Here is a 142,378-nt window from a genome sequence, read left to right on the forward strand (position 1 = left end):
GAGGGTTGTGAATCTGTGGAATTCTCTGCCCAAGGAAGCAGTTGAGGCTAGCTCATTGAATGTATTCAAATCACAGATAGATAGATTTTTAACCAATAAGGGAACTAAGGGTTATGGGGAGTGGGTGGGTAAGTGGAGCTGAGTCCACGGCCAGATCAGCCATGATCTTGTTGAATGGCGGAGCAGGCTCGAGGGGCTAGATGGCCTACTCCCATTCCTAATTCTTATGTTCTTATGGAAAGGTTAAGGCAGCTGAAGTCACTAAGAAATCAAATAGGGAATTCAGAAAGAACTTCTTTACCCAGAGAGTGGCGAGAATGTGGAACTTGCTACCACAGGGAGTGGTTGAGGCGAAAAGTATAGATGCATTTAAACCTGGGGGGGGGGGGGGTAGATAAGCGTATGAGGGAGAAGGGAACACAGGGTTATGCTGATAAGAGTTAGATGAGGTGACGGCAGTGAAGAGGGTGACTGGATTGGCCATCACCGAGGTCCAGGTCGCTGATTGGAGCGTGGGCAGGTACAGCAGGAGCGGCGAGGTCGGGGCGATGGAGCGGCGAGAGAACATAAGAAATAGGAGCAGGAGTCGGCCATACGGCCCCTCGAGCCTGCTCCGCCATTCAATAAGATCATGGCTGATCTGATCATGGACTCTTGCTCCACTTCCCCACCCGCTCCCCATAACCCTTTATTCCCTTATCGCTCAAAAATCTGTCTATCTCCACCTTAAATATATTCAATGTCCCAGCCTCCACAGGTCTCTGGGGCAGAGAATTCCATTGATTTACAACCCTCCGAGAGAAGAAATTCCTCCTCATCTCAGTTTTAAATGGGCGGCCCCTTATTCTATCCCTTTGCAGATTTTTTGTGTCCTCCTCACAACCTGCTTTCTCACCCATCTTTGTATCATCAGCAAACTTGGCTACATTACACTCGGTCCCTTCATCCAAGTCATTAATATAGATTGTAAATAGTTGAGGACCCAGCACCGATCCCTATGGCACCCCACTAGTTATTGTTTGCCAACCGGAAAATTACCCATTTATCTCAACTCTCTGTTTTCTATTAGTTAGCCAATCCTCTATCCATGCTAATATATTACCCCCAACCCTGTGAGCTCTTATCTTGCGCTAACCTTTTATGTGGCACCTTATCGAATGCCTTCTAGAAATCCAAATGCACCACATCCACTGGTTCCCCCTTATCCACCCTGCTCGTTACATCCTCAAAGAACTCCAGCAAATTTTGTCAAACATGATTTCCCTTTCATAAAACCATGCTGACTCTGTTTGATTGAATTATGTTTTTCCGAATGTCCTGCTACTGCTTCCTTAATAATGGACTCCAACATTTTCCCAACGACAGATGTTAGGCCAACTGGTCTATAGTTTCCTGCTTTTTGTCTGCCTCCTTTTTTTAAATAGGCGGGTTACATTTGCAGTTTTCCAATCCGATTGCAGAGCGATGTGATCGGGGCCCAGGAGAGGCGTGGGCCTAGGGGCAGCACACACTGCGATATGTGCGCACTAGGTCCGTCCAGTCGTCTTGGTTAACCCTTGCCACTGGACCAAGACCAAATTCTGTCAAGCCCGTGTGGTGGCTGGTGTGCAATGGCCAGCGCACGTTAAAAAAATCCACGCACAGGCATCGGCCACCCTTCAATATGCAGTTTGCACCTGAAATATTAGGTCTTTCATTAAAACACCTGTGAACTCATTGAACACATCCCTTTTTGGCGTGGAAGCAAGTCATCCTCGATTTGAGGGATCACCGAAGAAGAGAAGACGAGGAAAGACGGGAGGAGGCTAGAGTGGAGCATAAACGCCGGCATGGACTGGTTGGGCCGAATGGCCTGTTTCTGTGCTGTACATTGTATGTAATCCTACAGAAAGAGGCATGGCCACCAATGGTGGAACAAAGGAAATCAGAGATGCTGAAGAGACCAGAATTGGAGGAGCGCAGAGATCTTGGTGGGTTGTAGAGCTGGAGGAGGTTGCAGATAAAGGGAGGGGCGAAGCTATGGAGGAATTTGAACACAAGAATGAGAATGCTAAAATGGAGGCATTGAGGGACTGGGAGCCAATGTAGGTCAACGAGCACAGGGGTGATGGGTGAGCGGGACTTGGTACACGTTTGGACACAGGCAGCAGAGTTTTGGATAAACTCAGGTTTATGGAGGGTGGAAAATGGGAGGCCAGCCAAGAGAGCTTTGGAATAGTCAAGGTTAAAGATAGCAAAGGGAAGGATTAGGGATTCACGACCTTGGAATATCCCAAAGCCCTCAGCCAATGCTTTTGACACGTAGCCATTGCTGTAATGTAAGAAATGTGGCAGCCAATTTGTTCACAGCAGGGTCCCACAAACAGCAATGTGATAAATGGCCAGTTAGTTTGTGTTGTTGGGTGAGGGATAAATATTGATCAGGACACCGGGGATAACTCATAGCTTGGCTGCCACCTTTCACAGTGACCATACTTCATTCGCTGCGAAGTGCTTTGGGATGTTGCGGTTGTGACAGGCGATGTTTAAATACAAGATCTTTCCTTTTACAATTCTACGCACCCTTCCTAGGGAATCTTTCCCCAACTCAGCACCCCAGCAACACAACAGGAACAAAGGACAGACAAACTAAAGCAAAATACTGCGGATGTTGCAAATCCAAAATAAAAACAGAAAATGCTGGAAATACTCCGCAAGTCAGGCAGCATCTGTGAGGGAGAATCAGTTAACGTTTCAGGATGACGCATCATTAAAGACACGGTGTGTGGGAAGTTATGAGAGTCTAAGGATAAGGGGTATGCCATTTAGGACTGAAATGAGGAGAAAATTCTTCACTCAGAGAGTTGTTAACCTGTGGAATTCCCTGCCGCAGAGTTGTTGATGCCAGTTCATTGGATATATTCCAGAGGGAGTTAGATATGGCCCTTACGGCTAAAGGGATCAAGGGGTATGGAGAGAAAGCAGGAAAGGGGTACTGAGGGAATGATCAGCCATGATCTTATTGAATGGTGGTGCAGGCTCGAAGGGCCGAATGACCTACTCCTGCACCAATTTTCTATGGATTAGAGTGTACCTCAGCAATCAGTACAACACTTTGCGCAACGAGCCGCTTAGCTTGCTGTCATGCCCCAGTTGTCCCAGCATTTATGCCGTGTAATTTCAGCCAGTGTCAATAACTTGTTCCCTCGGTTGGGTAGAAAAGTAAACAGGGTGGAGGGAGCACGATGAGGTTTTCTTGTTGAACACTGCGCTCTCAAAACTGGTGCAGCAAAGTTGCCACACCTTCAGCCTGTGCTTTCAGAGAGGGAACAGAGTTTATTAAAGTGAGAGATGTCTATGCTGAAGAATGGAACACTTCTTCACTGGAAACTCAGTATCTCATCAAACACTCCCATGGCAGGTACAGCACGGGTTAGATACAGAGTAAAGCCCCCTCTACACTGTCCCATCAAACACTCCCAGGGCAGGTACAGCACGGGTTAGATACAGAGTAAAGCCCCCTCTACACTGTCCCATCAAACACTCCCAGGGCAGGTACAGCACGGGTTAGATACAGAGTAAAGCTCCCTCTACACTGTCCCATCAAACACTCCCAGGGCAGGTACAGCACGGGTTAGATACAGACTACAGCTCCTTTCATTCTTCCCAAGTGCACCCAGAATTTCACCCCGTGTAATATTTACCACATTCTCCACTAGTCGTGGAAAGCAATCCTGGAGTGAGGCTGGGATCTGAGAGAGAATGCACATGGCAATATCGAGCATCCCACACCTACTTGGAACAACTGCACCAGAGAATCACGGAGAGAGGAATAGACAGAAAACACACTCGACATGCAACAGAATTATATCTTTATTGGGGATGGAAACCATTTAAGTTTCGGGATACGGTGACCCTGGAGTAAATGCTGTGCGATGATCGCAATGTGAGTTTACTGACTCTCGCTTGCTCGAACTCACGGGGACTCCGAGTCCATCACACTGATGCCTGGACACTTCCTTCCCTTGCTCTTCGGACAGCACTGACACTGTTGGCCAGCCTGTGCCTGGCCACACAAGGGTGTGCTGTCGGAGCCGAGAGGGTAAACGTCAACTTTTCTATGGTATCCTGTGTCATACCAGCGAGGTCAACGGTCAGGGGTCATTCGGCTTCCCTCGGCCATCGTTCGGTGAAGTTCTGGTTGCTGCGGTGACGGAAAGAGAGGGAGGGTCACGCCGCCACTGCCCGGTGCTGTGTGTCCAGTGCCCGCTGCAGCGCCAGGACCCCGGAGCTCAGCAGGAGGTTCTGGACATCTGCCAGCTTCAAGCCCGGCAAGCCACCCGGCAGCAGCTCCGTCGCCTCGCCGGCCAGGCAGACGGCCATGCAGCCGGCCACGCCGCAGAGATTGGCGGTGAAGATGCAGGCGGCCAGGACGGAGAGCAGGGGCGCGGCGAGCGCTGCCCTGGCCGCCGTCGCCCGGCTCTCCTCTGCCAGGTGGCCGCAGCAGGCCGCGGCCAGGATCCCGCCGGTCAGCACCGAGTTGGCCGCCAGCCGGTCCTCGTTGAGCCAGTGGAAGCCGAAGGAGATGAGGGGCAGCCCGACCACCGTGGCGAGCCAGCGCGCCTCCCGCTGGCCGCTGGTGAGGAGCCGGGCTGGGGCCGCGGTGCAGGAGTGGACAGTGCCCAGGGCGCCCACGCAGGCCTGCATGAGGAAGCCCATGGCCGAGCCCAGGTTTACCTGAGGAATAACACACAGACTTTGAGCACCATGGACGCTGAGCAGAGCGTCCACCACACCATCCCTCTGTAATGAGAAAGGACTAATTAGCAATCTTGTTGTGCGAGGCCCCTTGGGGAAGAGTGACCATAATATGGTAGAATTCTTTATTAAGATGGAGAGTGACACAGTTAATTCAGAGACTAGGGTCCTGAACTTAAGGAAAGGTAACTTCGATGATATGAGATGTGAATTGGCTAGGATAGGATGGCGAGTGATACTTAAAGGGTTGACAGTGGATAGGCAATGGCAAACATTTAAAGATCACATGGATGAACTTCAACAATTGTACATCCCTGTCTGGAGTAAAAATAAATGGGGAAGGTGGCTCAACCGTGGCTAACAATGGAAATTAAGGATAGTGTTAAATTCAAAGAAGAGGCATATAAATCGGACAGAAAAAGCAGCAAACCCAAGGACTGAGAGAAATTTAGAATTCAGCAGAGGACAAAGGGTTTAATTAGGAGGGGGAAAATAGAGTATGAGAGGAAGCTTGCCGGGAACATAAAAACTGACCGCAAAAGCTTCTATATGTGAAGAGAAAAAGATTAGTGAAGACAAAAGTAGAAATGAAGAAGATATGTGAAGAGAAAAAAATTAGTGAAGATAAACGTAGGTCCCTTGCAGTCAGATTCAGGTGAATTTATAATGGGGAACAAAGAAATGGCAGACCAATTGAACAAATACTTCGGTTCTGTCTTCAGGAAGGAAGACACATATAATCTTCCGGAAATACTAAGGGGCCGAGGGTCTAACGAGAAGGAGGAACTGAAGGAAATTTTTATTAGTCAGGAAATTGTGTTAGGGAAATTGATGGGATTGAAGGCTGATAAATCCCCAGGGCCTGATAGTCTGAATCCCAGAGCACTTAAGGAAGTGGCCCTAGAAATAGTGGATGCATTGGTGATCATTTTCCAACAGTCTATCGACTCTGGATCAGTTCCTATGGACTGGAGGGTAGCTAATGTAACATCACTTTTTTAAAAAAGGAGGCAGAGAGAAAACGGGTAATTATAGACCAGTTAGCCTGACACCAGTAGTGGGGAAAATGTTGGAATCAATTATTAAAGATGAAATAGCAGCGCATTTGGAAAGCAGTGACAGGATCGGTCCAAGTCAGCATGGATTTATAAAAGGGAAATCATGCTTGACAAATCTTCTGGAATTTTTTGAGGATGTAACTAGTAGAGTGGCATGGGAGAACCAGTGGATGTGGTGTATTTGGACTTTCAAAAGGCTTTTGACAAGGTCCCACACAAGAAATTAGTGTGCAAAATTAAAGCACATTGTATTGGGGGTAATGTATTGATGTGGATATAGAGCTGGTTGGCAGACAAGAAGCAGAGGGATAAACGGGTCCTTCTCAGAATGGCAGGCAGTGACTAGTGGGGTGCCGCAGGGTTCAGTGCTGGGACCCCAGCTATTTACACTATACATCAATGATTTAGATGAAGGAATTGAGTGTACTATCTCCAAGATTGCAGATGACACTAAGCTGGGTGGCGGTGTGAGCTGTGAGGAGGATGCTAAGAGGCTAAGGGTGACTTGGACAGGTTAGGTGAGTGGGCAAATGCATGGCAGATGCAGTATAATGTGGATAAATGTGAGGTTATCCACTTTGGTGGCAAAAACATGAAGGCAGAATATTATCTGAATGGCGGCAGATTAGGAAAAGGGGAGGTGCAACGAGACCTGGGTGACATCAGTCATTGAAAGTTGGCATGCTGGTACAGCAGGCGATGAAGAAGGCAAATGGTATGTTGGCCTTCATAGCTAGGGGATTTGAGTATAGGAGCAGGGAGGTCTTACTGCAGTTGTACAGGGCCTTGGTAAGGTCTCACCTAGAATATTGTGTTCAGTTTTGGTCTCCTAATCTGAGGAAGGACGTTCTTGCTATTGAGTGAGTGCAGCGAAGGTTCACCAGACTGATTCCCAGGATGGCAGGACTGATATATGAAGAGAGACTGGGCCTTTATTCACTGGAGTTTAGAAACACATAAAATTCTGACGGGACTGGACAGCTTAGATGCAAGAAGAATGTTCCCAATGTTAGGGATGTCCAGAACCAGGTGTCACAGTCTAAGGATAAGAGGTAAGCCATTTAGGAGCGAGATGAGGAGAAACTGCTTCACTCAGAGAGTTGTTAACCTGTGGAATTCTCTACTGCAGAGAGTTGTTGATGCCAGTTCATTGGATATATTCAAGAGGGAGTTGGATATTGCCCTTACGGCTAAAGGGATCAAGGGGTATGGAGAGAAAGCAGGAAAGGGGTAATGAGGTAATGATCATATTGAATGGCGGTGCAGGCTCGAAGGGCCGAATGGCCTACTCCTGCACCTATTTTCTCTGTTTCTATGTCCGAAGTGGGTGATCGCTAGACGCTGGGGTTGGCGAGAGTGAGGTGGGGGGGAGGGGGGGGGGGGGGGGAGGGAGGGCGCTTGTCCTTCTGTCGCCCGATCGTGATCGCTGCAGCACCCTGGGTCTTTGGGCATCAGGTGAGTCCTGGCAAGCAAGCCCGACTCCCCATCCCGGTGCTCGGCGATTAGTCACAACATCCCACCCACCCAACAGTGACCTTTCCGTAGCCACGAATGGGCATTTAGCGCTGAGCCACCCGGGGTGAGGAGTTGTGCGATGCATCTGATACCAGACCACGTTGTTGCGAGCATCGGAGCCATTCGGCCCCTCGAGCCTGTGCTGCCATTCAGTCGGATCACGGCCTCTCGGTCTGATATCTCCCCCACCAGAGCAAATAGCTTCTCCATATCTACCCTATTAAATCCTTTAACCACACTAAGTGCCATTAGACACACAAGGCAGAGAGGGGGAGGCGGAGGGGGGCACGGTTCCCCAGGTCGAAGGTCACTGATTGCGTGGCGAGGACTTACCTTACGGGCTCGGTGCGCTGCCAACAGCGACACGGCGCACAGCAGGAAGCTGGTGATGGCCACACTCCACTCCCGCTCCTTGGGCACCAGCTTCAGGACCCCCATCGCCGATGGGACGTTTACAATCATTACGAAGCGAGTGTCAAACTCTAGAAACGGAGAGGCTCAGGTTAGTGAACAGCGGAGAAATCCCGCCCCGGGTGTCTGAGAAATCCCACCCCAACTGTGTCACATGGTATAAAGCTTCAGTCCTGTCAGCAGGTAGTTTTGATGCGTCCAGTTGAAATGGTAGAATAATGGGACTAAAGGCGGACAAGACCCCCTGGACCTGTTGGCTTACATCCTAGGGTCTTAAAAGAAGTGGCTTCAGAGATAGTGGATGCATTGGTTGTAATCTACCAAAATTCCCTGGATTCTGGAGGTCCCAGTGGATTGGAAAACCACAAATGTAACGCCCCATTTAAGAAAGGAGGCAGACAAAAAGCAGGAAACTATAGACCAATTAGCCTAACATCTGTCGTTGGGAAAATGCTGGAGTCCATTATTAAGGAAGTAGTAGCAGAATATCATAATTCAATCAAGCAGAGTCCGCATGGTTTTATGAAAGGGAAATCATGGTTGACAAATTTTCTGGTGGAAGTGGCAGCCTCCTCTCACCGAGGCACATAACTCAACCCCCCCGAGACGGGGGAGGAGAGGGGGAAATGTCAGCTCAGCCCGGCGCCCACCGCCAATCAGGCAAGGAGACGCGGCCTCGGCAGCGAGGAGCACGTGTCAAACCACAGCACCAGCCAGTGTGTACAACCTCCAGCTGGCCAGGGCAAGGCTGTCGAGATTGGTCATCCAAAATGCATCACACCTTTAACACATGGAGACACAATTGTTTTTTTTTTCAATGGATGCCCCCCACACTGGGACTGTTGCCGGACCGGGGATGTTTCCAGACAAAAGAGTCCCAGACTGGAGAGTTACAACCTGTATTACATTTTGGTGGGAAGGATAGTGAGGTCACTTTAGGAGGGTGCGAGTCTGGGTGGGGTAGAGGAGCAGAGGGATCTCGGAGTACAAATAAACAAATCAGTGAAAGTTGCGAAACAGGTGAGCAAGGCCATAAAAAGCAAACCAAGCACTAGGGTTTATTTCTACAGGGATAGAGCTGGAAAGTAGGGAAATGATGTTAAAGCTGTATTGAACCTTGGTTAGACCACACTTAGAATCATCGAACAGTTACAGCATGGACGAAGGCCATTCGGCCCATGCCGACACTCAGCTGGTCCCACTCCCCCACCCTTTCCCCGTAGCTCTGCAATTTTTTTTCTTTTCACATACTGTACACCAACTCCGTTTTGAAAGATAAAATTGAGTCTGCCTCCACCACCCTCGCAGACAGTGCATTCTAGATTTTAACCACTCGCTGCCTAAAAAGGTTTTTCCTCATGTGGCCTTTGGTTCTTCTGCCAATCGCCTTAAATCTGTGTCCTCTGATTCTCGACCCTTCCACCAATGGGAACAGTCTCTCTATCTACCCTGTCCAGACCCCTCATGATTTTGAACACTTCGATCAAATCTCCTCTCAACCTTCTCTGCTCCAAGGAGAACAACCCCAGCTTCTCCAGTCTGTCCATGTAACTGAGGTCCCTCATGCCTGGAACCATTCTCGTAAATCTTTTCTGCACCCTCTCTAAGGCCTTCACATCCTTCCTAAAGTGTGGTGCCCAGAATTGGAGACACTACTCCAGTTGTGGCCTAACCAGTGATTTATAAAGGTGCATCATAACTTACTTGCTTTTGTACTCTATCCCTTTATTTATGAAGCCCAGGATCCCGTAAGCTTTTTTCAACTGTTTTCTCAACCTGCCCTGCCACCTTCATTGATTTATCCACACATACCCCTGGGTCTCTCTGTTCCTGCACCCCCTTTAGGATTGTACCCTTTAGTTTATATTGCCTCTCCTCATTCTTTCTCCCAAAATCTATCACCACATTTTTCTGAGTTAAATTTCATCTGCCACGTGTCCGCCCATTCCCCCAGCCTGTCTATGTCTTCTTGAAGTCTATCACTATCCCCCTCACTGTTCACTATACTTCCAAGTTTTGTGTCATCTGCACATTTTGAAATAGTGCCCTGTACACCCAAGTCCAAGTCAGTAATATATATTAAGACAAGCAGTGGTCCCAGTACCGACCCCTGGGGAACACCACTGTATACCTTCCTCTAGTCCGAATAACAACTGTTCACCACTACTCTCTGTTTCCTGTCACTTAGACAATTCCGTATCCATGCTGACACTGTCCCTTTTATTCCGTGGGCTTCAACTTTGCTGACAAGCCTGTTATGTGGCACTTTATCTAACACCTTTTGGAAATCCATGTACACCACATCAACCACATTATCCTCATCAACGCTCTGTTACCTCATCAAAAAACTCGATCAAGTTGGTTAAACACGATTTGCTTTTTACAATCCGTGCTGGCTTTCCTTAATTAATCCACCTCTATCCAAGTGATTGTTAATTCTGTCCCTAATCATTGTTTCTAAAAGCTTCCCCACTACTGAGGTTAAACTGACTGGCCTGTAGTTGCTGGGTTTATCCTTACACCCTTTTTTGAACAATGGTGTAACATTTGCAATTCTCCAGCACTCTGGCACCACCCCTGTATCTAAGGAGGATTGGAATATTATGCCCAGTACCTCCGCGATATCCGCCCTCAATTCCCTCAGCATCCTGGGATGCATCCCATCCGCTCCTGGTGATTTATCTACTTTAAGTACAGCCAGCCTTTCCAATACCTCTTCTTTATCAATTTCTATCCTATCAGTGACTCCTCCATCTCCTCCTTCACTTTGTCTGTGGCAGCATCCTCTTCCTTGGTGAAGACAGATGCAAAGGACCCATTGAGTCCCTCAGCCACACCCTCTGTCTCCATGCACAGGTCTTTTTGGTCCCTAATCGGCCCCACCCCTCCTCTTACTACCCGTTTACTATTTATATGCCGGTAGAAGACTTCTGGGTGACCTTTTATGTTGGCTGCCAATCTATTCTCAAACCCTCTCTTTTTCACTTCCCCTCTGACCTTTCTATATCTAACCTGGTTCTCAGATGTATTTGAAACCTGACATCTGTCATACGTGCTCTTTTTCTGCTTCATTATATTCTCGATCTCTTTCCTCATCCAGGGAGCACTGGCTTTCGTTGCCCTGTCTTTCCCCCTAGTGGGAATGTACCTCAACTGTACCCGAACTATTACCTCTTTAGAGGCAGACCACTGCAGTTTTGTCTGTCAATCTTTGATTCCAGTTTACCCGGGCCACTGAAATTGGCCTTCCCCCAGTTAAACAGTTAGAGTAGTGCGTATAGTTCTGGTCGCCATATTATAAAAAGCATTCAGAGGCACTGGAGAGGGTGCAGAGAAGATTTACCAGGATGATACCAGGAGTGCAAGGGCATACATATCAGGAAAGGATGAACAGGCTGGGTCTCTTTTCTCTTGAAAAAAGGCTGAGGGATAATCTAATAGAGACCTTTAAAATGATGAAAGGGTTTGATAGAGTGGATACAGATAGAATGTTTACACTTGTGGGGAAGAGCATAACTAGAGGCACCAAGAAATCCAATACGGAATTCAGAAGAAACTTTTTTACCCAAAGAGTGGTGAGAATGTGGGAGTGGTTGAAGCCAATAGTATCGATGCATTAAGGGGACGCTGGACAAGCATCGAAGGGAGAAGGGAATAGAGGGTAATGCTGATAGATTTAGATGAAGATGGGACGAGGCTCGAGTGGAGCATAAACAGCAGCATAGAGTGCTTGGGCCGAATGGCCTGTTTCTGTGGCATGTCTCCTATGTAATCCTGTCACCCCCTTCCCTTTTACCCATTTAACAATCACCCTCCACCCCTATACCCCATCCACATTCCTCCCCTTTTGTCCTTGCCACCCTCACCCTATACCCCCCTCATCTTTTCCCCCTGTCCCCTCACCCTATACCTCCACACCCTATACCCCCCACATCCTATACCTCCCACACCCTATACCCCCCACATCCTATACCCCTATACTTCCCACACCTTATACACCTCTACCCACCCCCCCCACACCCTATACCCCCCACATCCTATACTCCTATACTTCCCACACCTTATACACCTCTACCCACCCCCCACACCCTATACCTCCCACACCCTATACCCCTATACTTCCCACACCCTATATACCTCTACCCACCCCCCCACATCCTATACCCCTGTACCCCCACACCCGATACCCCACACCCTATACCCCTATACCTCCCGCGCCCTATACACCTCTAGCCCTCCCCACACCCTATACCCCCCACACCTTATACCCCTATACCCCCACACCCTATACCCCTACACCCTATATACCTCCACACCCTATACCCCCATACCCCCCCACGCCCTATATCCCTATACACCCCCACACCCTATACCCCCCCTCACCCAATACCCCCTCACCCAATACCCCTATATGCCCCCACACCCTATACCCCCCACACCCAATGCCCCCCTCACCCTATACCCCCCAATCCCTATACCCCCCACCCTATACTCCCCACACCCAATACCCCCATACCCAATATTCCAATACCCCCACACCCTATACCCCTATATCTCCCACACACTATACCCCACACATCCTATAACCCCACAACCTACACTTCCCCACACCCTATACCCCCATAACCAATATACTCTCCACACCCTATACATCCCACACCCTATACGCCCCACACCCTATACCCCCCACACCATGTACCCCTATACCCCCCCACAGCTTATACCCCACATCCTATACCCCTATACAACCCACACCCTTATACCCCCCCGACACCTTATACCCCACACCCTATATCCCCCACATCCTATACCCCCCACGCCCTATACCCCCACAACTTATATCCCTATACCCCCCACACCCTATACCCATATATCCTCCACACCCTATACCCCCACACGCTATACCCCTATACCCCACACCCTATACCCCCACATCCTATACCTACCACACCCTATTACCCCCCACACGCTACACTCCCCAACACCCTATACCCCCATACACTATACCCCCACATCCTATACCTCCCACACCCTATACCCCTATACCCCCACACCTAACCCTATACCCTCACACCCGATACCCTTATACCTCCGCACCCCCCACACCCTATACCCCCCACACCCCCCACCCATATACCCTCCATACCCTATACCCCCACATCCTATACCTCCACACCCTACACCCAGATACCTCTACATCCTATACCCTTATACCCCCCACACCCTATACCCCAAACCCTATGTCACCCACACTCTATACCCCTATACTCCCCCACTCCCTATACCCCCCACACCCGATACCCATACACCCCCACACCCTATACTCCCCACACCCTATACCCACCCACACCCTATACCCCCCACACCATATACCCCATACACCCCACACCCTATACCCTCCACATTCCTATACCCCACACCCTATAGCCCTATACCCCCCCACACCCTATAACCCTATACTCCCCACACCCAATACCCCCATACCCACCACACCCTATGCACCCCACACCCTATACCCATATACCCTCCACATCCTATACCTCCCACACACTATACCCCACACCCTACACCACCCACACACCCTATACCCCCATACACCCCCACACCCTATACCCATATACTCTTCACACCCTATACCCCTATACATCCCACACCCTATACCTCTATACGCCCCCCACACCCTATACTCCCCACAGCCTATACCCCCCACAGCCTATACCCCCCACAGCCTATACCCCCCACACATCCTGTACCCATATACCCTCCATACCCTATACCCCCACATCCTATACCTCCACACCCTATACCCCCACACCTCCCACACCCTATACCCCCAACACCCTCTATTCCCCAAATCCTATGCCACCCACACCCTATACCCACCACTCCCTATACCCCCCACACCCGATACCCATACACCCCCACACCCTCTATCCCCATACCCTATACCCCCCCACACCATATACTCCCCATACCCAATACCCCCACCACCCTATACGTAACACCCTATACCCCCCACACCTTATACCCCCACACCCTATACCCCAATACCCCCACACCCTATACCCCTATACCTCCACACCGATACCCCTATACCCCCACAGCCTATACCCCTATACACCACAGCCTATACCCCCCACACCCTATACGCACTATACCCTCCACACCCCATACCTCCCACACCCTATACCCCTATAGCTGCACCCCCATACCCACCACAGCCTATAGCCCCACACCCTATACTCCTATACCCCGCATACCCTATACCTCCATACCCTATGCCCCCCACACCCTGTGCCTCTATACCACCCCCCACACCCTATAACCCTATACCCCCAACACCCTATACCACACATACCCTATACCTCCTCACCCTATACCGCCCACACCCTATACACCTATTCCCTCCACACCCTATACCCCCCACACACTATACCCCCCATACACCTACACCCTATACCCCCCACACCCTATACCCCCATACACACCCACACCCTATACCCCCCACACCCTATACCCCCATACACACCCACACCCTATACCCCCCCATCTATAACCCCCACACCCTATACCCCCACACCGCTATACCCCGCCACACCCTATACCCCCAAACCCCTATGCCCACCACACCCTATACCCCCATACCCCCCACACCCTATAGCTCCACACCCTGTATCCCCCACACCCTATACCCCCCACAACCTATACTCCCCACACCCTAGATCCCTATACCCCACATACCCTATACCCATATACCCTCCATACCCTGTACCCCAATACCTCCACACCCTATACACATACACCGCCACACCCTATATCCCCATACACCCCCACAAACTATACCCCCACATCCTATATCTCCCACACCCTATACCCCCATACACCTCCACACCCTATACGTAACACCCTATACCCCCACACACCCTATATCCCACACACCCCCTTTACCCCACAGACCTATATATCCCACACTCTACACCCCCACACACCCTATAACCCCACATACCCTATACCCCACACCCCCTATATCCACACACCCTATATCCCACACATCCTATACCCCACACCCTATACCCCACACCCCCTATATCCCACACATCCTATACCCCACACCCCTCCCACACACCCTATACCTCACACCCCCTATACCCCACACACCCTATACCCCACACCCTCTATACCCCACACCCCCTATACCCCACACCCTCTATACCCCACACATCCTATACCCCACACCCTGTATACCCCACACATCCTATACCCCACACACCCTCTATACCCCACACACCCTATACCCCACACCCTCTATACCCCACACCCTCTATACCCCACACCCCCTATAACCCACACCCCCTATACTCCACACCCTCTATACCTCACACCCCCTATACCTCACACACTCACTCCTGGCGGAGCCCTCACTCGGCCGCCAGGCGGCGCTCCCTGCCCCCCAGGTGTAAGTTGTGGGCGGGGCTGCCCCGGTTGCCATGGAGACAGTCAGCGGGCCGGGCCCGGCACTAAGCCGCCTCACCCGCTAGCTCCTGTGCCGCCGGGCCGGAGCCTGGGCCGCTCCCGCTCCTTTACCGAACGTCCGTCCCTCGGCCCCGCCAGCTGACAAAGAGCCGGTGAGCACAACTTCCAAAGGATGGGCCGCGGAGACGGCGCAGCGCCGACTGCCGTCCGGAGGAGCAAAGCGCAGGCCGCAGAACATGGGGACCGCACTGCCCCCTACAGGAGGCAGAAGGGCAAAGCAGCAGCTTCACAAGCTGGGGAGGCCAATCACAGGCTGGGCTGGGAAGGCCAATCACAGGCTGGGCTGGGGAGGCCAATCACAGGCTGGGCAGGGAAGGCCAATCACAGGCTGGGCAGGGAAGACCAATCACAGGCTGGGCAGGGAAGGCCAATCACAGGCTGGGGAAATTGTTCACTGGCTGGTGGGGTCCTTCACAGGTTGGGGAGCCCATCTCTGACTCTGTTCTTCCCTTCAGGGTGCTCATCCGCCTGGAGCACACATCAGAATTTCCTGCCTGTATTACCCACGACTTTTGAGCCAATGTGGGCAGAAATCCATGTGCCGTGCCCACCGCCATGGTTGATACATGTGGGGGATGCACAAGAGGCCAGAATTGGAGGAGCGCAGATATCTTGGCGAGAGGGAAGGTGGTGGTTGTATGGCTGGAGGAGGTTACAGAGCTAGGGAGAGCTGAGGCCCTGGGGAGATTTGAAAACATCAAAATTTTAAAATCGAGGCATTGCCAGACCAGGAGCCAATGTCAGTCAGTGAGCACAGGGGTGATGGGTGAACGGGACGGTGTGAGTTAGGACACCGGTCAGCAAGCACAGGGGGTGATGGGTGAACGGGACATGGTGCGAGTTAGGACACAGGTCAGCGAGCACAGGGGGTGATGGGTGAACGGGACATGGTGCGAGTTAGGACACAGGTCAGCGAGCACAGGGGGTGATGGGTGATCGGGACTCGGTGCGAGTTAGGACACAGGTCAGCGAGCACAGGGGGTGATGGGTGAACGGGACATGGTGCGAGTTAGGACACAGGTCAGCGAGCACAGGGGGTGATGGGTGAACGGGACATGGTGCGAGTTAGGACACGGATCAGTGAGCACAGGGGTGATGGGTGAACAGGACTTTGTGCAGGTTAGGACACGGATCAGTGAGCACAGGGGTGATGGGTGAACAGGACTTTGTGCAGGTTAGGACACGGATCAGTGAGCACAGGGGTGATGGGTGAACAGGACTTTGTGCGGGTTAGGACATGGATCAGTGAGCACAGGGGTGATGGGTGAGCGGGACTCGGTGCGAGTTAGGATACAGGTCAGTGAGCACAGGGGCGATGGGTGAGCGAGACTCGGTGTGAGTTAGGACACAGGTCAGCGAGCACAGGGGTGATGGGTGAGCGGGACTCGGTGTGAGTTACGACACGGATCAGTGAGCACAGGGGGTGATGGGTGAGCGGGACTCGGTGCGAGTTAGGACATGGGTCAGTGAGCACAGGGGTGATGGATGAGCGGGACTTGGTGCGGGTTAGGACACGGGGCAGCGAGCACAGGGGTGATGGGTGAGCGGGACTTGGTGCGAGTTAGGACACGGGGCAGCGAGCACAGGGGGTGATGGGTGAACAGGACTTGGTGCGGGTTAGGACACGGATCAGTGAGCACGGGGTGATGGGTGAGCGAGAATCGATGTGAGTTAGGACACCGACAGCAGAGTTTTGGATGAGCTGAAGCTTACAGAAAGAGGACGACCAGGAGAGCATTCGAATAGTGAAGTTTGGAGGTAACGAAAGCACGGATGACGATTTCAGCAGAGGACGGGCAGTGGCGGAGACGGGTGATATTACTTAGATGTTAGGAGGTTTTAGTGATGGAGAGGATATGAGATATGCTCCCTTTTATCAAAGCAGATTCCCATTCACACACACATCCTCTGCGCTACTCAAGTCCACAACCTGGAGGTCACCGTATCATCCCACAAAAACAATGTGTTAGTTAATTCATCCTGCAAGAGGAATGCTTGAAAATAGCACCGCGATGCAATGGATGAGAGTATCACAAACCAGCATTTGCACTGAGTGCAGCCAAGTTTTTCCTCACACGGCAATTTGAAAGGAAGACTTTTATTTGTTTGTTCATGCATTGTGGGTGTTGCTGGCAAGGCCACCATTTATTGCCCATCCCTAATTGCCCGCAAGAAGGTGGTGGTGAACCGCCTTCTTGAACCGCTGCAGTCCGTGTGGTGAAGATGCTCCCACAGTGCTGTTAGGGAGTTCTAGGATTGTGACCCAGCGACGATGAAAGAACGGCCGATATATTTCCAAGTCAGGATGGTATGTGACTTGTCCGGGAACTTGGAGGTGGTGGTGTTTCCACAGATTGTTGCTAGTCTTCTGCGTGGAAGAGATTGCAGGGAGAGGGGTTCTGTCAAACTAAGCATTTATATTTTACTTTATCATAGTTCAGAACCATTTCAAAGTGATTTATGTTTTTTTTTTAAATTCATTCGCCGGATGTGGGCATCGAAGGCGAGGCGGGCATTTATTGCCCGTCCCAAGTTGTCCTAAGAGGGTGCTGGGAGCCCTATTCTTGAACCACTGCAGCAGAAGTTGTCACAAAGATCCATGGCTCGCTGGGCCACTTCAGAGGGCTAAGAGTCAACCATGTTAGTATGGGTCTGGAGTCACATATAGGGCCAGACGAGAGGTGGGTGCCAGAGGGACAGGAGGCATCATCACCCCCAGCAACCAAATTTTGATTTGAATTAAGTTTACTGCCAAAAAATTATTTGTTTATTGTGTCGGGTTTAATGCCCCCCTAAATCAGGAGGCACTTCTTCTATAATGTGTGGTTTTGGTGCCCTCAAAAAAAACAAGGAGGCACTTGATTGAAAGTTTTTGAAGTGTGACCCCCCCCGCCTTTAACCAGGGGACACTTGATTCTTGTTTCTACAAAAATATAGGGCCAGACCAGGTAACGATGGGAGAGATGCTAGAGAATTGATCTTGTGTTATTGTCAGATGAAACCTGGTGGTGGGGCTCGGATGAATGTACTGTCATTTACACATGATCTGAGGATTCACTGACCTTGTGATGTGAACTCTGACCATGATTTGAAAAGATCATCTCTTAAAATTTCCCATAAGTTACAAGTGTTATAGTTAGAATCATCAGGAGTCAAGTAAATCAATCACTCAGACAACCAACCAACGGGCCAGTCAACCACCCAACGGGCCAGTCAACCAATGGGCCAGTGATCCAACCAACAGGCCAGTCAACCAACAGGCCAGTCAACCAACCAACGGGCCAGTCAACCAAATCAAATAATTAAGTCACCCAAACAATGAAGCAAGGAATCAGCAAGTAAACCAACAAACCACAGAATCAATGAACTACCCAACAACCAATCCACCCCTCAGTTAATCAACCAGTCAGCTAATGGTCATGAACATTTTTATTAGGTCTTTGTAATAATCATACAGCGATAACCCGGACTCAAGTTGCTCCTTTATTTTAGTCTTCAGCAGCTCAGAGTTTTTCTTCTAATTTTTCCCTCTCTTTGGAGCAACCCTGTCCACTGCAGACCATCCCTGAATGATAGGGTGGGAAATGGCCCAAGCTTCCGCCAATGCTACTGTGCAACTAAGTGAGGTACAGAATAGTCTCCCTGATGTCAAGGGGGAGGGATGAAGAATCACTGGCCCCGCTGGGGGGGGGGGGGGCGATGTTGGCTGGGGGGGGGCGATGTTGGCTGGGGGGGGGGGGGCGATGTTGGCTGGGGGGGGGGGGCGATGTTGGCTGGGGGGGGGGGCGATGTTGGCTGGGGGGGGGGGCGATGTTGGCTGGGGGGGGGGGCGATGTTGGCTGGGGGGGGGGCGATGTTGGCTGGGGGGGGGGCGATGTTGGCTGGGGGGGGGGGCGATGTTGGCTGGGGGGGGGGGGCGATGTTGGCTGGGGGGGGGGGGCGATGTTGGCTGGGGGGGGGGGGCGATGTTGGCTGGGGGGGGGGCGATGTTGGCTGGGGGGGGGCGATGTTGGCTGGGGGGGGGGCGATGTTGGCTGGGGGGGGGGGCGATGTTGGCTGGGGGGGGGGGGGGCGATGTTGGCTGGGGGGGGGGGGGCGATGTTGGCTGGGGGGGGGGGGCGATGTTGGCTGGGGGGGGGGGCGATGTTGGCTGGGGGTCGGGGGGGGCGATGTTGGCTGGGGGGGGGGGGCGATGTTGGCTGGGGGGGGGGGGCGATGTTGGCTGGGGGGGGGGGGCGATGTTGGCTGGGGGGGGGCGATGTTGGCTGGGGGGGGGCGATGTTGGCTGGGGGGGGGCGATGTTGGCTGGGGGGGGCGATGTTGGCTGGGGGGGGGCGATGTTGGCTGGGGGGGGGCGATGTTGGCTGGGGGGGGGCGATGTTGGCTGGGGGGGGGCGATGTTGGCTGGGGGGGGCGATGTTGGCTGGGGGGGGGCGATGTTGGCTGGGGGGGGGCGATGTTGGCTGGGGGGGGGCGATGTTGGCTGGGGGGGGGCGATGTTGGCTGGGGGGGGGCGATGTTGGCTGGGGGGGGGCGATGTTGGCTGGGGGGGGGCGATGTTGGCTGGGGGGGGGCGATGTTGGCTGGGGGGGGGCGATGTTGGCTGGGGGGGGGCGATGTTGGCTGGGGGGGGGCGATGTTGGCTGGGGGGGGGGCGATGTTGGCTGGGGGGGGGGCGATGTTGGCTGGGGGGGGGCGATGTTGGCTGGGGGGGGGCGATGTTGGCTGGGGGGGGGCGATGTTGGCTGGGGGGGGGGCGATGTTGGCTGGGGGGGGGGCGATGTTGGCTCGGGGGGGGGCGATGTTGGCTCGGGGGGGGGCGATGTTGGCTCGGGGGGGGGCGATGTTGGCTCGGGGGGGGGCGATGTTGGCTCGGGGGGGGGCGATGTTGGCTCGGGGGGGGGCGATGTTGGCTCGGGGGGGGGGCGATGTTGGCTCGGGGGGGGCGATGTTGGCTCGGGGGGGGCGATGTTGGCTCGGGGGGGGCGATGTTGGCTCGGGGGGGGCGATGTTGGCTCGGGGGGGGCGATGTTGGCTCGGGGGGGGCGATGTTGGCTCGGGGGGGGCGATGTTGGCTCGGGGGGGCGATGTTGGCTCGGGGGGGGCGATGTTGGCTCGGGGGGGGCGATGTTGGCTCGGGGAACTCACCCACTGCTTCAGAAATTGTCCGGAGGCTATTTTAATGTAAACGAGTGTAATGTCGTCACATTTGCTGATGATGCAAAGATGGGTGGGAAAGCAAGTTGTGAGGAGGACACAAAACATCTGCAAAGGGATAGAGACAGGCTCAGTGAGTGGGCACATATTTGGCAGATGGGAGTATAATGTGGGACAGTGAGAGGTTATCCACTTCGGAAGGAAAAGTAAAAAATAAAATTATTTAAATGGAGGGAAATTACAAAGTGCTGCAGTACAGAGGGACCGGGGGGTCCTTGTGCATGAAACACAAAGTTAGTGTACAGGTACAGCAATGCAATGTTGGCCTTTATTGCAAAGGGGATGGGATATAAAACCAGGGAGGTCCTGCTACAGATGTGCAGGGTATTGGTGAGGCCACACCTGGAGTACTGCGTACAGTTTTGGTTTCTGTATTTAAGGAGGGATATACTTGCATTGGAGGCTGTTCAGAGAAGGTTCACCAGGATGATTCATGAGATGAGGGAGTTGACTTGTGAAGAAAAGTTGAGCAGGTTGGGCTTCTGCTCATTGGAGTTTAGAAGATTGATCTTATTGAAACACAAGGTACTGAAGGGGCTCGACAAGGTAGATGCAGAGGATGTTTCCAGTCGTGGGGGAATCTCGAACTAGGGGGTATAGTTTCAGAATAAGGAGCTGCCCATTTAAAACCATGAGGAGGAGGAATTTCTTCTCTCAGAGGGTTGTAAATCTGTGGAATTCTCTGCCCCAGAGAGCTGTGGAGACTGGGTCATGTAATATATTTAAGGCGGAGATAGACAGATTTTTGAGCGATAAGGGAGTAAAGGGTTATGGGGAGCGGGCAGGGAAGTGGAGCTGAGTGCATGATCAGATCAGCCATGATCTTACTGAATGGCGGAGCAGGCTCGAGGGGCCGACTGGCCTACTCCTGCTCCTATTTCTTATGTTCTTGTGTTTAACTCCCAGGACTGGTTTAAACACGACATCGTGTATTTACAACACCAAAGTTCTGATTGGTCCCCTTGGAAGATAAGACACTGCCAGCAATGTGTAACTGGATCCTGCCTGCCTGAGTAATCAAGATCTTTGCAATGCATAGTTTGATCCACTCCTGGTGACGGCCAGGCTCAAGACAGAGGTCACAGCGCTAACAGACAGGGCTCAGCCTCTCGGGTTAGGACTGTGGTGTATAGAAGAACTCCACGAGGCTGAGTACTGAGAGCTAAACTTACAGTAACCTTAGACTTCTTTATCACAACTCCAGAGTGCCTAAACAACATGGCAGCCAAGCTTTTATACTGGCCCCGTCATGTGTGTGCAGGTGACCATTAGGACTCCCAACAGTCGCGCCCTCTGGTGACAAGTATTAGATGGTTACATACATAACAAGGACCTTCTCCCCCACTCCCCCCCCAACAAATCCCACTCCCCCTATGGCCCTTGAGCCTACAGCCGCTGCAAGGGCTTCGGGCCCCATGCTGGGCCTACAGGGAACATGGGTATATTCACGCTTAGACCGATGAGTGTGCATGTGAGACTCCATTGGGTGGGTTGAGCAGACGGTCGACAGGCTCTGCCCCACCGTGCTCGTGTGCAGAATTTATTGCCCATCCCTATTGCCCTCGAGAGGGTGTTGTGAGCTGCCTTCGAGAACCAGCATGAAAGGGGGGTCGGGGGGGTGGGGGGGGGGGGAAAGTGAGGAAGATTGTGGTGCCGGTGTAAATGGGATAGGGGCAGAACATGATCTACCGTCACATCTGGATCACATTCTCCCCCCCACCCCCACTCCCCAAACCCCAGTGTTCCCAACATGCTCCCTCCTCCAAACAGGTTCCTGACCTCCCTCCCTCCGACACCCTCTCCTCTCTCTCCCGCCCTCTCCCCTCTCCCCCCTCCGACACCCTCTCCTCTCTCTCCCGCCCTCTCCTCTCCCTCCCTCCCGCTTTCCTCTCCCCCCCTCCGACACCCTCTCCTCTCCCTCCCTCCCTCCCCCTCTCCTTCTCTTCAATCTCTGCTCCTATCCCTTGAATTCCCACTACTCTCCCTTCCTTCGAACCCCCCCCTCTTCTCTGCCCCCCCCACCTTTGACCCTCTCTCTCTCCCCCCCCCTTCGATCTCCTCTCCTCTCTCTTCCCCCGACCCATCCAATCCTGACATTCTCCGCACGGATCCGTTGGATAGCACGGCACCGTTTCATACCGTGTTAGCACCATCACGTCGAACATGCATGCACAGAGGAGCGGTGCAAATAATCACTCCATTTAAATCACACCGGCCAACTTCCAGCCCAATATCGCTCCCCCACCCCGGCCCTGCCTCCCTCTCGCCTCTCGCCTCTCACCTCGCCCCCCCCCCACCCCCCAGCCCCCCGCCCCTGCCTCCCTCTCGCCCACCGGCCACCCCTCTCCACTCCCTGCTCTCCCTCCCACCCTCTCGGCCCTGGATCCCCTCCCCCCTCCGCCCCTGGCCCCCCCAATCCCCTCCCCTGGCTCCCCCTCAGTCTTCACCTGGGGAACAACAGCACCATGGTTTCTTCACACGGACCACTGGGGTTGTGGAGCAGGCTGGGTGTCTATGCCTGTGGGTCAGGTGCAGGGGTCTAAGTAAAGGCTTAGTACCAGGGATTGGCAATCCTCAGGCTGGCCATATTATCCGCCTATTCCTGAGCCTACATGACACAACAGACAGTGGCACAGTGCTGCACTGTACCAAGTACATGTTAGTAATATTTCCCTCAGTGGGTAGCATGCTCGCCTGAGTCACAAGGTTGTGGGTTCAAGTCCCACTCCAGAGACTTGAGCACGTAAATCTAGGCTGACACTCCAGTGCAGTACCGAGGGAGCACTGTACTGTCGGAGGGGCAGTACTGAGGGAGCGCTGCACTGTCGGAGGGGCAGTACTGAGGGAGCGCTGCACTGTCGGAGGGCAGTACTGAGGGAGCGCTGCACTGTCGGAGGGGCAGTACTGAGGGAGTGCTGCCGTCTTTCAGATGTGACATTAATTTGAAGCCCCGTCTGATCTCAGGTGAATGTAAAATATCCCATGGCCACTATTTCGAAAAAGAGGAGTGTTCTCCCCGGTGTCCTATCCCTCATTCAACACCGGAAACAGATTATCTGGTCATTTATCCATTGCCGTTTGTGGGAGCTTACTGTACACAGTGTTTACTACATTACAACAGAGACTACATGTCAAAAAGAACTTTATTGTCTGTAAAGCACTTTGGGATGTCCTGAGGTTGTCTTCCTATACCCTCCCACTCTGTGTAGTGGGATGGGGGAGGCAGAGAAAGCTCTGGGATACACTTGGCACTCTCCATGTGTGGGACGGAATCATTCTACGTTCCCTCCCTTCCCTCCCCACCCCCACAGCCTCAAAATGTCTCAGCAGGAATCTAGGAACTACAAGTAAAGAGGAAGAGTTTTTCTGGTCTCGGTCACACGGATTCTTGGGTCTGTTTGTATTCAAACACACTTCCCCGCTCGGCAAAGGCCACTCCTGACTTTGGATTCTCCGACACCGATTCTGGCAAACCCTCGCGTGTCTCCGTCACATCTTCAGCCCAGCCCCAACCTCCACCTCCAGGCGTTTGCAACAGGAAGGTGTCCTGAGAATGAGAGAGACAGAGTGTGAGTCTGTGATGGCCGAGAGAGTGAGCGAGAGAGAGAAAGAGAAACAGAGTGAGCGAGAGAGAGAAAGAGAAACAGAGTGAGCGAGAGAGAGAAAGAGAAACAGAGTGAGCGAGAGAGAGAAAGAGAAACAGAGTGAGCGAGAGAGAGAAAGAGAAACAGAGTGAGCGAGAGAGAGAGAGAGAAACAGAGTGAGCGAGAGAGAGAAACAGAGTGAGCGAGAGAGAGAGAAACAGAGTGAGCGAGAGAGAGAGAAACAGAGTGAGCGAGAGAGAGAAACAGAGTGAGCGAGAGAGAGAAACAGAGTGAGCGAGAGAGAGAAACAGAGTGAGCGAGAGAGAGAGAGAAACAGAGTGAGCGAGCGAGAGAGAAAGAGAAAGCGAGAGTGCGATAGAGAGTGAGATAGAAAGTGAGAGTGAGATGGAGAGAGATGGAGAGAGAAAGAGAGTGTGAGAGAGAGTGGAAGGAACAAAGCAAAGGAAGGAGGGGGATTGTGAGTGTGTGTGAGATACCAGACTAGGTGTGTGAGTGAGATGAAGAGGTCTCAGCTGATTGGAAAACCACAAATGTAACACTCCTATTTAAGAAAGGAGGCAGACAGAAAGCAGGAAACTATAGACCAGTTAGCCTAACATCTGTCGTTGGTAAATGCTGGAGTCCATTATTAAGGAAGTAGTAACAGGACAGTTAGAAAATCATAATGCAGTCAGGCAGAGTCAGCATGGTTTTATGAAAGGGAAAGTCATGTTTGACAAATTTGCTGGAGTTTTTTTTAAGGATGTAACGGGCAAGGTGGATAAGGGGGAACCAGTGGATGTGTTGTATTCGGATTTCCAGAAGGCATTCGATAAGGTGCCACATAAAAGATTACTGCACAAGATAAAAGTTCACGGGGCTGGCTCACTCTGTTTCTCTCTCTCGCTCACTCTGTTAAAAAGAGACAGACTATTATCTGAATGGTGACAGATTAGGAAAAGGGGAGGTGCAATGAGACCTGGGTGTCATGGTACATCAGTCATTGAAGGTTGGCATGCAGGTACAGCAGGCAGTTAAGAAAGCAAATGGCATGTTGGCCTTCATAGCGAGGGGATTTGAGTACAGGGGCAGGAAGGTGTTGCTACAGTTGTACAGGGCCTTGGTGAGGCCACACCCTGGAGTATTGTGTACAGTTTTGAGGAAGGACATTCTTGCTATTGAGGGATTGCAGCGAAGGTTCACCAGACTGATTCCCGGGATGGCAGGACTGACCTATCAAGAAAGACTGGATCAACTGGGCTTGTATTCACTGGAGTTCAGAAGAATGAGAGGGGACCTCATAGAAACGTTTAAAATTCTGACAGGTTTAGACAGGTTGGATGCAGGAAGAATGTTCCCAATGTTGGGGAAGTCCAGAACCAGGGATCACAGTCTAAGGATAAGGGGTAAGCCATTTAGGACCGAGATGAGGAGAAACTTCTTCACCCAGAGAGTGGTGAACCTGTGGAATTCTCTACCACAGGAAGTTGTTGAGGCCAATTCACTAAATATATTCAAAAAGTAGTTAGATGAAGTCCTTACTACTAGGGGGATCAAGGGTATGGCGAGAAAGCAGGAATGGGGTACTGAAGTTGCATGTTCAGCCATGAACTCATTGAATGGCGGTGCAGGCTAGAAGGGCCGAATGGCCTACTCCTGCACCTATTTTCTATGTTTCTATAATATTAGTATGGATAGAGGATTGGCTAACGAACAGAGAACAGAGAGTTAGAATAAACAGATCATTTTCCAGTTGGCAAACTGTAACAAGTGGGGTGCCACAGGGATCAGTGCTGGGGCCTCAACTATTTACAATCTATATTAATGACTTAGATGAAGGGACTGAATGTAATGTAGCCAAGTTTGCTGATGATACGATAGGTGGGAAAGCAAGTTGTGAGGAGGATGCAAAGAATCTGCAAAGGGAATTAGTTCGGCTAATCTTGGGCAAAGATTTGGCAGATGGAGTATAATGTGGGAAAATGTGAGGTTATCCACATTGGTAGGCAATGAAAAAGCAAATTATTATTTAAATGGGGAGAAATGACAAAATGTTGCGATATAGAGAGACCTGGGGGTTCTTGTACATGAAACACAAAAAGTTAACATGCGGGTACAGCAAATATTTAGGAAGGCAAATGGAATTTGGCCTTCATTGCAAGGGGGATGGACTATAAAAGTAGGGAAGTCTTGCTATAAACGTACAGGCTATTGATGAGACCACACCTGGAGTACTGTCTACAGTTTTGGTCACCGTATTTAAGGAAGGATATACTTGCATTGGAGGCTGTTCAGAGAAGGTTCACTCGGTTGATTCCTATGATGAAGGGGTTGTCTTATGAAGAAAGATTGAGCCTATACTCATTAGCATTTAGAAGAATGAGAGGTGATCTTATTGAAACGTATAAGATTCTGAGGGGGCTTGACAGGGTAGATGCAGAGAGGATGTTTCCCCTCGTGGGGTAATCTAGAACTAGGGGGCATAGTTTTAGAATAAAGGGTCGCCCATTTAAAACAGATGAGGAGGAATTTCCTCTCTCGGAGGGTTGTAAATTTGCTGCCCAGAGAGCTGTGGAGGCTGGGTCATTGAATATACTTAAGGGGGAGATAGACAGATTTTTGAGCGATAAGGGAGTAAAGGGTTATGGGGAAGTGGAGCTGAGCCCATGATCAGATCAGCCATGATCTTGTTGAATGGCGGAGCAGGCTCGAGGGGCCAAATGGCCGACTCCTGCTCCTAATTCTTATGTTCTTATGAAACAGAGATGTATTTGTTCAGTGTGAGCTTCCCTGTGGCGACAGTAGATATACGGACCGGAGTGATTACCAGCAGCCTGTCACAGTGCCCTTACCCCCGGGCTGACGGACACAGATGTCTTTGCTCCGAGATTGATGGTGCGTCCATCCTCACGAACCAGCAGATTGAGTCCTCGAGCTCCCGGCTCTCCCCCTGCACAGGGAGCAGAAACAGGATTTACAGCAACAGGAAAAGGCAACTGACTCTGTCCAGAGACTGTCCACCCAGCATATACCTCATTCTCACCTCCCCTCCACATCCCTCAACCCCACCTACTCATCATATCCCTCTGAGTGAAGATATTTCTCCTCATCTCAGTCCTAAATGGCCGACCCCTTATCCTGAGACTATGCCCCCTAGATTCTCTCAGCATCTACCCTGTTAAGCCCTCTAAGAATTCTATATGTTACAATGAGATCACCTCTCATTCTTCTAAACTCCAGACAGTATAGGCCCGTTCTACTCGATCTCTCCTCATAGGACAGCTTCTCGTAGTCATAGAAATTTACAGCATGGAAGGAGGCCATTTCGGCCCATCGTGTCCCCCTCTAAAGGCAAGTATATCCTTCCTTAGATACAGAGACCAAAACTGTACACAGTACTCCTGGTGTGGTCTCACCAAAGCCCTAGGAAGAGCTTAGTGAAAGTAAACGTGGGCCCATTAGAGGCAGAGACAGGAGAAATTATAATGGACAATAAGGAAATGGCAGAGACATTAAACAAATACTTTGCCTCTGCCTTCATAGTAGAAGACACAAAAAACATCCTGGAAATAATGCGGAACCAAGGGTCTAGAGAGAATGAGGAACTTAAAGAAATCAGTATAAGTAAAGACATTGTACTGGAGAAATTAGTGGGACTAAGTGGTGACAAATCCCCTGGACCCGACAACCTACATCCTGGGGTTTTAAGAGGTGGCTGCAGAGATACTGGATGCACTGGTATTAATCTTCCAGAATTCCCTCGATTCTAGAACAGTCCCCAAGGATTGGAAACATAACCCCGTTATTTAAGAAAGGAGGAAGAGAAAAAATGGGCAACTATAGGCCAGTAAGCTTAATATCAGTAGTAGGCAAAATGCTAGAATCTATTATTCGGGATGTGGTAACAGGGCACTTAGAAAATCGTAATATGATTAGGCAGAGTAAACATGGTTTTATGAAAGGGAAATCGTGTTTGACAAATCTGGAGAGTTTTCTGAAGAAGTAACTAGCAGGATGGATGTGGTGTATTTAGATTTTCAGAAGGCATTCGATAAGGGGGTCACACAAGAGGTTGTTACACAAAATTAGGACTCATGGTATTGGGGGTAATATATTAGCATGCATTGAGGATTGGTTAATGGGCAGAAAACAGAGTAGGAATAAACAGGACTTTTTCTGGTTGGCAGGATGTAACTAGTGGGGTACTGCAGGATCAGTGTTTGAGCCTCAGCTTTTTACAATCTATATTAATGACTTAGATGAAGGTACTGAGTTATAATGTATCCAAGTTTGCTGATGGTACAAAGTTAGATGGGAAAGTAAGCTGTGAGGAGTACGCAAAGAGGCTGCAGAGAGATATAGACAGGTTGACTAAGTGGGAAAGAACATGGCAAATGGAATACAATGTGGGGAAGTGTGAAGTTATCCACTTTGGTAGGAAAAACAAAAAAGCAGAATATTTTTTGGATAGAGACTGGGAAATATTTGCATTCAGAGGAACCTGTACATGAATCACAGAAAGTTAACATGCAAATAATCAGGAAAGCAAATGGGATGTTAGCTTTTGTTACAAAGGGATTAGAGTACAAGAGTAGTCTTACTACAATTAAACAGGACTTTGGTGAGGCCACACCTGGAGCACGGTGTACAGTTCTGGTCTTACCCAAGGAAATACATACTTGCCTTAGAGGGAGTGCAATGAAGGTTCACTAGACAGGTTCCTGGGATGAGGGGATTGCTCTATGAGGAGAGATTGAGTAGACTAGGCCTATATTCCCTAGAGTTAAGAAGAATGAGGGGTGATTTAATTGAAACAGGTAATATTCTTAAGGGGCTTGACAGGGTTAATGCTGAGAAAATGCTTCCCCTGGCTGGGAAATCTAGAACCAGGGGAAGCATTTTCCCTGGTTCTAGATTTCTTCAAAATAAAGAGTCGGCCATTTAGGACTGAGATGAGGAGACATTTCTTCACTCGAAGGGTTGTGAATCTTTGGAATTCTCTACCCCAGAGAGCTGTGGATCTTCAGTTGTTGGGTCATCATTATCATAGGCGGTCCCTCAAAACGAGGATGACTTGCTTCCCCGCCAAAAAAGGACAAGTTCACAGGTGTTTCGATGAAGGACCTGAACTACATGTTGAAGGTTGGAAGATGCCTGTGCGTGGATTTTTTAACGTGTGGTGACCGTTGCACACCAGCCACCACACGGGCTTGACAGAGCTAGGTCTTGGTCCAGTGGCAAGGGCTAACCAGGACGACTGGAGACCAGCTCTGCTGTAAAGACTTAGTGCGTGCACACATATCGCAGTGTGGGCTGGGCCCGTGCTGCCCCGGGCCCTCGGCCCCGATCTCACGCCTCCCCTGGACCCCGATCACATCCCTCTACAGTATCGCGCTGCTCCTTCGCCCCGACCTCGCCGCTCCTGCTGTATCTGCCCACGCTCCAATCACCGACCTGGACCGTGGTGACGTCCCTCTTTGCTGCCTTCACCCTCCTGCACCAGCTCGCGCTGTACCTTGCCGTGGGACGCCTCCACACTGCCCATGGGCCGCCACTCACCGCTCCTTTTATGGCCCCGACAGAGGTTGATACATTTTTGGAAATAAAGGGATATGGGGATAGTGTGGGAAGGTGGAGTTGAGGTAGAAGATCAGCCATGATCTTGTTGAATAGCGGAGCAGGCTCGAGGGGCCGAATGACCTTATGTTGTTAATTGCAGTATAATTCTTATACAGCAACCCTCTTACAATAAAGGCTAACATACCATTTGCTTTCTTAATTGCTTGCTTGTGATTCAGGTACAAAGACCCCCAAATCCCTCTGAATACCAACATTTACTAGTCGCTCACCTTTGGAAAAATATTCTGCTTTTCCATTCTCCCGAGCAAGGTGAATAACCTCCCATTTCCCCACATTATACTCCATCTGCCACCTTCTTGCCCAATCACTTAACCTGTCTGTATCCACTTGCAGCCTCTGTGTCCTCCTCACAGCTTACTTTCCCACCTAGCTTTGTACATATCCCTAAATCCCTTGTTCCTGCAGCATCATGGCCAGTGGACCCTTGCTCCAAGTCTTGCTCTGTGCTACAATGTCCTTCCCAGTTAATCGTTCAACGATGTCTTCAAGTGTTACCGTCTAGTCCGTAGGGTTGGAAAGCTCGGCGTTCCGTCAGCACGGAAAGGAGCATCCTCTCCCGGAAGAGCAGCTCCCGAATGACGCCGTCGCCCCCGCGATGGCGACCTTTACCCCCGGATCCACGGTTCAGCTCAAATCTCTTCAGGACAACAGGATACCTGGGAATGAATCCAACAGATCAGCCATGATCTTATTGAATGGCGGAGCAGGCTCGAGGGGCCAAATGGCCGACCCCTGCTCCTATTGCTTATGTTCTTATGAGGAATAATGAAACAATTGCAAAAATACTGCAGGTGCTGGAATCTGAAATAAAAACAGAAAATGCTGGCAATACTCAGCGGGTCAGGCAGCATCTGTGGAGAGAAACAGAGTTATCGTTTCTGATCGATGACCCTTCGTCAGAGCTGGAAAAAGTTAGAGATATAGCAGGTTTTTAAGCAAATGTAGGGGCAGGGAAAGGGGGGAGGGGAGGAAATAATAAAAGGGAAGGTCAGTGATAGGGTGGAAAGCAGGAGAGATTAGAGACAAAAGGTATGATGGTGCAAGGCAAAAGGAGATGGTAATGGGACAAGTTAAGAAACAAAAGAGGAGTCTAGAGAGGGTGTAAATGGAGATGGCAGAATCATCATCAGCTGCCTTCTGGCCTGGCCTGGGTTGAGTCCTGGCCTGGACAGGTCAAGGCCTGGCCAGTTGCAATGCCTTGTTCCCGAGACGAGAGCCGTACCTTTTCTCCAGGATTTCAGGGTCGGTGATGCGTGTGTTGGTCATGTGGGTGTGAACCCCTCCTCGCCCAGCCCACCGAGGACCCGCTCCGGACCCTCCGGCTACCGTCTCGTAGTAGCCCACTCGCTCGTTGCCAAAAGTGATGTTGTTCATGCAACCCTGGGAATGGCAGCAAAGGAGAGAGAGCAAAAGGTGACAGAGACACAGGACAGAGGCAGGACCCCAGAGGGAGTGCAGCACAGGTTCACCTGAATCATGCCTGGCTTTTTCAGGGTTAAATTACCAGGACAGGCTGCATAAACCTGGTTTGTAGTCCCTTGAGGTAGTAAGAAAAAAAACCTCGTATTTATACAGCGCCTGTCACCTCCTCAGTACTGCCCCTCCGACAGTGCGGTGCTCCCTCAGTACTGCCCCTCCGACAGTGCGGCGCTCCCTCAGTACTGCCCCTCCGACAGTGCGGCGCTCCCTCAGTACTGCCCCTCCGACACTCCCTCAGTACTGCCCCTCCGACAGTGCGGCGTTCCCCCAGTACTGCCCCTCCGACAGTGCAGCACTCCCTCAGTACTGCCCCTCAGACAGTGCGGCGCTCCCTCCGACAGTGCAGCACTCCCTCAGTACTGCCCCTCCGACAGTGCAGCACTCCCTCAGTACTGCCCCTCCGACAGTGCAGCACTCCCTCAGTACTGCCCCTCCGACAGTGCAGCACTCCCTCAGTACTGCCCCTCCGACAGTGCAGCACTCCCTCAGTACTGCACTGGGAGTGTAAGCACGAACATCTAGTTCAAGTCTCTTGAGTGACTGACCTTCCGAGTCAGAGGCAAGAGTGCTACCACTAAGCCACAGATGACATTTCAAGAAGATTGAAGGGTGACCTAATTGAGGAATTTAACATGATTAACAGGATTTCTTAGGTTAGATAGAGAGAAACTATTTGCTCTGGAGGGGGGAGTCCAGAACAAGGGGGCGTAATCTTAAATCAGAGCCAGGCCGTTCAGGGGGTGGTGTCAGAGAGCATTTCTTCACACAAAGGGCAGTGGGAATATGGAACTCTCTCCCCAATTGGATGCTGGGGGCCAATTGGAGTTTTCAAAACTGAGTGATAGTTTTTTGTTGGGCAAGGGCATCGAGGGACACGGACCAAGGCGGGTCAATGGGGTTGAGGTGCAGGTACAGGTCAGCCGTGAGCTGATGGAATGGTGGAACAGGCTCGGGGGGCCGAAAGGCCTCCTCCTGTCCCTAAATTCTCAGGCACGAGGCGTGCTGAAGTGATGCAAAGGGACAGGGTGACCACGGGAAGTCCAAGGGTGGCGACAGGATCCAGATCAGAGCCCACACCAATGGGTGGCTCCCCTACCCCCCCACCCCCTTGTGAATTCCTTTACCCCTCCGCTGGGAAATGGGGGAGCCCGCCCGTCCGCGAGGCACGGGTCAGGTGACGGGGGATGCTGGCGATCGGACTCTGAGCTCCTCGGTGGGCGCACTGGTCGGGGAACGGCGATCTTGACCCACCGCGCCCGACGTCACGGCCCGCTCACTTCACGCTCACCTGCGAGGCCGCGCACACCTCGAACGCCTTGAATATGACGTCGACGACTCGCTGTGATGTCAGCACGTTGCCACCCACCACTGCGGCCTCTGCCGATGGGTCAAGGATGGATCCCTTCGGGAGGATGGTCTTCACCGGAGCGAGGCAGCCCTGCCATTGACAGCACACGTCGAAGGTCATGGTTCAACCGAGCGACTGACCCTGACTCAAGTCACCCGCCCCTGGTAACCCTCACTCGACCTCCTGGTAACCCATGCTGTCACCCCAGTAACCCCACATCACCTCCCCACCCTGGTAACCCCATATCGCCGCCACCCCTGGTAACCCACACCCTGCCCCCCCCCCCCCCCAGTAACTCCCATCACCAGGTAACCCCACACTGCCCCCGGTAACGCTCCCCACCCCCCCCAACCCCGGTTACCCCACAACCCGTCCTCCCCCAGTAACCCCCGCCCGGTAACCGAAGCCCCCCCCCCGCTCCCAGTAACCCAAGCTCCCCCCCTCCCCCCGCAACCCAAGCCCCGCCCCCGGTAACCCAGTCACCTCTCTGCATTCAGTTACACTCTTCCCCCATTCACCCACCCTTGTTCACTCGCGGCCATCTGCACTCACCTGGTTGAGGGGTATGTCCTGTCCCACCATGCATCTAAGGCAGTAGATGAGGGCAGAGAGGGTGATAGCCCGAGGGGCGTTGCAATTCCCAAATACCATCGGCCCAGAGCCGGTAAAATCAAACACTGCGGTACCCTGTGAGTCAGAGAGAAAGGGGGGGGGGGGAAGAGAGAGAGAGAGAGAGAGAGAGAGAGTCAGAGAGAAAGGGGGGGGGGGGAAGAGAGAGAGAGAGAGAGAGAGACAGAGAAAGGGGAGAGAGAGAGAGAGAGAGAGAGAGAGAGAGACAGAGAAAGGGGGAGAGAGAGAGAGAGAGACAGAGAAAGGGGAGAGAGAGAGAGAGAGAGAGAGACAGAGAAAGGGGGAGAGAGAGAGAGAGACAGAGAAAGGGGGAGAGAGAGAGAGAGACAGACAGAGAAAGGGGGAGAGAGAGAGAGAGAGAGAGAGAGAAAGGGGGAGAGAGAGAGAGAGACAGAGAAAGGGGGAGAGAGAGAGAGAGAGAGAGAAAGGGGGAGAGAGAGACAGAGAAAGGGGGAGAGAGAGAGAGAGAGACAGAGAAAGGGGGAGAGAGAGAGAGAGAGAGACAGAGAAAGGGGGAGAGAGAGAGAGACAGAGAAAGGGGGAGAGACAATCAGATAGGGAAAGAGAGAGGAGCGGAGAGTCAGAAAGGGAGAGAGGAGAGTGAGAGAGAGAAAGGGGGAGAGAGAGACAGAGAAAGGGGGAGAGACAATCAGATAGGGAAAGAGAGAGGAGCGGAGAGTCAGAAAGGGAGAGAGGAGAGTGAGAGAGAGACAAGGAAAGAGAGGGACGAGAGACAGAAAGGGACAGATAGGGAGAGAGGAGAGAGAAAGGAGGGAGAGAAAATAAATCTAACTATAGAAGCAGTGACATTGTTTGCTATTGACGGTGTCCTTAGTGGAATGAGGCCAAGAGACATCCTCAGACTCGATGCCTGTCTGTGCCACGTTAGCATGTGTGTGCAGGCCTTAGGGGTACCAACATTGCCCTTGGTGAGCCTGGGTTAGGGAGGGTCATGTATCGATTCCGACTACTGGTAACTATCACACTGTGTGTGTCGAGGGGGGGGGGATTGGAAGCCAGGGAGCCATTTCTCCACCAAGCAGTCAGCACCTTCAGCAGAGGGACAAACGTTTTGCATCATTTCCGAGAAGGTTAAAAGGAGATTTAACAGCGACTAAAGAACGAGAGATGACCAGGGGACAAATGTTCTGGCGCAGCGGGTCGTTGTGATCTGGAACCCGCGATGGAGGCAGATTCAATAATAACTTGCAAAACGGAATGGGATAAATACTTGAAAAGGGAAACATTAGCAGGACAATGAGGAAAGAGCAGGGGGAGTGGGACCTATTGGAGTGCGTTTTCAAAGGGCCGGCACGGACACGATGGGCCGAATGGCCTCCCACTGTGCCGCATCATTGACTCTATGAATGCTCTCACTGAGGCCGCAGTGCGATCCGTCGCCGACAGGAGGCGCTGTGGAGCGCCGAGACGAACATTTCTCACCTCAGCCTCGTTGACTTTGACCTTTAACCTGATTGGCGTCCCGTCGTCCATGTGATCCTCGGACTCTACCTCCAGCGCTCCATCCCTCTGCCGGTGTCGCCGGGCAAACTCCCTCAGCATCTCCCTCACCGCCAGTTCCGCGTTATCCTGCCAGGTTAACGCACGCCCAACATGTGAGAATTCAAAGAAAAAAAAGGCTTGCATTTCTAAAGCGCATTTCACCACCTCAGGAATTCCCAAAGCGCTTCACAGCAAATTAAATCATTTTTGAAGTGTATTCACTGGTGTAATTTAGGGAATGTAAAGTCCTGTCCCCTCAGTACAGATTCACACAAGGCATGTAGTGAAGTCAAGGTCACTCTGGACCTGCACCTTTATTTCACAGCTCTGGAATGCTGCACTTGCCTGAGACCTGTCCTTATATACCTGTGTCTTGCAAGTGCACCCCTGGTGGTAAGGTATGCTGGTGGTTACAGGTCATATCTTATTACAGTCATGTATAGCATGTTAGGATACAGTTATATATAATCATGTAAGATACATGACAGGGAAACGCAGCAGCTAATTTATGCACAGCAAGCTCCCACAAACAGCAATGTGATAAAGACCAGATAATCTGTTTTAGTGATGTTGATTGAGGGATAAATATTGGCCCCAGAACACCGAGAAGAACTCCCCTGTTGTTCTTCGAATAGTGCCATGTTCACCTGAGAGCGCAGAAAGGGCCTCTGTTTAATGTCTCATCCGAAGGACGGCACCTCTGACAGTGCAGCACTCCCTCAGTACTGCCCCTCCGACTCAGTACTGCCCCTCCGACAGTGCAGCACTCCCTCACTACTGCCCCTCCGACAGTGCAGCCCACCTCAGTACTGCCCCTCCGACAGTGCAGCACTCCCTCACTACTGCCCCTCCGACAGTGCAGCACTCCCTCACTACTGCCCCTCCGACAGTGCAGCGCTCCCTCAGTACTGCCCCTCCGACAGTGCAGCGCTCCCTCAGTACTGCCCCTCCGACAGCACAGCGCTCCCTCAGTACTGCCCCTCCGACACTGCAGCGCTCCCTCAGTACTGCCCCTCCGACAGCGCAGCGCTCCCTCAGTACTGCCCTGCCGACAGTGCGGCACTCCCTCAGTACTGCCCCTCCGACAGTGCGGCGCTCCCTCAGTACTGCCCCTCCAACAGTGCAGCGCTCCCTCAGTACTGCCCCTCCGACAGTGCAGCGCTCCCTCAGTACTGCCCCTCCGACAGCGCAGCGCTCCCTCAGTACTGCCCCTCCGACAGTGCAGCTCTCCCTCAGTACTGCCCCTCCGACAGTGCGGCACTCCCTCAGTACTGCCCCTCCGACAGTGCGGCGCTCCCTCAGTACTGCCCCTCCGACAGTGCAACGCTCCCTCAGTACTGCCCCTCCGACAGTGCAACGCTCCCTCAGTACTGCCCCTCCGACACTGCAGCGCTCCCTCAGTACTGCCCCTCCGACACTGCGGCGCTCCCTCAGTACTGCCCCTCCAACAGTGCAGCGCTCCCTCAGTACTGCCCCTCCGACACTGCAGCGCTCCCTCAGTACTGACCTGCCGACAGTGCGGCACTCCCTCAGTACTGCCCCTCCGACAGTGCGGCGCTCCCTCAGTACTGCCCCTCCGACAGCGCAGCGCTCCCTCAGTACTGCCCATCCGACAGTGCGGCACTCCCTCAGTACTGCCCCTCCGACAGTGCGGCACTCCCTCAGTACTGCCCCTCCGACAGTGCGGCACTCCCTCAGTACTGCACTGGAGTGTGAGCCTGTATTTTGTGGTTAAGTCTTTGGAATGGATCTTGAACCCACGACCTTCTAACAGAGGTGAATGACGGCCGAAACCTTAAAAAAAAAACGTAGCTCTTTTCATGGGCTCGTTTCATGAGGAACAGTCCAGAGGAGAGCTGATGGGAGTTCAAAAAAATAGGGGTTCTGGTGAGATAATTCTGGAAAAACTATTCCAGTGGTCAGTGAATGGGTAACTGGAGGGGATAAATCTCAGATCATCGCCAATAGGATGAGGGGAACGATAAGGAGAATTAGAGAATTACTTTCACACCCAGGGTTATTCGGACATGTAGCAAAAACATAGCCAGCCTGCACTTCAGATTAATCTGCTAATCAATGTGACCCTGGATAACTGCGGAGAGAGAAGACAGTTGGTCAGTATGGTTTAGTCCGGGTGAACCTAGGAAACTGTTTGGAAAGGCGGTAGAACCTGTGAAAGACGTTGAAATATTCCATGCAATTCAGGTGACTATGGACATGATGGAATCTAGAACCAGGGGACATAATCTTAAAATTGTAGCTAAGTCATAGGAATAGCAGTTGGCCATTTAGCCCCTTGAGCCTGTTCCATTTAATACCCTGGGGTGGAAACCATCAGATCCTGGAGTCTTTTCTGTCTTCAGTCCCATTATTTTCTCCATTACCATTTAAAAAAACTTATTTTAAATCCAGTAAATTCCACCCTTCGATTAATTATTGGTCTCCTTACCTGAGGAAGGATATACTTCCTTCGAGGGAGTGCAACAAAGGTTCACTGGACTGATTCCTTGAATGGGAAATGTCGCAAAATCCTTGTGGTCCAACTAGGGGTCACCAACCCTCTAGAATTGCCCTCGAGTCTGCACAAATTAATCTCCTGGATACAGCCATGAGCAACCCAGGGAGAGAAACCATCAAAGCAATAAAACTCAGTGGGGGAGAAATTTGGTCATGTCTGCGGTAACCCAGGGGGAGCGGTACTTTTAACGCCTTGAAAACTTTGCGCCTCCCGCCCAGAAATTGGTCAGAATCGGTCGAAGAGCTGACAGGGGGCGATAAATCAACGGTTGCACACCAGAGCTGGGGGCGGGGCATAACGAAAGTTTGGTCGGTACATTTTGAGGGCCCATCGCGCATGCACGGAGCTCCGAGTCAGATCCCGGGAAAAGCCGAGTCCTAAAGGTACGGCATAGTAATGCACCCATTGAAGTTTTCAAAACCACTTGTTTTCAACCTGCGCCGTTATGTCTGTCTACCGCTGCAAATGGGAGGCTCTCGCACCGTGCTGTGTGTAAACGTCGCACTGACTGTAACCTCCGAGGGAAGCGCTCCCTCATCCCTTTAAGTAACCGCAGGTAACGACTCTACAAGCCTGGACCCACTGTTTTTCCAGACGGTGTTATTGGCGGGCGCTCAATGAGGCACACGCACCGAATTTACCGACCGGGGTGTAAGCCTGGGCGTTGCACCAGGAATACGTCAGGATCACACTGATCATCAACAGCCGGGCGCTACTGGTTTGCGCCCCTGGCGAGCCTCGAATTATTTTTCCGTCGGGGCACTAAATGCTGCGCTCCCGGTCGGTAACCTCTTGCGCTCCCATTAATGCCCCCTCTGGCTGCTAACTGAGGGGTTAAGACAACCGAAAATACAGCCCTGTGTGATTTTCATTATCATTGACCCTTGTTTGTTCATTATCTGTACAAATATTGGAGACGGAGCAGGGTGGGGGGGGGGGGGGGAACAAAGGCTCTTTGACCCCAACAGTCGCGTCCTCCAATCAGGTAACGAAGAGGCTGTGGGCTTTCCAATTGGCTCGGGAGAGCGGGACGTCACGGGGATAGACATGTTGGTGAGACCAATGGCAGGGAACGTGGCTGGGGGAGGCAGATGGAGGTCATGTGATGAAACCTCCCGGGAGACGTCCGACCAGAGCTACTGCCCACAGGGAACCCAGGTTTTGTGAATTTGTAACTTGGGGTGTGGGTATCACTCGATGCTCCGAGAAGGTGGTGGTGCTGGACTGCTGCCGTTATTCTTTGTACGGATTCTGCGTAATTCCGGACTTCAGAACGTCTTTCCAACGTCCCGAATCCAGAAACGCCTGGGCCAAGGTAGGTATATAGGGAAAGGGGGGTCTGTCAGTTCGGGCGCAGTGGGGGTGGGGTCAGGTTGAGCGGGGCAGGGGTGGGGGGGGGGGGGGGCGCGTCGGTCAGGTCAAGTGGGGAGGTCCGGATTCCAGAACATTTTCCAGATTCCGGACAACCCCGCCATGCATCGTCCCGGTGTCCGGATTGCGGAACAGTACGGATTCGGGAACTCTGGATTCTCGACGCTGTACCGTTAGCAGTTCGACACAACTGAGGGGCTCGCTAGGTCACTTCAGGGGGCAGTCAACCACATAGTGTGGGACTGGAGTCACATACTGGCCCAGACCGGGTAACAACGGCAGGTTTCCCGCTCTGAAGGACATCAGCAAATCATAGAATGGTAGCTAATCCTCATCCTCCACGGTGAAGACCAATCAAAAGCAAGTATTTAGCAGGCCCGCCACTTCCTTATTTTCATTTACAAAATCACCTGCGTCTGTCCAACTGCAGTACAGAGGCAGGCCATTTGGCCCATCGTGTCTTTGAAAGTGCTGTCCATTTAATCCCACTCTCCCCTGCTCTTTCCCATAGCCCTGAATTTTTTTATTTTTCATGTATTTATTAAATTACCGTTCGAATGTTACTATTGAACCTGTCAGGCAGCGCGTTCCAGATCACAGCAACTCGCTGCGTAAAAAAATTCTCATCTCGGCCCTTGGTCTTTTTGCCAAATACCTTAAATCTGTGCGCTCTGGTTACTGACAAGTAAAGGGTACACAGCCAGATAGGGGATGGGTGACCAACAGGAAGAGCAGTGGAAGGAAGGTAGTGCAGGGGTCCCCCTGCAAAACAGATACACAGCTTTGGGTACTGTTGAGGGGATGACTCATCAGGGGAGGGCGGCAGCAGCCAAGTTCATGGCACCGTGGGTGGCTCTGCTGCACAGGAGGGCAGGAAAAAAAGAGTGGGAGAGCGATAGTGATAGGGGATTCAATTACAAGGGGAATAGATAGACGTTTCTGCGGCCGCAATCGAGACTCCAGGATGGTATGTTGCCTCCCTGGTGCAAGGATCAAGGATGTCTCGGAGCGGGTGCAGGACATTTTAAAAAGGGAGGGTGAACAGCCAGTTGTCGTGATGCATATAGGTACCAACGATATAGGTAAAAAACAGGATGAGGTCCTATGAGACGAATTTAGGGAGCTAGGAGTTAAATTAAAAAGTAGGATCTCAAAAGTAGTAATCTCAGGGTTTCTACCAGTGCCACGTGCTAGTCAGAGTAGGAATCTCAGGATAGCTCAGATGAATACATGGCTTGAGCAGTGGTGCAGCAGGGAGGGATTCAAATTCCTGGGACATTGGAACCGGTTCTGGGGGAGGTGGAACCAGTACAAACCGGACGGTCTGCACCTGGGCAGGACCGGAACCAATGTCCTAGGGGGAGTGTTTGCTAGTGATGTTGGGGAGGAGTTAAACTGACATGGCAGGGGGATGGGAACCTATGCAGGGAGACAGAGGGAAGTAGAATGGGGGCAGAAGCAAAAGATAGAAAGAAGAAAAGTAAAAGTGGAGGTCAGAGAAACCTAAGGCAAAAAGCAAAAAGGGCCACTTTACAGCAAAATTCTAAAGGGGCAAAGTGTGTTAGAAAGACAAGCCTGAAGGCTCTGGGCCTCAATGCGAGGAGTATTCGGAATAAGGTGGACAAATTAACTGCGCAGATAGCAGTTAACGGGTATGATGTAATTGGCATCACGGAGACATGGCTCCAGGGTGACCAAGGCTGGGAACTCAACATCCAGGGGTATTCAACATTTAGGAAGGATAGGCAGAAAGGAAAAGTAGGCGGGGTGGCATTGCTGGTTAAAGAGGAAATTAATGCAATAGTAACAAAGGACATTAGCCTGGATGATGTGGAATCGGTATGGGTGGAGTTACGGAATACCAAAGGGCCGAAAACGCTAGTGGGAGTTGTGTACAGGCCACCAAACAGTAGTAGTAAGGTTGGGGATAGCATCAAACAAGAAATAAGGGATGCATGCAATAAAGGTACAGCAGTTATCATGGATGACTTTAATCTACATATTGATTGGGCTAACCAAACTGATAGCAATGCGGTGGAGGAGGATTTCCTGGAGTGTATTAGGGATGGTTTTCTAGACCAATATGTCGAGGAACCAACTAGAGGGCTGGCCAACCTAGACTGGGTGATGTGTAATGAGAAAGGACTAATTAGCAATCTTGTTGTGTGAGGCCCCTTGGGGAAGAGTGACCATAACATGGTAGAATTCTTTATTAAGTTGGAGAGTGACACAGTTAATTCAGAAACTAGGGTCCTGAACTTAAGGAAAGGTAACTTCGATGGTATGAGACGTGAATTGGCTAGGATTGACTGGCAAATGATACTTAAAGGGTTGACGGTGGATAGGCAATGGCAAACATTTAAAGATCACATGGATGAACTTCAGCAATTGTACATCCCTGTCTAGTGTAAAAATAAAACGAGGAAGGTAGCTCAACCGTGGCTAACAAGGGAAATTAAGGAGTGTTTTAAATCCAAGGAAAAGGCATATAAATTGGCCAGAAAAAGCAGCAAACCTGAGGACTGGGAGAAATTTAGAATTCAGCAGAGGATAAAGGGTTTCATTAAGAGGGGGAAATAGAGTATGAGAGGAAGCTTGCCAGGAATATAAAAACTGACTGCAAAACCTTTTATAGATATGTGGAGAGAAAAAGATTAGTAAAGACAAACGTAGGTCCCATGCAGTCGGATTCAGGTGACTTTATAATGAGGAACAAAGAAATGGCAGACCAATTGAACAAATACTTTGGTTCTGTCTTCACGAAGGAAGGCACAAATAACCTTCCGGAAGTACTAGGGGACCGAAGGTCTAGTGAAAAGGAGGAAGTGATATCCTTATTAGGCAGGAAATTGTGTTTGGGAAATTGATGGGATTGAAGGCCGTTAAATCCCCAGGCCCTGATAGTCTGCATCCCATAGTACTTAAGGAAGTGGCCCTAGAAATGGTGGATGCATTGGTGATCATTTTCCAACAGTCTATCGACTCTGGATCAGTTCCTATGGACTGGAGGGTAGCTAATGTAACACCACTTTTTAAAAAGGGAGGGAGAGAAAAAACGGGTAATTATAGACCAGTTAGCCTGACATCAGTGGTGGGGAAAATGTTAGAATCAATTATTAAGGATGAAATAGCAGCGCACCTGGAAAGTAGTAACAGGATCAGTCCAAGTCAGCATGGATTTATGAAAGGGAAATCATGCTCGACGAATCTTCTGGAATTTTTTGAGGATGTAACTAGTAGAGTGGACAAGGGAGAACCAGTGGATGTGGTGTATTTGGACTTTCAAAGGCTTTTGACAAGGTCCCACACAAGAGATTGGTGTGCAAAATCAAAACACATGGTATTGGGGGTAATATATTGACATGGATAGAGAACTGGTTGGCAGATAGGAAGCAGAGAGTCGGGATAAACGGGTCCTTTTCAGAATGTCAGGCAGTGACTAGTGGGGTGCCGCAGGGCTCAGTGCTGGGACCCCAGCTCTTTACAATATATATTAACGATTTAGATGAAGGAATTGAATGTAATATCTCCAAGTTTGCAGATGACACTAAACTGGGTGGCGGTGTGAGCTGTGAGGGGGACGCTAAGAGGCTGCAAGGTGACTTGGGCAGGTTAGATGAGTGGGCAAATGCATGGCAAAAGCAGTATAATGTGGATAAATGTGAGGTTAGCCACTTTGGGGGCAAAAACACAAAGGCAGAATATTATCTGAATGGCGGCAGGTTAGGAAAAGGGAAGGTGCAACGAGACCTGGGTGTCATGGTACATCAGTCGTTGAAAGTTGGCATGCAGGTACAGCAGGCGGTAAAGGGTACGTTGGCCTTCATAGCTAGGGGATTTGAGTAGAGGAGCAGGGAGGTCTTACTGCAGTTGTACAGGGCCTTGGTGAGGCCTCACCTGGAATATTGTGTTCAGTTTTGGTCTCCTAATCTGAGGAAGGACGTTCTTGCTATTGAGGGAGTGCAGCGAAGGTTCATCAGACTGATTCCTGCGGTGGCTGGACTGACATATGAAGAGAGACTGGATCGACTGGGTCTTTATTCACTGGAGTTTAGAAGGATGAGAGGGGATCTCATAGAAACATATAAGATTCTGACGGGACTGGACAGGTTAGATGCAGGAAGAATGTTCCCATTGTTGGGGAACTCAAGAACCAGGGGACATAGTCTTAGGATAAGGGATAAGCCATTTAGGATTGAGATGAGGAGAAACTTCTTCACTCAGAGTTGTTAGCTTGTGGAATTCCCTACCGCAGAGAGTTGTTGATGCCAGTTCATTGGATCTATTCAAGAGGGAGTTAGATATGGCCCTTACAACTAAAGGGATCAAGGGGTATGGGGAGAAAGCAGGAAAGGGGTACAGAGGTGAATGATCAACCATGATCTTATTGAATGGCGGTGCAGGCTTGAAGGGCCGAATGGCCTACTCCTGCACCTATTTTCTATGTTTCTATGACCCTTCTGCCACTGGAAACAGTCTCTCCTTATTTACTCTATCAAAACACCTCGCTCAAATCTCCCCTCAACCTTCTCTGCTCTCAGGAGAACAAGCCCAGCTTCTCCAGTCTCTCCATGTAACTGAAGCCCCTCATCCCTGAACCCTCTCCAAGGCCTCGACAACCTTCCTAAAGTGCGGCACCCAGAATGGAACACAATACTCCAGCTGGGGCTGAAGCAGTATTTTATGAAGATTTAGCAGAATCTCTTTGCTTTTGTACTTTATGCCTGTGTTTATAAAACCAAGGATCCCATGTGCTTTTTTTTTTTTAAAACTAGCCTTCTCAAATTGTCCTGCCAGCTTCAACGATTTATGCACATACACTCCAGGTCTCTCTGTTCCTGCACTCCCTTTAAAACGGTAACCTTTACATAATACTGCTTCTCCTCATTCTTCCTCCCACAATGAACCACTTCACTCTTCTCTGCGTTGAAGGTCACCTGCCACGTGTCTGCCTGTTTCCCAGGTAATGTGACGTTTTATCAGCGTGCCAGCCCACCAGTGCGCCGCTTTATAGCAAATAGGAGCAGTAGTAGGCCATTCGGCCCTCCGAGTCTTGGCAAAGTCCTACCTGAATGTGGGACATGTAAGCTTGGACCACCTCCAGCCCGTACACATCGATCAGCTCGTTCACCAGCTGGATCCCTTTCCGATTGGCCGCGACCTGCGCCCGCAGATCCGACAGGTTGTCATGGAGGTTGCGTGTCCCGCTGCTGCCTGGGATCTGTGCTGGGGCCATGAGCACCTCGGTCACGGCTGAAAGGGACACAGGTTAAACAAACGCAGGACGAGGACAGGTTGCACAGACGAGGCTTAGAATCGTAGAAATTTACAGCACAGAAGGAAACCATTTCGGCCCATCGTGAATCGCCTCTGCACCCTCGGTCATGCAATCACATCTTTCCTGTAATGTAATGTGACCAGAACTGCACGCAGTCCTCCAGCTGTGGCCTACTGTTTTATACAGTTCAAGCATAACCTCCCTGCTCTGGCATTCTACGCCTCGGCTAATAAAGGCAAGTATTCCGTATGCCTTCTTAACCACCTTATCGACCTGGCCTGCTACTTTCAAGGATTTGTGGACAAGCACTCCACAGTCCCTTTGTTCCTCTACACTTCTTAGTGTCCTACCATTTAATGTGTATTCCCCAAATGCATTACCTCTCACTTCTCCGGATTGAATTCCATTTGTCACTGTTCTGCCCACCTGACCAGTTGATTGATATCTTCCTGCAGTATACAGCTTTCTTCTTCATTATCAACCACACAGCCTATTTTAGTATCATCTGCAAACTTCTTAATGATACCCCCTATATTCAAGTCTAAATCATTGATATATAACACAAAAAGGGACCCAGCACTGAGCCTTGCGGAACCCCACTGGAAACATCCTTCCAATCACAAAAACACCCATCAACCATTACCCTTTGCTTCCTGCCTCCGAGCCAATTTTAGATCCAACTTGCCACTTTGCCCTGGATCCCATGGGCTTTTACTTTCGTGACCAGTCTGCCATGTGGGACTTTATCCAAAGCCTTGCTAAAATCCAGATACACTACATCATACACACTGCCCTCATCGACCCTCCTGGTTACCTCCTCGAAAAATTCAACCAAGTTAATCAGACACGACCTTCCCTTAACAAATCCATGCTGACTGTCCTTGATTAATCCGTGTCTTTCGAAATGAAGATTTATCCCTCAGAATTTTCTCCAAGAATTTTCTCACCACCAAGGTTAGGCTGACTGGAATGAAATTACTCGCTCTATCCCTTTCTCCCTTTTGAAACAAAGGTACAACCGTTAGCAGTCCTCCAGTACCACATCTGTAACAAGAGAGGACTGGAAAATGATGGTCAGAGCCTCTGCTATTTCCTCTTTTACTTCGCTTAACAGCCTGGGATACATTTCATCTGGGCCCGGGGATTTATCCACTTCCAAGATGCTAAACCCCTTAATACTACCTCGCTCATTATGTTTATTTCATATAATATTTTCACACTCCTCCTCCCCCCCTGATTACAATGTCTGCATCACCCCTCTCTTTGTTAAATGCAAAGTATTCTATACAAAGTAGGCATGTATTGCCTTGAGTACTGAAGATTAGGGGTGATGTGATCGAGGTGTTTGAGATGATTAAAGGCGTTGATAGATAGAGAAACTGTTTCCTCTGGTGGGGGGAGTCCAGAACAAGGGGCACAATCTTAAAATCAGAGCCAGGCCGTTCAGGGGTGAAATCAGGATGAGCTTCTTCACACAAGGGGCAGTGGGAATCTAGAACCCACTCCCTCATAAGGCTGTGGGGGTGCTGGGGGGGCAATTGGAGCTTTCGAGAGGGAGATTGAAAGACTTTTGTTGCTGAAGGGCATCAAGGGACACGGACAAAGGCAGGTAAATGGAGCGGAGATGCTGATCAGCCGTGATCTGATTGGAGGGTGGAACTGGTTTAAGGGGCCGAATGGCCTCCTTCCTGCCCTAATCCAGCGGGGAGGGGAAATCGGGTGACTCGAAAGAGGCTAAACCTGGCTGATGTTTTCTCTCCTCCCAAATCCAGGGCCCCCGCTGAGGTTGGGTCACCCAGGACTGGAGTGGGGGGGGGCGGGGTTGGGGGCGGGGGAGGGGGGTGATGAGCGTGATATCCCGCAGCCCCCACTCACCTTCCTCCTGGAAGATCTCGTCCTTCACCAGCTTGAAGGAAATGAAGACGGCACCTTCCTGCTGCAAGCACGTGGAGCGAGGCGGCATGGACCCCGGGGTGATGCCTCCGATGTCGGCATGATGCCCCCGGCTCGCGACAAAAAACACCGCGCGGGAAACACCCTTCCGAAAAACCTGTAGCCGGCAAGAAACACGGAGTGTCGGGATCGATCCAAGAAAGAACTTGCATTTATACCGGGTCCATCCCAAACTGCTTTACAGCCAGTGAAGTACTTTTTGAAGCGTCGTCACTGTTGTAATGTAGGCAGCGCGGCAGCAAAATTAGCGCACAGCAAGCTCCAACAAACAGCTATGTGATAATGGCCAGATAATCTGTGTTAGCAAGGTCGGTTGAGCACCGGGGGAGCTTTACTCTGTATCTAACCCCGTGCTGTAACTGCCCTGGGAGTGTTTGATGGGACAGTGTAGAGGGAGCTTTACTCTGTATCTAACCCAGTGCTGTACCTGCCCTGGGAGTGTTTGATGGGACAGTGTAGAGGGAGCTTTACTCTGTATCTAACCCCCTGTACCTGCCCTGGGAGTGTTTGATGGGACAGTGTAGAGGGAGCTTTACTCTGTATCTAACCCCGTGCTGTACCTGCCCTGGGAGTGTTTGATGGGACAGTGTAGAGGGAGCTTTACTCTGTATCTAACCCCCTGTACCTGCCCTGGGAGTGTTTGATGGGACAGTGTAGAGGGAGCTTTACTCTGTATCTAACCTGTGCTGTACCTGCCCTGGGAGTGTTTGATGGGACAGTGTAGAGGGAGCTTTACTCTGTATCTAACCCCCTGTACGTGCCCTGGGAGTGTTTGATGGGACAGTGTAGAGGGAGCTTTACTCTGTATCTAACCCCCTGTACGTGCCCTGGGAGTGTTTGATGGGACAGTGTAGAGGGAGCTTTACTCTGTGTCTAACCCCCTGTACCTGCCCTGGGAGTGTTTGATGGGGCAGTGTAGAGGGAGCTTTACTCTGTATCTAACCGGTGCTGATGAATGTTCATTCAGTACTGAACAGTAATGCGGATCTTACAGGCGTGATGACAGTGAGGTCAGGAAGATGGCTGCCTCCCGCGCTGGGGTGGTTGCTCAGGATGACATCACCTTCTTTGAGGTCGTCGCCCAAGTGATTGATCTGTTGAGAGAAAAGAAAATTCACACAGAAATCCAATGGAATCCAAGACACCCCAGAAACGTGTCCAGCTTCCTTCCTCACCCTCGGCCCCCGCTCCAAGACACCGACACTTCACGAGCAAGTCCGCACTCGGTGAACACACCCGGGCTGTTCGGCTACAAAGGACTTCACAGCCGAGCCCGGTCCTCTCCTCACCCAGAATCCAGACAGGTGCACTCGCCAGCAGGAGATCGGATGGCAGAGGTCGGGCGGGAGGGGGGGAATACTGTCACTGGATACTGACTGGGAGAGGGAACGCTGGCTGATTTTCTTTGTTCTGTTGCCATCACCGAACCCACACCGAGACCGCTGTACCCGACAGACCAGGGGGCCGAAATCCGGTTGCGCCCCGATTGGGGGCGGAAACCAAGGCGAGGCGGGACTTCCTGCAGCGGGCTCAGAAGTCCCGTCACACCACCCCCATCCCCTGCCCAACTTCCCCTCGGTGGGGCGTGGGCTGGGCCGCTAACCGCGGGAATTTACCAGCGTTACGCGGAGTGCCACTTAGTGCTGGCGGGAGCACAGGGCCCTGCTCCCTTCCGTTAAAGGGGAGGGGCACGTCACTGACTCCCCCGACTGGGGGGGGTGGGGTGGGGGGCGGAGCGCGGGGCAGCAGCCCATCGCACAGTCTGCAACATGGCGACACGGACCCCGCGAATTCCAACAGGCCAGGCCGCGACCGACCGGCAAGTCGGCCGTGGAGAAAGGAAATCGCGCGACCCGCCTCCCCTTTCATTTCCGCTGCGAGCGAGCGGAGCGCGGCCCGGTCCGCGACCCGGCTGGCGCTGACGTCGCCCGCGGGCGGCCTCACGGGGCACGGCGGGGTGAAAACGGCTCGTTGCGCGCGGCGATGACGGCAGCCCGAGGCGCTGCCAGTTTGCCTCTCCGCTAACTCCCGCGGAATGTCGGGCGAGAAATCGCTTGTGCCCAGTCAGCGCCCCCCCCCCTCCGCAGTGGTGGGAGCAGGAGGCGCAAATGAGGCAAGTTTCGCCCCCCGCCCCCGCCGGAAGGAATCTGAACCCTGGCCCTCTCCCGCTGAGCCTTGGCTCAGGCCCTCAACAGTGCGAACCTTTAACCAGCCTCGCCGGGTCCTGTTCCTATCGCGGTTTGACCACAGGTGCACCCATACTCACCTGCACCGCGCTGTTACCAACTGCGTATCCCCAGACCTCAGCCTCAATTCCCTGCCTCATCGTTGTAGGTGGTACAGGACAAGTGGAGAATCCTGGGCTTTATAAACAGAGAGAGAGAGTGCGAGAGCGAGGAATTTAGGCTAAACTTTTATAAAACACTGGTTAGGCCTCAGTATCGTGCTCAATTCAGGGCAGCACACTTCAGGGCGGGTGGTCAGGCATGGGGAGGTTGCAGGGATTTACTACAACGGTACCAGGGATGAGGGACGTCAGTTATGTCAGAGACTGCAGAAGCTGGGGTTGTTCTCCTGGGAGCAGAGAAGGTTGAGGGGCGATTTGATAGAGGTGTTCAAAATTCTATGGGGTTTTGATAGAGTAAATGGGAAACGGTTTCCAGTGATAGGAGAGTTGGCAACCAGAGGGAACAGATTTAAGGCAATTGGCAAATGAACCAAAAGGGAGACGGAGGTGTTTCTTTACACGGCGCGTTGCTGTGATCTGGAACGCGCTGCCTGAAAGGGCGGTGGGAGCAGATTCAATATTAACGTTCAAAAGGGAATCAGATAAATACTTGGAAAAGGAAAATATTTGTCGGGCAATGGGGAAACGCGGTGCAGTGGCACTAATTGGATCGCTGTGCCAAAAATTCAGCACAGACACGACAGGCCGCAGGGCCTCCTTCTGTCCTGTGTGATACAGCGATTGCGGACTATTTTGGGGAAAGGGAGTGTGAATCTACAGGATGGGCAGGTGGGAAACAGAGGCACATTGGAGATTGCTGGAGCCTCCCACTAAACCAGATCCGATCTCTCCATTCCTACTCTTGACTGTTGCTGGTGGTCACCATATCCGATTCCCCCCTGCCTCACCTTCACACTCCGACTCCCCGCCGGAGAGCCGACTAAAGCCACCCAATCCTGTGAAGGAGGAGAGCCGAGTGTGACGCTTTCATCGCCTGTCTCCCCCGCGACCCCCTCTCCCCCCAGCGACCCCCTCTTCCCCCCCCCCCCGCGACATCCTCTCCCCCCCCCGCGACCTCCTCTTTCCCCCCCTCCCCCGCAACCCCCTCTCCCCCCCCCCCCCGCGACCCCCTCTTTCCCCCCCCCCCCCCCGCGGCCCTCTCTCCCCCCCCCCCCCCCCGCAACCCACATACACACGTCCCTCCAATCCCACGATTAGAGACGGGAGCATGAAGCCTTCACTATCTCTCCCCTGATCCTACAAGCGAAGGAATTATACAATCATAGAACGGTTACAGCGCAGGAGGCCATTCAGCCCGTCGCGGCTCTCTGCAAGAGCACTTCAGCTAGTCCCACTCCCCCGCCCTTTCCCCGGGGACGAGAGCGTGACGGGTTTGCTGCCTCCTCTCCCACCCAGCCCCGCGACCTCCACTCCTCCAGCCATTCATGACGCGGTCGCTCCACGCCCTCAGCCCCAGCTGGGATACAGATTGAGTCCTCGGTGAACTCTGACCTTACCTGGAACTGCACGGTTTCCTGCATGGCGCCGAGGTGCACAGGGATGTGTGGTGCGTTGGAGACCAGCCCGCCCGCGGGCCCGAACAGCGCGCACGAGAAGTCCAGCCGCTCCTTGATGTTGGTGGAGATGGCGGTTCGCTGCAGGATACGACCCATCTGCTCTGTGGAGAAAGAGCACGGCGAGGGGGGGGGGGGGGCTTAACCGTCTGACCCATGGGATGGAGGGGATTTAACGCAACAGTGCAGCACTCCCTCACTACTGCCCCCTCCGACAATGCGGAGCTCCCTCAGAACTGCCCCTCCGACAGTGCGGAGTTCCCTCAGTACTGCCCCTCCGACAGTGCAGCGCTCCCTCAGTACTGCACTTGGGAGTATCTGCCTGGGTTATATTGCTTGGGTTCTGCCAGAATTACCCTGGGAATTGGATGGAACTCATGAAATTCAGGGCTAGTGTATTTACAATGCAGAGACGGTGTGTTCATTCAGCAACCTAACATGTGACCTCTACTTGCCACGGTGGGAGAATCCTTTGTTTCCTTTCTCAGTGAGCTCTGCCCCTCCCCGCCCCATCCTGCATCCTATAAGACCCTCACACAAGGGCAATGGGGATAGAAACCTAGAAACAGAAAATAGGTGCAGGAGTAGGCCATTCAATAAGATCATGGCTGATCATTCACCTCAGTACCCCTTTTCTGCTTTCTCTCCATACCCCTTGATCCCTTTAGCCGTAAGGGCCACATCTAACTCACTCTTGAATATATCCAATGAACTGGCATCAACAACTCTCTGCGGCAGGGAATTCCACAGGTTAACAACTGTCTGAGTGAAGAAGTTTCTCCTCATCTCAGTCCTAAATGGCTTACCCCTTATCCTTAGACTGTGTCCCCTGGTTCTGGACTTCCCCAACATCAGGAACATTCTTCCTGCATCTAACCTGTCCAGTCCCGTCAGAATTTTATATGTTTCTATGAGATCCCCTCTCATTCTTCTAAATTCCAGTGAATACAGGTCCAGTCGATCCAGTCTCTCCTCATATGTCAGTCCTGCCATCCCGGGAATCAGTCTGGTGAACCTTCGCTGCACTCCCTCAATAGCAAGAATGTCCTTCCTCAGATTATGAGACCAAAACTGAACACAATATTCCAGGTGAGGTCTCAATAAGGCCCTGTACAACTGCAGTAAGACCTCCCTGCTCCTATACTCATATCCCCTAGCTATGAAGGCCATTTGCCTTCTTCACCGCCTGCTGTACCTGCATGCCAACCTTCAGTGACTGATGTACCATGACACCCAGGTCTTGTTGCACCTCCCCTTTTCCTAATCTGCCGCCATTCAGATAATATTCTGCCTTCGTGTTTTTGTCACCAAAGTGGATAACCTCACATTTATCCACATTATACTGCATCTGCCATGCATTTGCCCACTCACCGAACCTGTCCAAGTCACCCTGCAGCCTCTTAGCATCCTCCTTACAGCTCACACCACGACCCAACTTAGTGTCATCTGCAAACTTGGAGATACTACACTCAATTCATTCGTCTAAATCATTAATGTATATTGTAAATAGCTGGGGTCCCAGCACTGATCCCTGTGGCACCCCACTAGTCACTGTCTGCCATCCCGACTCTCTGCTTCCTGTCTGACAACCAGTTCTCTATCCACGTCAGTATATTATCCCCAATACCATGTACTTTGATGGTATATATGACAATACCCTATATTACCCCAGATAAGGGCAATGGGGATATATGACTATTTCCTATATACACTGCAGCCTCTATTCCCCCCCCCCCCCCCCCGGTGTCCATACCTGCGATGCTCATGAAGCGGTGGGAGAAGATGGAGAGCTGGATTGTATCCAGTTGCGGCCCAATGGAATGTGCCTTCCCACTGCCGACGGTGATGTTGATGTCACCGTGCTGGGTGATGCTCGCGGCACAGTCTGGTTCAATCAGGATGGTGCTGGGAACAAAATGGAGGGGAACAGCTATCAACAACTTGTATTTATATAGCGCCTTTAACATAGCAATATGTACCAAGGCGTTTCACAGGAGGGTTATCGGACAAAAGCTGATACCGAGCCACAGAAAGGAAATATTCGGACCAAAACCTTGGTCCAAGAAGTAGGAGTGACTTAAAGGAGGAGAGAGGGATGGAGTGGTTCAGGGAGAGAATTCCAGATGGGGCTCAGTCGGCCGCCAACGGTAGAGCAAAGAAAGTGAAGGATGCACAAGAGGCCAGAATTGGAGTAACGTAGAGATCTTGGGGGGTGGGGGGTTGTGGGGCTGGAGGAGGTCACAGAGATAGGGAGGGGGGAGTGGGGGAGGGTTGTGGGGCTGGAGGAGGTCACAGAGATAGGGAGGGGGGAGGTTATGGGGCTGGAGGAGGTCACAGAGATAGGGAGGGGGAGGGGGGGTTGTGGGGCTGGAGGAGGTCACAGAGATAGGGGGAGGGGGGAGTGGGAAGGGGGGTTGTGGGGCTGGAGGGGGCCACAGAGATAGGGAGGGGGGAGTGGGAAGGGGGGTTGTGGGGCTGGAGGGGGCCACAGAGATAGGGAGGGGGAGGGGGGGGTTGTGGGGTTGGCGGCGGTCACAGAGATATGGGGGGAGGGGTTGTGGGGCTGGAGGAGGTCACAGAGATGCTGGGGGGGGGGGGGGGGGAGGGAGGCCATGGAGGGATTTGAACACGAGGGTGGGAGTTAAAAGTGAGGTGTTGCCGGACCGGGAGCGACTGTGGGTCAGCGAGCACAGGGAGTGATGGGCTCTCTTACAGCAAACTATCTGTAATGTTACTTCCCACACTCAACCGCAATGAGACAGAGAGACCGTGAGACAGAGAGAGTCAGAGGGAGCGAGAGTGAGAGAGAGGGGAGGTGGTGAGATTGTGAGACAAACTGACAGAGAAAGGCTGGCTTGTGTTTCTATCGCCCCTTTCACCATCTCAGGACGTCCTTTACAGCCAATGCAGTATTTTTGAAGTGTGGTCACTGTTCTAAGAAACATGGCAGCCAATGTGCACAGCAAGCTCCCACAAACAGCAATGAGATAAATGACGAGATAATCTGTTTTAGTGATGTTGGCTGAGGGATAAATACTGGCCAGGACACCGAGGATAACTCCCCTGATCTTTGAAATAGTGCTCTAGGATCTTTTACGTTCACCTGAGAGCAGACAGGGCCTCAGTTTAACATCTTATCCGAAAAACTGCCCCTCCGACAGTGCAGCGCTCCCTCAGTACTGCCCCTTCGACAGTGCAGCGCTCCCTCAGTACTGCCCCTCCGACAGTGCAGCACTCCCTCAGTACTGCCCCTCCGACAGTGCAGCGCTCCCTCAGTACTGCCCCTCCGACAGTGCAGCGCTCCCTCAGTACTGCCCCTCCGACAGTGCAGCGCTCCCTCAGTACAGCCCCTCCGACAGTGCAGCGCTCCCTCAGTACTGCCCCTCCGACAGTGCAGCGCTCCCTCAGTACTGCACCATGTCAGCCTGAATTATGTGCTCAAATCTCTGGAGTGGGACTTGAACCCATAACCTTCTGACTCTGAGCGAGACTGAGAGACAGAAGGGGATACTGAAAAAAGGAGCAAAAAGATAGAGAGACAGAACGAATGAGCGACCTACTGAGAAAGAGAGGAACTGAGACAGAGTGATAGAGAAAGTGGGATAAAGAGTTGAGAAGGAGAGGGCATGAGAGAGACAGAGAGATTGGGACAAACAAACAGAGGCCCTGATTTTAATGAAACTCACCTGGTGAGAGCAGGGCGAGTGAGAGTTATACGCCCGGTTTTGCGGCGGACTGATCTGAACCTGTCACGTTCTCAGCGGGAGAGTTAGGTTAGAATCAGGCTAGAGAGACCATTGGCACCATGACAGGAAGAGAGGGAGAATCTGAGAAAATGAAACGTGAGGGAAAGAGATAAAGCAGCAAGAGACAGAGAGAGCCAGATACAGAGAAACAAGAAACATCGATTGCTGTCCCTTTAAGAGAAGCAGAGTTATCTGTAGCTGCTCATTGCTCTTGGCTCACACACAGACACACGCGCTCGGACACACACACACAGACACACGCGCTCGGACACACACACACAGACACACGCGCTCGGACACACACACAGACACACGCGCTCGGACACACACACAGACACACAGACCCGAGATGTGACTGCAGCTCCCTACCTGTTTTTATCAATGATGATTGCGGGTCCGACAACCGAGTCATCACATGACAGCTCCTCCAGCAGGTATACAGCGGTATCCAGGTAACCATCGTCAAAGTAACACTTTACCACCTGCCGACCAATACGGAAAGAGAAGGCTTTAACCTGGAAGAGGAGACGTTGCATCATGGTTGCAAACCCTCGGTATCGACTGAATATCGGAATATCACACCGGCGCACCTCCTGATTGGGAGGGTTGTGAAAGAAGCTATTGCACGTTGGGAGACACTGTCGCACAGTCCACTCTTTGACCAGGGCTTCAGTTAAACTGCATAGAAACATAGAAAATAGGAGCAGTATACGACCATGCGGCCCTTCAAGCCTACACCGCCATTCAATATGATCATGGCTGATCCTCTATCTCAACACCATATTCCCGCTTTTTCCCCATACCCCTTGATGCCTCCTGTTTCTCGAAATCTGCAGGAATTGAAGGACTCCCGGCCCCCTTTGTCTCCTCTCCTTACGGCACTGATCCTTGCAAGGGTGGAGGTTCCACAGGTGGTGGCAGATCTCTCTATCTCCCCCGCCCCCCAGTGGCCGTCCTTTATAAAAGTGAGCTTAGATACCAGCGACCTTGAGCAGCGTTACAGCCTGGCCCTGTACTGGACTTGGGTTACGTCATATTACCCATCACCGCCTGCTCAAATCCAGGCCCTCATGGGAGGGACTCTGGGGCAGAGACATTCCCAGCGTCAGACGAACTCCCCACCCAGGGCACATAGCGATGGCCCTCCTTTCCTCTAACCATTTCTTTTTTTGGCCGTAGGTTTAACCAGCACTGGACTGGTACGTGGGCGAGAGACGAGAAGGACCAAAATGCCCCACTCGAGAACCCCGTTCAACTGGAACCACTGATCCAGCAGTCGGACACTCCCTTTCTGCTGGGTAAAGATGGTACATGTTGTCACTGGGTTAATGCATATATACAGGCGGCAATGGTGTCACTGGGTTAATGAGTATGTGCGGGTGGTCGTCAGTCATTGAGTTAATGAGTAGGTAAAGATGGTAGTCAGTGTTACTGGGTTAATGAATGGGTACAGACAACAACAAACAACTTGCATTTATATAGCGCCTCGAACTTAGTAAAACATCCCAAGTCGCTTAGTCAAGGCCAATGGGTGAGTTAATGGAACAGATAATTCGTCAGGGCCAGCAGGTTAGTGATAAGAACCAATCTTCGTCAGTGTCACATCAGGTCTACAGCACAGAAACAGGTCCTTGGGCCCAACAGGTCCGTGCCAGGGTTTATGCTCCACACCAGCCTCCTCCCATCCAATCACCATATCCTCCTATTCCTTTCTCCCTCATGTGTTTATCGAACTTCCCCTTAAATATATCTATGCTATTCGCCTCACCCACCCACTGTGGTGGCAAGTTCCACATTCTCACCACTCTCCTGAATTCCCCATTGGATTTATTAGTGACAATCTGATATTGATGGCCCCCAGTTCTGGTCTCTCCACAAGTGGAAACATCTTCTCTACGTCTACCCTATCGAACCCCTTCATAATCTGAAACACCTCGATCAGGTCAGCCTTCTCTTTCCTAGGTAGAAGAGCCCCAGCCTGTTCAACCTTTCAGTTATAACCTCTCAGTTCTGGTATCATCCTTGTGAATCTATTTAGCTCCTTTTTCAGTGCCTGTATATCCTTTTTATAATACGGAGAGCAGAACTGTGCATGGTGCTCCAAGTGTGGCCTAACCAAGGTTCTGTACAAGTTAACCAATCAGTGACTGGGAACATTGTTAGTCAGAGCCGGGACAAAGAATGATCGAAGATTCGATAGTTTGGAAAAAAGACAGGTGTTTCTGTGGCCACAGACATGATTCCAGGATGGTATGCTGCTTCTCTGGTGCCAGGGCCGCCTCCTGTGCTGTAACCATTCTATGATTCTCTGCAAGTTAATGACTGGGTTAATGAGCAGGGACCAATGTCAGTCAGTGACTGGGTTAATGAGCAGGGACCAATGTCAGTGACTGGGTTAATGAGCAGGACCAATGTCAGTGACTGGGTTAATGAGCAGGACCAATGTCAGTGACTGGGTTAATGAGCAGGGACCAATGTCAGTGACTGGGTTAATGAGCAGGACCAATGTCAGTCAGTGACTGGGTTAATGAGCAGGGACCAATGTCAGTGACTGGGTTAATGAGCAGGGACCAATGTCAGTGACTGGGTTAATGAGCAGGGACCAATGTCAGTGACTGGGTTAATGAGCAGGACCAATGTCAGTCAGTGACTGGGTTAATGAGCAGGGACCAATGTCAGTGACTGGGTTAATGAGCAGGACCAATGTCAGTGACTGGGTTAATGAGCAGGACCAATGTCAGTGACTGGGTTAATGAGCAGGGACCAATGTCAGTGACTGGGTTAATGAGCAGGACCAATGTCAGTGACTGGGTTAATGAGCAGGGACCAATGTCAGTGACTGGGTTAATGAGCAGGGACAGGTGAACAGGGCAATAGTTCCTGCTCTGTTGCCGCTGGTGATGTCAGTCAGCCCACGTACAGTTTCCACACGAGCTGCTCTCCCACTGGGCCTCATCGTCTGCTCCGATTGGACGCCAGACTTGCCACTGCCTCGCACGCGAATGTCGTCCACGATGATTGGCCGCTCCGGTATAACGAAGCCAAACTCGTTCATGTACCTGACAACAGAGCACAAAGTGCCAGGTCAGCGGAGCATCGAGGTACTGCACAAACCAGCCCCAGACCCCCACATACCCGCCCCAGACCCCCATCCCCCAGCCTAAACCCCAGCCCCAGACCCCCCCCAAACCCCATTCATACTCCCCCAAATCCCACACCCGAAACCCCCAACACCCAAATATTCAAACCCCACCCCACACCCTCAAACCCAAACCACCACACCGTCCCCGCAAGCCCCACATTCACCCGCCCCAAACCCCCAGCCCCAAACCCCCACATTATCCTCCTCACTATCAGCACCACCCCTCCCACACCCCCATAAACTACCATCACCAACCCAGCCCACATTACTGCCCACCCCACGGCCCGTGGCAGAAGGCCCAACTGTGATGGCTCTGGCCTCAGAGATTGAAGTCTGCTGCAGCTTAAAGGGCTGCAGCAACCTCCCGGAATCAAAGTACGTTGTGGGGTTACAGTCTGGGGTGCCCTATGGGATGTGGAGTTAATGATGGAGTGTAGGGTTACAGCACGGGATGCCCTGCACTTCCCCCAACAGGGGATCAATAGGGAGAGGTTACAATGCAGTGCATAGCCTGGGGTGAAGAGTCTCATGGAAGGGGCTTACAGTATATGCACCACCTTAATCTGCGCTACACAAACTGTGGGGTAATGGTCACGGTATACGATGACCATGGGGATTTAGGGTGAAGGGTCACAGTTTGGGATGTTCCACGGGGTGTCAGGGTGAAAGGTCACAGTATGCGATGACCATGGGGATTTAGGGTGATTGGTCACAGTATGCGATGACCATGGGGATTTAGGGTGATTGGTCACAGTATGCGATGACCATGGGGATTTAGGGTGTGGCGGTTTTATAAGCTCAGCACCCATCTCCATAGCGTCGAGAAAGGCGCCGGTCAGAATCTTCCAGAACAGGAATATGGTGATATGGTGCCGGGGCCGGGGGGGGGGGTTGGCAGGGGCAGTCCCAGGAAACTCCGGTCAGATGGGAATTCTATCCTGTAACCTTTCATCGAATGGCAAAGGAATGAGAATAAATTCCCCCACCATCACACCTCCCCACACTCTCCCATCTCTCTCTCCCATCTCTCTCTCCCATCTCTCTCTCCCATCTCTCTCTCCCATCTCTCTCTCCCATCTCTCTCTCCCATCTCTCTCTCCCATCTCTCCCTCACTACACCCTCCCCCCACACAGCCTCCCCCCTATCCAGAGCTGGACTCGGAACCCTGACCCTTCAGGAATTTGCCAACCTGCTGGTGAAGGCGGCCCGGAAGTCTCCGGAACGGCAGGACTCGGTGTCCTGGCGGGCTGGGTAAGCGCTGGCGGAGCACATGAGGGCACAGTCGGTGTGGTCGTATCGCAGGTGGAGGAACGCCTCTGTGTGGATCCGGGACCTGAAACACAATAACAGTGGCAGGCCATTCAGCCCCTCGAGCCTGCTCCGCCATTCAATCAGACCATGGCCGATCTGTGACCCAACTCCACAGACCTGCCTTTGGCCCATATCCCTCAATACCTTAAAAAGCTATCAATCATAGATTTAAAATTAACAATTGGCCCACCATCAATTGCTGTTTGCGGAAGAGAGTTCCAAATTCTACCACCCTTTGTGTGTAGAAGTGTTTCCTAATTTCACTCCTGAAAGGCCTGGCTCGAATTTTTTTTTGAAGAGTATGCCCCCTAGTCCTAGAGTACCCAACCAGGGGATATAGTTTCTCCCCATCTACCCCGTCAGTTCCCTTGAATATCTTTAAAACTTTGCTCAGATCACAATTCCAGGGAATACAACTGGAGTTTGTGTAATCTCGCCTCGTAATTTAACCCTTGGAGTCCAGGTATCACTCTGGTGAATCTGCACTCCCTCCAAAGCCAAGATGTCCTTTCCTCAGTGTGGTGCCCAGAACTGCTCAGTAAGTCTGGAGTCACATACAGGACAGACGTGGTCAGGATGGCTGGTTCCCTTTCCTTCCCCAACGTAACCAGATGGGTTTGTGCCACAAAGCGACAGCTTCATGGTCACTTTCACTGAAAGCAATTTATTTGTATTTCCAGCGCTCCTTCAGTACTGCCATTGGGAGTGTCAGCATGGATTTCTCTGTCAGCTCGAGTCTCTGGGGTGGGACTTGAACCCACGACCTTCTGACTCAGAGGCGAGTGTACTACCCACTGAGCCACTGCCACACAGTTCTCATGCCTGACACAAGACTCCCAAAGCAAGCGCTCCACTCGGAACTCCTTCACGGCAAACGAGCCCCAGGTGGGCAGAGGAAATGTTACAAGGACACCCTCAAAGCCTCCCTGATAAAGTGCACCATCCCCACTGACACCTGGGAGTTCCTGGCCAAAGACTGGCCCAAGTGGAGGAAGTGCATCCGGGAGGGCGCTGAGCTCCTCGAGTCTCGTCGCCGAGAGCATGCAGAAACCAAGCGCAGGCAGCGGAAGGAGCGTGCGGCAAACCAGTCCCACCCACCCCTTACTCTCAACCACTGTCTGTCCCACCTGTGACAGAGTCTGTAATTCTCGTATTGGACTGTTCAGTCATCTGAGAACTCACTTTTAGAGTGGAAGTAAGTCTTCCTGGATTTCGAGGGACTGCCTATGATGATGAGGATGGATGGAAGGGACCTAACGGCTGAAACATAGAAACATAGAAAATAGATGCAGGAGTGGGCCATTCGGCCCTTCGAGCCTGCCATTCAATAAAATAATTGTGGAGCTGTTCCAGGCACTTGATTTAAAGTTTCTACTCAAATAGTTGTAGAGCTGTTGAGTTGGGAGTGGCTTAGCCGATCATGTGATGTTTACAAGACTCAATAAAACCCCAGTCAGTTGGGTTCGGGGGAATCCACGATGAGGCAGGTGGTTGTGAGCCTAGTGGATGAACTGGTAATGTGTAGTGTGATTGTTAAACTTGTGTTAATAAACCAACTAGTTCTTAATAGCAATGTGTTAGTAATGACTCAAGAGTCTGGTTACTGTAAGCTCACTCAGGTGCAACCTGATCCATCTTTATTCCAGCCCAAGAGTGCCAGCGTGACATAGAAACATAGAAAATAAAAGCAGGAGTAGGCCATTCGGCCCTTCGAGCCTGCACCACCATTCAATAAGTTCATGGCTGATCATTCACCTCAGTACCCCTTTCCTGCTTTCTCTCCATACCCCTAGATCCCTTTAGCCGTGAGGGCCACATCTAACTCCCTCTTGAATATATCCAATCAACAACTCTCTGCGGCAGGGAATTCCACAGGTTAACAACTCTCTGAGTGAAGAAGTTTCTCCTCATCTCAGTCCTAAATGGCTTACCCCTTATCCTTAGACTGTGACCCCTGGTTCTGGACTTCCCCAACATCGGGAACATTCTTCCTGCATCTAACCTGTCCAGTCCCGTCAGAATTTTATATGTTTCTATGAGATCCTCTCTCATCCTTCTAAACTCCAGTGAATAAAGGCCCAGTTGATCCAGTCTCTCCTCATATGTCAGACCCGCCATCCCTGGAATCAGTGTATCGAGTTATTACATACATAACAGGTACAACATCCCAAGGCACTTCACAGTAGCGTTATCAAATAGAATTTGACACCGAGCCACATAAGGAGACATTCTAATTGGGGGTTTTGACTGGGCTGGTTACAGTTTATGGATCCCGTTTATCACTGTCTAACTAACAGTCGGCGGGTACCTGTGAAATCCCTGAGCAAGGAGCGCGGCCACACACTGCCTCTCCAGCACCGCGATCCGCTCATCCAGCAAGGAATACGAGGCCACTTCATACACCGCACAGCACGGCTCCTGGGCCTCATGTACCACATCCGCTAACGCCATCCCATAGGCTGACAGGATACCGCCATACCTGGGGGGAGGGAGGGGGGGAAAAAGAGCAAGAGCGAGGGGGGGAGGGGGGAAAAGAGCAAGAGCGAGGGGGGGGGGGGGGGAAGACGGGAGAGAGGGGGGGGGGGGAGGCGGAAGAGAGGGACAAAGAGAAAAAGGGATACAGAGCGAGAGAGAGAGAGAGTGAGAGAGAAAGAGAGCAAGGAGAGAACAAACGAGACAATGGTGTTAATACAGGCCAACAGCTGAGTGTTGTGCTGCCCAATGATGGGGAATGAAATCTCAGCAGAGGTTGGGATCCTGCACCTACTTGTGAATGAAGACAGTTTCCATGCCCAGAGACCGTGCGATAGCGCAGGCATGCTGCCCTCCAGCGCCTCCGAAACACGCCAGCACGTGGCGCGAGGTGTCGTGACCTTTGGCCTGTGACGGGAGAGGAGGTATCTTTTATATCAGCGAATGAAATAAATCGGTGAAATAGTGGAGAGGGCTCCCACTGCCTACAGCTGACTCAGAGCAGAACCTACACCCCAGGGAGAAAGGCCCCCTCTCCCCAGCCCTCAGCTCCTCCACTCCCTGCCCCCGTCGTCCCTCTCACTGTCCCTCTCTCCCCTCCATTTGTCCCTCCCCACCTCTACCCAGCTCTCCCTCTTCATCCCCATCGCCCCCCCCCACCCTCTCTCCATCCCCACTCCCTACCCGATCTCTCCCTGTCCCCTACCCTCTCTCCGTCTCTCCCTGTGTCACCCTGCTCCATATCTCGGTGTCCCCTCTCCCCATTCTATTCCCCTCTATCAGGGCCTCAGACTGGGTGAGTTTTCTACACGGTCCCCAATTTGCTTGGGCTGGCTCTGCCTCCAGCCTCAATGGGCAGGGTGTATTGGAGATCTTCATCAGCCCATCTATGGGGGCTCGCTGGACCAGCCCATCTATGGGGGCTCGCTGGACCAGCCCATCTATGGGGGCTGGCGGTGTCCCGGCCCATCTATAGGGACTCGCTGGACCAGCCCATTTATAGGGGCTCGCTGGACCAGTCCATCTATAGGGGCTGGCGGTGTCCCGGCCCATCTATAGGGGCTGGCAGTGTCCCGGCCCATCTATAGGGGGTCGCTGTGTTCCAGCCCATCTCGGGGAGGGGAATCTCATTTAGCAGCTAGTTCCCCGGCCAGGAGGAGTCTGTTGTGGGAGCGGGTGAATCTTGATCCACCAGCTCAGTTTGGGAAGGGGGTGGGAATTGTGTCCAACACCCCATCTCGGGGAAGGTGTCTGTACCCCTACCTGTCCCTGTACCTCTACACTGCGATATGTGCGCGCACTAGGTCCGTGCAGCAGGGCAGGTCTCCAGTTGTCCTGGTTAACCCTTGCCACTGGACCAAGATCTAGCTCTGTCAAGCCCGTGTGATGGCTGGTGTGCAACGGTCACCACACGTTAAAAAAATCTACGCACAGGTATCTTCCACCCTTCAGGGTGTAGTTCAGGACCTGGAATATTAGGTCCTTCATTGAAACACCTGTGAACTCATCCTTTTTTGGCGTGGAAGCAAGTCATCCTCGTTTCGAAGGACTGCCTATGATGATGATGTACCTCTACCCATGACTCGGCACCCCTACCCGTGTACCCATCCCCATACGCCTGCACCTACCCAAATTCCATCCAAATGACTCGAGGTACCTGAGTAAGAGCCCTGATTGGTCTGCACATTGACTCATTGGCCACCCGGACAAACCCCAGGGCAACTTCCTCCACGGTCATCTGCGATTGGCCGGAGCCCTGCTCCTCGCCTCCCTGCGATTGGCCGCGCAGGAAAGTGTTGACCTGTTGCGCGACCTTCCGGAACTCCACGAGGGCCCCGTCCCTCCACAGCGGCTGGTCCTCCGTGGCCCCGAAGATTTTGGGAAAGTAATCGGGGAGCAGTCGCCCGAGGCACAGGTTGGCGTCGGTGACGGTGAGTGGGCCTCCTGGGAAAACAACATCCGCAACATGGTCAGGTTATACTTTGACGACTCGGGAGCTCCTTCACGGCAAATGAGCCCAAGGTGGGCAGCGGAAACGTTACAAGGACACCCTCAAAGCCTCCCTGATAAAGTGCAACATCCCCACCGACACCTGGGAGCCCCTGGCCAAAGACCGCCCTAAGTGGAGGAAGTGCATCCGGGAGGGCGCTGAGCACCTCGAGTCTCATCGCCGAGAGCATGCAGAAATCAAGCACAGGCAGCGGAAGGAGCGTGCGGCAAACCTGTCCCACCCTCCCTTACCCTCAACCACTATCTGTCCCACCTGTGACTGAGTCTGTGGTTCTGATATTGGACTGTTCAGCCACCTGAGAACTCTTTTTTTTTTATATAGAGTGGAAGCAAGTCTTCCTCGATTTCGAGGGACTGGCTATGCTGACGACTTTGCATCAAATCACAGCAGGGTACTCATTACCTCCTCAGCTGCCTGGGCCCCAAGCTCTGGAATTCCCTGCCTAAACCTCTCTGCCTCTTTAGCTCTCTCTCTCCTCCTTTAAGACGCTCCTTAAAACCTACCCCATTGACCAAGCTTTTGGTCACCTGTCCCAATAGCTCCTTAATAATGCTGGGAACACTCAGATCGGGCAGCATCTGCGGAGAGAGAAACAGAGTTAACGCTTCAGGTCCATGACCTTTCGTAGGATCGCTCTGACACAGGGTCATGGACTTAAATCGTTAACTCTATCTCTCCACAGACGCTGCCTGACCTGCAGAGCGTTTCCAGCATTCTCGGTTTTTATTTCAGATTTCCAGTATGCGCAGTATTTTGCGTCTGTACTGATAACTCCTTGTGTGGCTCAGTGACTGATACGCCCTAGTGAATCGCCATGCACCATTTTTACAACAGTTCAGGATTCAGAAACTCAATATAAAAAGTGGTCAAATTTCAAAATTGAATCAGCCTGCATTTGTATCGCTCCTTTTTGCTTCTCAGGACGTTCCCAAGCACTTAATAGCAAATGATGTACTTTTTTGAAGTATAGTCACTGTTGCAATGTGGGAAACACAGCAGCCAATTTGCGCACAGCAATAGCAATGAAATACATGACCAGATAATCTGTTTTAGTGATGTTGGTTCAGGAATAAATAATGGCCCCAGGACACGGGGGAGAACTCCCCTGCTCTTCTTCGAAATAGTGCCATAAGATCTGTCACAGTTTAACCTAATCATCTCCGAAAGACAACACCTCCAACAGTGCAGCATTCCCTCAGTACTGCCCCTCCGACAGTGCGGCGCTCCCTCAGTACTGCCCCTCCGACAGTGCAGCACTCCCTCAGTATGGCACTCCCTCAGTACTGCCCCTCCGACAGTGCAGCACTCCCTCAGTACTGCCCCTCCGACAGTGCGGCGCTCCCTCAGTACGGCACTCCCTCAGTACTGCCCCTCCGACAGTGCAGCACTCCCTCAGTACAGCCCCTCCAACAGTGCAGCACTCCCTCAGTACTGCCCCTCCGACAGTGCAGCACTCCCTCAGTACTGCCCCTCCGACAGTGCGGCGCTCCCTCAGTATGGCACTCCCTCAGTACTGCCCCTCCGACAGTGCGGCACTCCCTCAGTACTGCCCCTCCGACAGTGCAGCACTCCCTCAGTACAGCCCCTCCGACAGTGCGGCGCTCCCTCAGTACGGCACTCCCTCAGTACTGCCCCTCAGACAGTGCAGCACTCCCTCAGTACTGCCCCTCCGACAGTGCAGCACTCCCTCAGTACTGCCCCTCCGACAGTGCAGCACTCCCTCAGTACTGCCCCTCCGACAGTGCAGCACTCCCTCAGTACTGCCCCTCCGACAGTGCAGCACTCCCTCAGTACTGCCCCTCCGACAGTGCAGCACTCCCTCAGTACTGCCCCTCCGACAGTGCAGCACTCCCTCAGTACTGCCCCTCCGACAGTGCAGCACTCCCTCAGTACTGCCCCTCCGACAGTGCAGCACTCCCTCAGTACTGCCCCTCCGACAGTGCAGCACTCCCTCAGTACTGCCCCTCCGACAGTGCAGCACTCCCTCAGTACAGCCCCTCCGACAGTGCGGCGCTCCCTCAGTACGGCACTCCCTCAGTACTGCCCCTCCGACAGTGCAGCACTCCCTCAGTACTGCACTGGGAGTGTCAGCCTGGATTATGTGCACTGAACTCACGACCTTCTGACTCAGAGGCGAGAGTGCTGCCCACTGAGCCACAGCAGACACACGGGTTAGAGAACAAGGTCGGGATGCGGGAGGGAGGAGGAACACCGAGGCGGGTGCCCCAGGGCTCAGAGTCATGACCACTAACGTACATCGATGACTTGGATTCACTTTGTCTGTTCCACCAAGGGTGGCATCGCCGTTGATCCCAACCCTGTCCTTGCCCACAATGAGTAATTGCCACCCGCTCACTCTTCGGCAGATGCCGATCGGGAAATTCTGGCCTTTCGTTAGCTGTGGGGCTGGTTCTGAGGTTCAAACGTAACTGCCAATGTCAGCTGACCCCGAGCTGACCTGGGACTCTACTCACAGAATCAGACAGCACAGATGGAGGCCATTCAGCCCATCGTGCCTGTGCCGGCTCTTTGAAAGAGCTGTCGAATTTATCCCGCTGCCCCTGCTTTTTCCCTGTAGTCCTGCAAATTAAAAGGTTCCTCTTCAAGTACAAGGGAGACTGGAACTAGGGGGCATAATCTTAGAATAAGGGGCCGCCCATTTAAAACTGCGATGAGGAGAAATTTCTTCTCAGAGGGTTGTGGATCTGTGGAATTCGTTGCTTCAGAGAGCTGTGGAAGCTGGGACATTGAATAAATTTAAGACAGAAATAGACAGTTTTTTTAAACTGATAAGGGGATAAGGGATGTTGGAGAGCGGGCAGGGAAGTGGAGCTGAGTCCATGATCAGATCAGCCATGATCGTATTAAATGGCGGAGCAGGCTCGAGGGGCCGTATGGCCTACTCCTGCTCCTATTTCTTTTGTTCTTATGTACATGTCCATTTGCCTTTTGAAAGTTCGCAAGGAATCTGACTCCACCACCCTTTCAGGTCATGCATTCCAGATCTTGCGAAAATATCTCTCCTGATCTCCCCCTCTGGTTCTCTTCCCAATTCTTTTAAATCTGTGTCCTCTGGTTACCGACCTATTTGCCAGAGGACACACCTTCTCCTTACTTGATTTTGAATACCTCGATTCAATCTCCACCTAACCAATGTTCCCGCTAATTGTTTGGGGGGTGCGTGGCCCCTTTAAGGGGCTGTGCGGCCCACTGAAATGACAGCGCAGGCGCGGTTTTTGACATCGGAACGCCATTTGGCCAAATGGGAACGTTGCTCTCAACCTTCTCTGCTCTCAGGAGAACCCCAGCTTCTCCAGTCTCTCTACGTAACTGAAGTCCTTCATCGCTGGAACCATGCTGGTAAATCTCCTCTGCACCCTTCTCCAAGGCCTTGACATCCTTCCTAAAGTGCGAGGCCCAGAATCCGACACAGTACTCCAGCTGGGGGCGAACCAGTGCTTTATAAAGGTTTCATTCCAACGTGCGCGCGATACACTGCCCCGCCGACAGAGTATCGAGGGTGGATTTGCTCGCGGAGAGAGTTACTGACCTTTCCTGTAGCAGGCGGGACCAGGATGAGCTCCGGCCGATTCTGGACCGACAACAAACAGCCCTGACCTGGAAGAGGAAAGCGTGTCAGAGAAGTGGCGAGAGACACAGACAGACAGCTGTTCTTGGGGTCTACGGATCCGTCTCATTCCCCACACAGTTTCCCAATATTCCCATGTGCTCGCTGACCAACATTGGCTCCCGGTTAAGCAACGCCTCGATTTCAAAATTCTTATCCTTGTTTTCAAATCCCTCCATGGGCCTCGCCCCCCTCCCTATCTCTAATCTTCCCCCAGCCCCACGACCCTCCCCACCCCCCGAAATATCTGCATTCTTCAAATTCTAGCCTCTTCCACATCCCTGATTATAATCGCTCCACCACTGGTGGCCGTGCCTTCAGCTGCCGAGGCCTCAAGTTCTGGAATTCCTTCCCTAAACTTCTCAGACTCTCTCCCCTCCTTTAAGACGCTCCTTAAAACCTACCTCTTTAACCAAGCTTTTGGTCACCTGTCCCGATATCGCCTTATGGTCAGTGTTCTCTCTCTCAGGCCCAACATCCCCAGCATCGAAGCACTGACCACACTCGACCAGCTCCGCTGGGCGGGCCACATTGTCCGCGTGCCCGACACAAGACTCCCAAAGCAAGCGCTCTACTCGGAACTCCTTCGCGGCAAGCGAGCCCCAGGCGGGCAGAGGAAACGTTACAAGGACACCCTCAAAGTCTCCCTGATAAAGTGCAACATCCCCACCGACACCTGGGAGTCCCTGGCCATAGACCGCCCTAAGTGGAGGAAGTGCATCCGGGAGGGCGCTGAGCACCTCGAGTCTCGTCGCCGAGAGCGTGCAGAAATCAAGCGCAGGCAGCGGAAGGAGCGTGCGGCAAACCAGTCCCACCCTCCCTTACCCTCAACCACTGTCTGTCCCGTTTGTGACAGAGACTGTGGTTCCTGTATTGGAACTGTTCAGCCACCTGAGAACTCACTTTTGGAGTGGAAGCAAGTCTTCCTCGATCTCGAGGGACTGCCTGTGATGATGATGTGTCAAATTCCTGAAGCGGCGTGGGACATTTCACTACGTTAAAGGCACTATATAAATGCAAGGTGTCGTTGTTAAAGGACGCTTTGAGCGGGCGGGGGGTGGGGTTCAGGCCGGACGCTAACGCAGCGTATGGAGTATCGCTGTGACGGGACGCAAAGCTGTGCTGACCAGTCTCCCCTCACTAGGCGGGCGCTCCCAACTACCCGACTTCCCGGAGAGACGGGGAGGACCCCCCCGACGGTGCGCGGACCCCAACCGGTAAAAGAAGAGATTTTCACCGCCTTGGCCTGCCGTGGGTCTGTGTCCTCACCACTGGTCCACGGCCCACACACGAGCCGTCAGTGCTTTCTGTACACGGACACCCAAATCCCTTCGCTGCCCCACAGCCGACAGTCTCTCACCGTTTAGAAAACACTCCGATCCACCGTACTCAGGCTCGCGCTTCTTCACATTGAATCCCATCAGTTTTACCCTCTCACTCAGTCCGTCAATGTCCCCCTTTGTGTACCCGTCCACCCAATTCACCGTGCCTCCTAACATACACTTGACAGGGCAGATGCAGACAGGATGTTTCCCCTGGCTGGGGAGTCTAGAACCAGGGGGTCACAGTCTCAGAATAAGGGGGTCAGCCATTTAGGACAAAGGATGAGGAGGAATTTCTTCTCTCAGAGGGCGGTGAATCTTTGGAATTCTCCGCCCCAGAGGGCTGTGGAGGCTCAGTCCTCGAGTATATTCAAGGCTGAGATCGATGGACTTTTGGGAACTAAGGGAATCAAGGGATATGGGATAGTGCGGGAAAGTGGAGTTGATGTAGAAGATCAGCCTTGATCTCATTGGATGGCGGAGCAGGCTCGAGGGGCCGTATGGCCGACTCCTGCTTCTTGTGTTCTTCGTGCCATCTGCAAACTTTGATATAGAACTCTGCATTCCGACATCTTAATCATCGGTACAGGTGGCAAAAGGTGGAGATCCCTGGGGAATGGCACGTGTCACATCCTGCTAATCAGAGGTCATTCTCCGACCTCCCAACCAGTAACCCAGCAGTGTCACAAGGCCACCTCCACGCTCATATTTCCATCACCTCAGGACGTCCCAAAGTGCGTTACACCCAACGAATCTCGTGTGCGGAACCTTTTACCACAGGTCAAACAGGGCGAGATCCCTGTGGAGCCACGAGCTGCGGACTGGGAGGGGAACACGCCCCCCCGCCCCCCACCCCCGCACCGCACTGCTCGCCGGGCCTACCTGAAGGACAGCATGGAGCCGCCGCCAGCGGCCACGGTGTTGACGTCGAGCTGAGGAGCCTGGACGGTGATCCCCGCGGTCGTGGCCTCGAACACGTGCTCGAACTCCCCGGCATAACGGCTCACGTCTGTCGACGTGCCTGGAATCGAAGAGAGGGGAGGGGGTCAGAGCGTCGGAGTTAAACCCCGGGGCGGGGGGGCAAAGGGTGGTCAGGCCGCGAGGTGCTTCCGGCGACAACACTTCCCGCGCGTCCGGTCGCAGCCCGATTCAGCGCCTCAGGAACCCCGCCCGGTACACGGGGCGACGTGATGCTCAGACAGGGACCCCCCGCACAGTCCGAGGGGAGGGGGTACACTGGATACTCCGGCGTTGGGGTGGCGGGAGGGGGTTGTACACTGGAGGCTCCCCGGGGGGGGGGGGGGGGGGGGGGGGATATCATGAACGTTCCTGGAGAAGGGGCAGAATGTCTCATGGGAGGGGGGAAATGTTCTGGAAGTTCTCAGGGGAGAGGGGAATGTTCCAGAGGACCGCGGAGGGTGGGGGTGGGGGGGGAGAAATGTCCTGGGGGGGAGGGGGAGGGAGGAATGTCCCGGGGCAGGGGGGTGGGGGGGGAATGTCCCGGGGGATGGGGTATGTCCCGGGGGAAGGGGGTTATGTCCCTGGGAGAGGGGGGGGGGGGGGAGTCCCGGGAGAGATGCCCAGGGGGGAGGGGGGGATGGGGGTGTCCCGGGGGGGAGGGGGGGGGATGGGGATGTCCCGGGGGGGAGGGGGGAAGAAATGTCCCGGGGGGGGGGGGGGGGGGGGGAATGTCCCGGGGGGGGGGGGGGGAGAAATGTCCCGGGGGGAGGGGGGGAATGGGGGTGTCCCGGGGGGAGGGGGGGATGGGGGTGTCCCGGGGGGACGGGGGTGCCCCGGGGGGAGGGGGGGAATGGGGGTGCCCCGGGGGGACGGGGGGAAATGTCCCGGGGGGGGGGAAATGTCCCGGGGGGAGCGGGGGGAAATGTCCCAGGGGGGAGGGGGGGGGGGGGAAGAAATGTCCCGGGGGGGGGGTGAAGAGAGAGAGAAATGTCCCGGGGGGAGGGGAAATGTCCCGGGGGGAAGGGGGGGGGGGGGGGGGGGGAGAGAGAGAGAGAAATGTCCCGGGGGGGGGGGGGGGAAGAAATGTCCCGGGGGGGGGGGGGGGAAATATCCCGGGGGGGAGAGAGAGAGAAATGTCCCGGGGGGAGGGGAAATAGAAATGTCCCGGGGGGGGGGGGGGGAAGAGAGAGAGAGAAATGTCCCGGGGGGGAGGGGAAATGTCCCGGGGGGAAGGGGGGGGGTAAGAGAGAGAGAAATGTCCCGGGGGGAGGGGAAATGTCCCGGGGGGAGGGGAAATGTCCCGGGGGGAGGGGGGGGGAAGAGAGAGAGAAATGTCCCGGGGGGAGGGGAAATGTCCCGGGGGGAGGGGGGGGGTAAGAGAGAGAGAAATGTCCCGGGGGGAAGGGGGGGGGAGAGAGAGAGAAATGTCCCGGGGGGAGGGGAAATGTCCCGGGGGGAGGGGAAATGTCCCGGGGGGAGGGGGGGGGTAAGAGAGAGAGAAATGTCCCGGGGGGAAGGGGGGGAAGAGAGAGAGAAATGTCCCGGGGGGAGGGGAAATGTCCCGGGGGGAGGGGAAATGTCCCGGGGGGAGGGGGGGGGTAAGAGAGAGAGAAATGTCCCGGGGGGAAGGGGGGGGAGAGAGAGAGAAATGTCCCGGGGGGAGGGGAAATGTCCCGGGGGGAGGGGAAATGTCCCGGGGGGAGGGGAAATGTCCCGGGGGAGGGGAAATGTCCCGGGGGGAGGGGAAATGTCCCGGGGGGAGGGGAAATGTCCCGGGGGGAGGGGAAATGTCCCGGGGGGAGGGGAAATGTCCCGGGGGGAGGGGAAATGTCCCGGGGGGAGGGGAAATGTCCCGGGGGGAGGGGAAATGTCCCGGGGGGAGGGGAAATGTCCCGGGGGGAGGGGAAATGTCCCGGGGGGAGGGGAAATGTCCCGGGGGGAGGGGAAATGTCCCGGGGGGAGGGGAAATGTCCCGGGGGGAGGGGAAATGTCCCGGGGGGAGGGGAAATGTCCCGGGGGGAGGGGGGGGGGGGTAAGAGGGAGAGAAATGTCCCGGGGGAGGGGGGGGGGAAGAGAGAGAGAGAAATGTCCCGGGGGGAGGGGGGGGGGGAGAGAGAGAGAGAAATGTCCCGGGGGGAGGGGAAATGTCCCGGGGGGAGGGGAAATGTCCCGGGGGGAGGGGGGGGGGTAAGAGAGAGAGAAATGTCCCGGGGGGAAGGGGGGGGGAAGAGAGAGAGAAATGTCCCGGGGGGAGCGGAAATGTCCCGGGGGGAGGGGGGGGGTAAGAGAGAGAGAAATGTCCCGGGGGGAAGGGGGGGGGGGGGAGAGAGAGAGAAATGTCCCGGGGGGAGCGGAAATGTCCCGGGGGGAGGGGGGGGGTAAGAGAGAGAGAAATGTCCCGGGGGGAAGGGGGGGGGGGGAGAGAGAGAGAAATGTCCCGGGGGGAAGGGGGGGGGAGAGAGAGAGAAATGTCCCGGGGGGAGGGAGGGGGGGAGGGGGTGTCCCGGGGGGAGGGGGGGATGGGGGTGTCCCGGGGGGAGGGGGGGGATGGGGGTGTCCCGGGGGGAGGGGGGGGATGGGGGTGTCCCGGGGGGAGGGGGGGGATGGGGGTGTCCCGGGGGGAGGGGGGGGATGGGGGTGTCCCGGGGGGAGGGGGGGGATGGGGGTGTCCCGGGGGGAGGGGGGGGATGGGGGTGTCCCGGGGGGAGGGGGGGGATGGGGGTGTCCCGGGGGGAGGGGGGGGATGGGGGTGTCCCGGGGGGAGGGGGGGGATGGGGGTGTCCCGGGGGGAGGGGGGGGATGGGGGTGTCCCGGGGGGAGGGGGGGGATGGGGGTGTCCCGGGGGGAGGGGGGGATGGGGGTGTCCCGGGGGGAGGGGGGATGGGGGTGTCCCGGGGGGAGGGGGGGATGGGGGTGTCCCGGGGGGAGGGGGGGATGGGGGTGTCCCGGGGGGAGGGGGGGATGGGGGTGTCCCGGGGGGAGGGGGGGATGGGGGGTGTCCCGGGGGAGGGGGGGATGGGGGTGTCCCGGGGGGAGGGGGGGATGGGGGTGTCCCGGGGGGAGGGGGGGATGGGGGTGTCCCGGGGGGAGGGGGGGATGGGGGTGTCCCGGGGGGAGGGGGGGATGGGGGTGTCCCGGGGGGAGGGGGGGATGGGGGTGTCCCGGGGGGAGGGGGGGATGGGGGTGTCCCGGGGGGAGGGGGGGATGGGGGTGTCCCGGGGGGAGGGGGGGATGGGGGTGTCCCGGGGGGAGGGGGGGATGGGGGTGTCCCGGGGGGAGGGGGGGATGGGGGTGTCCCGGGGGGAGGGGGGGATGGGGGTGTCCCGGGGGGAGGGGGGGATGGGGGTGTCCCGGGGGGAGGGGGGGATGGGGGTGTCCCGGGGGGAGGGGGGGATGGGGGTGTCCCGGGGGGAGGGGGGGATGGGGGTGTCCCGGGGGGAGGGGGGGATGGGGGTGTCCCGGGGGGAGGGGGGGATGGGGGTGTCCCGGGGGGAGGGGGGGATGGGGGTGTCCCGGGGGGAGGGGGGGATGGGGGTGTCCCGGGGGGAGGGGGGTGTCCCGGGGGGAGGGGGGGATGGGGGTGTCCCGGGGGGAGGGGGGGATGGGGGTGTCCCGGGGGGAGGGGGGGATGGGGGTGTCCCGGGGGGAGGGGGGGATGGGGGTGTCCCGGGGGAGGGGGGGATGGGGGTGTCCCGGGGGGAGGGGGGGATGGGGGTGTCCCGGGGGGAGGGGGGATGGGGGTGTCCCGGGGGGAGGGGGGATGGGGGTGTCCCGGGGGGAGGGGGGGATGGGGGTGTCCCGGGGGGAGGGGGGGATGGGGGTGTCCCGGGGGGAGGGGGTGTCCCGGGGGGAGGGGGGGGATGGGGGTGTCCCGGGGGGAGGGGGGGATGGGGGTGTCCCGGGGGGAGGGGGGGATGGGGGTGTCCCGGGGGGAGGGGGGGATGGGGGTGTCCCGGGGGGAGGGGGGGATGGGGGTGTCCCGGGGGGAGGGGGGATGGGGGTGTCCCGGGGGGAGGGGGGATGGGGGTGTCCCGGGGGGAGGGGGGGATGGGGGTGTCCCGGGGGGAGGGGGGGATGGGGGTGTCCCGGGGGGAGGGGGGATGGGGGTGTCCCGGGGGGAGGGGGGGATGGGGGTGTCCCGGGGGGAGGGGGGGATGGGGGTGTCCCGGGGGGAGGGGGGGGGGGAAGAGAAATGTCCCGGGGGGAGGGGGAGGGGGGGGGGGGTGTCCTACAGGTTCCCGGGGGTGGAGGGGGCCGTTACCCCAGCCCCTGGTGGGGAGGAGATGGGACGGAGGGAGGGAGGGGGAGTCACTCACCGCCCATGTCGAAGCCGATGACTGGCTGTGCACCATTTCCATGCGTGGTGAGAGCGTAGCCCACGACACCGCCCGCTGGCCCCGACAGGATGGCCCGAGACCCGTTAAACCTCTCCATCGGAGTCAGCCCGCCGTCCGACTGCATGAACAGCAGCCGCACATCCTGGAGTGGGAGAGTATTTGGATTGAGGGGGTCCTGGCCAACAGTGCCTCCAGATATTACCGTAGGTGCAGGACCGGTTTATGGGGACAGCTTGTGAGCGGCCTGCACAATACCCACACAGATTGCCGTGCAGCCACACCCACAAGCAGCTTGCAGGGGCATTGTTCCTGGCGCTGAAGGGACCCCCCACCCATCCTTAAACAACACTTGGCTCCTTCCCGCATCCCCCCAGCATCCAACTGGGTGGAGCTGCCCGTTGCCATGGCTCCTCCACCCCGATTGGTTGGAGCTGCCCGTTGCCATGGCTCCTCCACCCCGATTGGTTGGAGCTGCCCATTGCCATGGCTCCTCCACCCCGATTGGTTGGAGCTGCCCATTGCCACGGCTCCTCCAGCCCGATTGGTTGGAGCCGCCCATTGCCATGGCTCCTCCACCCCGATTGGTTGGAGCTGCCCATTGCCACGGCTCCTCCAGCCCGATTGGTTGGAGCCGCCCATTGCCATGGCTCCTCCACCCCGATTGGTTGGAGCTGCCCGTTGCCATGGCTCCTCCACCCCGATTGGTTGGAGCTGCCCATTGCCATGGCTCCTCCACCCCAATTGGTTGGAGCTGCCCATTGCCACGGCTCCTCCAGCTCAATTGGTTGGAGCTGCCCATTGCCACGGCTCCTCCACCCCGATTGGTTGGAGCTGCCCATTGTCACGGCTCCTCCAGCCTCTATTGCATCCCAGAGTGCCCAGAGTGACTCTCTCCCCGGTTTCTCTGCCCTTCCTCTGTAAAAGGGGCTGAGAATGGGAATTTGCCCTGTGGTGAATCACCACCAAGCCCCAGCATAATCATGCTCAAAATCCATTTCTTTCACACTCACTCACACTCTCATCTACATCAAAAGCCGCTTAGCATCATAGAATCATAGAACGGTTACAGCACAGGAGGCCATTCGGCTCATCGAGCCCGTGCCGGCTCTCTGCAAGAGCACTTCAGCTAGTCCCGCTCCCCTGCCCTTTCCCCGTAGCCCTGCAAAATTTTTCCTTCAGGTACTCATCCAATTCCCTTTTGAAACCCACAATTGAATCTGCCTCCACCACCCCTCAGGCCCTCCATTCCAGATCCTAACCATTCACTGTCTCACGTCGCCTTTGGTTCTTTTGCCAGTCACCTTAAATCGGTGTCCTCTGGTTCTCGACCCTTCCACCAATGGGAACAGTCTCTCTATCTACCCTGTCCAGACCCCTCATGATTTTGAACACCTCGATCAAATCTCCTCTCAACCTTCTCTGCTCCAAGGAGAACAACCCCAGCCTCTCCAGTCTATCCACCTCACTGAAGTCCCTCACCCCTGGAACCATTCTTGTAAATCTTTTCTGCACCCTCTCTAAGGCCTTCACATCCTTCCTAAAGTGTGGTGCCTAGAATTGGACACAATACTCCAGTTGTGGCCCAACCAGTGTTTTATAAAGGTGCATCATAACTTCCTTACTTTTGTACTCTCTCTCTCTCTCTCTATTTATGAAGCCTAGGATCCTGTCAGCTTTTGAACCACTTTCTCAACCTGCCCTGCCACCTTCAACGATTTGTGCACAAATACCCCCAGGGTTTCTCTATTCCTGCATCCACTTTAGGATTGCACCCTTTAGTTTATATTGCTTCTCCTCGTTCTTCCTACCAAAATGTATCACTTCGCACTTTTCTGCGTTAAATTTCATCTGCCACGTGTCCGCCCATTCCGCCATCCTGTCTATATCTCCTTGAAGTCTATCACCATCCCCCTCACTGTTCACTATTCATGTTGTCTCATCTGCAGATTTCAAAATTGTGCCCTGTACACCCAAGTCCAAGTCATTAATATATATTAAGAAAAGCAGTGGTCCCAGTACCGACCCCTGGGGAACATCACTGTCTACCTTCCTCCAGTCTGAAAAACAACCCTTCATTGCCCTCATCAACCGTCTCTGTTACCCTCATTAAAAAAACTCAATCAAGTTAGTTAAACATGATTTGCCTTCAACAAGTCTGTGCTGGCTTTCCTTAATTAATCCATACTTGCCCAAGTGACTGTTAATTTTGTCCCGGATTATAGCACACACACTCACATACTCACATACTCACATACTCACATACTCACATACTCACATACTCACATACTCACATACTCACATACTCACATACTCACATACTCACATACTCACACATGTGCAAAACCCACATGCACTCACACACATGTACACGCACAGACATGCCTGCACACACAGACGCACACTCAACACTGGCTGAAGTGACGAGGAGGTTTAAACTGATATACAGAGTTCCATAAAAGAACTTTTCACGTTGTTAACCCTTTACTTTCAGACCGTCCTGGAATCCTGCACAGAAGCCGCTGAGGTATCTCTTGATGCACGGCGTGAGGTAGGCATCAGCGCAGGCCGTGTAACCGCGGGGCACGGCGCGCACCATCGGCATCACCGCCGAGGAGAGGGACACGTGCTTGAACCCGAGCCTTGTCGCCAGCTCCCCAATTTCCTTTTCGTGATCGGACCACCTGGCGAGAGAGGAAACCCGTCAGTTGTGGGAAAGGGCAGAAACTCAGGACACCCAAATCAGACTCCATAGGGTCAAGTGAGACGAGGGAACGCTCCAGAACGGGCAGCAGGGAGGGGGCGCTCCAGAACGGGCGCGGGGGGGGGGGGGGGCGAGGGCGGGCTCCAGAACCGGCGGGGGCTGGGGGGAAAAGAGCGTCCCGGAACAGGCAGGCGGGGGGGGGGGGAGGGGCGAGGGGAACATTCCACAACATGCCCGGAGACTCACGTGTAGGAATGGAGGAGAACCACTGCCAGACTGCAGATACCCCTGGACAGGACGCTCATCAGCTCCCCTTCCAGCTGTCTGGTGTTCACTGGCCTCCACACCTCCACTCGCTGCCCCGTCGACCCTGACAAACAGGAAGCAGCAGCCAGTAATCTTTAAAAATACGTAGTCATTCCCAAAATAACAACTTGCATTGATATAGCGCCTTGAACCTAGTAAAACATCCCAAGGCATTTCACGGGAGCGATTATCAAACAAAATTTGACACCGAGCCACATAAGGAAAATAAACTCTTGGATTGATATAGCGCCTTTCACGGCCACCGGATGTCTCAAACCGCTTTTCAGTATTTTGGGAATGTCGTCACTGCTGTAATGTGGGACATAACAAGATACTAGGACAGGTGACCAAAAGCTTGGTCAAAGAGGTAGGTTTAAAGGAGGGAGAGGCAGAGAGGTTTAGGGAAAGAATTCCAGAGCTTGGGACCCAGGCAGCTGCCAATGATACAGCGGTTACAATCGGGAACACACAAGGGGCCAGAATTGGAGGAGCGCAGCGACCTCGGAGGGTTGCGGGGCTGGAGGAGATTACAGAGATAGGGAGGGGCGAGGGCAATGGAGGGATTTGAAAACAAGGGTGAGAATTTTAAAATTGAGGTGTGGCCGGACTGGGAGCCAGCGTTGGTCAGGGGTGAACAGAACTTGGGAGAGAGTTAGGATACGGGCAGCCGACTTCTGGATCACCTCAAGTAGATCGATAACCGCTTTCAAAAGGGAAGTGGATACATTTTTGATCATGATAAAGTAATTCACTGGATGACAGGAAAGGCCAGAGGTTGGGGGACTAAGGGAGAAATCTTTCAGAGTGGACACGAGCACAGTGTTAAATTCTATAGTTCTATTCCCGATGATCAGCGTGCTGTGGCATGGACACAACCTACCCGTGACTGTCTGCAGTCCCGCCTTCTTAGGGAGCTGGCAGTCAGCATCCTGTAAAACCACTCGCTCATCAACTTCAATCACCTCCTCGTACAACACCTCCGGCATCACGATCTCCTGGAGGTGAGAGAGAGTGAGCGCAAGTGAGAGCGAGCGCGAGAGAGAGAGAGAGAGAGAGAGAGAGAGAGAGAGAGAGAGAGTGAGAGAGTGAGAGAGTGAGAGAGTGAGAGAGACCATGCGGAGGGGGAAGAGAATGAGAGACTATGCGGAGGGAGGGACGGGGAGAGAGCGAGAGCGCGTGTGGAGGGAGAGAGAGACCATGCGGAGGGGGAGAGAGAGACCATGCGGAGGGAGAGAGAGGAGAGAGACACCGTGCGGAGGGGGGAGAGAGAGAATGAGATAAACCGTGCGGAGGGAGGGAGTGAGAGCGTGAGGGGGCAAGAAAGAGCGAGAGGGAGAGAAAAAACGAGAATGTGCAGGAGCAGGAGAGAGAAGGCTTTGGGTGAGACCACACCTGAAGTACTGTGTACAGTTTTGGTCTCCTTATCTAAGGAAGGGTGCAATGAAGGTTCACTAGATGGATACCCGAGACGAGAGGTTTGTTCTATGAGGAGATATTGAGCCCATACTCTCTGGAGTTTAGAAGAACGAGAGATGATCTGATTGAAACATTCTGAGGGGGATTGACAGGGGAGATGCTGAGAGGATGTTTCCCCTGGCTGGAGAGTCTAGAACTGGGAGGGGGGGTGGAAAATTCGGTTGCGCCTCATTTGGGGCGGTAACCCAGGCGAAGCAATAATTTTAGCGCCAAAATGTTTGCGCCCTCCGCCCAGAAATTGGCCAGAATCAGTCGAAGACCTGACAGGGCAATAAATCATCCGTTGCACATCAGAGCTGGGAGGGCGATAACGAAAGTTTGGCCGGTACATTTTGAGGGCCCGTTGCACAAGCGCGGAGCTCCGAGTCAGCCCCCAGGAAAAGCTGAGCCTTAGGCATAGTAATGCACCCATTAAAAGTTTTCAAAACCACTCGTTTCCAACCTGCGCCGTTATGTCTGTCTGCTGCTGCACACTGGGAGGCTCACGCACCGTGCTGTGTGTAAATGTCGCGCTGACTGTGACCTCCGAGGGAAGCGCTCCCTCATCCCTTTAAGTAGCCGCCAGTTAACGACTCTGCGAGCCTGGATCGACTGTTTTTCCAGACGTTGTTATTGGCGGGCACTCGACGAGGCGGCTGTATCGAATTTACCGACCGGGACACAAGCGTGGGAGTTGCACCAGGAATACGTCAGGGTCGCACTGAGCGTCAGCAGCCGGGCGCTACTGCTTAGTGTCCCCCCGGTGAGCTCCCAATGAATTTTCCCTTGGGCGCTAAAAGCTGTGCTCCCGGTCGGTCACCTCTTGCGCTCCCATGAACGCCCCCCCCTCTGGCCGCTAACTGAGGCATTAGGCAACTGAAAATCCAGCCCAAAAGGTCACAGTCTCAGAATAAGGGGCCAGCCATTGAAGACTGAGATGAGGAGGAATTTCTTCACTCAGAGGGCGGTGAATCTGTGGAATTCTCTGCCCCAGAGGGCTGTGGATGCTGAATCGTTGAATATATTCAAGGCTGAGATCGATAGAAACATAGAAAATAGGTGCAGGAGTAGGCCATTCGGCCCTTCTAGCCTGCACCGCCATTCAATGAGTTCATGGCTGAACATTCAACTTCAGTACCCCATTCCTGCTTTCTCGCCATACCCCTTGATCCCCCTAGTAGTAAGGACCTCATCTAACTCCTTTTTGAATATATTTAGTGAATTGGCCTCAACAACTTTCTGTGGTAGAGAATTCCACAGGTTCACCACTCTCTGGGTGAAGAAGTTCCTCCGCATCTCGGTCCTAAATGGCTTACCCCTTATCCTTAGACTGTGACCCCTGGTTCTGGACTTCCCCAACATTGGGAACATTCTTCCTGCATCTAACCTGTCTAACCCCGTCAGAATTTTAAATGTTAAGAGGTCCCCTCTCATTCTTCTGAACTCCAGTGAATACAAGCTCAGTTGATCCAGTCTTTCTTGATTTTTGGACTCGAAGGGAATCAAGGAATATGGGGAATCGGGCAGGAAAGTGGAGTTGAGGTAGAAGATCAGCCATGATCTTCTTGAATGGTGGAGCAGGCTCGAGGGGACATATGACCTAATCCTGTTCCTATTTCTTGTGTTCTTGAGAGAGTTAGACCACACGGGGAAAGGGAGAGGGAGAGTGACTGTGAGACCAAGACCATTTAGAAAATACATTCTTTCTTGGGTCCAAATATTCAACTAGATTGGATGACCTCGTATCGCCTTCCGCACATCGAGCTCCATCTGCCACAGGTTTGTCCACTCCCTTAGTAAGTTCCTGCTGTCATCCACACAGCCTACTGTGCCTCCCAACAGCGTCATCTGCAAACTTAAGGCACAGAACTCACTGTTCCTTCATCCAAGCCATTACTAGATATGGTGAAAAGCTGAGGCTCCAGAACAGATCCCTGGGGAACACCACTTGTCCCATCCACCAATCGGAGTACGTACCCCCAGTCCCCATTCTCTGTCTCCTATCTCCCAACCAATCTGCAACCCAAGTCAAAAGGCTGTCTCCGGGTCCATGTGCTCTCAATTTGGCCAATAATCTCTGGTGTGGACCCTTAGCAAATGCCTTCCGGGCGTCCATATAGACAAAACTCAGACACTCCCTTATCGGCCTTACTGCCGATCTCCTCAAAATATTCAACTAGATTGGTCAGACATGACGAACATGGGAAACGAAAACCAGAGCGTGACAGGAAGGGACAGAATCTATAAACATAAGTGCCTATCAGAAACTGGGGCCATAGCAGGAGAAAATGGTAAGAAAACACACTTAAAAGCTCTTTATCTGAATGCACGCAGCATTCGTAACAAATTAGATGAGCTGTCGGCACAAATAGTTACAAATGGGTATGATCTGATAGCCATAACAGAGACTTGGTTGCAAGGTGACCAGGATTGCGAACTAAACATGCAAGGAATTCGGAAGGACAGACAGAAAGGAAAAGGAGGTGGGGTAGCTGTGTTGATAAAGGATGGAATCACTGCAATAGTGAGAAACGATATTGGCTCAAATGATCAGGATGTTGAAACAGTTTGGGTAGAGAGAATGAATAATAAGGGGAAAAAGTCACTGGTGGGTGTAGTCTATAGGCCCCCCTAACAGTAGCAACTCTGTTGGTTGGAGCATAAACCTGGAAATAGTGGGGACTTGTAAAAAGGGAACAGCAATAATCATGGGTGATTTTAACCTCTATATTGATTGGACAAATCAAATTGGTCAGGGTAGCCTTGAGGAAGAGTTCATAGAATGCATAAGGGACAGGTTCCTTGAGCAGTATGTAATGGAACCAACCAGGGGGCAGGCTATCTTAGATCTGGTCCTGTGTAATGAGACAGGATTAATAATAAACAATCTCCTAGTAAAGGATTCCCTTGGAATGAGTGATCATAACATGGTTGAGTTTCAAATCAGATGGAGGGAGAGAAAGTTGGATCTCTAACCAGCGTACTAAGCTTAAATAAAGGAAACTACAAAGGTATGAGGGCAGAGTTGGCTAAAGTGGACTGGGAAAATAGATTGAAGTGAAGGACAGTTGATGAATAGTGGCGTACATTTAAGGAGATATTTCATAACTCTTAAGAAAAATATATTCCAGTAAAGGACGGTATCCAATTAAAAACAAGGGCATATCAAGTGGCCAAAACTAGTGGGAGGACAGAAGATTGGGAAGCTTTTAAAAGCCAGCAAAGAATGACTAAAAAAAATTATTAAGAAAGGGAAGATAGACTATGATAGTAAACTAGCACGAAATATAAAAACAGATAGCAAGAGTTTCTATAGATATATAAAAAGGAAAAGAGTGACTAAAGTAAATGTTGGTCCCTTAGAGGACGAGACCGGGGAATTAATAATGGGGAACATGGAGATGGCAGAAACTCTAAACAAGTATTTTGTATCAGTCTTTATGGTAGAGGACACTAAAAATATCCCAACAGTGGATAGTCAAGGGGCTATAGGGGGGGAGGAACTTAACACAATCACAATCACTAAGGAGATGGTACTCAGTAAGATAATGGGACTAAAGGCGGATAAAATGCCCTGGACCTGATGGCTTACATCCTAGGGTCTTAAGAGAAGTAGTGGCAGGGATTGTGGATGCATTGGTTGTAATTTACCAAAATTCCCTGGATTCTGGGGCGGTCCCAGCAGATTGGAAAACTGCAAATTTAATGCCCCTATTTAAAAAAGGAGGCAGACAAAAAGCAGGAAACTATAGACCAGTTAGACTAACATCTGTGGTTGGGAAAATGTTGGAGTCCATTATTAAGGAAGCAATAGCAGGACATTTGGAAAAGCAGAATTCAGTCAGGCAGAGTCAGCATGGATTTATGAAGGGGAAGTCATGTTTGACAAATTTGCTGGAATTCTTTGAGGATGTAACAAACAGGGTGGATAAAGGGGAACCAGTGGATGTGGCGTATTTGGACTTCCAGAAGGCAATTGACAAGGTGCCACATAAAAGGTTATTGCACAAGATAAAAGTTCACGGGGTTGGGGGTAATATATTAGCATGGATAGAGGATTGGCTAACTAACAGAAAACAGAGAGTCGGGATAAATGGGTCATTTTCCGGTTGGCAAACAGTGACTCGTGGGGTGCCACAGGGATCGGTGCTGGGACCTCAACTATTTACAATCTATATTAACGACTTGGAAGAAGGGACTGAGTGTAACGTAACCAAGTTTGCTGACGATACAAAGATGGTAGGAAGGGTAATGTGTGAGGAGGACACAAAAAACCTGCAAAAGGACACAGACAGGCTAAGTGAGTGGGCAAAAATTTGGCAAATGGAAAGTGTGAGGTCATGCACTTTAACAGAGAAAAAAAAAATCGAGGAGCAAGTTATTATTTAAATGGAGAAAGATTGCAAAGTGCTGCAGTACACTGGGACCTGGGGGTACTTGTGCATGAGACACAAAAGATTAGTATGCAGGTACAGCAAGTGATCAGGAAGGCCAATGGAATGTTGGCCTTTATTGCAAAGCAGATGGAGTATAAAAGCAGGGAAGTCCTGCTACAGTTATAGAAGGTATTAGTGAGGCCACACCTGGAATACTGCGTGCAGTTTTGGTTTCCATATTTACGAAAGGATATACTTGCAGTTCAGAGAAGGTTCAGTCGGTTGATTTCAGGGATGAGGGGGTTGACTTATGAGGAAAGGTTGAGTAGGTTGGGCCTCTACTCATTGGAATTCAGAAGAATGAGAGGTGATCTTATTGAAACATATAAGATTCTGAGGGGGCTTGACAAGGTGGAATCTAGAGCTGGGGGCATAGTTTCAGAATAAGGGGAAGCCCATTTAAGACTGAGATGAGGAGGAATTGCTTTTCTCAGAGGATTGTAAATCTGTGGAATTCTCTGCCAAAGAGAGCTGTGGAGGCTGGGTCATTGAATATATTTAAGATGGAGATAGACAGATTTTTGAACGATAAGGGATTGAAGGGTTATGGAGCAGGGAAGTGGAGCCGAGTCCATGATCAGATCAGCCATGATCTTATTGAATGGCGGAGCAGGCTCAAGGGGCCAAATGGCCTGCTCCTATTTCTTATGTTCTTATGTAAAGGTAGGCAAAGACAGTTTAGAGGGAACTTTGGTCACATTCCTCACTCTTAAGTTTCAAACCTTGCTTTGTGTGTGATCTTTCTCCTTCTCGAAGTTAATGTCCAACTCTTACCATGCTAAGGTGCTCCTTCGGTCAGGTTATTCATTAATTCGGACTTGTTACTCATCGCCCGATCTGCTGTGTCCTGCTCCCTTGTCAGTTCTAAAACATATTGTTTCAGAAAACTGTCCTAGAAATTCACTGCCTTTACCACCTGAGCTCTTCTGCATCTCCCAGTCTCTGTGAAAATTACATTCTCCCATTACAACCACACTGCTTTTGCTACCAGCTTCACTGATCACTGCATGTATGCATCTCGCTACTGCATCTCTGCTATCAGCAGGTCTGCAGATCACTCCCACCAGAGGCTTGCTTCCATTGCTGTTTCTTAAATGTTCACACTGCCTGCTCACCCTTACAGATAGCCTTCCTCTTCACTGGTGTAAGGGTGCCCTTCATCAATATTGCTGCTCCCCCCTCCTTTCCCCAATTCCCTGTCCTTTCGAAAGACCGTTTAGCCTGGAACACTACGCTCCGATTCACACCCAGCTTGTAGCCAGGTCATTGCAATGGCCACTGTGTTACACCCTTTGTGCTGAATCTGCGCTTGTAACTCACCTGTTTTATTCCTCAGGCAACGTGAATTTGTGTTGAAACTCCGATTTGGCTAAAAGACTCCAAAACAAAACTCCAAAGCCCTTCATGATTTTAAACACCTCTATCAAATCTTCGGTTAACCTTCTCTGCTCTCAGGAGAGCCTCAGCTGCTCCAGTCTCTCCACGTAACTGCAGTCCCTCATCCCTGGAACTATTCTTGTAAATCTCCTCTGCTCCCTCTCCAAAGCCTTGATAGCCTTCCTAAAGTGCGCTGCCCAGCACTGGGGCCTAACCAGTGATTTGGAAGGTTTACCAGGTCGAATATCTTTGGCCGGGACTGGTTACCGATATGCAGCAAGTCCTTGAAGCCTTTGGTGATGACGAGCGCGATTCGCTCCCCCTTTCGCTCCAGCAGCGCATTGGTGGCGACGGTGGTGCCCATCCGGATCCAGTCGATCCGGGCGGTGTCCATCGGCTGGTCCCGAGGCACCCGAATTCCACACTCCTGTCACAACACACACCAAGCACACAGAGTCAGACAGGGAGCCCACTGAACACACGCCGTGAAATCAAACCCCCACCGGGAAAAGGCACTGTCAGAGCGCTGAATATCCACTGCTCCAGTGAGTTGGTGTGAACAATGCCTCGGACTTTCCCCCCCATATTCAGCGATTTACTGCGAGCAATGCCACGGGTGTTCCCCATATTCAGCTATTTACTGCGAGCAATGCCACGGGTGTTCCCCATATTCAGCGATTTACTGCGAGCAATGCCACGGGTGTTCCCCATATTCAGCGATTTACTGCGAGCAATGCCACGGGTGTTCCCCATATTCAGCGATTTACTGCGAGCAATGCCACGGGTGTTCCCCATATTCAGCGATTTACTGCGAGCAATGCCACGGGTGTTCCCCATATTCAGCGATTTACTGCGAGCAATGCCACGGGTGTTCCCCATATTCAGCGATTTACTGCGAGCAATGCCACGGGTGTTCCCCATATTCAGCGATTTACTGCGAGCAATGCCACGGGTGTTCCCCATATTCAGCGATTTACTGCGAGCAATGCCACGGGTGTTCCCCATATTCAGCGATTTACTGCGAGCAATGCCACGGGTGTTCCCCATATTCAGCGATTTACTGCGAGCAATGCCACGGGTGTTCCCCATATTCAGCGATTTACTGCGAGCAATGCCACGGGTGTTCCCCATATTCAGCGATTTACTGCGAGCAATGCCACGGGTGTCTCCCCATATTCAGCGATTTACTGCGAGCAATGCCACGGGTGTCTCCCCATATTCAGCGATTTACTGCGAGCAATGCCACGGGTGTTCCCCATATTCAGCGATTTACTGCGAGCAATGCCACGAGTGTCTCCCCAATCAATTTACTGCGAGCAATGCCACGGGTCCCCTCCTCCAGGGATTTACTGTGATCAATGCCCCCCCCCCCCCTCCCACCACCACCACCACCACCACCACCACCACAATTTACCTCCTGCAGGATCCTCCTGATGCCCTCCGTGGGGGCATCTCGGTAATTGGCTGGGTCTTCAGAGAGCAGCTTCATGACTCGGACCTTCCCCCCAGGACACCGGGCGAACACGTCGGTGAATGTCCCGCCGCGATCGATAGCGAACTGAAACTTTCCCGGCTCCGCCATCGCTCGCAGGCTGCCACCCCCGGGGCAACTGTCAGGGAATGGAGAGACAAGCAAATCGGTATAGAAACAGGCCGGATCTGTCCCCTTAAACCCACCTCCGACCACAGCAAACCCACACTGCCCTGTCCATTGGCAGCTATCAACTTAGGCTCAGAGGTCTGACTGAGCAGCAGTTAGCAATGATGTGTTTTTCCAGTTTACTGCCTCACCTCTGTGTCGGCGGTGGCTCAGTGGTGAGCACTCTCGCCAGAGTCAGCAGATTGCAAGTTCAAGTCCCACACCAAAATCTCAAGCACATAATCCAGGCTGACACTCCAGGGTGCTGCACTGTCAGAGGGGCAGTACTGAGGGAGTGCTGCACTGTGGGAGGGGCAGTACTGAGGGAGCGCTGCACTGTGGGAGGGGCAGTACTGAGGGAGCGCTGCACTGTCAGAGGGGCAGTATTGAGGGAGTGCTGCACTGTGGGAGGAGCAGTACTGAGGGAGTGCTGTACTGTGGGAGGGGCAGTACTGAGGGAGCGCTGCACTGTCAGAGGGGCAGTACTGAGGGAGTGCTGCACTGTGGGAAGGGCAGTACTGAGGGAATGCTGCACTGTGGGAGGGGCAGTACTGAGGGAGTGCTGCACTGTGGGAGGGGCAGTACTGAGGGAGTGCTGCACTGTCAGAGGGGCAGTACTGAGGGAGTGCTGCACTGTCAGAGGGGCAGTACTGAGGGAATGCTGCACTGTGGGAGGGGCAGTACTGAGGGAGTGCTGCACTGTGGGAGGGTCAGTACTGAGGGAGTGCTGCACTGTGGGAGGGGCAGTACTGAGGGAGCGCTGCACTGTCGGAGGAGCAGTACTGAGGGAGCGCCGCTCTGTCGGAGGGGCAGTACTGAGGGAGTGCCGCTCTGTCGGAGGGGCAGTACTGAGGGAGTGCCGCACTGTGGGAGGGGCAGTACTGAGGGAGAGCTGCACTGTGGGAGGGGCAGTACTGAGGGAGTGCTGCACTGTCAGAGGGGCAGTACTGAGGGAGCGCCGCACTGTCGGAGGAGCAGTACTGAGGGAGTGCCGCTCTGTCGGAGGGGCAGTACTAAAGGAATGCTGCACTGTCGGAGGGGCAGTACTGAGGGAGCACTGCCCTGTCGCAGGGGCAGTACTAAAGGAATGCTGCACTGTTGGAAGGGGCAGTACTGAGGGAGCATTGCACTGGCGCAGGGGCATTCTTTCGGATGAGACGTTAAACCCATCTACCCTCTCAGGTGGTTGTAAAAGATCCCAGGGGACTATTCAAAGAAGCGCAGAGGAGTTACCCACGGTGCCCTCGCCAATATTTGTCCTTCAACCAACATCACTAACAGATTACCTGGTCATTGCTGTATGTGGGAGCTTGCTGTGTGCAAATTGGCTGGTGCGTTTCCTACATTACAAGAGTGACTGCACTTCAAAAGTACTTGACTGGCTTTCAACAGTGCTAAGGGACGTCCGTAGGATGTGAAAGGCGCTATAGAAATGCAAATTCGTCCATTTTTGATCAACTGTAAATGAGAAACCTGCTATAGATATTCCACGGATTTAAACCCCAGTCCAGGGGCAACATTCTAACTCTCTCTGCCGCCCAGCCTGTGTTAATGGGTAATAGATCTGCGGCACAGAACGTGTCTGTGTAAATGGACCTCTTGTTAATCCATGTACGTTGTTCCGTGGCTCAATCCCAAAAGATGCAGGGTTGCAGGGAGTTTATCCTACAATGCCAAGCCCAGTTTACACAGACTAAGAGAGACTCACCTGAGACACAGGCAGTACCAATGGATAAATCAGTCTTGCACCTCGCTATGCTGGTTGCGATCATTCAGCGTTGCTGCGTAGGTGCTGAAACGTTTAATAAATTGCTTCCGAGTTTTGTTATCCTAAAAATAATCAGAGGAAAGCCACCACTTTCAGCATTTTAAACTGGCATGGTCACCACACACACAACCTCTGGCTGTTCACCCTCCCCCCTCGGAATGCCTTGCAGCCACTCATCCTTGACCCTGGCACCAGGGAGGCAACAGACCATCCTGGAATCATGTCTGTGGCTGCAGAAACACCAGTCTGTTTCCCCTAACTATCGAATCCCCTAGCACTATTACTTTCCCTGTCTTCCTTCCTCCCCCGTACAGCTGATACACCCATGGTGCCACGGGCTTGGCTCTGGCTGTACGCCTCAAATGAACCATCGCCCTCACCAGTATTTAGAACTGAATACCCGTTGGAGAGCGAGATGGACTTCAGGGGACTCCTGTACTACCAGCCTGGTCCTCCTGACAGTCACTCATTCCCTCTCCGCCTGCGCACTCTTACGCTGCGGCGCGACCACTCCCGAAACGTGCTAAACACGGAGCTCTCAGCCCAGCAGATACATTGCAGTGACACCAGCCGCTGCTCAATCACCGCAACCCTGGAGCTCGAGTTCCTCCAGCCGGCAACAGCTCCTGCTCACGTGGCTGTCCAGGACACGGGAAGCGCCCCGAAGTACTCGCATGGCACGGGACCCCGTCGGTCAAACTCCACTACGGTCCAGTCAGTCTAACTCCTCTACAGCCCGGTCAGTCTAACTCTCAGATCCCCCCTCCCCCCGGTCAGTCTAACTCTCTGAACCCCCTCCCCCCGGTCAGTCTAACTCTCCGATCCCCCCCTCCCCCCGGTCAGTCTAACTCTCAGATCCCCTCCCCCCGGTCAGTCTAACTCTCTGAACCCCCTCCCCCCGGTCAGTCTAACTCTCTGAACCCCCTCCCCCCGGTCAGTCTAACTCTCTGAACCCCCCCTCCCCCCGGTCAGTCTAACTCTCAGATCCCCCTCCCCCGGTCAGTCTAACTCTCAGATCCCCCTCCCCCGGTCAGTCTAACTCTCAGATCCCCCTCCCCCGGTCAGTCTAACTCTCTGAACCCCCCCTCCCCCCGGTCAGTCTAACTCTCAGATCCCCTCCCCCCGGTCAGTCTAACTCTCAGATCCCCTCCCCCCGGTCAGTCTAACTCTCTGAACCCCCTCCCCCCGGTCAGTCTAACTCTCCGATCCCCCCTCCCCCCGGTCAGTCTAACTCTCTGAACCCCCTCCCCCCGGTCAGTCTAACTCTCTGAACCCCCTCCCCCCGGTCAGTCTAACTCTCTGAACTCCCTCCCCCCGGTCAGTCTAACTCTCCCCTCCCCCGGTCAGTCTAACTCTCTGAACCCCCGGTCAGTCTAACTCTCCGATCCCCCCTCCCCCCGGTCAGTCTAACTCTCTGAACCCCCGGTCAGTCTAACTCTCCGATCCCCCCTCCCCCCGGTCAGTCTAACTCTCTGAACCCCCTCCCCCCGGTCAGTCTAACTCTCTGAACCCCCTCCCCCCGGTCAGTCTAACTCTCTGAACCCCCTCCCCCCGGTCAGTCTAACTCTCTGAACCCGCCCCTCCCCCCGGTCAGTCTAACTCTCTGAACCCGCCCCTCCCCCCGGTCAGTCCTATCCTGGCAGTCTAACTCTGATCTGCTTGACCCACTAACCTTGTGACCTCCAACTGACCCCACGACCCTCAATTTGCCCCCGTGACCCCAATCTAAGCGGTGAGAGTGACCTGTGACTGCCCCCTGCCGCCTGCCGCAGGCCCAGCCCGAGCCCCAGACTCAGTCCCCTGTGAGAGACCCCGACCCCGGGAGTGTGGACGCCGCTGGCTTGGCTCCCTTCCCTCAGGTAGCCGGCGGCAAACACCGTCCCGCATCTCCCTCAGCCCCAGCCACAGCGGCCGGGCCCCGCCCTTTCTCACCCTCCCCCAATCAGAGACAGCGCCCTCCGCTCGCCCGCCAATGGCGTGCCGCCCATCCCCACTCACCCCGCCCCCGCCTCGGGCCAATCACCGCCCACCAACCCTCCTGTCCAATCGCATCCGCCGACTGACAACACCACCCAATCAGAAAACAAGCCCCCCTGCCAAGCGCAGTCCCGATAAACATCGTTCTGATTGGCGTACTGCTCTGACCAATCAAGTCGCTCAGTTCTGGCCCCGGCCTCTTCTTTCCGATTGGCGAAATGCCTTGGCTAATCAACTCGCTGAGTGGCTGCAAGAGCATCAATTCTCATTGGCGAGGTGTCTGGACCAATCAGTTCGCTCAGTGTCGACTACCGCCCATCAAAATATCTGCGTCATTGGTGTGCCTGACCAATGAGGTCGCTTCAGGGTTCATTAATATTAACCAACAACAACAACTTGTATTTATATCGCGCCTTTAACGTAGTAAAACGTCCCAAGGCGCGTCACACCTCCCTGGCAGACTCTGTATATCCCCCGTCAGTTAGAATACTTGCATTAAAAATGAGTTCTTTCCTTCACAGGGTATCGATAGATCCTATAATCCTGACTTATCAATTTTTCTATTCTAATTTGAACACTTTTGGTAAAATTGTTTTATTTATTTTACTGAATGTATTTGGATTTGTAATCTCCGACCGTGGCTCGGTGTTAAAAATGTCAAGCGCCTTGGCACCTCTTGACTTTGTGTAAGTTGTTGTTGTTAAAGAAAGAACTACAACTCCCAGGGTGCAGCGGGACCACCCCCAGCAGCCGCCGGACGCGGAGCGAGCCGCAAGGCCCGGCGGGAGTTGTAGTCCGCGGCCGGGCGGACTGCAGCTCCCGGCGGGCACTGCGGGTCGCCGCGCGGAGTTGTGGGATTTGCGGCACAAGATGGCGGGGCTGGAGCTGCTGTCCGATCAGGGCTACCGGCTGGACGGCAGGAAACCCACCGAGCTCCGGAAGATCCAGGCCCGCATGGGGGTGTTCGCGCAGGCCGACGGCTCGGCCTACATCGAGCAGGGCAACACCAAGGCGCTGGCGGTGGTTTACGGGCCGCACGAGGTGAGCCCGCATGCGCAAAGCCGCCGCTCCGCCAGTGCGCATGTGCAGATCTGCTTCTCCTCCTGGAGCACAGACAGAGAGATAACACGGGGTTAGATACAGAGTAAAGCTCCCTCTACACTGTCCCATCAAACACTCCCAGGGCAGGTACAGCACGGGTTAGATACAGAGTAAAGCTCCCTCTACACTGTCCCATCAAACACTCCCAGGGCAGGTACAGCACGGGGTTAGATACAGAGTAAAGCTCCCTCTACACTGTCCCATCAAACACTCCCAGGGCAGGTACAGGGGGTTAGATACAGAGTAAAGCTCCCTCTACACTATCCCATCAAACACTCCCAGGGCAGGTACAGCACGGGTTAGATACAGTGTAAAGCTTCCTCTACACTGTCCCATCAAACACTCCCAGGGCAGGTACAGCACGGGTTAGATACAGAGTAAAGCTCCCTCTACACTGTCCCATCAAACACTCCCAGGGCAGGTACAGGGGGTTAGATACAGAGTAAAGCTTCCTCGACACTGTCCCATCAAACACGCCCAGGGCAGGTACAGCACGGGTTAGATACAGAGTAAAGCTTCCTCTACACTGTCCCATCAAACACGCCCAGGGCAGGTACAGCACGGGTTAGATACAGAGTAAAGCTCCCTCTACACTGTCCCATCAAACACTCCCAGGGCAGGTACAGGGGGTTAAGTACAGAGTAAAGCTCCCTCTACACTGTCCCATCAAACACTCCCAGGGCAGGTACAGCACGGGGTTAGATACAGAGTAAAGCTCCCTCTACACTGTCCCATCAAACACTCCCAGGACAGGTACAGTACGGGTTAGATACAGAGTAAAGCTCCCTCTACACTGTCCCATCAAACACTCCCAGGGCAGGTACAGGGGGTTAGCTACAGAGTAAAGCTCCCTCTACACTGTCCCATCAAACACTCCCAGGGCAGGTACAGGGGGTTAGATACAGAGTAAAGCTCCCTCTACACTGTCCCATCAAACACTCCCAGGGCAGGTACAGCACAGGTTAGATACAGAGTAAAGCTCCCTCTACACTGTCCCATCAAACACTCACAGGGTTAGATACAGAGTAAAGCTCCCTCTACACTGTCCCATCAAACACTCCCAGGGTTAGATACAGAGTAAAGCTCCCTCTACACTGTCCCATCAAACACTCCCAGGGTTAGATACAGAGTAAAGCTCCCTTTACACTGTCCCATCAAACACTCCCAGGGCAGGTACAGCACAGGGTTAGATACAGAGTAAAGCCCCCTCTACACTGTCCCATCAAACACTCCCAGGGCAGGTACAGCACGGGTTAGATACAGAGTAAAGCTCCCTCTACACTGTCCCATCAAACACTCCCAGGGCAGGTACACGGGGTTAGATACAGAGTAAAGCCCCCTCTACACTGTCCCATCAAACACTCCCAGGGCAGGTACAGCATGGGTTAGATACAGAGTAAAGCTCCCTCTACACTGTCCCATCAAACACTCCCAGGGCAGGTACAGCACAGGTTAGATACAGAGTAAAGCTCCCTTTACACTGTCCCATCAAACACTCCCAGGGCAGGTACAGCACAGGGTTAGATACAGAGTAAAGCCCCCTCTACACTGTCCCATCAAACACTCCCAGGGCAGGTACAGCACGGGTTAGATACAGAGTAAAGCCCCCTCTACACTGTCCCGTCAAACACTCCCAGGGCAGATACAGCACGGGTTAGATACAGAGTAAAGCTCCCTCTACACTGTCCCATCAAACACTCCCAGGGCAGGTACAGCACGGGTTAGATACAGAGTAAAGCTCCCTCTACACTGTCCCATCAAACACTCACAGGGTTAGATACAGAGTAAAGCTCCCTCTACACGGTCCCATCAAACACTCCCAGGGCAGGTACAGCACGGGTTAGATACAGAGTAAAGCTCCCTCTACACTGTCCCATCAAACACTCCCAGGACAGGTACAGAACGGGTTAGATACAGAGTAAAGCTCCCTCTACACGGTCCCATCAAACACTCCCAGGGCAGGTACAGCACGGGTTAGATACAGAGTAATGCTCCCTCTACACTGTCCCATCAAACACTCCCAGGACAGGTACAGCACGGGTTAGATACAGAGTAAAGCTCCCTCTACACTGTCCCATCAAACACTCCCAGGACAGGTACAGAACGGGTTAGATACAGAGTAAAGCTCCCTCTACACTGTCCCATCAAACACTCCCAGGACAGGTACAGCACGGGTTAGATACAGAGTAAAGCTCCCTCTACACTGTCCCATCAAACACACCCAGGACAGGTACAGAACGGGTTAGATACAGATTAAAGCTCCCTCTACACTGTCCCATCAAACACTCCCAGGGCAGGTACAGCACGGGTTAGATACAGATTAAAGCTCCCTCTACTGTCCCATCAAACACTCCCAGGGCAGGTACAGCACGGGTTAGATACAGAGTAAAGCTCCCTCTACACTGTCCCATCAAACACGCCCAGGGCAGGTACAGCATGGGTTAGATACAGAGTAAAGCTCCCTCTACTGTCCCATCAAACACTCCCAGGGCAGGTACAGCACGGGTTAGATACAGAGTAAAGCTCCCTCTACTGTCCCATCAAACACTCCCAGGGCAGGTACAGCAAGGGTTAGATACAGAGTAAAGCTCCCTCTACACTGTCCCATCAAACACTCCCAGGGCAGGTACAGCACGGGGTTAGATACAGAGTAAAGCTCCCTCTACACTGTCCCATCAAACACGCCCAGGGCAGGTACAGCACGGGGTTAGATACAGAGTAAAGCTCCCTCTACACTGTCCCATCAAACACGCCCAGGGCAGGTACAGCACGGGGTTAGATACAGAGTAAAGCTCCCTCTACACTGTCCCATCAAACACTCCCAGGGCAGGTACAGGGGGTTAGGTACAGAGTAAAGCTCCCTCTACACTGTCCCATCAAACACTCCCAGGGCAGGTACAGAGTAAAACTCCTTCTACACTGTCCCATCAAACACTCCCAGGGCAGGTACAGGGGGTTAGGTACAGAGTAAAACTCCCTTTACACTGTCCCATCAAACACGCCCAGGGCAGGTACAGGGGGTTAGATACAGAGTAAAACTCCCTCTGCACTGCCCCATCAAACACTCCCAGGGCAGGTACAGGGGGTTAGATACAGAGTAAAACTCCCTCTACACTGCCCCATCAAACACTCCCAGGGCAGGTACAGCATGGGTTAGATACAGAGTAAAGTTCCCTCTACACTGTCCCATCAAACACTCCCAGGGCAGGTACAGCACGGGTTAGATACAGAGTAAAGCTCCCTCTACACTGTCCCATCAAACACTCCCAGGGCAGGTACAGCACGGGGTTAGATACAGAGTAAAGCTCCCTCTACACTGTCCCATCAAACACTCCCAGGGCAGGTACAGCACGGGGTTAGATACAGAGTAAAGCTCCCTCTACACTGTCCCATCAAACACTCCCAGGGCAGGTACAGCACGGGTTAGATACAGAGTAAAGCTCCCTCTACACTGTCCCATCAAACACTCCCAGGGCAGGTACAGCACGGGTTAGATACAGAGTAAAGCTCCCTCTACACTGTCCCATCAAACACCCCCAGGGCAGGTACAGCATGGGTTAGATACAGAGTTAAGCTCCCTCTACACTGTCCCATCAAACACTCCCAGGACAGGTACAGCACGGGGTTCGATACAGAGTAAAGCTCCCTCTACACTGTCCCATCAAACACTCCCAGGGCAGGTACAGCACGGGGTTAGATACAGAGTAAAGCTCCCTCTACTCTCCTTTTGACTGGCGGTTACGATGTCGATGGGGTGTGAGTGACAGTCGTGATGTGCAGTCCTTTATTTCAGATTCGTGGCGCTCGCAGTAAGGCCCTTCACGACAAGGCGATGGTGAACTGTCAGTACAGCATGGCGACATTCAGCACGGGCGAGCGCAAGAGACGGCCCCACGGCGACCGCAAGTCTACCGAGATGACCCTGCACCTGAAGCAGACGTTTGAGGCCGCCATTTTAACTCAGCTTTACCCACGATCCCAAATTGACATCTACGTGCAGGTATTGAGCCATGGCCCTGACCTCTGCTGCCGGTCCTGACCCCTGACCCCAATCTTTGTTGCCAGCCCGACCACTGACCCTGACTCCGACCCCTGTCGCCAACTCGCCCTTGTCGTTGGCACTAGCCTCTGGCCACTGCTGCTGACCTTTACGCCTCAACTTCTGACCCCTCTCGCTGGCTCTGTCCTTTGGTGCTCTCGCCGATCCTGATCACTGATCTTACATAAGAAATAGGAGCAGGAGTCGGCCATTCGGCCCCCCGAGCCTGCTCCGCCATTCAATAAGACCATGGCTGATCTGATCATGGACTCAACTCCACTTCCCTGCCCGCTCCATATAACCCTTTATTCCCTTATCACTCAAAAATCTATCTACCTCCACCTTAAATATATTCAGTGACCCAGCCTCCACAGCTCTCTGGGGCAGAGAATTGCACAGATTTACAACCCTCCGAGAGAAGAAATTTCTCCTCATCTCAGTTTAAAATGGGCGGCCCCTTATGTCCCCTAGTTTTAGTTTCCCCTGTCAGTGGAAACATTCTCTCTGCATCCACCTTGTCGAGCCCCCTCATTATCTTATATATTTCGATAAGATCACCTCTCATTCTTCTGAACTCCAACCTGCTCTACTATCTTCATAAGTCCACCCCCTCATCTCTGGAATCAACCCAGTGAACCTTCTCTGAACAGCCTCCAATGCAAGTATATATTACCTTTAATACGGAGACCAAAACTGTGCGCAGTACTCCAGGTGTGTCCTCACCAATACCCTGTACAGTTGTAGCAGGACTTCTCTGTTTTTATACTCTATCCCCCTTGCAATAAAGGCCAACATTCCATTTGCCTTCCTGATTACTTGCTGTACCTGCATACTAACTTTGTATGTTTTATGCACAAGGGCCCCAGGTCTCTCTGTACTGCAGCATTTTGTAATTTTTTTCCATTTAAATTGTAATTTGCTTTCCTATATTTTTCTGCCAAAGTGGATAACCTCACATGTTCCCACATTATACTCCATCTGCCAAATTTTTGCCCACTCACTGAGCCTGTCTATATCCCTTTGCAGATTTTTTGTGTCCTCCTCACAATTTGCTTTCCCACCCATCTTTGTATCATCAGCAAACTTGGCTACATTACACTCGGTCCCTTCATCCAAATCATTAATATAGAGTATAAATAGTTGAGGCCCCAGCACCGATGACCTTTTCCTCTCAGCTGGACCCGCTCCTTCCCTCTGACCCTATCTGACCCTCCCACTGGGAAGGGATCCCTTCAGCGCTCATTGGTGGTCTGTTTGGGATAAAAGCTATTTGTTTAAAGGTTCCATGAACATTTGCGAGTCCTGCAATTGGCTGGGTTCACGGCCAAGGCCAGACCTCTGCCAGGGAGCCAGGAATTGGCCGTCTGGAGCTACTGCCTGGGCGCGATGCTCCTCAACGGTCAACCGGTCCACTTTTCTTTTCAAACTAATTATTTGGAGAAGCTGGGATTGTTCTCCTTAGAGCAGAGAAGTTTGAGGAGATGTACTAGAAATGTTCAAAATCATGGCGGGGATTTGATCGAGTAAATAAGGAGAAACTATTTCCATTGCCGGGGGGGGCCGGTAACCAGAAGGCACGGATTTAAGGGAAGTGGCAAAAGAACCCGAGGGGGATAAGGAGCATAGTGGTGATCAGGAACGTGCTGCCTGAAGGGGCGGTGGAAGCAGATTCAGTAATAACTTTCAAAAGGGAATTGGATAGATACTTGACGGGGCAAAATGTGCAGGGCTATGGGGGAAGAGCGGGGAATGGGACTCTCAGAGCCGGCACATGAATTGCAGACAGAAACAAAAAGCTGCTGGATCACAGAGTGTTCCTCATCCCCGTGGGATGTGGAGCTTTTTACAGAGCTGCTTCAATGTTGCTGCTGAGTGATGCACAGGAGGAAGCGGTGGGGAGGGTGGGGGGGGCGGAGCGGAATATTGGGTACATACCCTGCAGCAACCTGGGAGCTCACCGCGCTGAGAATCACTGGGTGCATGGTGTGGGGAAGGGGACTGTGGTACCCTCCGGTTCCCTTGTGAGCAACATGGTTTTGTTGGGTTTTATGGATATATGGAACAAAGGTGGGTAAGTGGAGATGAAGTGCAGTTTAGTCATGATCTAATGGAAGGTGTAACAGGCTCGAGGGGCTGAATGGGCCTCCTCCTGTTCCTGTGTAACAGGCTCGAGGGGCTGAATGGGCCTCCTCCTGTTCCTGTGTAACAGGCTCGAGGGGCTGAATAGGCCTCCTGTTCCTGTGTAACAGGCTCGAGGGGCTGAATGGTCTCCTGTTCCTGTGTAACAGGCTCGAGGGGCTGAATGATCTCCTCCTGTTCCTGTGTAACAGGCTCGAGGGGCTGAATGGTCTCCTCCTGTTCCTGTGTAACAGGCTCGAGGGGCTGAATGGGCCTCCTCCTATGTAACAGGCTCGAGGGGCTGAATGGGCCTCCTCCTGTTCCTGTGTAACAGGCTCGAGGGGCTGAATGGGCCTCCTCCTGTTCCTGTGTAACAGGCTCGAGGGGCTGAATGGCCTCCTCCTGTTCCTGTGTAACAGGCTCGAGGGGCTGAATGGGCCTCCTGTGTAACAGGCTCAAGGGGCTGAATGGCCTCCTCCTGTTCCTATGGGTGAGTGGAGCTTTACTAACGTGGCGATGTATTTGCCTCTCGGGTCACGAGGGGAGCTGTTGGTGTAGATGTTTGCCAGTGGTCAGTCCAAGGTCAGATGGGTGTGTCCCTGCAGCACTGGACCCAGGGGTTTACTCTGGGCCCCCCTCTCCCGGTGGGTAGCAAGCTCCCGTTCACCTCCAGTATTCTCTCCTCCCCTTCCCCCACACAGATCCTCCAGGCGGACGGCGGCAACTACTGCGCCTGCGTCAACGCGGCCACGCTGGCGGTCATCGACGCGGGGATCCCCATGCGGGACTACGTGTGCGCCTGCTCGACAGGCTTCATCGAGGACAGCGCGCTGGCAGACCTTAGCTACATCGAGGAGTCTGCGGGGGGGCCTCAGGTGGCGCTGGCCCTGCTGCCCAAGTCCCAGCAGATCGCCCTGCTGGAGATGAACTCCCGGCTGCACGAGGACCACCTGGAGAAGGTGGTGGACGCGGCGGCCAAGGCCTGCGGAGACGTGTACGCCGTGCTGGACCGTGTGGTCAGGGAGCACGTGCAGGAGGTTACCACGCTGGTGGGAGAGTGAGCCTCCGGCGGGAAGAAGCTCACTGTTCACTGTCTTCCTGCTGACGTGTCTGTGTCTCTGTGTCTGTATCTCTGTCTGTGTCTCTGTCTGTGTCTCTGTCTGTGTCTCTGTCTGTGTCTCTGTGTCTGTCTTTGTGTCTGTCTCTGTTTCTGTCTCTGTCTCTGTGTCTCTGTCTCTGTCTCTCTGTCTCTGTGTCTGTCTCTGTGTCTCTGTGTCTCTGTGTCGGTCTCTGTGTCTGTGTCTCTGTGTGTGTCTCTGTCTGTGTCTCTGTGTCTGTCTCTGTGTCTCTGTGTCGGTCTCTGTGTCGGTGTCGGTGTCTGTCTCTGTGTCTGTCTTTGTGTCTGTCTCTGTGTCTCTGTCTCTGTGTGTCTGTCTCTGTCTGTGTGTGTCTGTGTCTGTGTGTCTGACCCAGATTGGCCTTTAATAAAAGTGATTCCAGTTTTTTGTATCAAAAGGATTGTTACAAAACTTTGTATCTTCCTTACTCTGCATCATCTGTAATGTACAGCTCTATTCGTTCAGCCAGGTCATAGTGAAACGACGAGGCCCTGATTCAGATCCCTAGGGAATGCCACTAGTCACATCCGTCAATCAAAGAGCAGTGGAGAGTCTAGAACCAGGGGCCACAGTCTCAGAATAAGGGGTCAGCCATTTCAGACTGAGATGAGGAGGAATTTCTTCACTCAGAGGGTGATGAATCTGTGGAATTCTCTGCCCCAGAGGGCTATGGAGGCTCAGTTGTTGAGTATATTCAAGACTGAGACCTCAGGATGTTCCAAAGCGCTTTTAATGTCCAAGGCTACACTGAGACACTTCACCGCCAAAAGATCGATAGAGTTTTGGATTCTCGGGGAATCGAGGGATACGAGGATAGTGCAGGACGGTGGAGTTGAGGTGGAAGACCAGCCATGATCTTATTGAATGGCGGAGCAGGCTCGAGGGGCCGAATGGCCGACTCCTGCTGCTAGTTCTTTCTCCCCACTCTGTGCCCCCCACCTCCCAACCAATTTCCAACCCGTGTCACAAGGTTAACTCCAATTCTGTGCGCACTCATTTATTCCAGGCTCGGAAATCGGTGCAGTTCCGGCCTGTAAGACCATCAGCAGGCCGGGGCCATTGGAGGGAGCAGAGCGCGCTGCTGCAGGAGGGCGACGGCTACGAAGCCCGGTCGCTGATTGCAGTGCGGGCAGGCACAGCAGGAGGGGGCGAAGGAGCGGCAAGAGTCCGTAGAGGGAAGTGACCGGGGCCCAGGAGAGGCGAGGGCCCAGGGGCAGCACGGGCCAGCCCACACGGCGATATGTGCGTGCACTAGGTCCGTGCAGCAGAGCAGGTCTCCTGTTAGTCTTGGTTAACCCTTGCCACTGGACCAAGACCTAGCTCCATCAAGCCCGTGTGGTGGCTGGTGTGCAACGACCACCCCACATTAAAGAAAATCCACCCACAGGCACCTTCCACCCTTCAGGATGTAGTTCAGGATCTGGAATATTAGGTCCTTCATTGAAACACCTGTGAACTCATCCCCTTTTTGGCGTGGAAGCAAGTCATCCTCGCTTTGAGGGACTGCCTATAATGATGATGATTCCAGTAATCTCTTCTCAAATAGGCCAGAATCTCCGGCGGTGGGAGGGAATCAGGAAAGCTGTTGCTCACTGGGTAGGGAACACGACCCTGCTCCTGTTGCCTGGCTCCACTGATCTCAACCTGGGCAACACATTTGGCTAATATTTGCTCTCCCTCCTCCCCCCACACCTCTAGCCAGCTGAAAACTGCGGCCCTTTGGGCATTGGGCGAGACTGGATTGGGCTGAGTTGTGGTGCCCCCCCCCACCCCCGCCATGGTTAAATGTCCTGATGATGTTCACATAGAAAGGAGGTCACTTGAGTGAGGTGCCGAGGTGGGGGCCCAGGGGTCAGGAGACAACAGTACCGCCCGGAGGGTGAAGGAGGAACATTCACAGAAAGGAATAACACTCAGTGCGAGCCGGATGTATAAATACCTGCGGATGTTTGAGTTGTCAGGCCTCGCCCGCTCCGCAGACGGGACTCCCGAGTGGGTTACCGCCTCTCACGCCACTGCTGGGGCCAGCCGCCAGGTGGAGGAAGCCAGTTCTGGCAGTGCCTGCACGTGAGGAATAAGGAAGGGACATGCATCTGATGACCTCAGGACATCCCAAAACGCCTTAAGGCTCGTGATTTAATGTCCAAGGCTACGTGGAGACACTTCACCGAAAGTCTCTCTGCCAGCTTTGTTCAACAGGTGTCAGCAGACCACACACAATCAGGGACAAAGGTAACAGTCACTTGGTTGAGGGTGGATTAATTAATAAAAGCCAGCACTGATGTGTTAAAGGCATGTTTAACTAACTTGATTTGAGTTTTTTGATGAGGCAACAGAGAGGGTTGATGAGGGCAATGCGGTTGATGTGGTGTACATGGATTTCCAAAAGGTGTTAGATAAAGTGCCACACAATAGGCTTGTCAGCAAAGTTGAAGCCCACGAAATAAAAGGACAGTGGCAGCATGGATACGGAATTGTCTAAGTGACAGGAAACAGAGAGTAGTGGTGAACGGTTGTTTTTCGGACTGGAGGAAGGTATACAGTGGTGTTCCCCAGGGGTTGGTACTGGGACCACTGCTTTGCTTGATATATATTAATGACTCGGACATGGGTGTACAGGGCACAAGTTCACTATCTGCAGATGACACAAAACTTGGAAGTATAGTGAACAGTGAGGAGGATAGTGATAGACTTCAAGGAGACATAGACTGCTGCCAGATGAAATTTAATGCAGAAAAATGAAAAGCGATACATTTTGAGACAAGACAATATAAACTAAAGGGTACTATCCTAAAAGGGGTGCATGAAGACCTGGGAGTATGTGTGCACAAATTGTTGCAGGTGGTAGGGCAGGTTGAGAAAGTGGTTAAAAAAGCTTACGGGATCCTGGGATTCATAAATCGAGGCACAGACTACAAAGTAAGGAAGTTATGATAAACCTGTATAAAACATTGGCTGGGCCTCAACTGGAGTATTGTGTCCAATTCTGGGCACCGCACTTTAGGAAGGATGTGAAGGCCTTAGAGAGGGTGCAGAAAAGATTTACAAGAATGGTTCCAGGGATGAGGGACTTAAGTGACATGGATAGACTGGAGAAGCTGGGGTTGTTCTCCTTGGAGCAGAGAAGGTCGAGAGGAGATTTGATAGAGCTGTTCAAAATCATGAGGCGTCTGGACAGAGTAGATAGGGAGAAACTGTTCCCATTGGTGGAAGGGTCGAGAACCAGAGGACACAGATTTAAGGTGATTGGCAGAAAATCCAAAGTCGACATGAGGAAAAACATTTTTACGCAGTTAGGATCTGGAGCGCATTGCCTGAACGGGCTGATTCAATCTTGGCTTTCAAAAGGGAATTGGATAAGTGCCTGAAGGAAAATAGTTTGCAGGGCTACAGGGAAAGGGCGGGGGAGTGGGACTGGCTGAAGTGCTCTTACAGAGAGCTGGCACGGGTTCGACGGGCCGAATGGCCGCCTCCTGTGCTATAACCATTCTATGATTGTATCTACAAGATACACTGCAGCAACTCGCCAAGCCTTCTTCACAGCACCTCGCAAATCTACCACCTGGAAGGACAAGGGCAGCAGGCTCATGGCAACACCACCACCTCCAAGTCATACACTATTCTGACTTGGAAATATATCGCCATTCTTTCATCATCGTTCCGTCGTTGGCGGAATTCCTGGAATTCCCTCTCTAACAGCATTCTGGGAGCACCTTCACCACACGGACTGCAGCGGTTGAAAAGGGCGGCTCACCACCATCTTCTCAAAGACAATAAGGGATGAGCAATAAATGCCGACCTTACCAGCGATGCCCACATCCCATGAACAATTTTTTTAAAACTCCAAGCTCCCTTTCCTTTCAAAAGCTCTTGAAAATGCTGTCGCCTCCTGATTCCATACTCGTCTTTCCCATAACTCCCTGTTTGAATCCCTCCAATCAGATTTCTGCCCACCACAGTACTGAAACGGCTCTTATCAATGTTACATGTGACGTTCTATGTGACCATGGTAAACTATCTCTCCTCGTCCTTCTCAACCTCGTTGCAGCCTTTGACACGGTTGACCCCACCATCCTCCTCCGTCGTCCAGTTAGATGGGACTGCGCTCGCCTGGATCCACTCTCATTTATCCAATCGTAGCCAGAGAATCACCCCCACAATGGCTTCTCTTACTGCTTCCGCACCTTAACCTCTGGAGTCCCCCAAGGGTCTATCTGTGGCATCCTCCTCTTTCTCATCTCTAGACTGCCCCTTCGGTGACATCATCTGAAGGCACAAAGTCAGGATCCACATGTACATTGAGGACACCCAGCTCCACCTCACCACTTTACTATATTCATAAAATCTAAATCCTCCTTAATGCTGGAATTATTAGCTTCAAATCGATGTGTCAGCTGTGCCTCAGTGGGTAGCACTCTTGCCTCTGAGTCAGAAGATTGTGGGTCCAAGTCCCACTTCAGAGATTTGAGTACAATATCTAGGCTAACACTCCAGTGCAGCGCTGAGGGAGTGCTGCAGTGTCGGAGGTGGCTTTTTTGGATGAGATGTTAAACCAAGGTCCCGTCTGCTCTCTCAGATGGATGTAAAAGATAATACCAAGGCAGTATTTTGAAGAAGAGTAGGGGAATTATCCCTGGTGTCGCTCAACCAACATCACTAAAACTGATTGTTCATTATCACATTGCTATTTGTGGGAGCTTGCTGTGTGCAAATTGTCTGGCACGTTTCCTACATTGCAACAGTGACTACACTTGTTGAGGAAAAGAGTGTTTGAAGGCCAGGCCCTCAAATCTGGCACCAAGCTCATGGTCTACAGGGCTGTAGTAATACCCGCCCTCCTGTATGGTTCAGAGACATGGACCATGTACAGCAGACATCTCAAGTCGCTGGAGAAATATCACCAATGATGTCGCCGCAAGATCCTACAAATCACCTGGGAGGACAGACGCACCAACATCAGCGTCCTCGACCAGGCCAACATCCCCAGCATTGAAGCACTGACCACACTCGATCAGCTCCGCTGGGCAGGCCACATAGTTCGCATGCCAGACATGAGACTTCCAAAGCAAGCGCTCTAATCGGAACTCCTTCACGGCAAACGAGCCAAAGGTGGGCAGAGGAAACGTTACAAGGACACCTTCAAAGCCTCCCTTGATAAAATGCAACATCCCCACTGACACCTGGGGGTCCCTGGCCAAAGACCGCCCTAAGTGGAGGAAGTGCATCTGGGAGGGCACTGAACACCTCCAGTCTCGTCGCCGAGAGCGTGCAGAAATCAAGCTCAGGCAGCGGAAGGAGCGTGCGGCAAACCAGTCCCACCCTCCCTTACCCTCAACCACTGTCTGTCCCACCTGTGACAGGGACTGTGGTTCTCGTATTGGACTGTTCAGTCACCTAAGGACTCATTTTTAGAGTGGAAGCAAGTCTCCCTCAATTCCGAGGGACTGCCTATGATGACACAACAAAAAAAGTACTTCGTTGGCTGTAAAGTGCTTTTGGGACGTCTTGAGGATGTGAAAGGCGCTCTAGAAATGCAAGTCTTTTTCCTATATAAACAAACATTAGCAACAGTAGTTGCTGTCTGCCGGCCCCAGGTGGCGCTGTTCAGCACTGTCTTGGATTTTGCCCCCCGAGGGACGCTCTTGGCCTCGCAGCGAATCGAACCTTGTCGGTGCGGCGACCGGAAGTGTGCGCCGAGGTGTTGTGTCCGGCGGGGAGACAGCTTCCTGTAGCAGGGCGGCAGGTGAGGCTCGGGTGGGAGGTGCGGCCAGGGGCCGGGGCTCGAGGGGGGGCCGGCGGGGGGGATATCCACCTCTGCCCGGGGGCTGGACGCAGGCCTGGATCGCCCCCCTCCCCAGGCTAAAGGGCGGCCATTGCCATGGGAACGGTGCCCGGCTCAAACCCCTCCCCCTTCCTCCCTCCCGCGTTAAAATGGCCGGCGTGTCCGCGGGCTCTTCGACTGTGGGGGGCGTCACAGCCGAGGCTGGCCCTCCCCATTGCCCGGGTGTGGGGCACTATAACATATTGACATCTATCCCCACGGAATGGTGCAGCACAGGAGGAGCCCATGCGACCCATCGCGCCGGCTCTTTCCCAGAGCGATCCCATTGGTCTCACTCCCCTCCCGCTCTTTCTCCAGATCCCGGCAATTTTTTTCTCCTTCCAAGTATTTGTCCAACTCTCTTTTGAAGGCTACTGTTGACTCTGCTCCCACCGCCCTGATTCCAACATGTTCCTCCTACATTAGAAACATAGAAAATAGGTGCAGGAGTAGGCCATTCGGCCCTTCTAGCCTGCACCACCATTCAATGAGTTCATGGCTGAACATGCAACTTCAGTACCCCATTCCTGCTTTCTCGCCATACCCCTTGATCCCCCGAGTACTAAGGACTTCATCTAACTCTCTTTTGAATATATTTAGTGAATTGGCCTCAACAACTTTCTGTGGTAGAGAATTCCACAGGTTCACCACTGTCTGGGTGAAGAAGTTTCTCCTCATCTCGGTCCTGAATGGGTTACCCCTCATCCTTAGACTGTGACCCCTGGTTCTGGACTTCCCCAACATTGGGAACATTCTTCCTGCATCTAACCTGTCCAAACCCGTCAGAATTTTAAACGTTTCTATGAGGTCCCCTCTCATTCTTCTGAACTCCAGTGAATACAAGCCCAGTTGATCCAGTCTTTCTTGATATGTCAGTCCCGCCATCCCGGGAATCAGTCTGGTGAACCTTCGCTGCACTCCCTCAATAGCAAGAATGTCCTTCCTCAGGTTAGGAGACCAAAACTGTACACAATACTCCAGGTGTGGCCTCCCTGCCCCTGTACTCAAATCCCCTCGGTATGAAGGCCAACATGCCATTTGCTTTTTTACCTGCATGCCAACCTTCAATGACTGATGTACCATGACACCCAGGTCTCGTTGCACCTCCCCTTTTCCTAATCTGTCACCACTCAGATAATAGTCTGTCTCTGTTTTTACCACCAAAGTGGATAACCTCACATTTATCCAAATTATACTTCATCTGCCATGCATTTGCCCACTCACCTAACCTATCCAAGTCACTCTGCAGCCTCATAGCATCCTCCTCGCAGCTCACACTGCCACCCAACTTAGTGTCATCCGCAAATTTGGAGATACTACATTTAATCCCCTCGTCTAAATCATTAATGTACAGTGTAAACAGCTGGGGCCCCAGCACAGAACCTTGCGGTACCCCACTAGTCACTGCCTGCCATTCTGAAAAGTATCCATTTACTCCTATTCTTTGCTTCCTGTCTGACAACCAGTTCTCAATCCACGTCAGCACACTACCCCCAATCCCATGTGCTTTAACTTTGCACATTAATCTCTTGTGTGGGACCTTGTCGAAAGCCTTCTGAAAGTCCAAATACACCACATCAACTGGTTCTCCCTTGTCCACTCTACTGGAAACATCCTCAAAAATACGCCAGACAGGGATGTACAATTGTTGTAATTCATCCATGCGGTCTCTAAATGTCTGCCATTGCCCATCCACAGTCAACCCCTTAAGTATCATTCGCCAATCTATCCTAGCCAATTCACCCCTCATACCTTCAAAGTTACCCTTCTTTAAGTTCTGGACCATGGTCTCTGAATTAACTGTTTCATTCTCCATCCTAATGCAGAATTCCACCATATTATGGTCACTCTTCCCCAAGGGGCCTCACACAATGCGATTGCTAATTAATCCTCTCTCATTACACAACACCCAGTCTAAGATGGCCTCCCCCCTAGTTGGTTCCTTGACATATTGGTCTAGAAAACCATCCCTTATGCACTCCAGGAAATCCTCCTCCACCGTATTGCTTCCAGTTTGGTTAGCCCAATCTATGTGCATATTAAAGTCACCCATGATAACTGCTGCACCTTTATTGCATGTACCCCTAATTTCCTGTTTGATGCCCTCCCCAACATCACCAGTACTGTTTACAACAGTCATTACACATCAAAAAGTACTTCACGGGCGGTGAAGCACTTCGGGACGTCCAATGGTCGTGAAAGGAGCTATATAAATGAAAGTCTTTTTCACCCCGTCAGGCAGTGGATTCCAATCTGAACCACTCGCTGCGTAAAAATGTTTTTCCTCGTCTCACCTCTGCTTTTGCCAATCACCTCTGGTTACCGACCCTCCTGCCACTGGAAACAGTCTCTCCTTATTTACTCTTGTCAAAACCATTCATCTCCTAAATCTCCTCTGACCCCACATTGTTCTCCTTGGAGCAGAATAGGTTATTATAGGATGTCCTATATCCCCATTGCCTTTATGTGAGGTATTATCGGATATTGTCGCACATTCATTGCCTCTAATATAAGTTTATGGATCAGGAAACATTGAAACGTCTGGTTAATACTCTGTATTAAATCAAGTAAATGAGATAATAACACAAAACCCTTACATGCAGTGTATGTGAGATAAAGATACCGATTATGCCACATATCGGACTCCTTCAGGATGTTGCAAGCGTGTCGTCTGGACTGCTTACTCTAGTCTCAGCAAGGCACTGAGTTCCAGTGTGTTGTGCCTTTTATAGGTTTAATTATGTAGGACAATCGGTATCACATTCTGTGCCTACACTGTCAATGCGTAAGCTTGCTTAGTGTTGAGCTTAGCTGCTGCCATCTGTTGTGCGTGCCTTTGCTACATGAGGTTGTTAGTTCTCGAGCATTCGTGCCTGACCTCACAGCCGTGGCACCATCAGTCTTTAATATGTGTCGATATATATTTTATATTAACTGAGGTCGCCGATGGCCAGTCCACCGGCTACACCTATACTTACAACACGCTCCCCCAATACACGCAGTAAATGCCCTCTCCAGTAGGCGCCCCTTCTGTCGGGGAGGGGGAGTTCCACAGGTGCCACCAGGTACCTCACCCTTGGCTGTAACTCAGCACAGATTGGGGCTGTATATCTGTCCATCACCAGACAGCGCGATCACCCACCGACCCATCGGCTGCTTCACTCGAAGCCCCACCCGGTGGATCAGATCCTGGGCTGTAAATGATTTCCTTCTCTTTACTTTCAGCGTGGGGCCCGTGCAGTCGTGGCCAGTACTTCATCGTGTGGAGCTTTCACGTGAGGTGCAGCGATGGGACTCCTCTCGGATCCAAACCGCAGGCAGGTGCTGACAAACCTGGTTACCAGAATGAACACACCACTGTGGTGAGTAGAATGGGAGGGTCAAGGATCATCGAGTTTAGGTATCTGACCTGTGCTGTACCTGCCCTGGGAGTGTTTGATGGGACAGTGTAGAGGGAGCTTTACTCTGTATCTGACCTGTGCTGTACCTGCCCTGGGAGTGTTTGATGGGACAGTGTAGAGGGAGCTTTACTCTGTATCTTAACCCCCTGTACCTACCCTGGGAGTGTTTGATGGGACAGTGTAGAGGGAGCTTTACTCTGTATCTAACCCGTGCTGTACCTGCCCTGGGAGTGTTTGATGGGACAGTGTAGAGGGAGCTTTACTCTGTATCTAACCCCCTGTTCCTGCCCTGGGGGTGTTTGATGGGACAGTGTAGAGGGAGCTTTACTCTGTATCTAACCCGTGCTGTATCTGCCCTGGGAGTGTTTGATGGGACAGTGTAGAGGGAGCTTTACTCTGTATCTAACCCCCTGTACCTACCCTGGGAGTGTTTGATGGGACAGTGTAGAGGGAGCTTTACTCTGTATCTAACCCGTGCTGTACCTGCCCTGGGAGTGTTTGATGGGACAGTGTAGAGGGAGCTTTACTCTGTATCTAACCCCCTGTTCCTGCCCTGGGGGTGTTTGATGGGACAGTGTAGAGGGAGCTTTACTCTGTATCTAACCCGTGCTGTACCTGCCCTGGGAGTGTTTGATGGGACAGTGTAGAGCGAGCTTTACTCTGTCTCTAACCCGTGCTGTACCTGCCCTGGGAGTGTTTGATGGGACAGTGTAGAGGGAGCTTTACTCTGTATCTAACCCGTGCTGTACCTGCCCTGGGAGTGTTTGATGGGACAGTGTAGAGAGAGCTTTACTCTGTATCTAACCCGTGCTGTACCTGCCCTGGGAGTGTTTGATGGGACAGTGTAGAGGGAGCTTTACTCTGTATCTAACCCCCTGTACCTGCCCTGGGCGTGTTTGATGGGACAGTGTAGAGGGAGCTTTACTCTGTATCTAACCCCGTGCTGTACCTGCCCTGGGAGTGTTTGATGGGACAGTGTAGAGGGAGCTTTACTCTGTATCTAATCCCCTGTACCTGCCCTGGGCGTGTTTGATGGGACAGTGTAGAGGGAGCTTTACTCTGTATCTAACCCCCTGTACCTGTCCTGGGAGTGTTTGATGGGACAGTGTAGAGGGAGCTTTACTCTGTATCTAACCTGGAGTTGATGTTGGAGTGCGGTGGGAGTGCCCCTGATCCTGGTGTTGATGTATGTGCGCGGTAGCCATGGACTGTGTGTTTTTGATGCTCTGTCTTTTTTCTCCCCTGTCTCCAGCTTCCTGTGCTACTTGGCAGGAATCACGTGGTTCATGGGCCTGGCCTTCGAGCCCTTTGCCCTGCGCATGTACACCTCGGAGAACGCCATGGGCTCCACCATGGTGGACGAGAACTTCGTCTACGGCGACAGGGCACTCTCGTATTCTCGGGAATTCTCAGGACACGGAAAGAAGGCGGGGTAAGAGGGGACATGGGTCTCTGCTGGCAGAGGTTAACGAGCAAAGATCTGACCTGAGAGGGCAGGGTTCAAAGGTCTGATTGGAGAGGGCAGGGTTCAAAGGTCTGATTGGAGAGGGCAGGGGTTCAAAGGTCTGATTGGAGAGGGCAGGGTTCAAAGGTCGAATTGGAGAGGGCAGGGTTCAACGGTCTGATTGGAGAGGGCAGGGTTCAAAGGTCTGAGAGGAGAGGGCCGGGTTCAAAGGTCTGAGCGGAGAGGATGGGATGTGGGGGAAGTTTCTGTCCATTAAAGGCTGGATTGAAGGATCAGTGATCAGAGCGCGGGAGCCTGGCTTGTGCGACTGGGGAGCCTGGTAGGGTATGTGACACTGAGTGCTTGGTGGGAGTTAGGAGTGGGATGGAGTCTTCGGGGCTGTGTTAAAATGGATGGGATTGTGGGTGAGGGGTCCCTGCTCGAACGGGCGTGGTTCAGGAAGGGGCCTCCGATCACAGTCTGTACAGGAAGAGTTTCGGAGTGAATCTACGCTTAGAAGGAGGTGTTGTTCAGTCTAACTGCAGGCCTTTTCTTTGCCCCAGGGGGATGCCTGTAGACTGGCTCGTGAAGACCATGACTGGCCTGGGACTGGAGACTCACACCCAGACCTTCACTCGGACTCTGCCCTTCCCGGATGAGATACGGGAGCGATACGTACGTTACAAGACCTCGTCACATTCATGAACTAGACGTTACGATTACACACTTTACGGGGTCGCTCCACGGGTATGCTCGCTTCCCCCCAGCGGCTCGGGGGTGAAATCCATCACCTGGTCTGGTGCTGAGGCCCAGTCCCCAGCCTCCGCTGAGTTAGTTGTTCCCTCCCGGGGATGTGTGACTGCCGATGGGATTGCACTCGGGCCGAGAGAGGAGAAAGATCAGCCGGGGATCCTGTTCCCGATGACTGCGCAGTGCCTCCTGCTGGGAAAGTGCATGGGTCTGGACATGGGAACAGGATCCGGCCTTCAATTTCTCCCCCTCCTTCCCCCTTGTGTATTACATACAAACAAAAGAATTAGGAGCAGGAGTACGGCCCCTCGTTCAATGAGATCACAGCTGATCTTCTACCTGCACTATCCCCATATCCCTCGATTCCCTTAATATCCCAAAATCTATCAATATAAGGACTGAGCCTCCATAGCCCCCTGGGGTAGAGAATTCCAAAGATTCACCACCCTCTCAGTGAAGAAGTTTCTCATCATCTCAGCCCTAAATGGCAGACCCCTTATTCTGAGACTGCGACCCCTGGTTCTAGCCTCCCCAGCCAGAGGAAACATCCTGCCTGCATTTGCCCTGTCAAGCCCTGTAAGAATTTTGTATGTTTCAATGAGATCACCTCTCATTCTTCTAAACTCTTGAGAATGTCGGCCTAGTCTACTCAATCTCTCCACATAGGACAATCCCCCCCATCCCAGGAATCGGTCTGGTGAACCTCCGTTACACTCCCTCAATGGCAAGTATATCCTTCCTTAGGTAAGGAGACCTAAGGACATCAGCGAACCGGTTGGGATTTTACGACAATCCGACAGTTTCATGCTCACATTTACCGACACAGATTTAGCAAACTGTATTCAAATTCTCGAATATGGTGGGATTTGAACTCCTGACCTCTGGATTATTAATCCAGGGCTCCGGATCATTGGTCCAGTAATATAACCACTACGCTACCGTAGACAGCCATTAAAGAATGAGATGCAGGAGACTCTACCAAAAAGAAGTTTCCATAGCTAAGCGTTCTAGATCGAGATCATAGAATGATACATAGAAATTTACAGCGCAGGAGGAGGCCATTTCGGCCCATCGTGTCTGTGCCGGCTGACAAAGAGCCGCACGGCCCTCGGTCAGCAGCCCTGAAAGTTACATATAAACCTATGAACAATGGCAGAAAGGTAAAGAGCACCCAGCCCAACCAGTCCGCCTCACACAACTGCAACACCCCTTATACTGAAACATTCTACACTCCACCCCAACCGGAGCCATGTGATCGCCTGGGAGAGGCAAAAAACAGATAAAATCCCAGGCCAATTTTGGGGGGAAAAATCTGGGAAAATTCCTCTCCGACCCATTCAGGCGATCGAAACTAGTGCAGGAGATCACCCTGGCCGTATTCGATTCCCTGCGGTATTTACCATCGTATTTGCGCCAGCCAACGAGGTAACCCAGCCTAATCCCAATTACCAGCTCTCGGTCTGTAACCCTGCGGGTTACGGTACTTCAAGTGCCCATCCACTACGCTGCCATCATCATCAGAGGCAGTCCCTCGGAAACGAGGATGACTTGCTTCCACGCCAAAAAAGGGATGAGTTCACAGATGTTTCAATGAAGGACCAAATATTCCAGGTCCCGAACTACATCCTGAAGGGTGGAAGATGCCTGTGCGTGGATTTTTTTAACGTGGGTTGGCCGTTGCACACCAACCACCACACGGGCTTGACAGAGCTAGGTCTTGGTCCAGGGGCAAGGGATACCTAGGTCGACTGGAGACCATACAGCACAGAAGGAGGCCATTCAGCCCATCGCTCTTGCGATGATAGAACATTGGACTTAACCAGACCACCAGTTCGCCTCCTACCTGCCTGACAGTCACATGATATAACGATGAATGGAGTTATTAATGGCAATCCCGAGTAGATCTCCCGTGGCAGTGCTCATGGATACACCCGAGGATGGGGCTGCTGTACCTTGTAACACACAGTGTATTATTCTGCTGCCGCGGTGCATTTAAGGCCACACAGTCTCATTCACGTAACCTTGCAGCACAGAAGGAGGCATTCGGCCCGTCGTGCCTCTTTGAAAGAGCTATCCAATTAGAGACACCCCCCCGCTAATGTTCCCTTTAAGCTACCCGGCCGCACACCGCCCCAGGGAGTCCCGTGCAGCCGGTGAGCCAGCTTTTAAAGGGGGGAAAAAAACGCGCATGCGCAGACTTTTAAACGTGCCGTTCAGTCTGTTAAAGGGGCCCCACGGCCCTTAAAAAAAAAAAAAAAATGACAGGGAAAATGGGCCCCTGCTCTTTCCCCATCGCCCTGAAAGTGTTTCATTAATCGTTGTTAAGGAAGCACCAGGTGGGGTCAGTCAGAATTGAAGTGCGCTGTGGTTTGCAGATTTCAGCTGGGCTGCGATGCCCAGCTCTCTCGCTCTGTGTTTTTTATAGAAGTGTGATTGCAGAGGTCAGTCCAGGCGGACAGACTCTCTGACTCCTGTGTCAATAAGATACTTTCTGTTGGCGGGTGAGTTTTCCTGCACATTGTAAATGATTGCATTTATTTTTCTTTGTAAAACTATTTTTTTGGGGGGGGGGGGGGGGCGGGGAAAGTGGAACACGCACATTTGCGTGTAGACAGACGTGACAGCAACATCAACAACCTGCATTTATATAGCGCCTTTAACGTGCTAAAACATCCCGAGGCACTTCACAGGAGCGATTATCTGACAAATTTTGACACTGAGCCACATGAGGAGATATTAAGATAGATGACCATAAGCTTGGTCAAAGAGGTAGGTGTAATATCTCGAGTAAAGCAATGTAACTGAGTACTGTAGACGTGAGTGTGACCTTAGTCTCTTTATTCTATCTCCAGAGTGCCCGCACAGCATGGGTGGCCTGCTTATATACAGTGCTCCCAAGGGATGCTGGGATCCCTTGGGACTCAAAACAGATACGCCCTCTGGTGGCGGTAGAATGCTGGTTACAAGGTGTTGCATACATAACATCACTCCCTCCCAAAGTCAATAGTACACTTATTTACAGGGTGAGACGATCTGGGGCTTTCCGCTCCCTAGTCCATCGTCTCGGCACAAACGAAGGTGCAGGTGAGTTGGTTGGGCCTTCGCTGGGCTGTTGTGCAGCTGGCCTTGCCGGGCTGCTGGGGCCGATGAGTTCAGCTTCGTGGTCAACCGTGATGTCGGACGCCACTTGTGTGTGTATCGGAGGGTCGAAGTTGGTGGTGTCCTCTTCGGGTTGCTCATGGTAGTCTGTGAATCGCAGTTGGGTTTGGTCCAAATGCTTTCTGCAAGTTAGTCCATTTGTGAGTTTGACCTGAAACACTCTGGTCAAAGAGGTAGGTTTTAAGGTGTGACTTAAAAGAAGGATAGAGAGGCGGAGAGGTTTACAGGGGAAGTTCCAGAACTTGGGGGCCCAGGCAGCTGAAGACACGGCCACCGATGCTGGAGCAGAAATGTGCAAGGGGCCACAATTGAAGGAGTTGGAGCTGAGGGTGGATTCACTCTGGAGCATCCACGATGCTGAGAATGATGTGAGTAGCACGTGTAGCGAGTTGGTCTTACCGCAGGTGAAGGGTCCACAGCCAGATAGGGAATGGAAGACCAGCAGGAAGAGCAGTGCAAGGAAGGTAGTGCAGGGGTCCCCTGCGGTCATCCCCCTGCAAAACAGATACACCGCTTTGAGTACTGCTGAGGGGGATGACTCATCAGGGGAGAGCAGCAGCAGCCAAGCTCATGGCACTGTGGCTGGCTCTGCTGCACAGGAGGGCAGGAAAAAGAGTGGGAGAGGATTCAATTGTAAGGGGAATAGATAGGCGTTTCTGCGGCCGCAACCGAGACTCCAGGATGGTATGTTGCCTCCCCGGTGCAAGGGTCAAGGATGTCTCGGAGCGGGTGCAGGACATTCTGAAAAGGGAGGGTGAACAGCCAGTTGTCGTGGTGCACATTGGTACCAACGATATAGGTTAAAAAAAGGGATGAGGTCCTATGAGATGAATTTAAGGAGCTAGGAGCTAAATTTAAAAAGTAGGACCTCAAAAGTAGTAATCTCGGGATTGCTACCAGTGCCACGTGCTAGTCAGAGTAGGAATCGCAGGATAGCGCAGATGAATACATGGCTCGAGTAGTGGTGCAGCAGGGAGGGATTCAAATTCCTGGGGCATTGGAACCGGTTCTGGGGGAGATGGGACCAGTACAAACCGGACGGTCTACACCTGGGCAGGACCGGAACCAATGTCCGAGGGGGAGTGTTTGCCAGTGCTGTTGGGGAGAACTTAAACTAATATGGCAGGGGGATGGGAACCAATGCAGGGAGACGGAAGCAAAAGACAGAAAGGAGATGAGTAAAAGTGGAGGACAGAGAAACCCAAGGCAAAAAACAAAAAGGGCCACTGTACTGCAAAATTCTAAAGGGTCAAAGTGTAATAAAAAGGCAAGCATGAAAGCTCGGTGCCTCAATGCAAGGAGTATTCGGAACCCAGAAGAGGGCTCTGAGCTAGTTAGAGTGGGTGAGAGCTCAGATGAACAGGACCCCAAGAAAGAATGCAAAAGGCAGGAGGCAACAGAGCAGAGTAGCACTGGGGTAAGTGTAAACCACAAGGTGATAGGAAGGGACAATATGTATGAATATAAAGGGGCTGCAGGAGGGGTCAAAACTAAAAATCATGGTTTAAAAACTAGATTTAAAGCACTCTACCTAAACGCACGCAGCATTCGAAATAAAGTAAATGAGCTGACGGCACAAATCATTACAAATGGGTATGATTTGGTGGCCATTACAGAAACGTGGTTGCAGGGTGGCCAAGACTGGGAATTAAACATACAGAAGTATCTGACAATTCGGAAAGATAGACAAGAAGGGAAAGGAGGTGAGGTAGCTCTGTTAATAAAGGATGATATTAGGGCAGTTGTGAGAGACGATATTGGCTCTAATGAACAAAATGTTGAATCATTGTGGGTGGAGATTAGAGATAGTAAGGGGAAAAAGTCACTGGTGGGCATAGTTTATAGGCCCCCAAATAATAACTTCACGGTGAGGCGGGCAATAATCAAGGGAATAATGGAAGCATGTGAAAAAGGAACGGCAGTAATCATGGGGGATTTTAACCTACATATCGATTGGTCAAATCAAATATCACGGGGTAGCCTTGAGGAGGAATTCATAGAATGCATACGGGATTGTTTCTTAGAACAGTATGTTACAGAACCTACTAGGGAACAAGCGATCTTGGATCTGGTCCTGTGTAATGAGACAGGAATAATAAACGATCTCCCAGTAAAAGATCCTCTCGGAATGAGTGATCACAGTATGGTTGAATTTGTAATACAGATTGAGGGTGAGGAAGTAGTGTCTCAAACGAGCGTACTATGCTTAAACAAAGGGGACTACAGTGGGATGAGGGCAGAGTTGGCTAAAGTAGACTGGAAACACAGACTAAACAGTGGCACAATTGAGGAACAGTGGAGGACTTTTAAGGAGCTCTTTCATAGTGCTCAACAAAAATATATTCCAGTGAAAAAGAAGGGCAGTAAGAGAAGGGATAACCAGCCGTGGATAACCAAGAAAATAAAGGAGAGTATCAAATTAAAAACCAATGCATATAAGGTGGCCAAGGTTAGTGGGAAACTAGAAGATTGGGAAAATTTTAAACGACAGCAAAGAATGACTAAGAAAGCAATAAAGAAAGTAAACTTGCGCAAAATATAAAAACAAATAGTAAAAGCTTTTACCGATATATAAAAAGGAAAAGAGTGACTAAAGTAAATGTTGGTCCCTTAGAAGATGAGAAGGGGTATTTAATAATGGGAAATGTGGAAATGGCTGAGACCTTAAACAATTATTTTGCTTCGGTCTTCACAGTGGAAGACACAGAAACCATGCCAAAAATTGCTGGTCACGGGAATGTGGGAAGGGAGGACCTTGAGATAATCACTATCACTAGGGGGGTAGTACTGGACAGGCTAATGGGACTCGAGGTAGACAAGTCCCCTGGTCCTGATGAAATGCATCCCAGGGTATTAAAAGAGATGGCGGAAGTTATAGCAGATGCATTCGTTATAATCTACCAAAATTCTCTGGACCCTGGAGAGGTACCAGCGGATTGGAAAGCAGTTAATTTAATGCCTCTGTTTAAAAAAGGAGGCAGGCAAAAGGCAGGTAACTATAGGCTGGTTAGTTTAACATCTGTAGTGGGGAAAATGCTTGAAGCTATCATTAAGGAAGAAATAGCGGGACATCTAGATAGGAATAGTGCAATCAAGCAGACGCAACATAGATTCATGAAGGGGAAATCATGTTTGACTAATTTACTGGAATTCTTTGAGGATATAATGAGCATGGTGGATAGAGGTATAACGATGGATGTGGTGTATTTAGATTTCCAAAAGGCATTCGATAAGGTGCCACACAAAAGGTTACTGCAGAAGATAAAGGTACGCGGAGTCAGAGGAAATGCATTAGCATGGATCGAGAATTGGCTGGCTAACAGAAAGCAGAGAGTCGGGATAAATGGGTCCTTTTCGGGTTGGAAATTGGTGATTAGTGGTGTGCCACAGGGATTGGTGCTGGGACCACAACTGTTTACAATATACATAGATGACCTGGAAGAGGGGACAGAGTGTAGTGTAACAAAATTTACAGATGACACAAAGATTAGTGGGAAAGCGGGTTGTGTAGAGGACTCAGAGAGGCTGCAAAGAGATTTGGATAGGTTAAGCGAATGGGCTAAGGTTTGGCAGATGGAATACAATGTCGAAAAATGAGAGGTCATCCACCTTGGGGACAAAAAAACAGTAAAAGGGAATATTATTTGAATGGGGAGAAATTACAACATGCTGTGGTGCAGAGGGACCTGGGGGTTGTGCATGAATCCCAAAAAGTTAGTTTGCAGGTGCAGCAGGTAATCAGGAAGGCAAATGGAATGTTGGCCTTCATTGCGAGAGGGATGGAGTACAAAAGCAGGGAGGTCCTGCTGCAACTGTAAGGGTATTGGTGAGGCCGCACCTGGAGTACTGCGTGCAGTTTTGGTCACCTTACTTAAGGAGGGATTATACTTGCTTTGGAGGGGGTACAGAGACGATTCACTCGGCTGATTCTGGAGATGTGGGGGTTACCTTATGATAGATTGAGTAAACCGAGTCTTTACTCGTTGGAGTTCAGAAGGATGAGGGGTGATCTTATAGAAACATTTAAAATAATGAAAGGGATAGACAAGATAGAGGCGGAGAGGTTGTTTCCACCCGGGGAGACTAGAACTAGGGGGCACAGCCTCAAAATACGGGGGAGCCAATTTAAAACCGAGTTGAGAAGGAATTTCTTCTCCCAGAGGGTTGTGAATCTGTGGAATTCTCTGCCCAAGGAAGCAGTTGAGGCTAGCTCATTGAATGTATTCAAATCACAGATAGATAGATTTTTAACCAATAAGGGAATTAAGGGTTACGGGGAGCGGGCGGGTAAGTGGAGCTGAGTCCACGGCCAGATCAGCCATGATCTTATTGAATGGCGGAGCAAGCTTGAGGGGCTAGATGGCCTACTCCTGTTCCTAATTCTTATGTTCTTATGACACAGAGATCTTGGAGGGTTGTCGGGCTGGAGGAGATCACAGAGATACAAGAGAATTACAGAATGCTCCCTTAAATACACATGAATTGGGAAGAGAAATTTAAACTTAATATTCTGTGACCGACAAACCACGTGATAAATGTACAGATGCACAAGAGCAAGTGGTTAACAGGTTCATGCTGCAGAGTCTGGCACTTGGAGGATGCAATCAGAGTGTCAATACAATCACTGGCCTCTTGCGCATCCCCTATTTTAATCGCTGTTATGTTTTCGGTACGACCTTTCAAAAACACCGATTTTAAGATGGCTGATAACTTCAGGAAGCCAGTCACGTGACTTGTTCCCTCTTTATTGTTGTAAACCGCAATGGCTGCAATGCCACAGTAGTCCACTGGGTGGAGCTATGTATATTCCACTTCTCCCTCCTTAATGAAGAAGTAATTATAACAAACGATCATCATACAAATAACTTGCATGGTTATACATAACAAACGATATGGACTTATTTTGCCATATTTACAAATCAAGCTTAACCACTTGTTTTCTGTTTCGAAGAGGATACCTTCGCTCTCGAACAGAACCTTCCGATTATCCCATTCTCCGTCGCCAATGTTATGTTTTCAGTACGACCTCACAAACACGCTTTAAGATGGCTAATAACTTCAGGAAGCCAGTCACGTGACTTGTTCCCTTTTTATTGTTGTAAACAGCGATATATATTACAATCACTCCAGCATTGCCGCTGTGTTTTCAGCTGCCTAGGCCCTAAACTCTGGAATTCCCTCCCTAAACCTCTCCGCCTCTCTCTCCTCCTTTAAGATGCTCTTTAAAACCTGTCTAATCCGTCCTAATATCTCCTTATGTAGCTCAATCTCAAATTTGGTTTGATAATCGCTCCCGTGAAGCGCCTTGGGATGTTTTACTGCGTGAAAGGCGCTATATAAATGCAAGTTGCTGTTGCTGGTCGGTATTTCGCTGGGTGATCTTTTACCGCTGCTTGCGGAGTCTGATGGGAATGATTTATTCAAGCTGTTCAATTGAAAACGCAGATGGTGAAAGGGACCAACGTTTACGGCATTCTCCGTGCCTCGAGGGCTGCCAGCACCGAATCCATCGTCCTCAGCACCCCTGTCGAAATCAGGCACAACAACCAGGCTGGCGGCCTACTCCTGGCTCTGGCCTCCTACTTCCGAGGTGAGAGTGCCCCTCAGATACACACGGCCCGATCGCTCCACTTCTCACCTCCCCTCTCTCCTTGGAGGGGCGGCTTGTACTGGCTTCCCCTCCTCGGACTACAAAGGGGTGGATGTTACCCTACTGTTGTGCAAAGGCCGCATCTGGAGTAACTGCGTTCAATACAGGCCCCCCCCCCAGGAGATGGCGTCCATAGTGTTTGGGGAGGGTGATGTCCAGTTATAGGGTGAGCAGTCGGGCACTATTTTATGTTTTGAGTTTGTGGTATAGAATGCGTTAAGGGTACAGAGTCTCAGTCAGACCCCATAAGAAATAGGAGCAGGAGTAGGCCATACGGCCCCTCGAGCCTGCTCCACCATTTAACACGATCATGGCTGATCCGATCATGGACTCAGCTCCACTTCCCCGCCCGCTCCCTATAACCCCTTATTCGCTTATCGTTTAAGAAACTGTCTATTTCTGTCTTAAATTTATTCAATGACCCAGCTTCCACAGCTCTTTGAGGCAGCGAATTCCACAGATTTACAACCCTCTGAGAGAAGAAATTTCTCATCTCAGTTTTAAATGGGCGGCCCCTTATTCTAAGATCGTGCCCTCTAGTTCTAGTCTCCCCCATCAGTGGAAACATCCTCTCTGTATCCACCTTGTCGAGCCCCCTCATAATCTTATACATTTCGATAAGATCACCTCTCATTCTTCTGAATTCCAATGAGTAGAGGCCCAACCTACTCAACATTTCCTCATAAGTCAACCCCCTCATCCCCGGGATTAACCGAGTGAACCTTCTCTGAACTGCCTCCAAAGCAAGTATATCCTTTCGTAAATATGGAAACCAAAACTGCACGCAGTACTCCAGGTGTGACCTCACCAATACTCTGTATAACTGTTGCAAGACTGCCCTGCTTTTCTAATCCATCCCCTTCGCAATAAAGGCCAAGATTCCATTGGCCTTTCTGATCACTTGTTGTACCTGCATACTAACCTTTTGTGTTTTATGGACAAGGACCCCCAGGTCCCGCTGTACTGCAGCACTTTGCAATCTTTCTCCATTTAAATAATAACTTGCTCTTTGATTTTTTTTCTGCCAAAGTGCATGACCTCGCACTTTCCAACATTATATTCCATCTGCCAAATTTTTGCCCACTCACTTAGCCTGCCTATGTCCTTTTGCAGATTTTGTGTCCTCCTCACACATTGCTTTTCCTCCCATCTTTGTATCGTCAGCAAACTTGGCTACGTTGCACTCAGTCCCTTCTTCCAAGTTGTTAATATAGATTGTAAATAGTTGAGATCCCTGCAGCACCCCACTAGTTGCTGTTTGCCAACTGGAACATGACCCGTTTATCCCGACTCTCTGTTTTCTGTTCATTAGCCAATCCTCTAACCATGCTAATATATTACCCCCAACCCCGTGAACTTTTATCTTGTGCAATAACTGCCTTCAGTTCTGGACCCCACACCTCAGGAAGGATATGTTCGCCTGGCGGGTGGGGAGGGGGGGCGGGCGGGGGGGAGGGGCGGGGCGGCGGGGGGGAGGGGCGGGTGGGGAGGGGGGCGGGCGGGTGGGGAGGGGGGGTGGCAGCGGGAGGCAGATTCACCAGAATGATACCGGTGCTAAAAGGGTTCATCTATGAGAACAGGTTGCCAAGACTAGGTTCATAATCCCTCGAGCTTAGAAGATCCAGGGGCGACCTGAGTGAGGTGTTTAAGACAATTAAAGGATTCATTAGGTTAGATCGAGAAACTATTTCCTCTGTTGGCGTGGGGGGAGTCCAGAACAAGGGGGCACCACCTTAAAATCAAAGCCAGGCCATTCAGGGGTGATGTCAGGAAGCACTTCTTCACACAAAGGGCAGTGGGAATCTGGAACTCTCCCTCAAAACGCTGATGATGTGGGGGGTCAATTGGAGCTTTCATGACTGGGATTGATAGATTTTTGTTGGGTAAGAGACATGGAACCAAGGTGGGTAAATGGGGTTAAGATACAGACAGGCCATGATGTTATTGAGTGATGGAGCAGGTTCCAGGGGCTGAATGGCCTCCTACTGACTGTTCCTGTGGGTGAGTCAACCTTCACTAACATGTTGGTACATTTACCTCCTGAGCGACATGGGGAGCTTTGGTGCAGAAGTTTGCCAGTGATCTCGAACCCAAGTCCAAGGTCAGGTTGGTCAGTGCTGTACTGGACCATGGGTCTGACCCAAGATGCTGGTCTTTAATATGTCTGCTCCCCTCGTGCCTCGGGAAGAAGGATCACCGGCCGTGCGGTGCTGAGGTGAGCAGAGCAGGAAGATCCCAGCTTTGAGCTGGGTTGGCCGTCGGGGACGGAGGAATTGCTGGCCGCGCAAAGACCAAGGTCCGTCCAGTTCACCTTCGACCAACCCACAAGTGACCAAAGCCGCTGGGCCACAGCTCTCGCACCACAAGCGGCCTCGGCATCCCCACCTGTAACACATCCCGGCCTGATGGCCTGAACATCTCCCCAGGGAGCTCGCTCTCGAGAATCTGTGAGAGACGGGTTTGTCCGGTAACAGCTTGGATTTATATACAGGCACCCCTCGATTATCCGGGTCCCTTGGGGATTGGGCTATACCGGGTAAACGATTTCTCCGTTAGAGCGAGCTGATATTACCGTTAATGCTGACAGTACTGCAGGTGTGCTCTAACCAATAGCTGCAGCGTACCTTCTAATCCTTGAATTCTAGTCCTCTAGATCTAAAGACCATTAGGCTTGTTAATTACTTCCTGTAACTGTTCATGGCATTTTAATGAATTACGAGAGGCAGTGGACCTGTGTGCGAGCAGCAGCGGGAGCTGAGGCAAGGCAGAGTGCTCAAAAGCAAGGCTCAACAGGCAACATTCGAAAGGAATATCAGAGTTTCAAAGTGACGTCACACACACGGAATTTTAAATGCTGTTACAACGGTTTCCCGTTGCATCCGTGTGCGGATAATCGAGAGTTGCCTGTAGCTCCTTTTCATGTCGTAAAACGTGCCAAGGTGCTTCGCAGGAACGTTATCAGACAAGAAAGTTGACACCGAACCACATATGGAGAGATTAGGGCAGGTGCTTGGTCAATCATAGACGTTTACAGCACGGAAGGAGGCCATTTCGGCCCATCGTGTCCGCACCGGCCGACCAAGAGCTGTCCAGCATAATCCCACTTTCCAGCTCTGGGTCCGTAGACCTGCAGGTTACGGCACTTCAGGTGCACATCCAGGTACTTTTTAAATGTGGTGAGGGTTTCTGCCTCTACCACCCTTTCAGGCAGTGAGTTCCAGACCCCCACCACCCTCTGGGTGAAGACATTTCCCCTCAAATCCCCTCTAAACCTTCTACCCATTACTTTAAATCTATGCCCCCTGTTGTTAACCCCTCTGCTAAGGGAAATAGGTCCATCCTATCCACCCTAGCTAAGCCCCTCAATTTTACACGCCTCAATAAGGTCTCTCCTCAGCCTCGTCTGTTGCAAAGAAAACAGACCCAGCCTATCCAATCTTTCCTCATAGCTAAAATTCTCCAGTCCAGGCAACATCCTCGTAAATCTCCTCTCTACCTTTTCTAAGTCAAGGAGTTAGGTTTTAGAGGGCGTCTTAAAGGAGGATAGAGAGGTAGAGAGGTTTAGGCAGGGAATTCGAGAGCTTAGGGCTCAGGCAGCTGAAGACACCGTCGCCAATGGTAGAGCGAAGGAAATTGGGGATGTTGAAGAGGCCTCCAATTTCAAATTGGCATCAACCCACAATAGAGACACTCAGTGTGGGAAATGGAAATGTCACAGTGATGCAACTGGGTGAGCTCGAAGGTTGGGCCCAAAGCTCTCGAATACATTGTTGGGACAGTGTCGAGGGAGCTTTACTCTGTATCTAACCCCCTGTACCTGCCCTGGGAGTGTTTGATGGGACAGTGTCGAGGGAGCTTTACTCTGTATCTAACCCCCTGTACCTGCCCTGGGAGTGTTTGATGGGACAGTGTAGAGGGAGCTTTACTCTGTATCTAACCCCCTGTACCTGCCCTGGGAGTGTTTGATGGGACAGTGTAGAGGGAGCTTTACTCTGTATCTAACCCCCTGTACCTGCCCTGGGAGTGTTTGATGGGACAGTGTAGAGGGAGCTTTACTCTGTATCTAACCCGTGCTGTACCTGCCCTGGGAGTGTTTGATGGGACAGTGTAGAGGGAGCTTTACTCTGTATCTAACCCCGTGCTGTACCTGCCCTGGGAGTGTTTGATGGGATAGTGTAGAGGGAGCTTTACTCTGTATCTAACCCGTGCTGTACCTGCCCTGGGAGTGTTTGATGGGACAGTGTAGAGGGAGCTTTACTCTGTATCGAACCCGTGCTGTACCTGCCCTGGGAGTGTTTGATGGGACAGTGTAGAGGGAGCTTTACTCTGTATCGAACCCGTGCTGTACCTGCCCTGGGAGTGTTTGATGGGACAGTGTAGAGCGAGCTTTACTCTGTATCTAACCCGTGCTGTACCTGCCCTGGGAGTGTTTGATGGGACAGTGTAGAGGGAGCTTTACTCTGTATCGAACCCGTGCTGTACCTGCCCTGGGAGTGTTTGATGGGACAGTGTAGAGGGAGCTTTACTCTGTATCGAACCCATGCTGTACCTGCCCTGGGAGTGTTTGATGGGACAGTATAGAGGGAGCTTTACTCTGTATCTAACCCCCTGTACCTGCCCTGGGAGGGTTTGATGGGACAGTGTAGAGGGAGCTTTACTCTGTATCTAACCCCCTGTACCTGCCCTGGGAGTGTTTGATGGGACAGTGTAGAGGGAGCTTTACTCTGTATCTAACCCCGTGCTGTACCTGCCCTGGGAGTGTTTGATGGGACAGTGTAGAGGGAGCTTTACTCTGTATCTAGCCCCCTGTACCTGCCCTGGGAGTGTTTGATGGGACAGTGTAGAGGGAGCTTTACTCTGTATCTAACCCCGTGCTGTACCTGCCCTGGGAGTGTTTGATGGGACAGTGTAGAGGGAGCTTTACTCTGTATCTAACCCCCTGTACCTGCCCTGGGAGTGTTTGATGGGACAGTGTAGAGGGAGCTTTACTCTGTATCTAACCCGTGCTGTACCTGCCCTGGGAGTGTTTGATGGGACAGTGTAGAGGGAGCTTTACTCTGTATCTAACCCCGTGCTGTACCTGTCCACTACACTACCGTTATGGTTCTTTATGTGATGAGTCAGTTCTGGGTGAAATGGCCACGCCCCTGAATTGATGCAGTGCTTATGTACTGAATACTGTTTGTGCCATCTCGGATACACTGGGTCAAAGACACCCGACCCTCTGGGATAAAGATCTGCCTTTAACTCATTCCCGGGTAATAGCACTATGAGAACATTGGTTACTGGCTCCCACCTCAAGTGCTGTAAAGGAGCAGTGTTGCTGTTTCTAACACTGTTTATCCGACAGGTCAGATACACTGGGCCAAAGACATCATCTTCCTATTCAACGAGCACGACATGATCGGGATGGAGGCCTGGCTCGAAGCGTATCATGATGTCAACGTAACCGGTGAGAAACACATATTGATTCTGCTTATCACATTCCAGCTTGAAAGAAATACTTGCATTTATATAGCGCCTTTCATGTCCTCAGGACGTCCCAAAGCGCTTCACAGCCAATGAAATACTTTTGGAGTGGAGTTATTGCTGCAATGTAGGAAACGTAGCAGCAAGCTTCCCCCAAAAAAGAATTTGAGAATGACCAGATAATCTATTTTACCTCCTCGGACAGTGCAGCGCTCCCTCAGTACTGCCCCTCCGACAGTGCAGCACTCCCTCAGTACTGCCCCTCCGACAGTGCGGCACTCCCTCAGTACTGCCCCTCCGACAGTGCAGCACTCCCTCAGAACTGCCCCTCCGACAGTGCAGCACTCCCTCAGTACTGCCCCTCCGACAGTGCGGCACTCCCTCAGTGCTGTCCCTCCGACAGTGCGGCACTCCCTCAGTGCTGTCCCTCCGACAGTGCAGCGCTCCCTCAGTACTGTCCCTCCGACAGTGCAGCGCTCCCTCAGTACTGTCCCTCCGACAGTGCAGCACTCCCTCAGTACTGTTCCTCCGACAGTGCAGCACTCCCTCAGTATTGCCCCTCCGACAGTGCAGCACTCCCTCAGTACTGCCCCTCTGACAGTGCAGCACTCCCCCAGTACTGCCCCTCCGACAGTGCAGCACTCCCTCAGTACTGCCCATCCAACAGTGCAGCACTCCCTCAGTACTGCCCCTCCGACAGTGCGGCGCTCCCTCAGTACTGTCCCTCCGACAGTGCAGCGCTCCCTCAGTACTGTCCCTCCGACAGTGCAGCGCTCCCTCAGTACTGTCCCTCCGACAGTGCAGCGCTCCCTCAGTACTGCCCCTCCGACAGTGCAGCGCTCCCTCAGTGCTGCCCCTCCGACAGTGCAGTGCTCCCTCAGTGCTGCCCCTCCGACAGTGCAGCGCTCCCTCACTGCTGCCCCTCCGACAGTGCAGCGCTCCCTCAGTACTGCCCCTCCGACAGTGCAGCACTCCCTCAGTTCTGCCCCCCCGACAGTGCAGCGCTCCCTCAGTGCTGCCCCTCCGACAGTGCAGCGCTCCCTCAGTACTGCCCCTCCGACAGTGCAGCGCTCCCTCAGTACTGCCCCTCCGACAGTGGAGCGCTCCCTCAGTACTGCACTGGTTTATGTGATCCAGCTCCTGGAATATTGAGGTGTTTTTCTCTTGTACCCCTGCTGCAGATATCAGCTCGAGCGTGATGCAGGGTCGAGCGGGAGCGATCCAGGCCGCCATCACCATCGAGATGAGCAGCGACGTTGTCACCAGCTTCGACATCAGTGTGGTGGGGCTGAACGGCCAGCTGCCCAACCTGGACCTGGTCAACCTCTTCACCTCCTTCTGCCAGAAGAACGGAGTGCTGTGCACCATTCAGGGCAAGGTGGGCAAGGGAGGTGACAGCAGGTTAAGGAGTGGGATTGGGGGAGGGGATCAGAGGGGGGGAATGGGGGGGATCAGTGGGTGGGATTGGGGGTCAGCGGGTGGGATGGGGTGGGGTCAGAGGGTGGGATTGAGGGGGTGTAGATTTTGGGGTCAAATGGTGGGGGTCAGAGGTTGGGGATGGTGGATTGGGGTCACTGGGTGGGGTCAGAGATTGGGGACAGTGGACTGGAGTCACAGGGTGGAGTCAGAGGTTGGTGACGGTGGATTGGGGTCACAGGGTGGGGACAGTGGATTGGGGTCAGAGGTTGGGGACAATGGATTGGGGTCACGGGGTGGGGTCAGAGGTTGGGGACAATGGATTGGGGTCAGAGGATTGGAACAGTGGATTGGGGTCAGAGGTTGGGGACAATGGATTGGGGTAACGGGGTGGGGTCAGAGGTTGGGGACAATGGATTGGGGTCAGAGGTTGGGGACAGTGGATTGGGGTCAGAGGTTGGGGACAATGGAATGGGGTCATAGGGTGGGGTCAGAGGTTGGGGACAGTGGAGTCAGAGGTTGGGGACAATGGATTGGGGTCACAGGGTGGGGTCAGAGGTTGGAGACTGGTTTGGGGTCACGGTGGAGTTGGGGACAGAAGGTTGAGATCAGGTGATTGAGATGGGAGCAGGGACGTGGGCTGGAGCAGTTCATGCCGTACTTAAGATGGTGGAATGACATAACAGTGTCAGCTGTGTCTCAGTGAGTAACACACTCACCTCTCTGTCAGAAGGCTGTGGGTTCAAGTCCCAGTCCAGGGACTTGAGCACCAACAACTAGGCTGACACAGTGCTGAGGGAGTGCTGCACTGTCAGAGGTGCCGTCTTTTGGATGAGACGTTAAACCGAGGCCCCGTCTGCTCTCTCAGGTAGACGTAAACGATCCCAGGGCACTATTTTGAAGAAGAGCAGGGAAGTTATCCCCGGTGTCCTGGGGCCAATATTTATCGCTCAATCAACATAACAAAAACAGATGACCTGGTCATTATCACAGTGCTGTGTGTGGGATCTTGCTGTGCGCAAGTAGGCTGCTGCGTTTCCCACATTACAACAGTGACTATACTCCAAAAATACTGGCTGTTGGCTGTAAAACGCTTTGACATGTCCAGTGGTCGTGAAAGGCGCTATATAAATGCAAGTCTTTCTTTATGTGCTTTATCGCAGTTACCCCGCACAGACGGAGAGACTCTGGAGGGTTACGTGCACTCACTAAACACCATGCTGATGATGGTCCTCAAACAGGGCTCGGGGAAATCGCAGGGTGATCACGGCCTCTTCTTGCGGTACCACATCGAGGCGGTGACAATACGCGGAATCAACAGCTTCCGGCAGTACAAGTTCGACATGGTAACCATCGGCAAGTGAGTGTCGCACGGGGTGAAACATTACATTCGGCAATGGGTACCTGGTTAATCATGACATTCAGTAACGGGTACGGGGTTAACGATTACATTCAGTAACGGGCGTACGGGGTCAATGATTACATTCAGTAACGGGTACGGGGTTAATGATTACATTCAGTAACGGGCGTACGGGGTCAGTGATTACATTCAGTAACGGGCGTACGGGGTCAATGATTACATTCAGTAACGGGCGTACGGGGTCAATGATTACATTCAGTAACGGGTACGGGGTTAATGATTACATTCAGTAACGGGCGTACGGGGTCAATGATTACATTCAGTAACGGGCGTACGGGGTCAATGATTACATTCAGTAACGGGCGTACGGGGTCAGTGATTACATTCAGTAACGGGTACGGGGTTAATGATTACATTCAGTAACGGGCGTACGGGGTCAGTGATTACATTCAGTAACGGGTACGGGGTTAATGATTACATTCAGTAACGGGCGTACGGGATCAATGATTACATTCAGTAACGGGCGTACGGGGTCAATGATTACATTCAGTAACGGGCGTACGGGGTTAATGATTACATTCAGTAACGGGCGTACTTTGTCAATGATTACATTCAGTAACGGGCGTACGGGGTTAATGATTACATTCAGGAACGGGCGTACGGGGTTAATGATTACATTCAGTAACGGGCGTACAGGGTCAGTGATTACATTCAGTAACGGGTGTACGGGGTTAATGATTACATTCAGTATCGGGCGTACGGGGTTAATGATTACATTCAGTAACGGGCGTACGGGGTCAGTGATTACATTCAGTAACGGGCGTACGGGGTTAGTGATTACATTCAGTAACGGGCGTACAGGGTCAATGATTACATTCAGTAACGGGTACGGGGTTAATGATTACATTCAGTAACGGGCGTACGGGGTCAATGATTACATTCAGTAACGGGCGTACGGAGTTAATGATTACATTCAGTAACTGGCGTACGGGGTTAATGATTACATTCAGTAATGGGCGTACGGAGTTAATGATTACATTCAGTAATGGGCGTACGGGGTTAATGATTACATTCAGTAACGGGCGTACGGGGTTAATGATTACATTCAGTAACGGGCGTACAGGGTCAGTGATTACATTCAGTAAAGGGCGTAAGGGGTCAGTGATTACATTCATTAACGGGCGTACGGGGTCAATGATTACATTCAGTAATGCGAGTGAGGGGTCAATGATTACATTCAGTAACGGGCGTACGGGGTTAATGATTACATTCACTAACGGGCGTACTTTGTCAATGATTACATTCAGTAACGGGCGTACGGGGTTAATGATTACATTCAGGAACGGGCGTACGGGGTTAATGATTACATTCAGTAACGGGCGTACAGGGTCAGTGATTACATTCAGTAACGGGTGTACGGGGTCAGTGATTACATTCAGTAACGGGCGTACGGGGTTAATGATTACATTCAGTAACGGGCGTATGGGGTCAATGATTACATTCAGGAACGGGAGTAAGGGGTCAGTGATTACATTCAGTAACGGGGGTAGGGGGTTAATGATTACATTCAGTAACGGGCGTACGGGGTTAATGATTACTTTCAGTAACGGGCGTATGGGGTCAATGATTACATTCAGGAACGGGAGTAAGGGGTCAGTGATTACATTCAGTAACGGGGGTAGGGGGTTAATGATTACATTCAGTAACGGGCGTACGGGGTCAATGATTACATTCAGGAACGGGAGTAAGGGGTCAGTGATTACATTCAGTAACGGGGGTAGGGGGTTAATGATTACATTCAGTAACGGGGTATGGGGTTAATGATTACATTCAATAACGGGCGTACGGGGTTAATGATTACATTCAGTAACGGGGGTAGGGGGTTAATGATTACATTCAGTAACGGGCGTACGGGGTCAGTGATTACATTCAGTAACGGGAGTACGGGGTCAATGATTACATGCAGTAACGTGCGTACGGGGTCAATGATTGCATTCAGTAACGGGCATACGGGGCCAATGATTACATTCAGTAACGGGCGTACGAGGTCAATGATTACATTCAGGAACGGGAGTAAGGGGTCAGTGATTACATTCAGTAACGGGCGTACGGGGTTAATAATTACATTCAGTAACGGGGGTAGGGGGTTAATGATTACATTCAGTAACGCGTACGGGGTCATTGATTACATTCAGTAACGGACGTACGGGGTCAATGATTACATTCAGTAACGGGAGTAAGGGGTCAGTGATTACATTCAGTAACGGGCGTACGGGGTTAATAATTACATTCAGTAACGGGGGTAGGGGGTTAATGATTACATTCAGTAACGCGTACGGGGTCAATGATTACATTCAGTAACGGGGGTACGGGGTCAATGATTACATTCAGTAACGGGCGTACGGGGTTAAGGATTACATTCAGTAACGGGCGTACGGGGTTAAGGATTACATTCAGTGACGGGCGTACGGGGTTAATGATTACATTCAGTGACGGGCGTACGGGGTTAATGATTACATTCAGTAACGGGGGTACGGGGTCAATGATTACATTCAGTGACGGGCGTACGGGGTCAATGATTACATTCAGTAACGGGCGTATGGGGTCAATGATTACATTCAGTAACGGGCGTACGGGGTGAATGATTACATTCAGTAACGGGCGTCCGGGGTCAATGATTACATTCAGTGACGGGCGTACGGGGTTAATGATTACATTCAGTGACGGGCGTACGGGGTTAATGATTACATTCAGTGACGGGCGTACGGGGTTAATGATTACATTCAGTAACGGGGGTACGGGGTCAATGATTACATTCAGTAATGGAGGTACGGGGTCAATGATTACATTCAGTAACGGGCATATGGGGTTAATGATTACATTCAGTAACGGGGGTACGGGGTCAATGATTACATTCAGTAACGGGCATACGGGGTTAATGATTACATTCAGTAACGAGGGTACGGGGTTAATCATTACATTCAGTAACGGACGTACGGGGTCAGTGATTACATTCAGTAACGGGCATACGGGGTCAATCATTACATTCAGTAACAGGCATACGAGGTCAATGATTACATTCAGGAACGGGAGTAAGGGGTCAGTGATTACATTCAGTAACGGGAGTAAGGGGTCAGTGATTACATTCAGTAATGGGGGTACGGGGTCAATGATTACATTCGGCAACGGGCGTACTGGGTTAATGATTACATTCAGTGACGGGCGTACGGGGTTAATGATTACATTCAGTAACGGGCGTACGGGGTGAATGATTACATTCAGTAACGGGCGTACGGGGTTAATGATTACATTCAGTAACGGGCGTACGGGGTCAATGATTACATTCAGTAACGGGCATACGGGGTCAATGATTACATTCAGTAACGGGCGTACTGGGTTAATGATTACATTCAGTGACTGGCGTACGGGGTCAATGATTACATTCAGTAACGGGCGTACGGGGTTAATGATTACATTCAGTAACGGGCGTACGGGGTCAATGATTACATTCAGTAACGGGCGTACGGGGTTAATCGGGACACGTGTGTAATCGCTGGAATCTGTTACCGGTCTAGAGTGTTCGAGGGGATGGTGAGGAAGTTGAACAACCTGCTGGAGAGGCTCCACCAGTCGTACTTCTTCTACCTGCTGCCGTCTCTCTCTCGCTTCGCCTCCATCGGTTATTACATGCCCGCTTTCATCTTCCTGCTGCTGATCCTGCTGCTGAAGATATCCTTTTAATGGTTGTAGCGTTAAACCTCTCGGTGATAGGAAGAGCCCAGCCTGTGCTTCCTCTCCAGTGAGGGGCTTTGGTTCGACAGGGTTAGAGGGGCTCGGGGTTACAGGTTCACAAATCATTAAAAGTTACACTGCACGTTAATAAGGCTGTAAAAAAACAAACCAAACACTGGATTCATTTGTAAACTGGCATCGAACCTTGGTGAGACCACACTGGGTGTACTGTGAGCGGTCCTGGTCTCCATAATTAGACAAACCCTCCAGAGGCACTGGAGAAAGTGCAAAAAAAGGTTTACAATGATGATATAGGAGCAGGGAGGTCTTACTGCAGTTGTACAGGGCCTTGGTGAGACCTCACCTGGAATATTGTGTTCAGTTTTAGTCTCCTAATCTGAGGAAGGACATTCTTGCTATTGAGGGAGTGCAGCGAAGGTTCACCAGACTGATTCCCGGGATGGCAGGACTGACATATGAAGAAAGACTGGATCGACTGGGCCTGTATTCACTGGAGTTTAGAAGAATGAGAGGGGATCTCATAGAAACATATAAAATTCTGACGGGATTGGACAGGTTAGATGCAGGAAGAATGTTCCCGATGTTGGGGAAGTCCAGAACCAGGGGTCACAGTCTAAGGATAAGGGGTAAGCCATTTAGGACCGAGATGAGGAGAAACTTCTTCACCCAGAGAGTGGTGAACCTGTGGAATTCTCTACCACAGAAAGTTGTTGAGGCCAATTCACTAAATATATTCAAGAGAGAGTTAGATATGACCCTTACGGCTAAAGGGATCAAGGGGTATGGAGAGAAAGCAGGAAAGGGGTACTGAGGGAATGATCAGCCATGAACTCATTGAATGGCGGTGCAGGCTCGAAGGGCCGAATGGCCTATGCCTGCACCTACTTTCTATGTTTCTATGACACCAGAACTGAGAGGTTATAACTATCGGGAAAGACTGAGCAGACTGGGGCTCCTTGCTCTATAAAAGAGAAGGCTGAGAGGTGATCTGGTCGAGGTGTTTAAGTTTGTGGAAGGGTTCGATGGGGTAGACGTAGAGAAGATGTTTCCACTTGTGGGGAAGACCAAAACTAGGGTACATCAATATAAGATAGTCAGTAATAAATCCAATGGGGAATTCAGGAGAAACTTCTTTACCCAGAGAGGTGAGAATGTGGAACTCGCTGCCACAGGGAGTGGTTGAGGCGAATAACATTGATGTATTTAAGGGGAGGCTAGATAAGCATATGAGGGAGAAAGGAATAGAACGACATGCTGAAGAGGGGTGAGGGGAAACTCGTGTGGAACATTATCGATCCTGGACAGTGTCAACAGAGCTATTTAACCATGAGATCCACCTTAGTGCAGGAGTGTCTGGGTAGTGATGAGGAGACGGCTGATTACCTCCTCCCCCGGATGGTGCTGAGGCCATTTGTAACCAGCCCACCCCAGCAGAGATCAGCGGCCGGGGCTCAGGGCTCGATCCTGTCACCTTCCTGATCTCTGGCTGGCTAAACCCATGGGGACCTTGGGAGTCGCTCACTGCCCTGTGGTCAGTACAAGTTGCTGTGCGTGAGGGGACTGCAGGGTGCTAATAGGAATAGAGAGTAGGAATAAACGGGTATTTTTTGGGGTGTCGGGCAGTGACTAGTGGGGTACCACAGGGATCAGTGCTGGGGCCCCAGCTATTCACAATATATATAAATGATTTGAATGAGAGAACCAAATGTAATTGTGGGATTGTGAGGAGGATGCAAAGACACTGCAAGGCAATTTGGATCGGTTGAGTGAGTGGGCAAACACATGGCAGATGCAGTATAACATGGATAAATGTGAAGTTATCCACTTTGGTAGGAAAAACATAAGAACAAAGTATTATTTAAATGGTGATGGCTTGGGAAGTGTCGATGTACAGAGGGACCTGGGTGTCCTTGTACACCAGTCAGTGAAAGCAAACATGGTGCAGCAAGCGGTTCGGAAGGCAAATGGTATGTTGGCCTTCATTGCGAGAGGATTTGAGTACAGGAGCAAGGATGTCTTACTACAGTTGTACAGGGCCTTGGCGAGACCGCACCGGGAGTATTGTGTGCAGTTTTGGTCTCCTTACCCAAGAAAGGATATACTTGCTATAGAGGGAGTGCAGTGAAGGTTCACCAGACTGATTCCTGGGATGGCAGGACTGTCGTATGAGGAGAGATTGGGTCGACTGGGCCTGTATTCACTGGAGTTTAGAAGAATGAGAGGGGATCTCATTGAAACGTATAAAATTCTGACAGGGTTGGACAGACTGGATGCGGGGAGGATGTTTCCCCCGGGCTGGGAAGTCTAGAACAAGGGGTCACAGTCTCAGGATACGGGGTAGGAAATTTAGGACCGAGAGGAGGAGAAATGTTTTCACTCAGAGGGTGGTGAACCTGTGGAATTCTCTACCACAGAAGGCTGTGGAGGCCAAGTCACTGAATATATTTAAGACGGAGATAGATAGATTTCTAGACACACAAGGGATCAAGGGGTATGGGGGAAAAGTGGGAATATGGTGTTGAGATAGAGGATCAGCCATGATCATATTGAATGGTGGTGCAGGCTCGAGGGGCCGAATGGCCTACTGCTCCTATTTTCTATGTTTCTATGACATACTGCCAGCACGCTCCATCCCCTCCCCCTCGACCTTGGCCACAGCCAGGGACGTACAGCAACTCTCTGCTCGTCAGTCTGCAGGAGGAAGGCAAAGTGGCACCTACCCCTGCACACCGTTACAGCAACAATTCGATTCAGTTGTGCCTTGTCGTCAAGGATCCAGGTCAGAATGTTGAGGGTTTGAGTCCTACTGAGGGAGTGCCGCACTGTCGGAGGGGCAGTACTGAGGGAGTGCTGCACTGTCGGAGGGGCAGTACTGAGGGAGCGCCGCACTGTCGGAGGGTCAGTACTGAGGGAGTGGTGCACTGTCGGAGGGGCAGTACTGAGGGAGTGCCGCACTGTCGGAGGGGCAGTACTGAGGGAGCGCTGCACTGTCGGAGGGGCAGTACTGAGGGAGCGCTGCACTGTCGGAGGGGCAGTACTGAGGGAGTGCTGCACTGTCGGAGGGGCAGTACTGAGGGAGTGCCGCACTGTCGGAGGGGCAGTACTGAGGGAGAGCTGCACTGTCGGAGGGGCAGTACTGAGGGAGTGCTGCACTGTCGGAGGGGCAGTACTGAGGGAGTGCCGCACTGTCGGAGGGTCAGTACTGAGGGAGTGGTGCACTGTCGGAGGGGCAGTACTGAGGGAGTGCTGCACTGTCGGAGGGGCAGTACTGAGGGAGTGCTGCACTGTCGGAGGGGCAGTACTGAGGGAGTGCTGCACTGTCGGAGGGGCAGTACTGAGGGAGTGCTGCACTGTCGGAGGGGCAGTACTGAGGGAGTGCTGCACTGTCGGAGGGGCAGTACTGAGGGAGTATTGAGGGAATGGCGCACTGTCGGAGGGGCAGTACTGAGGGAACGCTGCACTGTCGGAGGGTCAGTACTGAGGGAGCACCGCACTGTCGGAGGGGCAGTACTGAGGGAGTGCTGCACTGTCGGAGGGGCAGTACTGAGGGAACGCTGCACTGTCGGATGAGACGTTAAACCGAGGCCACGTTTTCCCCCTCAGGTAGAGTTAAAAGATCCCTCGGCCACTAATGGAAGAAGAACAGGGGAGTTCTCCCCGGTGTCCTGAACAATATTTATCCCTCAACCAACATCACAAACAGATTATCTGGTCATTATCATGTTGCTGTTTGTGGGAGCTTGCTGTGCACGATTTGGCTGCCGAGTTTCCTGCATTACAACAGTGACTGCACTTCAAAAAAGTACTTAACTGGCTGATAAGCGCTTTGGAACGTTCTGAGAATGTAAAAGGTGCTGTAGAAATACAAGTCTTTTCGATGATAAACCTGCTGTAGAGATTCCACAGGCTTCCGATTTGCTGATCCGTGTTTTCCTTAATGTTTTTCGACGCTCTGGACCTGTGGATTAAACTGCTGCAAGTTCCTGTGTGCCCCCGGGATTGTGTGGAAGAGGTACGGAGGGCGGGCGAGGGAGGGAGGGAGGGAGGGAGGGAGAGTGTGTCTGAGGGAGCTGGGGACCACGTGAACTCTCGGTTCCATTTTCCTCCCACTCCTCTGAAGGCACTGACGTGGTGAGTTTCGGTTGCCATGGTTACTAAAGGGCCTCCTGTCCCTCACCCAGGTGTCAACGCTTGCAGTGTGTGAGCCCAGATAGTGACTGTCACTCGATCCTGTGGTATAGTAGGAGCAGGACCCTGGGATCCGCACCTGTCCCTGGATAGCAGAATCTGGGCCAACTCTCCCCTCTGGGTCCTGGGTCCTGAGGACTAATGCAGCCCCCCCCACACAACCCACAACCACCCCTTTCCATGGATGCAGGCATGGCTCAGTGGCAGCTCTCTCTCTTGCGTTTGAATCAAAAGGTCGTTGGTTCAAGTCTCGCTCCAGAGACTTGAACACAAAGTCCAGGCAGACACTCCCAGTGAGGGAGTGCTGCACTGTCGGAGGGGCAGTACTGAGGGAGTGCCGCACTGTTGGAGGGGCAGTACTGAGGGAGCGCCGCACTGTAGGAGGGGCAGTAGTGAGGGAGCGCTGCACTGTAGGAGGGGCAGTACTGAGGGAGCGCTGCACTGTAGGAGGGGCAGTACTGAGGGAGCGCTGCACTGTAGGAGGGGCAGTGCTGAGGGAGTCATCATAGGCATTCCCTCGAATTGAGGATGACTTGATTCCACGCCAAAAAGGGATGAGCTCACAGGTGTTTCAATGAAGGATCTAATATTCCAGATCCCGAACTACATCCTGAAGGGTGGAAGATGCCTGTGGGTGGATTTTTTTAACGTGTGGTGACCGTTGCACACCAGGCACCACACGGGCTCGACAGAGCGAGGCCTTGGTCCAGAGGCAAGGGTTAACCAGGACGACTGGAGACCAGCTCTGCTGCACAGACCCAGTGCGCACATATCACAGTGTGGGCTGGTCCGTGCTGCCCCTGGGCCCGTGCTGCCCCTGGGCCCTCGCCTCTCCTGGGCCCCGAACACATCCCTCTACAGTCTCTCGCCGCTCCTGCTGTACCTGCCCCCGCTCCAATCAGCGACCTGGATATGGGTGACAGCAAATCCAGTCGCCCTCTTCACAGCCGTCGCCCTCCTGCAGCAGCGTGCACTGTGCCTTGTAGTGGCCCTGCTGCCTCCACCCTCTTTAAGGCCCGGACCTGCCTCTGATGTTCCTCACGGGTCGGGGCTGTGCTGAGGGAGTGCTGCACCGGCGGAGTGCCATCTTCCTCAAAGACGTTAAACCACGGCCCTATCCCCTTCCCAGCAGGACATAAAACATCCCACGGCATTTTTAGAAAAACAGCTGGAGTTCTCAGCAGTATCCGAGCCAATATTTATCCCGCAACCAACATCACTTCAAAACATTATCTGGTCATCATCACATTGCTGTTTGTGGATTCACAGCACGAGATTGTTTCCCCCCGCCCCTGCTGACCCAACCCCGTCTCCCCCCCCAGACCCAACCCTCCCGCCACCCGCTGACCCAACCGCCCCCCACGACCCCGCCCCCCCCACGACCCCGACCCCGCCCCCCCCACGACCTCGACCCCCCCCCCCACGACCCCGACCCCGCCCCCCCCCACGACCTCGACCCCGCCCCCCCACGACCTCGACCCCGCCGCCCCCCACGACCTCGACCCCGCCGCCCCCCAACCTAATCCCCACCAACCTCCCACCCCCATGATGCCCCCACCACTCCCCTGACGCACCCGCCACCCCACCCCCTGACATCTCCAAACCCCACCCCAACCCCAACCTCTCCCTACCCCAATTGCTTCCCCATTCTGTGATGTGTCGTCAGGGAACACTCCAGGTCTGTCCGTCTCCTGTGCATTATCCGTCAGTCGCCTGCTTCCAGTGTGATTATTGTGGGTTTTTTCCCCCCAGGATGTGGGACCAGGTTTCCTGTCGATCCTGACTCCGGTCTTTATCTGCCACGCCATGGGCCTCGCCCTCTACTATGTGCCACTCTTGTGCCAGGACACCGCCACAGACCACTTCCCCGTGTCCGAAACGGAGGCCGTCGTGCTCACCTCCATCGCCATCTACGTGGCCGGCCTCGCACTCCCCCACAACACGCAGAGGTATGCCGGGGTGTGAGCGGGGCGTGCGAGGATTGGCTGAGTGTGAGCAGGGAGGGTGAGGATTGGCTGAGTGTGAGCGGGGCATGCACGGATTGGCTGAGCGGGGCGTGCGAGGAGTGGCTGAGTGTGAGCAAGGCGTGCACGGATTGGCTGAGTGTGAGCGGGGCATGCAAGGATTGGCTGAGTGTGAGCGGGGGGGGCGAGGATTGGCTGAGTGTGAGCGGGGCATGCGAGGATTGGCTGAGTGTGAGCAGGGAGGGCGAGGATTGGCTGAGTGTGAGCAGGGAGGGCGAGGATTGGCTGAGTGTGAGCAGGGAGGGCGAGGATTGGCTGAGTGTGAGCAGGGAGGGCGAGGATTGGCTGAGTGTGAGCAAGGCATGCACGGATTGGCTGAGTGTGAGCGGGGCATGCAAGGATTGGCTGAGTGTGAGCAGGGGGAGCGAGGATTGGCTGAGTGTGAGCGGGGCATGCGAGGATTGGCTGAGTGTGAGCAGGGAGGGCGAGGATTGGCTGAGTGTGAGCAGGGAGGGCGAGGATTGGCTGAGTGTGAGTAAGGCGTGCACGGATTGGCTGAGTGTGAGCGGGGCATGCAAGGATTGGCTGAGTGTGAGCAGGGAGGGTGAGGATTGGCTGAGTGTGAGTGGGGCATGCAATGATTGGCTGAGTGTGAGCAAGGCGTGCACAGATTGGCTGAGTGTGAGCAGAGGGGGGCGAGGATTGGCTGAGTGTGAGCGGGGCGTGCGAGGATTGGCTGAGTGAGCGGTACGTGTGAGGATTGGCTTTGTGTGAGCAGAGGGGGGCGAGGATTGGCTGAGCGTGAGCAGGAAGGGTGAGGATTGGCTGAGTGTGAGCAGGAAGGGTGAGGGTTGGCTGAGTGTGAGCAGGAAGGGTGAGGATTGGCTGGGTGTGAGCAGGAAGGGTGAGGATTGGCTGAGTGTGAGCGGGGCATGCAAGAATTGGCTGAGTGTGAGCAGGAAGGGTGAGGATTGGCTGAGCGTAAGTGGGGCGTGTGAGGATTGGCTGAGTGAGCGGTACGTGTGAGGATTGGCTTTGTGTGAGCAGAGGGGGGCGAGGATTGGCTGAGTGTGAGCAAGGCCTGCACGGATTGGCTGAGTGTGAGCAGAGGGGGGCGAGGATTGGCTGAGTGTGAGCGGGGCGTGCGAGGATTGGCTGAGTGAGCGGTACGTGTGAGGATTGGCTTTGTGTGAGCAGGGAGTGCAAGAATTGGCTAAGTGTGAGCAGGGAGAGTGAGGATTGGCTGAGCGAAAGTGGGACGTGTGAGGATTGGCTGAGTGTGAGCAGAGAATGCGAGTGTGTGAAATGAGTGTGAGCAGCAAGTGTGCAATCACAGTGAGGTGTAGATGGAGAGAGAGCTGGACACTGGACAAGACCAGAAGGACCCAAGTCATGAACTCCAATCAGACGATTAGTCCCTCCATCTCTCTATCCAGCGTCTGATCAGATGCTTCAATGCATCTGGGATCATTCTCCTTCGAGCCGAGAGGTTAAGGGGAGAGTTAATAGAGATGTTCAACGTTAAGAATGGTTATGTTTAAGTAATTAAGGAAGAACTGTGGCAGGAGGGTGAGTAAGCGGAGGATACAGATCTAAGGTAATTGGCAAAAGAGCCAGGGGGAAAGATGAGAATTATTCGTACGCAGCGAGTTATGATCTGGAATGCACTGCCTGGACGGGAAGCAGATTATATATTAACTTTCAAAAGTGAAGTGGTTAAATACTTGAAGAGGAAAAAAATTGCAGGGCTGTGGGGAAAGAGCGGGGAGTGGGACTAATTGGAGAGCTCTATCACAGAACCGGCACAGGCACGATGGGCCGAATGGTCACGGTCTGTGCTGCATGATTGTGTGAACCTGCTGGATGTTTGTATTTAAATTGAGTAGCTGTGTGGTGTAACCCCCTGGTTCCCCCCCCCACCCCACACCGTAGGGTCCTGCCGATCGAGATGGCTGACTGTGGCTGGATGACTCTGAAACTGATCTCCATCCTCTACCTGGCTTTGCTCCTGGGCTGCATCACGCTGATCAACTTCTCGCTCGGCTTCATCCTGGCCGTCACCCTGGTCCCGGCGGCTGCCTTGGCTCAGCCAGTGTCGCACAAGTAAGTGAAGGCAGATGGAACTTGCGCACCGGACGCATACTTGAAGGGGGGAAATGTGCAGGGCTGTGGGGAAAGAGCAGGGGGAGTGGGACTAACTGGAACACTCTCTCACAGAGCCGGCACAGGCACGTTGGGAACTAAAGGATTGTTTCAAATGGGAATAAAAAAGAACTTGCATTTATATCAACTAACCAACAAACAGAAAACAGAGAGTCAGGATAAATGGTTCATTCTCGGATTGGCAACCAGTAACTAGTGGGGTGCCGCAGGGATCAGTGCTGGGACCCCAACTATTTACAATCTATATTAACGACTTGGAGGAAGGGATCGAGTGTAATGTAGCCAAGTTTGCCGACCATACCAAGATGGGAGGAAAAGCAATGTGTGAGGAGGACACAAAAAATCTGTAAAAGGACATAGACAGGTTAAGTGAGTGGGCAAAAAATTTGGCAGATGGAGTATAATGTTGGAAAGTGTGAGATCATGCACTTTGGCAGAAAAAAATCAAAGAGTAAGTTATTGTTTAAATGGAGAAAGATTGCAAAGTGCTGCAGTACAGCGGGACCTGGGGGTACTTGTGCATGAAACACAAAAGGTTAGTATGTAGGTACAGCAAGTGATCAGGAAGGCCAATGGTATCTTGGCCTTTATTGCAAAGGGGATGGAGTATAAAAGCAGGGAAGTCTTGCTACAGCAATACAGGTTATTGGTGAGGCCACACCTGGAATACTGTGAGCAGTTTTGGTTTCCATATTTAAGAAAGGATATACTTGCTTTGGAGGCAGTTCAGAGAAGGTTCACTCGGTTGATTCTGGGGATGAGGGGGTTGACTTATGAGGAAAGGTTGAGTAGGTTGGGCCTCTACTCATTGGAATTCAGAAGAATGAGAGGTGATCTTATCGAAACGTATAAGACAATGGAGGGGGCTTGACAGGGTGGATGCAGAGAGGATGTTTCCACTGATGGGGGAGACTAGAACTAGGGGGCACGATCTTAGAATAAGGGGCCGCCCATTTAAAACTGAGATGAGGAGGAATTTCTTCTCTGAGGGTTGTAAATCTGTGGAATTCGCTGCCTCAGAGAGCTGTGGAGGCTGGGTCATTGAATAAATTTAAGACAGAAATAGACAGTTTCTTAACCGATAAGGAGTTATGGGGAGCAGGCGGGGAAGTGGAGCTGAGTCCATGATCAGATCAGCCATGATGGTATTAAATGGCGGAGCAGGCTCGAGGGGCCATGTGGCCTACTCCTGCTCCTATTTCTTATGTTTTTTCCCTCTATCTGGGATGTGCTTTGTAGCCAGCTGCTAGGCTCCACTTTGTTCAAACACTTTTCAGTGTAGTTATTGAATGTTTGTATTTAAATTGAGTGAGGCGCGCCGGTGAGCCACACTTTTTTCCTTGCCCTCCGGCACAACCACGTCTGGGCCCCCTTTTTAACTCCGCCCCTTTCTCCCCCTCCGCAGGATGCTCAACGCCCTGTTCCTCCTCCTGATGTCACCAGCCACCGTGCTGATGCTGTGCATCTACCTGTACCACGAGCTGGCGGAGTACCCAATCACCTTGCTGGAATGTTGGCAGCTGTTCCTGCAGGCCATTGCCGAATCCATCCTGGACCACCACCTGTACGGCTCCATCGTCTACCCGTTCATCGTCTTCTTCGTCTACCCCTGCTGGCTCCTCCTGTGGAACGTGGTCTTCTGGAACTAAGGCGACACAGACCCCCTCCCATGCCTGCGTCTGATGGTAAACTCCGACAGCTTTGAAAGTGTACATGGATGGGCACGCCGATGGTGGTGGGAGAGTGAACACACCAAGAGTTATTATTTATTTGTCTTCTGTTTTTGAATAACATTAATTCTCGTTCTGGTGGGATTCCAATTATTCTCTTTTCTCGGGGCGGGGAGGGGCAGAGAAGGGGGAGACAACACAGGAAGGGGAGGGACATAGCAAGGGGTTGGAGGGGGTAAGATATCGGGGGTGGGGGGGGGGGGCAGAGGTTAGGGGAGAGATACAATGAGTGGTCAGTTGGAGGGGCGGACAGGGAATTGGGTGTGGGGGGGGGGTGTAGTGGCAAAGTGGAGGGGGCGTTGGGTCTTGGGGAGGAGTGAAGAGCTGAGGAGGGGAAGGATCATGGAGGGGAGTGGACATGGGGAGGGGGAAAAATTAGCCACTGTCCGGGTTCCCAGTGCAGGAGGATACCCCGACGAGTATCAAAGCCTTCAGGGGAGGGGGGGAAATGAGATGGTTCATTATGGTCTGGGTAGGCCAAACCTGAAACAGTGCACTCGGGGGGAGGGGGGGTACATTGAACCACAGTCTAGATGGGAAAAGGTTAGTGTCTGAGCCTTTTTTATCACCAAAGACCTTCCTTGAGAGGCTTGGTCCCAGTGGGTGCATCTATCTATCCAAGAAGGATTTCAGACTGTATCCAGCATCTGATCAGATATTTTACAGTAATTATTGGATGTTTGTATTTAAATTGAGTGAGTAACTATGGTGTGTGACCTTTAAACGCTTCATGGTCAGAAGATCTTTATTCCCTCTATCTGGGATGGTTTTGAAGCCAGGTCCCAGAAACACATTTCAATGAAATTATTGGATGTTTGTATTGAAATTGAATGAGGATCTGGCCCCTCCCCTCACAGCACTGAGTTTACAACATTGGGGCTTGTTTTTTGTGTAAACAGTTGACGAGAATTTTAACGATGAAATACGAGATAATAAAAGCAGTGATCTATGCCCACTTTGCATTGATTCCAGTGGTATTCACTGGAGTTCAGAAGAATGAGAGGGGACCTCATAGAAACGTTTAAAATTCTGACGGGTTTAGACAGGTTAGATGCAGGAAGAATGTTCCCAATGTTGGGGAAGTCCAGAACCAGGGGTCACAGTCTGAGGATAAGGGGTAAGCCATTTAGGACCGAGATGAGGAGAAACTTCTTCACCCAGAGAGTGGTGAACCTGTGGAATTCTCTACCACAGAAAGTAGTTGAGGCCAATTCACTAAATATATTCAAAAAGGAGTTAGATGTAGTCCTTACTACTAGGGGAATCAAGGGGTATGGGGAGAAAGCAAGAATGGGGTACTGAAGTTGCATGTTCAGCCATGAACTCATTGAATGGCGGTGCAGGCTCTAAGGGCCGAATGGCCTACTCCTGCATCTATTTTCTATGTTTCTATGGTAGCAAGTAGGATAAAAAGCACTTTTTACGCCCTCAATATATTCCAAAGTGTCCGACAGCCAACTTCCCTGTTCTTCCAATAGTGGCCGTGGGATCTTTTACAACCACCTGAGTGGAGACGGGGCCTCGGTTTAAAGATTTATCTCAAAGACGGCACTTGCCTGACAGTGCAGCACTCCCTCAGTACTGCCCCTCCGACAGTGCAGCGCTGCCTCAGTACTGCCCCTCCGACAGTGCAGCACTCCCTCAGTACTGCCCCTCCGACAGTGCAGCACTCCCTCAGTACTGCCCCTCCGACAGTGCAGCACTCCCTCGGTACTGCCCCTCCAACAGTGCAGCACTCCCTCAGTACTGCCCCTCCGACAGTGCAGCGCTCCCTCAGTACTGCCCCTCCGACAGTGCAGCACTCCCTCAGTACTGCCCCTCCAACAGTGCAGCACTCCCTCAGTACTGCCCCTCCGACAGTGCAGCGCTCCCTCAGTACTGCCCCTCCGACAGTGCAGCACTCCCTCAGTACTGACCTTCCGACAGTGCAGCGCTCCCTCAGTACTGACCTTCCGACAGTGCAGCACTCCTTTGCTACTGCCCCTCCGACAGTGCAGTGCTCTCTCAGTACTGCACTGGGCGCATCAGCCTGGATAATAGGCTCAAGTCTGGAGTGGGACTTGAACCCATGACCTCATGACTCAAAGGTGAGGGTGCTACCCACTGAGCCACGGCTGACACATTTCCACATATTTTTGTATTATTCATTCCTGTGATATGGGTGTCGTTGGCAAGAGCAGCATTTATTACCCATCCCCAATTGCCCGTGAGAAGGTGGTGGTGAGCCGCCTTCGTGAACCGCTGCAGTCCGTGTGGTGAAGGTGCTCCCACAGTGCTGTTAGGGAGGGAGTTCCAGGATTTGGACCCAGCGACGATGAAGGAACGGCGATATATTTCCAAGTCAGGATGATGTGTGACTTGGAGGGGAACGCGGAGGTGGTGGTGTTCCCATGGGCCTGCTGCCAATGTCCATCTAGGCGGTAGTGGTCACGGGTTTGGGAGGTGCTGCCGAAGAAGCCTTGGCGAGTTGCTGCAGTGCATCTTGTAGACGGTACACACTGTGCAGGAAGTGATGTTTAAACTGGTGAATGGGGTGTCAATCAAGCGGGCTGCTTTGTCCTGGATGGTGTCGAGCTTCTTGAGTTGTTGGAGCTGCACTCATCCAGGCAAGTGGAGAGTATTCCATCACACTCCTGACTTGTGTCTTTTGATGGTGGAAAGGCTTTGGGAGTCAGGAGATGAGACACTTACCGCAGAATACCCAGCCTCTGACCCGCTCTTGTTGTGGCCACATTATATATATATGGCTGGTGCAGTTAAGTATTTGGTCAATGGTGATCCCAGGATGTTGATGGGAGATTCGGGGATGCTAATGTAATCTCTTGTTGGCGATGGTCATTGCCTGACACTTGTGTGGTGCGAATGTTACTTGCCACTTACCAGCCCAAGCCTGAATGTCATCCAGGACTTGCTGCATGCGGGCATGGACTGCTTCATTATCTGAGGAGCTGCGAATGGCACTGAACACTGTGCAATCATCAGTGAACATCCCCACTTCTGACCTTATGATGGAGGGAAGGTCATTGATGAAGCAGCTGAAGATGGTTGGGCCTAGGACACTGCCGAGGATCTCCTGGGGTTGAGATGATTGACCTCCAACAACCACAACCAACTTCCTTTATGGTGGGCACAATTCCAGCCAGTGGAGAGTTTTCCCCCTGATTCCCATTGACTTCAGGTTTACTAGGGCTCCTTGATGCCACACTCAGTCAAGTGCTGCCTTGATGTTGAGGGCAGTCACTCTCACCTCACCTCTGGAATTCAGCTCTTGTCTATGTTTGGACCAAGGCTGTAATGGGGTCTGGAGCCGAGTGGTCCCGGCGGAACCCAAACTGGGCATTGGTAGGCTATTGGTAAGTGCTGACGACATTTTCCATCACTTTGCTGATGATTGAGAATGGACTGATGGATCCTGCAAATCCCCTGGGAGGACAGGCGCACCAACATCAGTGTCCTCGACCAGGCCAACATCCCCAGTATTAGGCCCATACAGCTGTGCCTGGTCTCCAGTTGTCTTGGACCCCCTTGCCACAGGACCGAGACCTTGCTCAGCTAAGCCTGTCTGGTTG

At 52.4% G+C, this 142,378-nt stretch overlaps 4 protein-coding genes across 13 annotated transcripts in view; 2 read left to right on the forward strand and 2 right to left on the reverse strand.

The window, feature by feature from the left end:
• Positions 1-4,209: 4,209 nt before the first annotated feature.
• LOC139264175 (transmembrane protein 276-like) lies at positions 4,210-15,331 on the reverse strand. Its single transcript, XM_070880259.1, has 3 exons — positions 15,253-15,331; positions 7,644-7,792; positions 4,210-4,716 (listed from the first exon to the last, which is right to left on the reverse strand). The coding sequence occupies exons 2-3, from the start codon at positions 7,770-7,772 to the stop codon at positions 4,210-4,212; spliced, it is 636 nt and encodes a 211-aa protein (XP_070736360.1). The 5' UTR covers positions 7,773-7,792; positions 15,253-15,331.
• Positions 15,332-23,596: 8,265 nt separating this feature from the next.
• On the reverse strand, positions 23,597-88,078 carry oplah (5-oxoprolinase, ATP-hydrolysing). Of its 8 annotated transcripts, none has more exons than XM_070881901.1 (28): positions 87,932-88,078; positions 86,129-86,250; positions 84,196-84,391; positions 83,017-83,208; positions 76,394-76,508; positions 75,454-75,577; positions 74,992-75,187; positions 72,486-72,648; positions 68,092-68,230; positions 65,810-65,877; positions 61,906-62,192; positions 60,544-60,656; positions 60,085-60,255; positions 57,655-57,798; positions 56,243-56,381; positions 53,692-53,804; positions 51,330-51,481; positions 49,520-49,680; positions 46,768-46,869; positions 45,698-45,872; positions 43,613-43,797; positions 34,596-34,742; positions 33,075-33,209; positions 32,463-32,612; positions 30,918-31,075; positions 30,191-30,351; positions 26,908-27,005; positions 23,597-24,018 (listed from the first exon to the last, which is right to left on the reverse strand). In XM_070881901.1, exons 3-28 carry the CDS (start codon positions 84,361-84,363, stop codon positions 23,848-23,850), a joined length of 3,927 nt encoding a protein of 1,308 aa, XP_070738002.1. In that variant the 5' UTR covers positions 84,364-84,391; positions 86,129-86,250; positions 87,932-88,078; the 3' UTR covers positions 23,597-23,847. The 8 variants fall into 8 exon arrangements, 7 of the variants coding, with proteins under 7 accessions (XP_070738002.1, XP_070738001.1, XP_070738003.1 ...); XM_070881900.1 differs by lacking the exon at positions 87,932-88,078 and adding an exon at positions 87,861-87,903; XR_011593411.1 differs by lacking the exons at positions 30,191-30,351; positions 87,932-88,078 and adding an exon at positions 87,861-87,903 and having other exon boundaries at positions 23,930-24,018.
• Positions 88,079-89,000: 922 nt separating this feature from the next.
• exosc4 (exosome component 4) lies at positions 89,001-96,938 on the forward strand. The gene is made up of 3 exons (XM_070880135.1): positions 89,001-89,206; positions 93,060-93,266; positions 96,125-96,938. The coding sequence occupies exons 1-3, from the start codon at positions 89,036-89,038 to the stop codon at positions 96,482-96,484; spliced, it is 738 nt and encodes a 245-aa protein (XP_070736236.1). The 5' UTR covers positions 89,001-89,035; the 3' UTR covers positions 96,485-96,938.
• Positions 96,939-102,215: 5,277 nt separating this feature from the next.
• The window catches only part of gpaa1 (glycosylphosphatidylinositol anchor attachment 1), a 113,621-nt gene continuing 73,458 nt past the window's right edge, over positions 102,216-142,378 (forward strand). For 2 of the 3 annotated variants that reach the window (XM_070881911.1, XM_070881910.1), the window contains exons 1-13: positions 102,216-102,284; positions 105,588-105,724; positions 107,016-107,195; positions 107,771-107,882; positions 116,562-116,706; positions 122,117-122,218; positions 123,417-123,613; positions 124,815-125,011; positions 128,587-128,740; positions 132,714-132,776; positions 134,705-134,901; positions 136,849-137,019; positions 138,485-138,764. In XM_070881911.1, coding sequence (XP_070738012.1) covers positions 105,651-105,724; positions 107,016-107,195; positions 107,771-107,882; positions 116,562-116,706; positions 122,117-122,218; positions 123,417-123,613; positions 124,815-125,011; positions 128,587-128,740; positions 132,714-132,776; positions 134,705-134,901; positions 136,849-137,019; positions 138,485-138,728 — 1,836 coding nt within the window. In that variant the 5' untranslated portion in view covers positions 102,216-102,284; positions 105,588-105,650 and the 3' untranslated portion in view covers positions 138,729-138,764. Of the gene's footprint in view, positions 102,285-105,587; positions 105,725-107,015; positions 107,196-107,770; positions 107,883-116,561; positions 116,707-122,116; positions 122,219-123,416; positions 123,614-124,814; positions 125,012-128,586; positions 128,741-132,713; positions 132,777-134,704; positions 134,902-136,848; positions 137,020-138,484; positions 138,922-142,378 lie in introns of those variants that run through there. The other variant, XM_070881909.1, reaches the window with a different exon arrangement.

Source organism: Pristiophorus japonicus, chromosome 5, assembly GCF_044704955.1.
Source record: "Pristiophorus japonicus isolate sPriJap1 chromosome 5, sPriJap1.hap1, whole genome shotgun sequence".
NCBI classification, from domain to species: domain Eukaryota; kingdom Metazoa; phylum Chordata; class Chondrichthyes; family Pristiophoridae; genus Pristiophorus; species Pristiophorus japonicus.

Excerpts from the sequence above, each read along its gene's own strand:
- LOC139264175 (XM_070880259.1), bottom strand. The coding sequence starts at position 7,772 with ATGATTGTAAACGTCCCATCGGCGATGGGGGTCCTGAAGCTGGTGCCC. Across the intron at positions 4,717-7,643 it reads CAGCGCACCGAGCCCGTAAG|GTAAACCTGGGCTCGGCCAT; the intron begins GTAAGTCCTCGC and ends GTTATTCCTCAG.
- oplah (XM_070881901.1), bottom strand. The coding sequence starts at position 84,363 with ATGGCGGAGCCGGGAAAGTTTCAGTTCGCTATCGATCGCGGCGGGACA. Across the intron at positions 46,870-49,519 it reads AGGAAACCGTGCAGTTCCAG|ATCAATCACTTGGGCGACGA; the intron begins GTAAGGTCAGAG and ends TTCTCTCAACAG. Across the intron at positions 24,019-26,907 it reads CTGTGTCCGTCAGCCCGGGG|GACACCTTCCTGTTGCAAAC; the intron begins GTAAGGGCACTG and ends TCTCATTCTCAG.
- exosc4 (XM_070880135.1), top strand. The coding sequence starts at position 89,036 with ATGGCGGGGCTGGAGCTGCTGTCCGATCAGGGCTACCGGCTGGACGGC. Across the intron at positions 89,207-93,059 it reads TGGTTTACGGGCCGCACGAG|ATTCGTGGCGCTCGCAGTAA; the intron begins GTGAGCCCGCAT and ends CCTTTATTTCAG. Across the intron at positions 93,267-96,124 it reads AAATTGACATCTACGTGCAG|ATCCTCCAGGCGGACGGCGG; the intron begins GTATTGAGCCAT and ends TCCCCCACACAG.